Raw genomic sequence first — 144,179 nt, forward strand, 5'->3', positions numbered from 1 at the left:
ATAACACTCATAAATGGCTAGAATACCATTTATCTCAGAGTAAAGACTCTACTTACTGCTACGCCTGCTGACACTGCAGACATCATCCTAACTCTGGCAATTCAGTCTTTACATCTGAAAAAGGCCAATTACAAAGACAGAGGGTTTGCAACACATGTAAAATCATAATCTCACGTTTCGGTGCAATGCATTGCTAGCGTGGACAGAGTATCAGCTAAAACCAGTTCTTCTCTGCTGAACTCATTAAATAATGAGTACAATAAACTGGTCAAGGCAATTCGTGAATATATAAAAACAGTTGCTGAGGCATTGCTCCTCACAGCAAGACAGAATATAGCTCAGAGTGGCCACAGAGATACAGATGGTGCTAAGGGTAACTTCCTTGCTATAATGGAGATTATTGCTAAACATGAAGAAACTGTTAAAAGAAAGATGACAAAACAATGCAATGCAACATACACAGGTCACAGCATGCAAAATGAAATACTGGATTGTCTTGCTGATATGGCCATACATCTATAATCAGGGAGATTAATGAAAGTTAGTCTTTTAGTATCATGATAGATGAAACAAAAGATGTTAGTAAGAAGGAGCAAATGTCTATGGTGTTGAGGTAGTACTACAGTGGTGCAGTGCATGAAAGCTTATTACATTTTGAGGCTGCAGAGCACTTGGATGCTGCTGCTCTAACAGGGAAAATCATTCGAATGCTTCAGGATTATGGCCTCGATTACAAAAATAATTTAGTAGGCCAAGCATATGATGGTGCCTCAGTCATGAGTGGGAAAAACTCTGGAGTACAAGCATGGATTAGAAAGGAAGCTCCTCTGTCATTCTATGTGCACTATAATGCACATTGCTTAAATCTTGTCCTTGTGGACACTGATAAAATGGTCCCTGATGCTCATTGTTTCTTTTCACTCTTACAAAACCTTTATGTCTTTATGTCTTTATATATATATATATATATATATATATACACACACACATATACACACACATACACATTACTATTGCTATTATGCAGTGAAATGGTTTTCAATTAAGATCCTTTGTCATTTGCAGTGGCAGCATTGTGCTCCTTCTCTTCATCCTCTGAGTTTTCATTTAGGTGATCCCCTGCAAACTCCTGTGGTAGCTTACCTCCAATTCTTTTCCCAAAGTTATACAGCACTGCGAGAGCAACAATGACTGTTAATGTTGTCTTAAACATTGTTCGAAGCTCATTCTGCAAGCAGGGAAACCGTTCTTCCAAACACCGAACACCCTCTCAACAAGACCCCTTGCTGCAATATTGCAGGTGTTGTATTGTTTCTCAGCTGGCATTGTATGGTTCAGGAGGAGGGTCAACAAGTAGGCATGACAGGGGTATCCATTGTCACCTACTAGGTAGCCCTAAAATATATAGCTTTCAGAGCACAGACATGGCTGTTATCAAAGATCCTGCTGTCGTGTGTAGATCCTGGCCATCAGGCTACAATGTTGGTGATTTGGGCCTTCTCATCACACATGACTTGAACATTGATGGAACAGTAGCCCTTACTGTTGCGAAACAAATCTCCATTTTCTCCACCTGTGTTTTGAATGATAATGTAAGTACAGTCAATTGCTCCTATAACTCCTGGAAAACCAGCTCTTCTATAAAATCCAGCAGATGTTTCTCCTGTTGGGGCAATATAAACTGATTTTTCAAAGCTGCAATTGCACCGATACTCTTCCAACAGTTCTGCTCACTGTTGATTTATGTACTCCAAAAAAGTCCCTGTCCACCATTTGGAAACAGCCAGGAACCTAAAAGTGCAAGGCTATTAAGAGCTGGAGCAAGGGTGGTATTGGCTGCATTTCAGTCACTGCCATGTCTAATTGCAGGTTCAATATTTTGATTTATCACAGTTTCCAATCTTATTACAGTTTCCTTGTTGAATTGGTACCACCATGAAAATTCAGCACCATCATAAAACTCAACAGGGTTGAGACAGTCCCTTATTTTTCTGTGAGGAACACCTTAATTTACTCCAATCCCCCAAATAAGTGCTGCCATTTTGACAATTTAAACCTCTTCAACAGTTAAATTTAACAAGTTTAAAGTTAAATTTAAATCTGAGTTTAAAGTGATAGTGCCACAAGATTATAGTTAATCTAGGTTTATTATAAAATTAAAGCTAGGATCAAAATTATGGTTTAAATGTAACCCTCATTAATTTTAAACAAGGTTTGGTGTAACATAATTATTAGATAAACGTTGATTTAATCTAGATTTAAGATTAATCTTTATTGGTGCAACTAATTCTAAGTCATACTTGCCATTTTTTTTTTGGTGAGAAGGGTCTTTTTCCTAGCCACTCTTCCATGAAAGCCATACTTGTTCAGCCTTTTTCTGATTGTGCTCTCATGAACATAAACATTTAATGTGCTTACAGTGGCCTGTAGGTCACATGATGTCTCTCTTGGGTTTTTCTTTATATCTCTATGCATTAAACAGTCTGACCTTGGATTGAATTTGCTGGGACAACCACCCCTGAGAAGATTGATTGGCAACTCTCTTGAAGGCTCTCGATTTGCAATCCTTCTCACTGTAGAATGGTGAATTTCAAATTGTTTGGAGATGGCATTATAACCTCTCCAGATTTATGAGCAGCAACAATTGCTTCTCTAAGGTCATGGCTGATGTCCTCTCTTCTTGGCATTATGTAGACACACACCTGAGTGCTACAGAACAACCAAATTGCCAAAAGTTCTGCTTTTATAGAGGTAGTCACACTTCTTGATGATTAAATAATCTTGTGCATTTAATTAGTTACACTTGGCTGCTAATTATTCTCTTAATGATTGTGGAAGTAGGGTGGGTGTACTTATTTTTTCCCACCTTGTTTCTGAATGTTTGTTTACTTTTTGGGAAAAACATGACTACATACTAAAATCTGTTATGTTTTTTGTTGTCACCTAATGTTATTTGTTTGTTTATAGAAGCCGGTGATGACCACTAAATTATTTAGGCTCTGATAAATAAATACATAGAATTGAAGAAGTATACTATCTTTTTCCCATGACTGTATACTGTAAAAGTTTGTTGTTGTTGTTCCTCTTTCAGCTGCTCCCGTTAGGGGTTGCCACAGTGGATCATTGGTCCAAGTATTTGATTTGGCACAGTTCTTACGCCGGATGCCCTTCCTGATGCAACCCTCCCCAATTTACCCAGGCTTGGGACCGGCACTGAGAGCGCACTGTTGCACGCAACTCCAGTGGCTGTGGTTGGTTCCCTGGCCAGGAATCGAACCCAGGCTGCAGCGATGAGAGTGCTGTGGCGTAACCACTATTTATCCAGGGACCCGTTTACTGATACAGTTTAATAATCTTAAATTTAACAGTGATATTCAACTATTTTAGCACTTATTGCTTAAAAATTTGAATTTTTTTTTTTTTTAAAGTCAGTAAAGGGCAAGCAGATCAACAACAATGAAAAAATGATCAATAATACACAAATGTCTATACACCAATAAATATATATATATATATATATATATATATATATATATATATATATATATATATATATATATACAGTAACTGTTTAATAATTTTAGATTTAACAGCATTATTCAGTTTACAGCTTAAATTTTTTAACGTATTTTTAAAAAGTCTCTTTACTTGTACTCCTTGAAGTAGTACTTCTTTACTTTGTTAAATATAACAAAGATTTTATTTTTAAATTTATCAATATTACTAACAACTACAATGTAATTCTTTAATAATATTTTCTTAAATATAGCAATAATGTTATTCGATTACATAAACAGCTAATTAATAACACTCAATTTTTTTTAACTGTGTTCGAAAAGCCCATCAGAATGCATGAAGGAGGTGGAAAATATTCAGCCATCCCCAAGCATATCAGGATCCCTGAGAAAGGAGAAAAATATTCATATATTATTCATATATATTATTATTAGATATTCATATCTAACGTGGATTTTGATCATATAATGAGGCAGAAATATATATTTGTAGCTTTCTGTATTAGGCTAAATGCTATGCCTGCTTAGCATTTCTCATATAAGCATCATTTATTCTTATAAAAATACCCCAAATGGCATAAAAACACATGCAAACCTTGTATTGTCGTAATCGTACATTTAGTGGCTTCATGTTTCATCTGTAGAAACGTTTCTATCTGTTATGTACAGAGACAGACCGCAGAAGTTTATATGGCATTTTCGTCATGCGGAAGGTGGGAGTTATGAACATGCAAAATGAACGGTCTGACTGACAGAGTGAGAGATGCTTTGCTGACTCAACGGCGCAAAACAGAGATCATTTATGTTATTATGATAAGTGTAAAAAATATTTCAAGTTCATTATGACACTATGGTGGGACAAATTACACTGGCGGACCGTAATTAATGGGAAACACTAATTTAAGACAACAAAGACACTGCCACAATCCAAACATACTTCAAGCCATACTTCATTCATACTACACTGTGTATAAGAACATATCTTAAGTTGATCAAAACATAACTATTGCTGCAAAAAAGATATAATACTGCAAGGGTGTGCATACTGTGACCCTTCCTCGGCCTGCTGCCTTTGGAATGTGGTGTGACACTGTTTCAAACAAACACAGTCAGAGACTCAGTATAGAATTGGATGTTTAGCAGGAATTGGATGTTTATTCTTGACTTTTCAACAAATACAATCTGCTTTGCAAAGGAAAACTCGACTTTCAAACAAACAGAAAGCGAAAAAAATGCTATGCTACGACAGGCAACCACGCAACGCCATCTGAAATAATTATTAGCAAACGTAATCATAATCATAACTATAACAAACTTTTACTGTGCGTTTGTCCAAGTGGTGCTGCTGGCGGACGTGTTTGCACATCTGCTACTCAGATCGGGCAGCGACTCACATCTATGAGCCATGAGCTGCTCTTCCAAGGACCGTGTTGCAGCAAGACAAAAGTGCGAACTCATCGAGCTAGTTGAACACACCTAAGATAAGGTCAATTAAATTAATGTTAAGTTATGTTTATGAATTTACTTAGTATTACTTAGTATTTTTTTTGTCTTTCTTTCTAAACCAAATTAAACCTGCTGTGGCTAGTTAGCATTACCATCTATGCTAGGTTAATTGCCCCCACATGGTAACTAGCTAACGTTAGCTAAATGTTGATTTCAGTCATACTGTAGTTAGCATTAGGAGCTTACTGGGCAATGGGAAATGGGAAATACTTTTTAAAACTGCCATAGCATAAGAAAATATTCACAACTATAACGATGATGTTAGAAGATATTTCTAACGTTAAGAATCTTCTGCTGTTTTGCACACTTACTCAGCTCCTCATCTATCACTTTACATACTTATCTTTATTCTTAAATTTAAAGCGTAAATCTGAAGCTGGTTTTCACATTTAAAATGTATTATTTAATTGTGTTAAATGTATCATTTAAAATGTATTTCCCGAAGTATTAATCTGAAATCTTCTGGCATTCACTTCTATTAAAATATATAAAATAACAAAGGTATATTAGCCTACCATGGGCTCAGGTAGAACCTATATAGCAGTAATTGTGGATATCTTTTTTAATGTCACTAAATTATTCTGATTTGAGGAAGATTTGAATGGGGAATACTGAAAAAATAATAATTTTGGGAAAAATGTACTCACTTTAATTTATGGTGGTAAATGTAATATAATTGACATTAAAGGTAGTTTAATCTGGTTCTGAATTACTGCAGAGAAGAGGTTAAGTCTCTGACACCATATACTGAAACAAGCCCCCCAAGGGCGTATGTGGATTATTAGGAACACCTGTACACCTGCTCATTCATGCAATTTCCTAATTATTCAATCATATGGCAGCAGTGCAATGCATAAAATCATGCAGATACAGGCCAGTAGCTTCGGACAATGTTCACATCAAACATCAGAAAAAATGTGATCTCAGTGACTTTAACCGTGACATGATTGCTGGAAACATATGGGCTGGTTTGAGTATCTCAGAAACTGCTGCTCTCCTGGGATTTTCACACACAACAATCTCTAGAGTTTACACAGAATGGTGCAAAAAACAAAAAACATCTTATGTACAGAGGGTCTGCAGGCTGAAGCATCTTGTTGATGAGAGAGATCAGAGAAGAATGACCAGACTGGTCTGAGCTGACAGGAAGTCTATAGTAACTCAAATAAGCACTCTTTACAACTGTGGTGAGCAGAAAAGCATCTCAGAATGCACAACACATGAAACCCTGAGGTGGATCGGCTACAACAGCAGAAGACCACATCAGGTTCCACTGTGTGTATATATATGTACACACACACTAAAGCCAAAAATATGTGGACAACTGCCCATCACACCCATATGTGGTTCTTCCCCAAACTGTTGCCAGAAAGTTGGAAGCACAAAGTTGTATAGACTTTCTATGCTGCAGTTTTGCGATTTTCTCTTCACTGGAACTAAGGGGCCCAAACCTGTTCCAGCATGACAATGCCCCTGTGCACAAAGTGAGGTCCATGAAGACATGGTTTGCCAAGATTGGAGTAGAAGAACTCAAGTGTCCTGCACAGAGACCTGACCTCAACCCCAGTGAACACCTTTGGGATGAACTGGCATACAGACTGCACACCAGGCCTCCTCACCAGACATCAGCGCCTGACCTCACTAATGCTCTTGTGGCTGAATGGACAAATCCCATTCCAAAATCTAGTGGAAAGCTTTCCCAGAAGAGTGTAGGTTTTTAATAACAGCAAAGGGGGACTACATCTGGAATGGGATGTGCATATGAGTGTGGACACAAACTTTGGACACCTCACACAAACATATAATGAGTGTGTGTATATATATATGTGTGTATATATATATATGTGTGTGTGTATATATATAAATATATATATATATATATATATATATATATATATATATATACACACACACACACACACACATATATATATATAGGCAAATACGAAGTAATCAACTAAATTGACTCTACCATGGGCTCTATATTCTCTGTAACATTCTCTATAAAAAGCACTGCATCCCTATTGGGTGGATATAGATTGTTCCCAAACATGAGGTCTTCACATGCTGCCACCTATGAATAAAACTGCAGGTGTATTTCCAGCTTCATCGGAAATCACCTAAGCCACCAAAAACATCAGCCTGGTTCAATGACCTGATGTAATCTGTAAAAATTAAATACACCATTAGAGGAGCAACTAAGACATTTTTTACAGTTTGGAACCCCTGCTAAGTTATTTTAAAAATATTAAGATTCTCCCTTCAACCTGACTGTGCATGTTATTCTTAATTAAGGCTATGCTTACTGAAAAGGTCTGTGAGATCTAATATGCATCCTTAAAACTCCATAAACATGACATTGTTTAAGTTTTATATATATATATATATATATATATATATATATATATATATATATATATATATATATAATAAATATAAATATATATATACACTATATTACCAAAAGTATTCGGTCACCCATCCAAATGATCAGAATCAGGTGTCCTAATCACTTGGCCTGGCCACAGGTGTATAAAATCAAGCACTTAGGCATGCAGACTGTTTTTACAAACATTTGTGAAAGAATGGGCCGCTCTCAGGAGCTCAGTGAATTCCAGCGTGGAACTGTCATAGGATGCCACCTGTGCAACAAATCCAGTCGTCAAATTTCCTCGCTCCTAAATATTCCACAGTCAACTGTCAGCTTTATCATAACAAAATGGAAGAGTTTGGGAACAACAGCAACTCAGCCACGAAGTGGTAGGCCACGTAAACTGACTGAGAGGGGTCAGCGGATGCTGAAGCGCATAGTGCAAAGAGGTCGTCGACTTTCTTCACAGTCAATTGCTACAGAGCTCTAAACTTCATGTGACCTTCAGATTAGCCCAAGTACAGTACGCAGAGAGCTTCATGGAATGGGTTTCCATGGCCGAGCAGCTGCATCCAAGCCACACATCACCAAGTGCAATGCAAAGCGTCGGATGCAGTGGTGTAAAGCACGCCGCCACTGGACTCTAGAGCAGTGGAGACGCGTTCTCTGGAGTGATGAATCACGCTTTTCCATCTGGCAATCTGATGGACGAGTCTGGGTTTGGAGGTTGCCAGGAGAACGGTACATTTCGGACTGCATTGTGCCGAGTGTGAAATTTGGTGGAGGAGGAATTATGGTGTGGGGTTGTTTTTCAGGAGTTGGGCTTGGCCCCTTAGTTCCAGTGAAAGGAACTTTGAATGCTTCAGGATACCAAAACATTTTGGACAATTCCATGCTCCCAACCTTGTGGGAACAGTTTGGAGCGGGCCCCTTCCTCTTCCAACATGACTGTGCACCAGTGCACAAAGCAAGGTCCATAAAGACATGGATGACAGAGTCTGGTGTGGAGGAACTTGACTGGCCTGCACAGAGTCCTGACCTGAACCCGATAGAACACCTTTGGGATGAATTAGAGCGGAGACTGAGAGCCAGGCCTTCTCGACCAACATCAGTGTGTGACCTCACCAATGCGCTTTTGGGAGAATGGTCAAAAATTCCTATAAACACACTCCTCAACCTTGTGGACAGCCTTCCCAGAAGAGTTGAAGCTGTAATAGCTGCAAAAGGTGGACCGACATCATATTGAACCCTATGGGTTAGGAATGGGATGGCACTTAAGTTCATATGTGAGTCAAGGCAGGTAACCGAATACTTTTGGTAATATAGTGTATATATATATTTATATTTATTATTTTACTTTTATTTCTTCTGCATCTTTAGAATCTGGCCTCGGCTGTGAACTAGCCCAAAGGTGGTCTGCAACACAACCCCATGCCAACTAGAGCCTTGGTTGGTGGCTGGCAAAGTGTGGTGGTAGGGGATCCACACTGCATCTATCATATCTTCTATCTCAGAGCATCCCTTTGGAAAAGTCCTTGTTTCTCATTTTTTCTCATGTTTCACCAGGTTTGTGGTAAATCTGTTTTATTTCTGATCCAATCCCGTCACTGGGGAGAGGTATTGGCCATTTTAGCTGCTTAGTAAATTTACACAGACGGCTTCAAAATACATGCACTGCATTCAAGACTGCTTTTGTTGACAATTTTAATCTTTTTTGGAATCACAACATATTCTTTGTTGTCTCTAATGTATGTAACTGACAATTACACATTCAGTCTATTCAGCCTATAGTGAACACACACGCTGTGCATTGGTTGGTAAGCGAGCAGATGCTTCCCTGGATTACCAGCTTTCGGCCACCGGCTGCACCGCGATTGAGTGGAGAGCGAAGTGAGATGTCTTATTTCAGTTAGTCGGCTTGCTTGATTAATCTACCTTCTTCTACCTTCTACAGGGACTTGAACTAAAAATAAAAAAAATAATAAATTAACATTTTGTGATCTCAATTGGAAACTTGAATTCTTGAATGTGATTGTGACTTGAGATTTAAAACTTTTTGAGTTACTTTTAGAACAAAATAATAATTCAGTCTTTATAGAAAAAAATTTTTCTATAAAGACTGAATTATTATTTTGTTCTAAAAGTTTTTCAAAAGGAATTCAAAAGTGTGTGATTTGGGTAATCTGTTATATTGGTGAAACCAAAATCCTGCTGTCTCATTTACCTCTGTAAAAAAACTGCATTTTGTGGATATTTTGAATGTTTTGTTTAAAACTGCAACTAAACCTTAAGTATTACACTGTTGGATTGTTGAATGTAACATTAATTGAATAGTTGGTCTTGAATTGCCTTGAAGTGGGTGTTTCTGCTAATTAGCACATCAATTATTTAAATTAGTGATTTGGGGACTTCTCATCTTGTGTTCTCTCCATATGTGTTCTGAATTAAATTGTGGGGTTATGGTTTGAAAAATTGTTTTGAAAATAAACAAGATTTTGTATTGACATTTTCTTTTACTGACATATTTACTGGTATCAATTTACATAACATACCACATTTTCCTCCACATATAAAACCATGGCAGATTTCCGACCCCCTCAATCAACTTTCTTGGAGATAGAGGCTCCTGATATTGCAACTCCATTCTTGCCACTTGTTCAACCTCAGATTCATCAGGGACAACCTGTCCCAACCTTCTACCACTTCCCCACACAGTCTAATGCCATTCATCCAGGAAATCCTGTATGGTTTGCCCCCAGCACACTAGCTGGCAGCACTCCAGTTTGAGCCTTCACATGGGAACAGGACCAGGATATAATGCAGTTGTGCACTTCATCTGAAATTTCACCTACATCTTCAGTGGCACAGCATGATCTGCTGGAACTCTCCCAACACCTGGAAGGGAGATCAGAAACCTTACTACCCAAGTAGAGGATAATTGGAATAAATTGTACAAGTTCATGATTGAACAGGAGAGTGCTGTAGGTAAACTCACCCATAAGCTAAAAACAACAACTTCTCAGCATGAGAGCCACATCTCTAAACATGCTGCCAAAATGGAGGACAACAAACAGCAAATTTTCACCATCCTTTCTGCAACCAAACAACAGACTGACACCAGGATGGACCAAATGATGAAGACAATAAAGTTGCTGATTTCTGAGGAACTTCAAAAAGTTGAGGCATCCTTTGTGTCAGAGGTATGCTTCATGGTGGAAGTGGAGGTTCAGCAGTACATCAAAGGTATCCTGAAGAACTTTCAAAAAAGTCATGATAACCTACTAACAGAATTCAATCAATGCACCACTCAGCTTGACAGACTGCACCAATTTAAATGAACTTGAAATTGAAATGGCAGAAAAATTTTAAATTCAAGAAAAAGAAATAGCTGCTGGAAAAAAAGTGTCCCACCACCTACCACCACTCCTTCTGCACCAGTGACTGCGCCAATACCTCTCTCTACTCCTGCTGTTAAGAACGACCACTTAAAACTAACATTTACCACATTTGGAAGACTATCTGATGACACAGACCCCTAGCTATATCTAATCAGATGTCAAGACATCCTAGCATTACACCCGCTGTCTGATCTTTGAGTCTGCTTTCCTCTCTGAGGACTAAGAGGATGAGCTAGCTGGAGTGCAAGGAGGGAAGGAAACTATCAGAGACTATCAGAGAGGGGAGTCCTCTGTAAGAGATGGAAGCCCACCTTAACAGAATCTGAAATGGTCAAAATGATTCTTAAGAACATAAAACTCTACCTTGCAGGCCAGCTTCACAGCTATGTAAACATCACAGAAGAACTGGTGAGACTGTCATCAGCTGGAGAAAGACCATGAGCTACAGCTACAATATAATTGAAAATGGCCTCAAAACATGAACAGGCAATGCCTAAAGTACCCATCTCTAACAGACCTGTCAATAAGCCGCTGGTGCAGTGTTGGAGGTGTAAAGGACATCATCCACCTGGTAATTGCCCTCACTTTACCTCACCCTCTCATTCCACACAGTCATCCATTCAGAACCACCATACCAGCAAATGATCCTTCCACCCTCCAAAGCCCAGTAGTCAGCCTAGCCTAACTAACAATTCAGTGTCTGCTGGTGTCTCACAAAAATCACAGGCATCTTCTGAGAAACTCTCAACCACTATCACATCTAACAATCCTGTCACTGTACCTCAACAGTTAGTCATGCCAATCAGTATCAGTACCTGGGAAGGGAAAGCACTAGGATGGAAAACCATACCTATAAATCTTCACAACAGAGTTTACACCTTACCTGCTGCTGTCCTGGCTTCCAAAGCTCTTGCCTATGCAGTAGTCCTGGGATTGGATTTTATCTACTTCAGTGACATACAAATCAATGTCATAGACAGGAAGTATACCTTTAAGTCTGCCCCTACTGAGGAACATCATTTCCATCATTACCTCTGATTCATCCACAACACCTGCAAAAGAACCCACACAAAAGAACTCAAATCATAGCCTTTCCCTTATGAGCTCCATTCCACCCCCACAAACCATAATGATGTCAAAATCAGTCAGGGTGGATGATAAAACTTTCATTAACATTGTGGTGAACGGAGCCCACTTACCGCAGGATAAAAGACACCAGTTATGCCAAATTCTAGAGTCCATCCTCACTCGGGTTGGGCCTTACCTTTTGTTCTGGTCCCAAAGAAGGATGGAAGCCACAAATTTTGTGTTGATCAATGCTATTACAGAGAGTGATGCTTATCCCCTCCCAAACATCATGGAGAGCCTTGAATCACTCTCTGGGGCAGCTATATTCTCCACCTTTGACCTTAAAAGTGGATACTGGCAGGTGTCCATGGACCCAGAAAGTAAACCCAAGACAGCATTCATTAGTCCCTCAGGGTTATACCACTTCAATGTCATGCCATTTGGTTTAAAAAATGCCCCAGCAATATTCCAGAAGCTAATGGAGGCCATTCTTAGGGAATTGCACAGTCTGATATGCTTCATCTATATAGATGATATAATCATTTAATCACCATCCATAGCTCAGCACTTCATTGACCTCCAAATTGTTCTCCACAAGCTCCAAAAGGCTGCTTTGACCATGAACCTGGAAAAAAGCAAGTTTTGCTTTCAAGAAATCCAGGTAGCATTCTGGCCTAGAATGTGGACTGATGTAAAGCACCATGTTAAGAGATGTGTGAAATGTCAGACTCTAAAGAGTGTAAACAGAAAACCAGCAGGTAAATTACAACAAACCACCTTTTAACGTTCTAATGAAATGCTGGAGTTGACATAATTGGGCCAGTGCCACACAGTCCAAGTGAGTACTTGTTAGTCTTTGTTGATTATTTGTCTCATTAGGTAGAATTATTCCCCATGTGCAATGCCACTGCACAGACTGTTGCTTCTCTTCTCATAAAGGGATTTTTGACCAGATGGGGCATTCCAGATTTCATTCTGTCAGACTGTGGCACTCAATTTTTATCATCTATATTTCAGGACTTGTGTGAAAAGTGGAGTGTAACCCCAAAACTGACCACAGCATACCATCCAAAAACAAATGGAAAAAGACCACGTTATAACTTTAAAAAAAAACGTGGATGTAACCGAAAGACCAAAGTAATGGAAAAGGATAAAAGATAAAACCTTCCTACCTTCTCTCAAACCAAATTCACCCTGCCAATTTGGTCAACGGAGCCCTTGCACTCACCCGCACACATGTAACTTTGCACTCACACATGTAACTTCACCCGCACACACATACAATGCCCTCCACTAATAATGGCACCCTTGGTAAATATGAGCAAAGAAGGCTGTGAAAAATTGTTTTTATTGTTAACCTTTTGATCTTTTCTTCAAAAAATTCACTAAAATACTCTGCTACCATGGATATCAAACAATTGCAAACACAACACAGGTTTATCCAAAAAAAAAAACTTTGTTAAATATATGTGTGGCACAATTATTGGCACCTTTCTAGTCAGTACTTTGTGCTACCTCCCTTTGCCAAGATAACAGCTCTGAGTCTTCTCCTATAATGCCTGATGAGGTTGGAGAATACATGGCAAGGGATCTGAGACCATTCCTCCATACAGAATCTCTCCAGATCCTTCAAATTTCGAGGTCCACACTGGTGGACTCTTCTCTTCAATTCACCCCACAGGTTTTCTATGGGTTTTTTTGTCCATATATTATATCATTCCTTATTCTTTTCCCTCATGTGTTATTTTGTATTTTCCTCTGGACATTAATATTCCAAATGGTCTGAAACTGGGTTTGTGAATTCAACTGCTACACTTACATGAATGAATGGAGTCTTGGAGTGGACAATTGTTTTTTTTTTCTTTCAATACAATACAAATCCTGTGTTTCTTGAAACTTTGTGATGCCATTTATTTCTAAAACGTTTTTGACTTTGAGTTGTTGAGCCCAGTTAACATTTAGCATAAAATGAAAAAAAAAATTACATTTTATTTAGCATTTTTTCTTTGTGGTTTTTAGCTATCACACCACTATGTTGGTGATTCAAGGTTGATGCAGCACACCAATTTTCAGTTCATTTGGAATATTGGTTCCAGAGAAACAACTATTAGGACTTAACTCTGTGTGAAAAGCACAATGAAATCTGTTTGACTGAAGGTAGCCATGTTTTTGAAGTAATTCAGTGATTTAAAATTTAAAAACTGGGTTAAAAATCCAGCTACAGATTAGGAGTTTGATGTAGCACACCAAATTTCAGTTCATTTGGAATATTGGTTCCAGAGAAACAGCTATTAGGACTTAACTCTGCACCCGATCGATGACCATGCCCCAGTCTTTGGCAGATGTCCTCAGATCCTTGTACGGTACATTGCTTTCAAGTTTGGTTCAAATCCATATCACTAATCATGAATTACATGAATGGTGATAATTTTGAAAAATACCAACATGTTTTTGATAATTATTGAGGTTCAAAATCTGCTGAATGTAATGCAAATTATCACAAATTTAAGTGGGCACAGCTAAAAGGTCCAAAAGTTTTTTTTTTAGAGTAGGAGTAAACACATGAATCTAAAAAAGAATTTTCACTGTAAGACTTACGAGATATGCTTGTTTTTGTGTGCAAAAATATGAATAGAGTGAGATTGCATAAGTTACTAGTGGGTCTGTACCTGAACCTACCATTCAAGTTTCATGACGATAGCTTAGTGATAACCCTATAAAATGCCTGCTGAAAACTGATTGGCCTATGGCAGTAATGATTTTTAAGTAATTATGTCATCATCAAAAGTCTACTTACAGATTAGCATAATGATGCACCATAACAAATTTCAGCTCAATTGGACTTACAGTTCCTGAGAAAGAGCTGTCTGCCCTTTGCCCCATCCCTTATGCATGACCACACCCCATACTTTGCTAATGACCTCAGAATCTTGTCCTATATATGACTTTCAAGTTTTGTCTGGATGCAGACAAGCATTCATGAGTTTGAGTAAATTAAGCTCCACCTCCTTAGAATTGATGGACAAGTGATGGCCATACTGTTTACAAATGTCAACATTTTTGACAATTATTAAGGTTCACAGTACCCCTAATAAAAAGAAGAAAAATTCTAACAATTCCAATAATAGGTTTCCAAAAGTATGTGCTTGGACCCCAAATAATAATTATTACTAATTTTGAAGGCAAAAGGTCAAGAAGACAGTTCAAAAGTTATGAGCAGTTTTACTAACTTGTAAATTAGAGTGCCACCCTAGAGGGGATTTAGACAAAACGTCTTTAAGTTCTTTAAGACAAGGTCATTTACACATCTACAAAGTTTGGTCAAAATATGTTAGACCATTGCTGAGATGCCCTCACATCCTGTTTGTTGATCATCAAGTTAATTTCTGTGTTATGGACATCATATCAAACATCTGAGAAAAATTTTTTGTTCGGGTTGGTCTCCTGCTGCTCTCTTCCAAATTTCATGATTATTCGAATTTCTGGTATAAATTTGTGATAGAAGAAGCAAAAAAATAAAAAAACAGTAAAAAAAAAAAAAAAAAGTTTAGACTTTCAGCTTTCCTTTAAGAGGTTCTGCAAAAATATGGCATTTACCATTTAGGAATTAGAGCCATTTTAAGCAAAGTACTTCCATTTTCAGGGGCTCAAAGGTATTTGGACAATTGACTGACAAGACGTTAATTGACCAGGTGCAGTCCATTCCCTCATTACTTCAAGACAAATCAAAGTCAAAAGTCAAAGTCAACTTTATTGTCAATTCTGCTATATGTACAGGACACACAGAAGATTGAAATTTCGTTTCCCCCAGACCCATGTTGCGAGAAACCAACATAACAAGACAGGTAATTAAAAAAGTAAAATAAAATACAGTACAATAAAATAAAATAAAATACAACTTTAGTACACTTTAGACATTCACGGCACATGTGAGTGTGTAGATATTTACATTTTAGTGCAAAACGAGAGAGCAGCATTTGTGGAAGTGGACCTGGTTACATTGTAGTGCAAACAAGAGAGAGCAGCAGTAGTAAAAGTGGCTTGTGCATTTGTGTGACTTGGTGTGTGTGTGTGTGTGTGTGCGTGCAGTTACAGTTCGGTGACTCTTAAGGCAGAGGGCAGAGAGGGGAGAGAGTTCAGCTTTCTGACAGCCTCGTGGCTGAAGCGGTTCTTCAGTCTTGTGGTTCGGCCCGGAGGCTGCAAAATCTCCTTCCCGATGGCAGAAGACTAATGAGGCCTTGTAAGGGGTGGGTGGGATTTTTCCTGCTGCATTCATTATGCGTTGCAGTGTCTTCTGGTCTTGAGCAGTGCTGTTCCCAAACCACACAGTGATGCAGCTGGTCAGGATACTTTCAGTGGTGCCACGGTAGAATGAGTACATGATGGGTGTCGGGACTCTGGCTCTTCTCAGAGTTTGCGGAGGAAATAGAGGCGTTGTTGTGCTTTCTTGGCCAGAGATGCAGTGTTGGTGGTCCAGGAGAGGTCCTCTGTTATGTGCCCACCCAGAAACTTGGTGCTACTCACCCTCTTCACAGCACTGTTGATGATCAGAGGAGGGTGCTGGGTGTGTGCTCTCCGAAAGTCGACAACAATCTCCTTTGTCTTCTCTATGTTTAGAGAGAGATTGTTGTTGGTGCACCATATGGCCAGTTGTTGCACCTCATTTCTGTAGTTTGTCTCATCATTGTTGCTGATGAGACCTGTATTCAATGTAATAGTGAAGGATGTGTTGTTGCCAACCCGAACTGCCTGTGGTCTTCCAGTGAGAAAGTCCAGCAGCCAATTGCACAGGGAGGTGTTGATGCTGAGCCGGTCCAGTTTCTGTATTGATTGCTGTGGGATGATGGTGTTAAATGCAGAACTGAAATCCAGAAACAGCATTCTCACATAGGCGTCTTTTGTTTCCAAGTGAGAGAGAGCTGAATGGAGAGCAGTGGAGATTGCATCATCGGTGGACCGGTTGGCCTGATATGCAAATTGGAAGGGGTCAAGCAAGGGGGGGATGATGGCTTTGATGTGTTGCATGACTATCCGCTCAAAGCACTTCATGACAATGGGGGTCAGAGCAACAGGGCGGTAGTCATTAAAGCTGGATGGGGATGGTTTCTTAGGGACTGGTATAATTGTGTTAGTTTTGAAGCATGTGGGGACAACAGCCTGGCTCAGGGACATGTTGAAGATGTCTGTGAAGACATCTTTGAGCTCTTCTGCACAGTCCTTCAGCACCCAACCCAGTATGTTGTCTGGACCAGCTGCTTTCCAGCTGTGGTGGGGGTTTGTAGTCAGTGATGGTTTGAATTCCCTGCCACAGGCTCCTTGTGTCTCTGCTGTCTTTAAAGTTGTGGGTTATCTTCCTGGCGTATTGTCTTTTGGCCTTTTTGATGCCACAGGACAGGTTGGCCCTAGCTGTTCTCAGGTCGTCGTCATCACCGGCCCTAAAGGCAGCATTCCATGCCTTCAGCAGGTTATGGACCTCTCCTGTCAGCCATGGCTTCTGATTTGCACGGGTGGTGATGGTCCTGGTTACAGTTACATCATCAATGCATTTGGTGATGTAGGCAGTGACTGTCTCAGTATATTCCTGAATGTCAGTGTGCTGGTTGTAGGTGGCTGCCTGTTTAAACAGGTCCCAGTCTGTGGTGGCAAAACAGTCTTGAAGTGATGAGGAGGCACCTTCTGGCCATACACGAACCTGTCTTTGAGCTGGTTTGGTGACTTTCACCCTTGGTCTGTATGCTGGCATTAGCATAATAGTAGTGTGGTCAGAAAGGCCTAGGGGGGGAAGGGGGGAGGCTTTGTATGCTCCTCTGTGGGTTGTGTAAACCACATCCAAAATATTGTTTCCCAAATATTGTTTATTGTGTTGGAAAATCAAAGTGCTGATATAATTTTGGTAACACTGATCTAGGGTCTGCGTGGTTAAAATCTCCGGCCAGGATGAGAAATCCATCCGGGTGTGTGGTCTGTTGCTCACTGATGGCATGGTACAGTGCGCTGAGTGCCTCGTTCCTATTGTTGTTGTTAGGGCTGGGTGGAATATAAACAGCAACCAGCAAAATCACTGTGAACTCCCCCGGAATATAGAAAGGTCGGCACTTGACGATTATAAACTCCACAAGGGGAGAGCAGTGTCTGCAGACTACCACAGTATCATGACACCAAGCATCACTGATGTAAACACAGACCAATGAAGCAGATAAAAGTTGGCATTTGGCAGCTGTTTGAGTGGAGCTACCAATATGAAGTCCAAGGAGATCTCAATGCAAGTGAAGGAGGCCATCATTAGGCTGAAAAAAAACAACAATTTTTGGCCGAGATCTTGCCCAGCACAAAACAAAGACTTTCAATGGGGTTAAGATCAGGACTCTGTGGTGACCAGTTCATGTGTGACAATGATTCCTCATGCTCCCTGAACCACTCTTTCACAATTTAACCCCAATGAACCTTGACATTGTCATCCTGGAATATGCCTGTGCCATCAGGGAAGAAAAAAATCCATTGATGGGATAACCTGGTTATTCAGTACTTTCAGGTACTCAGCTGACTGCATTTTATTGCCGAATAATGTTGCTGAGCCTAGACCTGACCAATTGAAACAACCCCAGGATTAGGGTACAGGGCACCCTTTGGAATAGGGTAAATTTGGACTCATCCAACAACATGACCTTTTTCCATTGCTCCACAGTCCAATCTTTATGCTCCCTAGCAAACTGAAGCCATTTTTTTCCGATTATGCTCACTAACAAGTGGCTTTTTTATGGCCACACAGCTGTTTAGTGCCAATCTGCTAAGTTCTTGTCATATTGCGCAAGTGGACATGCTCTTACTTTCACTATTAAACACAGCCATTAGTTCTACTGTTGGTTTTTTTATGATGTGACTTCACCAAGCATTTTAAAGATCTCCAATCACGATCATTCAAGATTTTTTCCGACCACATTTCTTCCACAGAATGGACAGTTCTCTACTATCCTTCCAGGTTTTAATAATGCATTGAACATTTCTTAACCTAATTCCAGTAATTTCAGCAATGTCCTTAGTGGTTTTCTATGCTTGAGGCAGTCCAATAATTTGCCCCCTCTGAAAAACAGTAACATCTTTTCCATGACCATGTGATACGTCTTCCGACGATTTTTTTTTTTTTTTTAAGAAATTAGAAGCTACACACTGCATCAGTTAGGGATAAAAGAATTATTGCCAGCTGAAACATATTAATCACTGCAATAATGATCCAATCATAGGTTCTTAAGTATTTGCTTATTTAAATCTAAACAGCGATTTTATTTTTGGCAGGGCAGTGTAGGATTAGACTGCAGTACTTTCTAGAAGAATGGGCTATGCTTTACACTCACTGAACACTTTACTAAAAAACACTATACTAATACTGTGTAGGACATCCCTTTGCTCTCAAAACAGCCTCAATTCTTCATGCCATGGATTCCACAAGATTTTGGAAACATTGCTTTGAGATTCTAGTCCATGTTTACGTGATTGCATTACACAATTCCTGCAGATATTTCAGGTGCGTTTTCATACTGTGAATCACCCATGCTACCACATCCCAAAGGTGTCCTATTGGATTCAGACACAGTGACTGGGAAGGCCACTGAAGAACATTGAACTCATGGGTCCATGGATTCATGTTGTTGGTGCCAGATTCTGACCCTACCACCTGTGTGCCTCAGAAGAAAACAAGATTCATCAGACCAGGCTATGTTTTTCTAATCTTCAGCTGTCCAGTTTTGGTGAGCCTGTGCCCATTGCTTCCTCAGCTTTCTGTTCTTGGCTGACAGAAGTGGAACCCGATGTGGTCTTCTGCTATTATAGCCCATCCACCTCAAGGTTTGATGTTTTATGCATTCTGAGATGTTTTTCTGCTCACTACAAGTGTACAGAGTGGTTATGTGAGTTACTGTAGCCTTTCTGTCAGCTCAAACCACTCTGGCCATTCTCTGTTGACCTCTCACGTCAACAAGGAGTTTTTGCTGCTCACTGGATGTTTTTTCTTTATTACACCATTCTGAGTAAACTCTACAGACTGTTGTACATGAAAATCCTAGGTGATCAGCAGTTATAAAAATACTTATACCAGCCTGTCTGGCACCAACAATCATGCCACTGTCAAAATCACCAAGAGATCACATTTTTCCCCATTCTAATGTTTGATGTGAACAATACCCGAAGCTGCTGGCTCAAATCTGCATGATTTTATGCATTCCACTGCTGCCACATAATTGGCAGATTATTGCATGATTGATTAGTGGTACATGTGTTCCTAATAATGTGTTGCTTGAGTGTATATGTCCTACTTTTGTTCTATGTACTTATTTGTACAAAATGATAATACCAAAGTAGATGGGTTATTTTAGTTAATTCAATAGAAATTTCATGTCAGGATAGGAAGACTACAACCAGCAAATTAATACATCTGAGAGTCTGGACTCAGACTTGACATAGATTTGGCCATGTGTGGTGTTGGTCTTGTCTTGGTCTTGCCCCCATCATACTCTGCCTTTACTCAGACTCAATCGGCTGTGGTCTTGGTCTTGATTCGATCTCGCCTAAGGTGGTCTTGAACCCAACACTAGTAACAGGCCTAAAGCAGTGTAGGGCGAAATAAATAATGAACTTGGACTCCAAGAGTATTATAGTATTTACTGTTTTGACTATTATGCATGACTATTTTATTAAGTTTTGCTTTGTCATCATACTTGACATATGACTTAACAATCCATAACCATTCACCCTTGCAGTGTACAGCAAGTGAAATTTTATTTTATTTTGACTTCCTTAATAAAATGTTTTTTTTATATTATGATCAGGGATATGATATTCTTCACCCTCGATTTTTCATTATTCTAAGTTAGCCTGAACTTTACATCACAAACAGATGAGCAAAAAGGTAGGCCAATTAAAACATGACAATATGTTTCTGTGTATGCCTGGGGGAATGAAGAAAAGGCAATTATCACTGTTTGTTAGGGCTGTCTCTCAACACATGCAGTATGCCCTTTAATTTATTCTCTAAAGATACCCAAAAGACCCAAATGACTGGTTTGACAATACATGGATTCCTGAGAGAGTGCAGGTTCAGTAAACAGGCAAAACTGGCAACAGTTGCGTGGTTCTGTATACTCTGGAAACCTCATTGGAAAATGATGAATGTGTAATCAATGTGTAATAATTCTGACTTAAAAACAGAATTGGTATGATCAAATGTCAAATGCCAAAAGAAAGATGAATTGTAATAACATTTATTCAGTATGTCCTTTCCTTGAAAATGAGGGAGATGTTTTTTTCCATACGGTCCCCCCAGTTTTGTGATTGCTACAGGCAAGGTTATAGTGGAAGCAGGGGAGATGTTCCCCACACTGTTGAAGGCAAGTGATTCTGTCCCCTTCACTTTTTTGCACTTCCACATTCCCTGCCAATCACAATTAAGCTGCATGGGACTCAATCAGAAAGAATGCTTTGCAAATCAGTGGCATTTTTATGAAAAGATAGGGAATGAATTTGCTAAATTGAAAAGCAGACTGGAATTGACATGAAGGTATGAACATGTAATATTTTATTTTGTTCTGTTATAAAATAAAATTATATTAGCTAGGGATGTGTTTGGCCCCGAGCACAACTAAATGAACTGAGTGCTACTAATTTAAAGGCTTTGCAAGTAAACTCCATGTAATTAAAGCTAGTATTATTGAATGATAATAATGAAGCTACAAGTGTACTCATGTATTCTAATCTTTTTTTGAGATGCCAGCTATCCACCTCAGTAAAAAAAAACTGATATATCTTCAAGCAGTAATTAATGGGGCCAAGCACATTCTCTCCCCACCCCTTAGTGATGGAGGCCTTTGGGACCATCTGCACTTGCTCCCAAGGAGATGTACTAAGTTTAAAGGCAAAACATCAAGCCTTTGCTAAAATATTGTCTCACTTTTTGTTCTCAGTAGACCTCCCAAGTTGCAAACTTTAGATTTCGCTCCTAAATTTATGTTAAGTTTGATGTAAAAAAAATCAAAAGCAAAAAAAATTGTCAAATTTCAAAATGGCCAACATCCTGTTTGGCAAATCACAAATCTGTTACATGCACCTTCCAGGGAATCAGGAAAAGAATAATTATGATTGCAGGTTAAGTGGTTCAAAAGTTATTAGCAGTTTTACAAATTTGTGAATTATAGCACCCCTAGAGGGGATTTAGACAAAACCTCTTGGAGTCTCTTAGGACAAGGACCATTACTCACTTACGAAGTTTGGTGAAAATTTTGCAAAATTGCTTGTAACATTTTAACTTCTCAACATCAAATAATATGCAAAACCTACTTTTGCGAACTAGTCCTAGGATTTTTGGCCTATCTTCATAAATCTGGTGTCAAACATTTCAGCAGAGTGAACATCAATAATGATCAACAGGCATTTTAAACAACAAGCAATGAGCTTTCATCACAAAACTGGATAGGTATGTTCATCTATGGTCTCTTTATGGACTAAAGGTCCTGGAACCCTATTGTTTTCGTAAGGATTTTTATTATTTATAGGGGGCCAAGCATGTAGTGCTTTCCCTCCTCCTCCTCCTCCTTCTTCTTCTTCGTATTATTTTTCTCTGCTAAAACTGATTGTGCAGACCAAACCATAGGTCATACAGACATGAAACTTGGTCAGTACGTAGTACTCCTTCCCACTACTCAGGCAAGAGCAATGAGCCTGATTGGCATAATGGTGACACTATAGCAAAGTGTTTTACCTTTTGGCTCATATCTCGAATACTGTAAGTCCTTCAGTGAATATTCTTTAGTCTCAAGAACCATTTAGCTCTATCTGCTTATCTTCTTGAGAACTTATTCTAGGATTTTTGTCCTATCTTCACAACTTTGTGTCAAACTACTCAGAGTGTGAGTACCTTTCTAAACAATATGGCTACCACATCAATCAATTCTAATGAGTTGGAGCCTAATTTACTCAACCAGCTCTAACTCAACGACATTTTGAATGGATTTGCATGAAACTTGTATAAAAAAGCATATATTCAGGACTCTGAGATCATGAGCAAAGTTTGTGGTCATCTACAGGGAGCAGTCAAATAAGCTAAGGTCAGATAATTGTTTCTCAACAACTGTATATCTAATCGAGGTTAATCTTCTTATACTACATCTTTATGCTAATCTGCAAGTGGATATTTGATGAGGACACACTCACTTAAAAACATGGCTGCCATTGTCCAGTCAGATTTCAGCAGACATTTGACAGGGTAAACATTGAGCTGTTGTCATGAAACTTGAAAGTATGGTCCCATTAAAGACCCCCTAATAATTGATACAGTCTTACTCAACTTGGCCTCTGAGGGGCACTATTCGTAATCAGTTTGGCCACCACATGTCAATCAATTTTAACAAGGAGGAGCCTGATTTACTTAAACAGCTATAAGACAGGGTTATCATTAAAATATTGCCACCAAATGTGGTACTTATGTCCTATACCCCACCTCCTACTGAGGCAAATGAAATGACCCATATCCCCCAGAAGGGGGCACTATAATAAATGAATTTACCATTTGATTTATCTTCAAAATTATAGGGAATAAAGTACAAAAGAATTCCTGAGTCCATCTGCATTTTTTTGCCATATAGTTGAATTACTTTTGGCTGATATAGTTTCTGCCATCTTTAATTTGCTTTTTAAAAAAAATACCCTTCTTTTTCAGACATTCATCTGATCAGCATAAATATGAAATATAGCAAGTAAAGAGTTTATACAAAAATATACAAAAATTATTTTGACTGGCCAAACCTTTTGGCTGCTACATGTCAATGAATCTTTAAGCTATTTCTTGTATGTACTACAAGAAGGCAAAGTCAAATGTCTTACCAATTGGCTTACCAATAAAGCGCCATAGGGGTGCTTTAACTAAAAATGCATACAGTATATCTCTTCAAAAGTGGCATAAGATGAAATTTGCTCTGCTTTTTCTTGGTCAAAATTGAAAACTTGATGTCAAGTTATTTTTCTAATTAATACATTTGGGGAAGAAATACAGTCAGGTCCATAAATATTGGGACATCGACACAATTCTAACATTTTTGGCTCTATACACCACCACAATGGATTTCAAATGAAACGAAGATGTACTTTAACTGCAGACTGTCAGCTTTAATTTGAGGGTATTTACATCCAAATCAGGTGAACGGTGTAGGAATTACAACAGTTTGCATATGTGCCTCCCACTTGTTAAGGGACCAAAAGTATAAATCAAACTTTCACTTTTTAATACTTGGTTGCAAATCCTTTGCAGTCAATTACAGCCTGAAGTCTGGAACGCATAGACATCACCAGACGCTGGGTTTCATCCCTGGTGATGCTCTGCCAGGCCTCTACTGCAACTGTCTTCAGTTCCTGCTTGTTCTTGGGGCTTTTTCCCTTCAGTTTTGTCTTCAGCAAGTGAAATGCATGCTCAATCGGATTCAGGTCAGGTGATTGACTTGGCCATTGCATAACAGTCCACTTCTTTCCCTTCAAAAACCTTTTGGTTGCTTTTGCAGTATGCTTTGGGTCATTGTCCATCTGCACTGTGAAGTGCCGTCCAATGAGTTCTGAAGCATTTGGCTGAATATGAGCACATAATATTGCCCGAAACCCTTTAGAATTCATCCTGCTGCTTTTGTCAGCAGTCACATCATCAATAAATACAAGAGAACCAGTTCCATTGGCAGCCATACATGCCCACACCATGACACTACCACCACCATGCTTCACTGATGAGGTGGTATGCTTAGGATCATGAGCAGTTCCGTTCCGTCTCCATACTCTTCTCTTCCCATTACTCTGGTACAAGTTGATCTTGGTCTCATCTGTCCATAGGATGTTGTTCCAGAAATGTGAAGGCTTTTTTAGATGTCGTTTGGAGAACTCTAATCTGGCCTTCCTGTTTTTGAGGAAACCAATGGTTTACATCTTGTGGTGAACCCTCTGTATTCACTCTGGTGAAGTCTTCTCTTGATTGTTGACTTTGACACACATACACCTACCTCCTGGAGAGTGTTCTTGATCTGGCCAACTGTTGTGAAGGGTGTTTTCTTCACCAGGGAAAGAATTCTTCAGTCATCCACCACAGTTGTTTTCCGTGGTCTTCCGGGTCTTTTGGTGTTGCTGAGCTCACCAGTGCGTTCCTTCTTTTTAAGAATGTTCCAAACAGTTGTTTTGGCCACGCCTAATGTTTTTGCTATCTCTCTGATGGGTTTGTTTTGTTTTTTCAGCCTAATGATGGCTTGCTTCACTGATAGTGACAGCTCTTTGGATCTCATCTTGAGAGTTGACAGCAACAGACTCCAAATGCAAATAGCACACTTGAAATGAACTCTGGACCTTTTATCTGCTCATTGTAATTGGGATAATGAGGGAATAACACACACCTGGCCATGGAACAGCTGAGAAGCCAATTGTCCCATCACTTTTGGTCCCTTAACAAGTGGGAGGCACATATGCAAACTGTTGTAATTCCTACACCGTTCACCTGATTTGGATGTAAATACCCTCAAATTAAAGCTGACAGTCTGCAGTTAAAGCACATCTTGTTCGTTTCATTTGAAATCCATTGTGGTGGTGTATAGAGCCAAAAATGTTAGAATTGTGTCAATGTCCCAATATTTATGGACCTGACTGTATAACTGACTAAAAACTGCGTACTCAATAATTGGCAGACTTTTCGACACTGGTGTGTGTGTGTGTGTGTGTGTATGTGTGTGTGCGCGCACACGCACCACCAGGAAAAGAGAGAGAGATGGGATTCTATGGACATGGTTATTCTTAGCAGGACAGAATTTGAATTTAACACCCCTGGTTTATATGGATCCGAATCCATACATTCTGTCTAAAAAATCTGTTTTTTTTTGTGAATCTAAAATTGTTTGTATGCATAAAGCAAGACTAGGTGATATTTTTACCTGAAACGATTAACACCAGTAACCCACTCTGAAAGTCACATAGGCTGATTCTAGGAAAAAGAAGGGCAAACCGTGTCTATTCCAGTGAGTGTATTCAGCTTTTTAACCGTACCAGTGTTGTTTTAAATTGACAGCCATTGTAAAACTTTGCATCAAATTCTTTTCATAATCCCAGTCAGCCTGTGTGTCCTGTTTCTCAGTCTGTAAATTTAATCAAGCTAAAGTTGTACTGCATTGTTGTGCTAATCTGTGAAAGGATTTTTATTGTTGACCAGGTTACTTCAAAAATATAGCGGTAATCAGCCAATCACATTGAAGCACACACTTCACAGTTTTAGCATTTAGCTGCAATCACACTATTTTTATAGTATGTTAATCTATGGTTACGTTAGTGTTCTATGCTAGTGTTCTAAGTTAGTGAGAACTAGCTGCCTGTGGTGCAGTCTGCACATGGTGCTTGGCCCCCACAAATTGCCACTTGTGGCTCTATTTTTAGCAAAGCACCAAAAGGTTTTTAAGGTTTTTTTTTTTCTTTAATAGGGGGCCAAGCATGTAGTGCTGACATTTCATGAGGATTTTTCTTGAGGATTTTTCTTTTCATTCTGATTATTAGGGGGCCATGGCATAACACAACTCAAGAACTCTACAGTCTCAGGGTGAGATGAGTGGATGATTGTGAGACTGGTGAGCATTTACTATTATCCATGTCCAGGATGGTATTCTGGTATTTAAATATAACAGAAACTTGGCAGCTTTTTTCATTTCAGCTCACATGACACATCCAAACAAATGCCTTGGCCCCACTCACTGAGAGAGAGAGAACGACAACAGCATGTAAAATAACCATTTACAAATAAGAAGCAGTTGTGCCCCACACTCCTGGTGCAGACTCTTGCTAAACCATGCCCCCACCTGCTACAGTACCCTCACAGCCGGACGCAGGCCGGGAAGCCATTTGGCCTGTGACCTACTCCCCGCTGCTGAGAGAGAATGTCCACCACTACTATCTGTGCCCCTGGCCTGCAGACTACAGTGAAGTTAAAGGGAGTATGCTGTGCTTCAACTCCCACATAGAGAGTCTACTTATGTATGCCACAGGCAATCCCCCCCTCCATTACCTGGGACATAATGGTCCCCAGCCTTCTGTCAAACACATCCTAATCATTACTATAGACTATTTTATCATCTAAATATGCAGGCATACTCGCTGTAGGGCCATAATGCCTAATACATTAGTCTTTAAAATACAGCCAGTGCCCCAAAAAGCCCAAACGGAATTGTGAAAAATTTGTGTAAACAGAACAGTGTAGAGAAATTTTTTTTCCTTGGCCTTTGTGAGAAGGGAATTTGCCAATAGCCCTTGGAGTTCCAGGAGCTCATCAATACAAGGCATTGGATAGGCAATGAATTTAGAAACCACATTCACCTTGCAGAAGTCCACACAAAAACAGACCACCCCATCAGCTTTGGGCACCAGCAGGATGGGGCTGTTCCAGTCACTGTGGGACTCCTCTATTACTCCCATCTCCAGGATTTTCCCCAATTCATCCTGAACCACTCTTTTTGTGTTCAGGTTAGCATTATAGGTGGCTGTGCTCAACCATACCAGAATGAGTCTTTATGTGGTTTTCTGTAATGTTTGTGCACCCAGGCAGGGGAGAAAACACATCTAAAAATTCGGACTGCAACCTGACAATCTCTGCCCTCTGGGACGGTGAGAGATGGTCTCCAACTGGGAACGGAATGAAATCAGATGTTTTTGGACGCTCCAGACTCAACTAATCTCTCTCTGCCACTGCCAATGCCAGAGCAACAGGGACTGCCTCCCTCCATTGTTTGAGGAGGTTAGGGTTGTATATCTGCTGTGCATTTCCCCTTCCCCTGTCTGTGCACACAACCTCATAGTCTACTTTTCCCACTCACTATGTTACCTCAAAGGGCCCTTGCCAATTGGCGAGTAATTGCGAACTGGAGGTGGGAAGTAATACGAGGACTTTATCTCTCACTACAAATTGTCTCAGCTGGGAGCACCTACAGTATTATAGAGCCGTTGTTGCCTCTCCTGGGCCTGGAGCAAATTTTCCCATTATAAGTGACCTAACGTGTGGAGTTTTGCTTGCAGGTCCAAGATGTACTGTACACTACGTGAAGTAAATGATGTCACAGGAGATTACTTGAAACAAAAAACGCTCTTTATGGAGATCATTCTCAGAGGCACAGCTTCAGGATATCACATCGCATAATCCATCAGAACTAATATGAAGTGGTATCCCTGTGCTTACCAATCTAATGGCCCAACAAGATCCATGCCAATTCTTTCAAAGGGGATCTTGATTAGAGTACAAGGGCACAATGGTGCATTTGCATATGGCCAGCAGATTCACCAGCTGACATTGGCAGCAAGAAACCCACCACCTGTGTATATCCCCGTGGATGCCCGGCCAATAAATGCAAGCCATTAATCAGGGTAGTGTTTTACCCACCCCGAGGTACCCTGCCATGGGGTAAAGAGCCACATGCAAAAGCATTTCCCTGTGGCTTTTTGGTACCAACAGTGGATCATTGTTTTGCCTGTTTGAGTGTCCTAGCTCGGTATAAACCATCTCTAACAATAACAAAACCAGGAAAGGTAGGCACTGCCCCAGCCTGAGTCATTTCCCGTCACCCCTTGTCTGTGTAACTGTGCTTTTCTATGCTCCAGGTCCATGTCCTCGCCTCCCTGCCTGCCTGCCTGCCTTCTTGCACACCACTACACCCACCCTGCTTCACCTTCCCTGTGAAGCGCTCAACTCAGTCACAGCCTCACCAGCAACACAAAGCCATGCTTGCACTCCACCTCACTCCCTCTCCCCCATGGCTCACAGACAGAGTGTCCGACCCACACGCCACTGAGCCATGCTCGTTCCCCACACACCTCTACCCTCATTATCCTTCAATAAAACCCATTTAACCTCCTGTTCTCGAGTCTATGTTCTGCTTCTGGGTCCTATGCTCTCGTTGGTTACAACCCTAACCACTGCATACCGGGAACACCCCACAAGCCCTGCCATTTTGCAGATGCTCTAACCCAGTCATCTAGCCATCACAATTTGGCCTTGTCAGGGTCGCTCAGATCCTGTCAGTGGTTTTAATGTTATGGCTGATTGGTGTATGTTTCAAGTGTCATGCAAATCCATGCAAAACGTCACAAGTTAGAGCTATTTGAGTAAATAATGCTCTGTCTCATTCGAATTGATTGACATGTCGCAGCCATGTTGTTTACAAATGTCAACATGTTTTTCATAATTATTGAGACTCACACTCATGTCATGGCAGAAATTAGTGCGCGGGATCTAGCTGACTTCTGCAGAAGCCAAATAATAAGTGGAGTGTAGAACTTACAGTTCTCAAGATATAGGACAAAACGGAAATGTATGCGCTATAGTGCCACTATATGTTGGTCCCTATACTTCCCTGAGTAGCAGTGGGAATTCTGCACCACGTGAGAAAGTTTGGTTTTTCTATTATGGTTTGGGCTGCGGGCCTCTGGACCACACAAACTGCTGCACGCTCCTCACACTACTGCTGCCCAGGTGCTGAAAGGACAGCACTGTTTCAGCACCACTGTTGTGGACTGCAGAAGAGCACATTGCCCCGGGGCGGGTGACTGGAACATGGCTGGTGGCAGATAATCACCACAGCTCCTCACCCTCTCAGAGAAGACTGGAGAGGATAAAAGGGCACCGCAACCTCTAGCTTTTTGTTAAAAAAAATAGAACTTCAAAACCATATTATTACTTTTCCAAACGTAACAAGGTCTTAAAAATAACAACTGCAGATAGTCACCAGCCGAATAAAATGAAATCAATTTCATTTGAAAACAGATGAAAACATGTCCAATTTTCATCTCAGTGGCCTTTTCACAAAAGGGATTTCTTCTTAATGCATCTAGCAAAGGATCACAAAACAGTATAAAGAGATTCATTCATACAAGGCAAATTAATACATTCAGGCCAAATACAGCATTGTGAATGTGCAGCATTTAGAACTCATATTTCTGTGTGTTTCATGACCTGCATATACTTAACATGACATGTGACCATTCAGAAAGAAAGCTGACCAACATTCAAAAGTCAGATTTAATTACGTTTTACAGATATACAGCAGTTGATCAGCCTAATGTATGTGAAATTACATAGAGAATCATTTTTAATGTGTGTTCACATGATATTTAAAATTTTTACAATACATTTGATTAAATGAATACATTTCTTGTAATTACAGGTTAAAATATAGAACTAAATGGGCAAAATATCAAAGTTGAAAGAATTGCCCTTTAATAAATGAATCGCCTTTATTTTTTTCATAGTACCATTAAGGCAAATTTTACAAAAAGATTTATAAAAATTGCTTCAACAAAAACACATATTGATTATGACACTCCTGAGCTGCAGGCTTTCAAAGTCTGTCTTCCAATTCAGTCCTCAACAATTGGCTGCATTAGCCTAATAATTTTTTATTGCTTGTTTTAAAACTTGCAGATGGTGTCCTTTATATCAGCACCCCCAGTAAGCCCAGGAAGCAGCTATCAAGAATTTAAACTTTTAATCTTAGACAGATTATAAAATGCATGAGAGTATACATCCATTTTCTGTACCATCCTGCACAGGGTCATGGGGAGCCCTGGGGACCCGGGGCACAAGATGGGGTGCCAACCCATCACAATCACACACACACACAGGCTTTGGACTGGGGGAGGAAAAACCCTGAAGCATGGGGAGAACATGCAAGCGCCTCACACACAGGGTGGAGGCAGGAATTGAACCCCAAGCCCTGGGGGTGTGAGGCAAATGAGCTAACTGCTAAGCCACCCCGCAAGTATACAATGCTAAAGTAAAAAATTCAATTTTCTGAAGTCTAGAAGTTGAATTAATTAAAAGAAAATGCTGAGTTGATTCATTAATCTTTTTAGAATTTAGACCCCTCAACAGAAAGGTCTTCATGCTGGTAGGGACTATTTTAAAGCAACGTAATGCTTATTTACACAAACCCAAAAACATATTATTTTATTCCTTGTTCATGGCAATGACTTATTCTCAGCTTCTGACAGGAGATACATCTGCTGCTGTGCAAGTTCCATGATGTTTCCTTGTAATTATCTGTTAATGAAAGACAAAGATTAAATATTAAACAATCAACCTATTAATTGTGACCATCTTAGTAAAAAGCATGTTTATAAATACTTTCTGTATACAACACAGAATTGTATAAACCATCCAGCACCCAAAGAGCAGGGACAAATTCTACTTCTGCCCTATCCTCAAAGCACACCATGTGGTACTTTTTGATGCTAACCTGCAAATGGGCAAAATCCTTCCCCATTGTAGGTCCTCACTAATCTAATGGAAAGCCAATCTGCTTTCCATTACGCACATTAAAAAGAAAAAAATACACTTACTTTATTAGAAACACTATACTAATACTGGGTAGGGCTTCCCTTTGCTCTAAAAACAGCCTCAATTCTTTGTGCCATGGATTCCACAAGATGTTGGAAACATTCCTTTGAGATTCTGGTCCATGGTGACATGATTGCATCATGCAATATTAAAAGGGATTTTTTCAGGTGCACTTTAATGCTGTGAATCTCCCATTTCCCACATCACAAAAGTGTTCTATTGGATTCAGATCCAGTGACTGAGAAACATTGATCTCATTGTCATGTTTATGAAACCAGCTTGACAAGAATTTTGTTTTGTAACATGATACATTATCATGCTGGAAGTAGCCAATAGAAGATGGCTAAATTGTGGCCATGAAGAATTGCACATGGTCAGCAACAATACACAAATAGGCTGTGGCATTCAGGCGGTGATTGATTGGTATTAATGGGCCCAAAATTCTTTGTGCCAAGAAAACATTCCCCACACCATTACACCACCTCCACCAGCCTGGACTGTTGACAGAACGAAGGTTGGGTCCATGGATTCATGTTGTTGGTGCCAAATTCTGACCCTACCATCTCTGTGCCTGAGCAGAAATAGAAATACAGTACATTAGACCAGGATATGTTTTTCCAGTCTTAAACTGTCCAGTTTTGGTGAGCCTGTGGCCACTGCAGCCTCAGCTTTCTGTTGTTGGCTGACAGAAGTGGAACCTGATGTGGTCTTCAGGTGTATAGGTGTTCCTATTAAAGTGGATGATTATATATATTTATATATGAGGTCATTCTGTAAAAAATCAATACTTGGTGAGACAACCCTTTGTTTGAAAAAAAAATAGTAGTCTCAGGTACAATTTGTGCAGTTTTATAAGTAAAATAACTGGTAAATTTTCCTAAGCATCTTGGAGAATCTGCCACAGTTCTCTGAATTCTCTGAATGTCTGAGTTCTTTGAATGTTGCGCTTGCTTCTTTTTTTATATGCAAAATCTAGCACCTTTCATTATGTTTTCATCATAGTGGTCTGTTACATAATATGTGTCTTTCTTTACTGACATAAATATATTATTCTGTAACCTTTTATTTTTTGTTGGAAAAGTAATGTTTGGGGAAAATGTTTTTGTACTACTCATTAATGCAGAAGTCATATAAAAACATCTATAAAAACCGGTGGCTCTGTTATGCTTTGTGAGGCATTTTGCTGGGATGTCACTGCAAATTAATACAAATTTACAAATACACTGCAAATCAAAAGTTATTCTGACTGATCAACTTTGCTATGATCATGCTATGATCTTCATAGTCACCAGTCACCACAACCCAGTTGAACATCTGTGCACCTTACAACACCATCATCAAAACGCAGACTGAGGGGATATCCAATAGATAACAGGCCCAGAGACATGTAGAATCACTGCCAGTGTGCAATGAAGCTTTTCTGGATGCTCATGGCCCACACAGACACTTCATATTGGTTTTCTGTTCAATTTATCATCTGTCTGTGGCTATCATGTCTTGCAAGTGCTGTTTATTGAGCTCATGCCATTCCATTGCTAGATTTAGGTTAGACAGGAGCTGATGGAGAAATATGAGCAGGTAAGAAGCATTGTAAACATTCTAGAGAGTTTCAAGGTATATAAGCCAGTTGACTTTCCCACCACTTGACCAGAGGACTATGTGAGGGACCCTGCTGTGAACAGCTGATGATTATTATGCTGATCTATAACCTTGAGTACAGTATGTCAAACTACACAAGTGCCTCTACATGCCTCTACTTTATCTCATTGCTAACATGATAGAGGCATGTATAACAGTCTGATTAAACTGCTATTACAGGTTTTCAGGGTTTGATACCCTGTTACAAATGTTGTGCTGTATTTATTGTGTTGTATTTCTTGTACAGACTTTACTTGCACAGCATGTACTGTATTTATGGTCATGTATCTTGTTGTCTATTTGCACTGTAATCTTTCCTAATTTGCAACATGTGTTGTGCTTCATGTGTTGGTCATTACTTTGTACCTCACTGTTATCACTTTTCTATAATATATTACAACTAGGAGAATGTTATTTCATCCTACTGTATATTTATATATGGCTAGAATTGTTATCCTTTTATCTCCTTAATTTGTCATGAAATAATGAGGAACTAGGCCACACATGGCCATAAAACTGCTAATCATTCAATTGTCCAATTATTTTGTGCCTGTGAAAATAGAGGGACTCTGTAAAAAATGTCTGTAATTCCTAAACCTTTTTTTTGCAATATGTTATGTAAAACCCCTTGAATTAAAGTTGAAAGTCTGCACTTCAGTCATTCTTTTGGAGTTACAAGGAATGAGCTCCCTGGGTTATTTCGTATATATACTGCTCAAAAAAAAAGGGAACACTTAATCATTACAGTATAACACCAAGTCAATTAAACTTCAGGGATATCAATCTATCCAGTTAGGAAGCATAAGTGATTGTGAATCAGTTTCACCTGCTTTGGTGCAAATGAAAGTGATAACAGGTGCACTGGAGAAGCAACAGCAAGACAACCCCCAAAAAGGGAATGGTTTTGAAGGTAGTGACCATAGACAATTGCTCTCTCCTTATCCTTCCTGATGGATTTGTCTATAGTTTTGTGTTTTGTTAGGGTCCTTGTCACTACTTGTAGCATGAAGCAGTACCTGCAAACCAATCAAGTTGCACAGGTAATCCAGCTCCTCCAGGATGGACATCGTCGCAAGGAGGTATGGTGTGTCTCCCAGCACAGTTTAAAGAGCATGGAGGAGATACTGGAAGACAGGCCGTTACACAAGGAGAGCTGGACAGGGCAGTAGAAGGGCAACAACCCAGTAGCAGGATCGGTATCTGCTCCTTTGTGCGAGGAGGAACAGGAGGAGCACTGCCATAGCCCTACAAAATGACCTCCAGCAGGCTACTGGTGTGCATGTTTCTGACCAAACTGTCAGAAACAGACTCCATGAGGGTGGCATGAGGGCCCGATGTCCTCTAGTGGGACCTGTGCTCACAGCCCAGCACCATGCAGCTCAACTGGCATTTGCCAATGAACACCAGAATTGGCAGGTCCGCCACTGGCGCCCCGTTCTCTTCACGGATGAGAGCAGGTTCACACTAAGCATATGTGACAGACGTGAAAGAGTCTGGAGATACTGTGGGGAACGTTATGCTGCCTGTAACATCATCCAGCATGACTGGTTTGGCAGTGGGTCAGTGATGGTCTGGGGAGGAATATCCTTGGAGGGTCGCACAGACCTCCATGTTCTAGCCAACGGTACCCTTACTGCTGTTAGGTACAGGGATGAAATCCTCAGAGCCACTGTCAGAACTTACACTGGTACAGTGGGCTCTGGGTTCCTCCTGGTGCATGACAATGCCAGGCTTCTTGTGGCCAGAGTGTGTAGGCAGTTTCTGGATGACAAAGGCATTGATGCCATTGACTTGCCATCATGTTCCCCAGACCTAAATCCAATTGGGAACCTCTGGGACGTTATGTATTGGAGCATCCGAAGAGACCAAGTAGCACCACAAACTGTCCAGAAGCTCACTGATGCCCTGATCCAGGTCTGGGAGGAGATCCCCCAGGACACCATCCGCCATCTCATGAGGAGCATGCCCAGACGTTGTCGGGAGTGCATACAGGCACATGGGGGCCATACACACTACTGATGTATGATTATGAGTTGCCGTGATGAAATTCATGCAAGTTGGATCAGCCTGTAATTTTAATTTTTTACTTTGATTTTTGTTCTCAACAAATTACACGATGTAAATAAGTAAAGATTTTCAACTTGAATTTTTCATTCATCAAGATCCAATGTGTGATTTAAGTGTTCCCTTAATTTTTTGATCAGTGTAGTTGCTCTTAAAAGGAGGGGAAAATACAAAACATTTGGGAAAATCAAGGAAGTTTGTATCCAGGATTTATGACATACATATCTGGCAATATCTATGTAACCATATTAATGTTCTCTTATTATTGTAGAAATAATGCCAATCTTGGTCACTGTATGTATTTTCAAAAATAAATAAATAAATAAATAAAAAAAATAAAAAAAAAGAATTCCAAGGCCACAGCCACAGAGGACTACACTGGGCTCCACCTCCACGTGTCCAGAACATGAATCCTCTGCTCCAGCGAACACATGCCCACCAAACCAGGCAGTCCAAGACTGGTCACTTCTACCGCAACATAGGCAGAGGACATAGTTGTAGTCAACAGCATAAATCCACATAACCCATTCCACACCAACCTCCCAAGTTGGAGACAGAACTACACCGTCATAGGAGATGTCCTTCTGGCACATATCAGCCCCCTCCTCCCCAAATGAGTAGTGTCCACATGCCCCACCTATCCAAGTACTGCTGCCAATCATGTGCTTTTTACCCTGGCCACAGTCTACCTATGTCTACTTCCAGCTCGACAGTGCGACTTGCCACAAAGCTCAAGCCATCCCAAACTGGTTTCCTAAGAATGATGAGTGCACTGAGCTTCAATGGCCTTCTTCTTGTGAAGTCCCTGCCATGAGGAACTAAGGCTGGTCTGAGATCGATATTGAAGAATCCCATGGAATATCACCATGGTGCTCCTGACAAAGTGGCAAGTGAGCATGCACATATACAGTCATCCATAAAGACAGTGCCAAAAGTCCCCTCAAAAGTCATCAGATTTGTATGGATTATAAATGACACTTGCACAGATTGTTCCAGCTAGTATTTTTTTATTGCAAACCAATATACTTTTATAGTAAATTTTCAAAGCTCTTTAATAAATTAAAAACTCAAAAATTCAAAGCTTGTCTATTGAGGTACATTCCTACCAGCTTTGCACACTGTTCAGCAGTTTTTGGCCATTTTTCCTGGCAGATTTACTCCAGGTTTTTCATGTTGGTTGGGTGTTATTTGTTGACTGCAATTTTTAAACTGTGCCACAGATTCTCAGTGAGATTCAAATCTGGAATTAGACTTGGAATTAGACCACTCCTGCATTGCTTGGGCCTTGTGCTTTGGACCATTGTCCTGCTGAAAGGTGAAGTTTCTCCCAAGCTTTAGATTTTCTTTAGCAGATTGAAGCATGTCCTCTTGTAATATCCCCCTGTAATTTGCTCCATTCAATCTTCCTTCAATTTTGATGAAAGGTATCCCAAGAGCATGAAGCTACCACTACCATATTTCATTGTAGGGGTGGTGGACAATTCAACTGCTGTCTTAATATTTCACAGGTAAATGCAATTATAAGTCAGTTGTATCCATGTTAAGACAACATCTTTCATGTGGAGATTCTGGAACCTGGATTGTTTACTTATGCAAACAGCATTTTTTTAGTTTTTTATTTTCTTTGAAATGTGACCAATAATTAATTTTGACTTTGAAAAGTAACTATATGAGATCATGAGTTTGCAATAAAAAATACTTATAGGAAGAATTTGTGAATTTATCATTTATTATTCAGACATCTGATCAATTTCAGATTGATATTTAAACATTTTTTAACATTTTAACATTTTAATTTTGTCAATGTCCTACATATTTGTCAATGTCCAAATATTTATGGACCTTACTGTACACATAAATCCACATGAATACACATCTGCATTCGTACATACAAGCATAATCATACATACACACACGCAGATACACACATTTTTTTTTCATGCACGTGTGTATTGTACACACACACACACACACACACACACACACATATATATAAAATATGTTAGGGCTGGGCAAGTTAACGCGTTATTATCGATGTTGATCAGTACTGGCTTGGGATGGGCGTCATCACGCATCTCAACCAATGAGAGCATTTGGGGTGGGCCTAAGACTGCTGAAGCACGCACATGAACCAGGAAAACCGGAACAGAAAAATGGAGAAAGGATAGCAGTACTTTTAAAATAAAAGTGCACAATACACTACTTTTGAATTCTTATTTAATTTGTATACATATATATATATATATATATATATATATATATATATATATATATATATATATATATATATATATATATATATATATACTTCCGGAAGCAGGTCCTGGGATATATATATATACAATCAGGTCCGGAAGTATTTGGACAATGACAGAGTTTTTGTGATTTTGCCTTTATACACCACCACAATGGATTTGAAATAAAACAATCAAGATGTGATCGAAGTGTAGACTTTCAGCTTTATTTTAAGATAAATAAGTTCCACAAAAATACGGCATTAAACATTTAGGAATTACAACCATTTTAAGCAAAGTACTTCCATTTTCAGGAGCTCAAAGATATTTGGACAATTGACTGACAAGAAGTTAATTGACCAGGTGCAGTCCATTCCCTCATTACTTCAAGACAAATGAAGCAGATAAAAGGTCTGGAGTTGATATCAGGTACTGAGTTGGCATTTGGCAGCTGTTTGACTGGAGCTACCAATATGAAGTCCAAGGAGATCTCAATGCAAGTGAAGGAGGCCATCATTAGGCTGAAAAAACAACATAAATCTATACGAGAGAAACCTTAGGTGTGGCTAAATCAACAGTTGGGTGCATTCTTAAAAAGAAAGAAAGCACTGGTGAGCTCAACAACATTGAAAGGCCTGGAAGACCACAGAAGACAACTAAAGTGGATGATCGGAGAATCCTTTCCTTGGTGAAGAAAAACCCCTTCACAACATCAACAGAAGTCAAGAATACTCTGGAGAAGGTAGGCGTATCATTGTCAAAATCTACAATCAAGAGAAGCCTTCATTAATGTAAATACAGAGAGTTTACAACAAACCACTGGTAACATTCAAGAACAGGAAAGCCAGATTAGACTTTGCCAGAAAACATCTAAAAAGATAACTGATGAAACCAAGATTAACTTGTACCAGAATGATGGGAAGAGAAAAGTATGGCGAAAGAAAGGAACAGCTCATGATCCAAAGTATACCACATCATGTGTCAAACATGGTGGAAGCAGTGTTATGGCATGGGCATGTATGACTGCCAATGGAACGGGCTCACTGGTGTTTATTGATGATGTGACTGCTGACAAAAGTAGCAAGATGAATTCTGAGGTGTATAGGGCTATACTCTCTGCTCACATTCAGCCAAATGCTACAAAACTGATAGGACGCCGCTTCACAGTGCAGCTGGATAATGACCCTAAACATACTGCGAAAGCAACTCAAGACTTTTTGACGGCAAAGAAATGGAATATTCATCAATGGCCAAGTCAGTCGCCTGATCTCAACCCAATAGAGCATTTCACTTACTGAGGACAAGCCTGAAGGCAGAAAGACCCACAAACAAGCAGCAACTGAAGGTGGCTGCAGTGAAGGCCTGGCAAAGCATCTCCATGGAGGAAACTCAGTGGAAACTTGGTGATGGGTCCATGGGCTCCAGACTTCAGGCAGTCATTGACTGCAAAGGATTTTCATCCAAGTATTAAAATTATGGTTATATTTACAATTATGTCACTTTTTCCAAATACCTTTGAGCCCCTGGAAGTATGGAAGTACTTTGCTTAAAATGGCTGTAATTCCTAAATGGTAAATGCCATATTTTTGTGGAACCTCTTAAAATAAAACTGAAAGTCTACACTTTGATCACATCTTGATTGTTTTATTTCAAATCCATTGTGGTGGTGTATAAAAAAACTATGTCATTGTCCAGATACTTCCGGACCTATATATATATATACACACACACACACAGTTAGGTCCGGAAATATTTGGACAATTGCGGAGCTGCCACATGATTGGCTAAATAGATTACTATTTATTACTATATATATACATATATATATATATATATATATATATATATATATATATATATATATATATATATATATATATATATACATAGTAATCTATTTAGCCAATCATGTGGCAGCTGCACAATGCATAATGTCATGCAGCAGATCCTGGTCAAGAGTTGAAGATTAGAAAAAAAACAGTAGATTGTGCTTTAAAAATTATCACAAAATCTATCATGGTTTTATTTTTTACATTTCCTCATCACACCAAAAGAATTTCTTAAGTCACATATTGCTGAATTATTTTTAGGCACAAGTGTGATTTACAGTATATCAAACACAGCACATACTGTAGGTGCTGATTTTATGCAGCTATTTTATGCACTCTGTGAGCTCTCACGCATACATAGTCGCTACACTAGTGTGAAAATGAAGAGTAGTAGATACTTCATGTTCATATGGGCCAAATGAACTGAGGCAATGACCATATTTGGGCTATAGGCCTTGAGATGAGTGTTAGGGGCACAAGGAATATTTTAGGGGGTGTAGCCCAACCCAGCCCCCCTCAATCAGGCCCTGGCTGTAAACCGTTAACGTATGCATGGTACAGATCGGACTGCATCTTTGTTACCTGACTGCATCCCCTCCCAACTTTACAGTGCACGTGAGTGGCACAAAAACCAGTAACTGTACCACATTAACACATGACTTGCATGCATTTAGGCTTGCAAGACCACCAGAAATTGACTGAGAAACTTTATTTGTGACTCCTGTTACACTCACGCATTTGGTGGAAAAACAAATAACTTTATCAGTATCTTGTTTCTTAGAAAACATAAGGCTCTAAAATAAATACACGCTTGACAATACAGGAAGTTCACAGAAAATAATTTAGCTATAGGAGACACAGTAAATTTTCCCAAAACTCAGGGAAGTGTTTTGAGCTATTGTTTTTGAGCTACTTTTTGAGCTAGGGTTTTCAGTTATCATGCTGGCAGGCCAGCATGATAGCTCATCAAAAATAGCATTAAAGGAGAGACTTTCAGAAACAGTAATAAACCAGTGCCCACTGATAAATATCCTAAATAAAATATTATGACCCTATTGAGATTCAGATTCAGGTCTAGCACTAAGGAAAAAACAAATAGAAAATCCCGAAAGTGTTTTTTATTATGCATTCAACTTTAAATCATAAAGTTCAGAATAGTGTAGCCAAAAGCACCCTTCTGCATGACTGCAGTGACACTAAAGTCTTTTACCCATGCTTCAATATTTGATGAGGAGTGAGAATGGGTTGATATTCGAAATGTGTGATGATGTAATAGCTCCAATCAAAACATAACATTCATTCCTTGGTGATCTAAAGATACAAGAGTGAAGATTAGCTCTTTCTCCTTATGTTTACTCACTTCATTGCTCCCATAACAACTGGCAGTGCACACAAAGACGGTATGTTATGGAGAACTAACTGTTCTCCAATTTTATTATTTAGGGTGTTGCTGAAGCAAGACACCAAGTGTTCTCAGATTTATTATTATTATTAGGGGTTCAAGCAAGAAGTGCTGAAACCCTGTTGTTTTTGTAAGGATTTTTTGGCGGTCAAGCATGAAGTGCTGAAACCTTATTGTTTTTGTAAGGATTTTTAGAGGTTCAAGCACGAAGTGGTGAAACCCTATTGTTTTTGTAAGGATTTTTATTATTAGGGGTTCAAGCACAATGTGCTGAAACCCTTTTGTTTTTGTAATGATTTTATTCTTCATAATGTAATGATTTCATTTCCATCATGAAAATTTTTCCGCCATTTTGAATTTTTTGAAAAATCTATTTTTTCGAATTCCTCCCGTTTTCATTTGCATGAAATAACAAGGTGGCGCTATAATAAGCAACTTTACGTTTTAGCTAATAACTCAACAACTGTGTGCGAAATAATCAGAATTCTTGTTTCTTCTGAATCCTTTCTTTAAGCCCCAATAAGTGTAAATCTCATTTATATATTTATCTATAAAATTTTTCTGCCATTCTAATTTTTTGAAAAACCTACTTTTTCAAACCCTCTTGACAAAAAGTTATCAAAAGAATTTTGATTCGTCAAAGTGTTGCGAAGATGTAAGTTAATTAATTGGTCACGCGATAATCATTTTTACAAATTGATCTATATCTGCCGAACGCAATGTCCAAACTTAACAAAACTTGATACACATAGACAATGGGAAATTCTGAGGACACACAATAGGTCACATCAAATTCCACCTATGGGGGCACTAAAACTGAAAAACTACTATAACTCCGCAACCGTATGATCCATGAAGTTGAAAATTGGTATGCATCACCTTTGGTACACATGCTAACATATTCTATGATTTGGACAAATGAACAAAACAAGGCTGCCAGCAGCTAATAAAGTCAAATCAAAATGTCAGACGGTTATGAAAATTGACCTTTGCACGTAGTGTCAAAACGAGGCTGTGTACCAAATGTTTTGGCAATCGGCCACAAGGTGGCGCTATAATGAGCAAATTTGCGTTTTTGCATACTAGCATACAATTCTTGCTTCCTATGAATCTTTCTATCAGGCACTACAAAATGTATATCTAATGTTTATTTTTATTTAAAAATGTATCTGCAGTTCTAATTTTCTGAAAAAACTACTTTTTTAAAACTCGTCCTAGGCCGTTTGTCTGATTCACACACAATTAGGTATGCACCATCTCGAGATACTCCAGACAAAAGGTTATCAATAGAATTTTGATTCATGTTATTGTGGAGATACAGGCTCTTATATTTGTGAGTGTGGCAAATAATAACTAACTGGCTTATATCTTGTGAACGCAATGTCCTTCATGAAGCTTGGTACATATGGACAACAGGACAGTCTGAGAAACCATGCCAAATTTCATGAATATCTGAAGTTCGGGGGGCTAACAGCAAATTCTGTATTATCAGCCATTCATCTCAATGCGAGTGAGAGATGAGGGCTGTAATACTAATGTTCCCCACAAGAGGGAGCCACAGGATAATAAATCTTTTTAAGTCGACTCTTTTTTTTCCATCAGTTTCCATCAGTTTGAAAGGCAAGCTAACTCAGCATGTAATTTTTAAAAAAATGCATAGAAATTAGATTAAATGGATAGAACTATGGTACTTTAACAATATCTCCTGAGTTTTATAAAATTAGTTTGCAAACAAATGGGTGAAATGCTCAAAGATGATTAATTGTTGTCTTAATTTTTATGTCCTAATTATGAAAACACATCTGTCAAATTAGCAGACATGATTAAATATATTGCTATCCAATTAAAATGAAAAGACATTATTATTGCCTCTTTAATGTAATATATAGATTGATATTTGTGTAGACGTTTATTTATTGTGTCAATAGCTATAATAACGTGAACACTTATGTGCTGAGGTACAAGCATAAAAGTGTTCATATAAAGACACCATTCTCATATAACCCATATAATTCTTGTCACACCTCCACCAGACTCTCAGCATCCTCCCACTTTCCGCTCCCTCTCTATGGACTACTAACCATACACACCTGTCATCAAATATCCTGTTCATCAAGGACTCCAAAAATAATCACCTCGCACTCAGCTCTTTGTCTAGTTACTAGGGGATCCAAGCACGAAATGCTGGAACCCTATTTTATTTGTGCTGATTTTCTTATTATTATTATTAAGGGCCGTGCACCGCAGGTGCGTAGGCACCTATTGTAATTGTCAACTTTCTTCTTCTTGTTATTATTATTATGCTGCTTCTCCTTCTTCTGCAGTTGAGTCTATGGCAGCCCATAGAACCATAAATCAGAAAGTTATGAAATTTGCCACACAGATAGAGGATAGTCTGAAATGTTGCCATAGCAAATTTGGAGTCGCTATTCCTTGGCTTGTGCCAAGTCGACTGCACACCATGATTTCAATTTCCACCTACTAGATTTTCTGCCATTTTGAATTTTCTGAAAAGCATACATTTTCGAAATCCTCCTAGACCATTTGTCCAAAATTGAATCACATTATCTTCAGACCATGCCGAAAAAAATTATGGAATTCAACTTGATTAGTCAAACTGTTCTTGAAAAATGAGCAAACGAATTTGGCGGCAAGCATGCCAAAATGGACATGAGGCTATATCTCCATAAAGCCTTAGCGTGTTCAGACCAAACGTAGTATATGTTATAGCCATCATGACTTGAGGATAGCTGCACAGTTTCAGAACCGCGCCATCTTGTTCACAAGATATTAAAAAAGCATATTTTTGCTTATAAATTCTGAATGGGTTGTCGTAAAATCATGACACTGGTCTCTTTAGATTATGTGGGGCATACTGAGTCAAATGATATCAAATTTTCCTATGTCAGCCATTTTAAGTGTCAGCCATTTTGAATTAGACATAAAATGCTGTATTTTACAAAATCATTACAAAAATCGGTCATCAGCACCATGCCCTGAAGGTAGTCAAAAAGTTTCAGGACAGAAAATTATAATGCAATTTCAAAAAATGCTAATAGATTTTGACTACTTTTGCCTATTGTTATAAGAAGATGGGTCATGCCAAAAACAGTGATACCAATTATGCCATGGCTGGCTCAACTTCCTGTCTGCCATTTTGAATTTTCTGAAAAACTTACTTTTTCTAACTCCTCCCAGACTGTTTCTTCTGATTTTCATGAAAATCAAGTCTTCATCAGACCATGCCGACAAAAATTTAAGGAATTCAAGTTGATCAGTGAAACGGTTCTCAAATAACCTGCAAACAAATCCGATGGCAAGCACTCCAAAATGGATGTGAGGCTATATCTCACCTTAGCGTATATGCCTTAGCATATTCAGACCAAACTTAGTATATGTCATAGCCCTAGTGAGTTGAGGGTAGCTGCATGGTTTTAGAACAGTGCCACCTTGTGGTTAAAAATTATAACGCAATTTGAAAAAATGCTAATAGCTTTTGACTCCTTTTGCCTATTGTCATGAGACTGGTCTTGCTAGATTCCTTGGATCATGCCAAGAATAATGATACCACCTATGCCATGGTCGGCCGAACTTGCTGTCCGCCATTTTGAATTTTGAATTATGAAAAATGTACTTTTTCAAACTCCTCCTAGACCATTCGTCCAATGTTCACAGAAATTGAAATCAGATCATCTTTAGACCATGCTGGCAAAAAGTTCTCAAATTCCAATTGATGAGTCAAACCGTTCTCAAGTAGCGTAAATGAATTTGAAGATAAGCACGCCAAAATAGACGCGAGGCTATATCTCCGTAACACTTTAGCATATTCAGACCAAACTTACATGTCATTGTCATCATGACTTGAGGGTACCTGCAGTGTTTTGGAACAGCGCCACCTAGTGCTCACAAGATATGAAAAAAGCTTATTTTTGCTTTTCGGACCATTCATCCGATTTTCATCAAATTCGACCCATTTTCTGTCCATTGGAATACTTAAATCAATAATGAGAGAAAAAAAGTTGAACTTTCAATTCTTCGCCATGACGGCAGGCAAAAACGTTTGAAGTGGGCATGGGCACTTTTACTGAAATGGCTATAACTCTTGAACAGATTGAGATATTTTCACCAACTTTGGCATACTTATGTATGGGCTCAATTTGAGGTCACAAACAAAAAATGCCGGAGCTTGGCGATGTTGTGGTACTATAACAGGACAAAACATGAAATTGGCGCTAAATATGGAACCACTGGTCCAATCGACTATCTGTGTCCAAAGTCCCATCAGAGTCTATGAGGACAGTTGTGACTCTGGAAAAACATGGCCTCCATTGGCCATTCAATGTTCAGCAGCCATTAGACAAGGTTAATGAAGGCCGATCAGAACAAAACATGGTGGGCCTGTTTGACTCTCTGCCCCAGAGGTCTACAAAAATTTGAAAAAATTGGCCACCAGGAGATGCTATCACATTGTATGCATGTAAATTATTGTATATTATGAATTTATATGTTAGATCTCCTCATTCTGAACAAATTTGCCTCATGAACCACTGGTGTCAATTAAATTGTTCATTAAATATTTGAGATAAAAAAAAAAACACTTTTGTGAACTCGTCCTAGGTTTTTTTACTCACTCACAACAAAACCAGTGTAGCACAATTCTCTGGACTCTCTAGATCAATAATTAATCAGAAAAAATATGGTGACTTTTCTTATTTAGATAGTCATAACAGGGTTATTTACAAAAATGAGTGTGGTTTCATGTACTCAAAAGTCAATAACTCCTAAAGGAAAACTCAACACTGCATGAAATTAAGCAAGCACATGCAACCTATATGAATCTTAAGAAGCATGCAAAATTTAATGGAAGTCAGACAATAGATGGTGCTACAAGAGTTTAAATGTTTAAAAATGCTATTTCGTTAGGGTAAATTACCATATATTTCTTAAAATTATCTTGCTTTTTCTCTGATTTATGCATGTCCTTAAAGGCCCTAAAGTGCTTGAACCCAGATAATTGCTGCTTGCAGCTACATTTATTATTATTATTAGTAGTAGTAGTAGTAGTAGTAGTATTAGTCTGAAAATTATTTACAGCAAAAAGGTAAATACACCTGTGGCCTGTAATTGCTCGAAACACAAATATAAATACCTTCCTTACTGCTAATTGCCCCAAACCCAAATAAAATTGTCTGTGTAACCTTTAATTGCCCCTAACCTGAGGAGACATGTGAGGAGCACCACTGATGCTTCTGGTCACTGCGGATCCTCGAGGTCAGCCACCCCTTCACCTACACACAGCAGATTAAGGACTCCTGTCACCAGTGATTGATGGTAGAGGAGGGGGAAGTGGAGTAGATCATTGAGCTGGTGGTACTGGAGCAATTCATTGTTCGACTCCCAACAGGAACAGTGGAGTGGACGAATCTGTATAGCTGGCAGAGGATTGCTTGGTGGCGGTTCCTGTTCCAGGTCCCTGGTCTTTCTTACTTCCTCTCTCTCTTCGCTCCCTCCTCATCCCCCGTTCCAGCTTCCCGAAATCAAGGTGCCAGGGCCCCGAAATTGACACCATGGACCTGGTTTCCTCCCCGCTTTTCCTCTCTCCTTCTCCTTCACCTCTGATGTCTCCCCCAACTCCCTCTCTTTCTACACGGGTAGAACCTTCCGTGCCCACCCGGGCAGGTTTGCAGGCATGGCAGGAAATCAGGAACACTGATCTGGATCCCTGACACACTGCAGGCCTCCCCGATTGAGTAGGAATGTACCGTGTATACAAGGGAGTACACATCAGGCCTTGGTGGACTCACAGTGTAACCAGACAACTGTCCATCAAAGCCTGATTCAGTGTGGGGCATTGAGAAATGCACAATTGGTCAAGGTGAGGTGTGTCCACAGGGATGTTCACAAATATCTGCTTGTTTCAGTCATTATCAAATTCCAGGGGCAAAAGCATAAAGTGGAGGTGTCAGTTAGTCCGCGCCTCACCCATTCACTAATCCTTGGGAGAAATTGACCAGAGTTTAAGGTATTAGTAAGAGAAATGTTTGTGGGTGGGCCATGCAGTAAGGAGACGCGGGATTTCCCCTTAGAGCAACGAGAACCTGAGGCATGCCTTCATCCAAGTGAGAGTGATGGTCAACAAATCCAGCCTAATGTACTAACCCACCTGTATTTTTCAGTCATTAAGGATAGGCTTCAAGTGGCGTGGACATGCAAACCAATAAAGAGATGACCCAGTTGAAGAGCCAGAGGGAACTCTTGTTCCATGCGGCTCATCATAATCCCATGGCAGGGCATTTGGGGCAGGATAAAACACTAAACTGTCCCACAGTGTTTGGTGCCCGGTTCCTTTTTTGTGTGGACTTTAGAAAAGTCAAGGTGGTGTCTAAATTTGATTCATCCTCGATGCCTTGCATTGCTCAATCAGTTAGGCACAGCTTGCTTTTATTTGACACTGGACTTAACCAAGAGGTATTGGCAGATTCCCGTGACTCCAATATCTCCAGAAAGACCAATCTTTTCTGCACAGTGCATATGCCGCTACTTATTTAGATAACATCGTCATTTATATTAAAGATTGGCAGCAGCATTTACAACATCTAAGAGCTGTCCTGAGATCCTTGAAATGGGTGGGCATCACAGCAAATCCAAAGAAGTGTGCAATTGGATGGGTGGAAGTATGGTATTTGGGCTTCCACTTGGGCTACACACAGGTGTGTCTCCAAACTGATAAGACAGCAGCGATTGTGGCCTGCCCGAGCTGCAAGACCACAAAGGCAGTTCATGGGGCTGGCTGGCTATTATCAGAAGTTTGTACCTAATTTTTCGGAAGCCACCAGCCCACTGAGTGGCCTCACTAAAAAGGAAGCACTAGATCCAGTCCAGTGGATGGAGCTGTGTGAGCAAGCTTTTTGCCAGGTAAAAGCAGTTTTGTGTGGGTGCCAGCTGTTGCATTCTCCTGACTTTTCTTTTGTTCTGCAGACTGATGTGTTGGACAGACAGCTGGGGCTGTTTTTTCCAGGTGGTGGAGGGGGAGGAGCACCCCATGATGTAAGAGAGAGTTAGTACAGCACAATAGAGAAGGAGTGTCTGGCCATCAAGTGGGTGGTCATCCTCCAATACTACCAACTCCACTGCATGAAAGACATCAATATGTGGATCACTTGTTGGTATCTGGCACTTCAGCCGTACAAGTCTGAGGTGGTCCACAGGCCGGGGGCACAGATGTTATTGGCTGTTTATCTATCTTGCCAAGGCGGTGTGGGGGGTTTGGTCAGGTGCAGGCCATATGGCTCCCTGACCTGAGGTCGAGTGGTGGGGGTATATAGGGTCTGTGGATGGAGACGAGGCGGGGGGACCAGGAACCTGCAAGAGAGTGGCATGGATGTCAACACACCCACACACACACATGCATGGAGCATGAACTTGATCTTTGAACTTGGAACTGGACAAAAGCTGCCAGCTAGTGACGGCCCCATTTCAGTTGGGTTGGTTTTCTGGTTCCATTTCTGAAAGTGTGCTGAAAAGCACCTGTCTCAATAGTCCTTCCCACCCACACACTCCAGGGTTCTACAGTAGTCATCTGCACAAGCTCTATAGCCCTGGGTTGACCCTAGAAGGTCAGAGTCACACCCTCAGACCTCCAGCAGGCTTCCATTTTGCCTCCCCAAATGGGTCAACCTACACAGGACACCCAAACCGCTGAAGATAAACATTCTGAGGATTTCTACATTTTTTTTTAGCTCAGGGAACAGACACAGTCTCAATGTCAAGTCAATTTCTTCCTCGAACTCAACTTCCCAGAACACACCGCGGCATACAAACATGGCCGCTATGGACTACAATCCCAGCACAGCACTCAACTAGCACATTCATCATCTCGTGAGTTTTAATCACACATACCTGTTTCCAATCACACTCACACCATATATAAACATATCATGGACATTCAGTCAGTGCAAAGTAATACTCAGTGTGCCTAACCTGAGCAAGCCTTTTGTTCTTTGAGTGCTATCTGGTTTTTGACTCTGTTTTTGCTTTTTGGTTTTGTGTCCTGGTCTCTGCTACGTTGTCCTGTTTGCAGATCTCCTGAACCTTTGCCTGTTTTTTGACCTCAAACTTGTCTCACGTTTTGGAACTGTCTGCCTTGAGCATTAAACTGTTTATACTGCACTCGTATCCATTTCAGCCTATCCGTTGTGATAGATTACTTTGCCTTCTTACATAGTTGCAAACGGAGAGGCAGATTTGCGCCATACTCTTACGCACAAGGACAGCAACAAAATTGACCTCCTTGCTCAAGCTCTCTCCTCCAGCGCTGAGCATTGTGCTCCCACATCAACAGCCAGGGTGCCAATGCCAGCTGGATAAATTCTCCAGCAATATATTACTTTGTAAGGGGTTTCTCTTGCAATTCTCCCTTTATTTGCCAGCCACGAGGGGATGTCGGAGTCACAGAAAATTGCCCACTTCATGGATCTGCTCACCAGCAAAGCACTGAAGTGGGCCACAGAAGTATGGGTACAAGGAGGCGAGCCTACATCGTCTTATATGCGGTTCATGGAACTGTTTCGCTGCGTTTTGATCACTTCCCAGAGGGTAAGGAAGTAGGTTAGCAACTCTTAACCCTCAATCAAGGTTAAAAAGGGTAGCCAAATTTGCCTGAATTTCGAATTTCGCACAATAGGCATTCCGCTTAGGTCTCAACACGGAATTACTGACAGAAGGGGCATGCTGCATTGAACCGTTCACACTCGACTCCCTCACAGACCTTGCCATCTGTGCCGACCATCTACTCCACAGCTCCACCTCAGTAGAGAGTCCTGATCATCCTGTGCCCAGTGACATTCTCTCTGAGTATAAGGACCTCTGTGAAGTCTTCAGTAAAGCTGAAGCCAGCGGTTTACCTCCGCACCACCCCTAAGACTGCGCCATAGAGCTACTTCCTGGAACATACCACCCCACAGAAGAATATACCCACTTTCTATCACAGAACAAAAGGCCATGAAGGATTACATCCAAGAAGAGCAGCAACAGGGATACATCTGCCCTTCCACATCACCTGCATCTGATGGTCACAGGGTCACAGGGGTCTCAGACACTGTATTGACTATTGTGGGCTCAACCAATTCACCATGATATATCAATATCCCTTAACCCTGATGCCATCCACACTCAAACAAATCCGCTCAGCTCATCAATCTAGTAATCTAGTACACATCTGTGAGGTAGATGAGTGGTTTGAAACTGCTTTTAGCACCACCTCTGGCCACTATCAGTACTGCCTCATGCCATATGGGCTCTCTTGCACCCCCTCAGTTTTCCAGGACTTAATCAATGATGTCATGAGGTGAAACCTGAGGGACATGTTGGGCCAATATGTCATTGTATACATCAATGATATCCTTATCTACTGTCCATCCTATGAAATCTCCATCCTATGTTCCATGTTTACTAGGTTCTTCAGTGTCTGGCACAGCATCAGTTGTTTATTAAAGGGGAGAAGTGTGAATTTCACAAATGCACTATTTCTTTCCTGGGTTACATCATCACCATCAATGACTTGCAGCGGTTCCTAGGTTTGTCCAACTTCTATAGGTGCTTCGTTCAAGGCTTTAGCTCCATTCTCACCTCCTTATTGTACTTCACTCCTCAAAAAGGTGACAAAGCGCCTGGCATGGAACTCTGCAACCAAGGTGGCCCTACACAAGCTGAAGGCAGGTTTCACCACAGATCCCACATTGAAACATTGTTGAAATGAATGCTTCAGAAACATGAATAGGAGCTGTCATCACATAGATTCAGAGAAAAGCCCAAGCTTCATCCAGTGGCATACTTCTTCAAAAAAACTTGCCCCAGCCAAACAAAATTATGACATCAGGAACAGAGAGCTGTTGGCAGTAAACCTGGCCCTTGAGGAATGGCATCACTGGCTGGAGGGGCCACTCATCCATTCATCATACTTACTGACCATAGAAACCTCAAATACTTCAAAACTGTAAAATGGCTTAACCCTCGCCCGGCTAAACTCGTGCAGCTAGCAGGTGGTCGGTTTAGCCTGCTTGTCCTCTCCCTGGCTTTGGTTCTGGATTGTCACTGATTAACTAAGCCTGTTCTGAGACTATGAGCCTATGCTGCAAGAAATGAGAGCAGCACCTTCCCAAGTGGGATGGAGCACCATCTGGACATCCAGTTCATACGACAATAACCTGCTATAAGCTACATCACCACTCCAGAGCATATTGCTGCATCAGACATCACTTTCACTAATTTACACACCTCTACAATGTTACTCTTAGTAATCTCTGACTGGCAAAGGCATATGTGATTAGCTCCTATGTGACAAACTATCTTTGAAAACCTATACTTGACTGAGACCTTAAGATTACCTGCTATGTGCGGCAGACTAGCTTCCGGTATACACCTAACCAATGCTGCTGGTGCCCCTAAAGAGCTTGCTAATTTCACATGCCATAAGATAGAGTCCCCTATAACCAGAGCTCTTTCAGGTTTCTCAGCAGGTCCTTCAGTGAGGAGAGCAAACTGTTTAGGTACGGGAAGCGGAGAGCAGTGATGCTCCCATGGGCGACCCTTAGCATTAACTTTGACTTTGCATTTATGCCACTGAGGCATCACCCATTCACCCTACTCTGAGGGCTCTAATGTCAGATGGCTCTAATGTCCACCTAAGGCATCCAGACTTTCCCCTACAGATATTACACTGCTGTCACCCTCACTAACCCTCTCTAGAGTCTGGATGCGCACCTCTAATGCTGCAGTCTTCTCCATCAGAGAGATAACTAAAATACACATCACAAATAAAGTTATTACTAATGAAGAAGGAGGAAGACTGACTAAACATCCTGCATTCAACACACTGAACAAGCTGATTGGTTGCTATTTTGAATGTTAAACGTACCTTGGTTGAAAATTTGTTGAGATTATTTTAGACAGATCTGACGTAGATTTCCTCTACTTGCTGTCTTTAGACAAAAAAACAAAAACTTTCTTTGAGAAAATTAAAATGCGGCAGAAGGGGAAGGTGAAAAATACAAAAAAAGGAACCAGTAGTGAAAATTACTGATGAAAACATAAAATATGGTATAGCTTAAACACCGACACAGGCAAGAAACTCCCGGCAAATGATTCGAAAACAGGATCATGAAGTTGGATTGTTTGAGAATGCTAGCCACCCTGTCATCCCAGCATGTGGTGAACTTTATTACACTCTTAAACCAAAATTGGGCAGGTTGTTATGCATGGTTTAGGCCTCTGTAGTTTAGGCTAATCCTCTTCAGGCTATTGGAGTTAAGGAAATTTCAGTGGGTCATCAGCCTGTGGCTAAACCCCAAATACCACAGACAGAAATGCATCATGGTCTCACTGAGAAGGGCATGAGCCCTAATTCTCTGGAGACAATTCAATTCAATTTTATTTGTATAGTACTTTTAACAATGGACATTGTCACAAAGCAGCTTTACAGAAATAAACGGATTAAAAAAATATATTGTAAATATGTGAATTTCTCCCTAATGAGCAAGCCAGAGGCGACAGTGGCAAGGAAAAACTCCCTGAGACAATGAGGAAGAAACCTTGAGAGGAACCAGACTCAAAAGGAACCCATCCTCATCTGGGTGCAACGGATAGTGCAATTATAAATAAATCCCTTCTATTAGTGTGTACTATATGGACAAATAGTGCAAATGTGCAACCAGTAAATTCATCACATTTTTCACAAATCTGGTTGGTTAAAATCTATCCACTGTCCACTAATCGAGTCCTGAGTACGAAGGTGTTTGTGGCAACTGCAGCCCGAAAGCCACCACAGCTATCACAGTCCCAAGCCATTACAGTACAGCTCCCCATATGTGATCCCCAAGCCATCTCCACAGCCCACAGAAGGCACCATCCCCAGCAATCCAAATGGTTCTTCAGGCTGTCCATATGGGGCCACCCCCAGCAGCAGCGAGCGAACTCAACTGATGAGAACTCCAACCAGAAGTAGGGCATCAGAATGGGTCAGGCAGGTCCGGGGAGCAGAAGGGATCAGGATCACTGGCATCTCAGAAGTAGCATGTGTGGCTCGACAGAGAGTGAGAGAGAGAAGGAGAGATTGTTAGGTAAGCTTTTGTCCTCTAATGGTTAAGGACAATGTACTTTGCGTGCAGAGTGCAAGCAGGTACTCCAGCAAAACTAGCTATGACAGCAAAACTAAAAGGGAGAGCCAGAAGCTAACAAAGACATGAGGGCACCCTGGGACACAAGGCAGCCAGCCACTCCACCATCGAAAACCTGAGTGAACACGTGGGGGGGGTATCAACAGCATCCGAACATCCCAGTTCACCACAACACTCTATGCCTGTGAACCCTCCAGACCTGCCCCTGTACCTAAGAAAAAACTATTCACAAAAGGCTTGACTAAGCAAATATGTATTCAGCCTAGACTTAAACACTGAGACCTGTCTGAGCCCCGAACACTAAGTGGAAGGCTGTTCCATAACTGTGGGGCTTTGTAAGAGAAAGCTCTAACCCCAGCTGTAGCCCTCACTATTTGAGGTACCAACAAACAGCCTGCACCTTTTGATCTAAAAGACCAAAAGTTCGCTCAGGTACTGTGGCGCGAGACCATTTAGTGCTTTATAGGCGCAAGACCATTTAGTGCTTTATAGGTCAATAGTAGTATTTTATAATCAATACGAAATTTGATTGGGAGCCAATGCAGTATGGATAAGATAGGGGTGATGTGGTCATATCTTCTGGTTCTAGTATGGACTCTCGCTGCAGCATTCTGGACTAACTGGAGCTTTTTTATGCATCTACTGGAACATTAAGACAGTAAGGCATTACAATAATCCAACCTAGATGTAACAAAAGCATGAACTTATTTTTCTGCATCATGTAGTGACAATATATTTCTTATTTTAGCAATATTTCTGAGATGAAAGAAAGCGATCCTAGTGATATTACCTAAATAAGCTTCAGAAGAAAGACTAGAGTCGATAATCACACCAAGGTCTTTTACTGCTGCACATGATGAAACAGAAAGGCCATCCAGAGTTATTATGTAATCAGAAAGCTTACTTCTAGCTGCATATGATCCTAGTACAAGTACTTCTGTATTGTCAGAATTAAGTAAGAGAAAGTTAATAAGCATCCAGTTTCTAATGTCTTTTACACATTCCTCAACTTTATTAAGCTGGCGTCTGTCATCTGGTTTTGCTGAAACATACAATTGTGTGTCATCAGCGTAACAGTGGAAGCTAATACCATGTTTACGAATAATTTTGCCCAGAGGTAGCATATATAAAGAAAAGTGGGCCTAAAACAGAGCCTTGCAGGACACCATACTTTACCTTAGTATGCGAAGAGAAGTCACCATTTACAAACTGATAATGACACAAATCTTATCTCCAAAAAAAAACCTCAAAATTCTTTTCTTACCAGTTCTGAGAGAAGGCCACCTGCTGGTTCGTTTGGACAATTGTTGCCCAATGTTGGTCAGATACATCAACTTGCCAGTCATGGCACGAGGCCAGATGGTGGTCACTTTGGAAGCTCACACATGGTTTGCCTCACTGTGAGTGACTGATGTACAAATATGTGCAGCTGATGTGTGAGTGACTGATGTGCAGGACAATTCTGCAGTGGGTGCACTTTTTGGCAGGGCACATTTAAACTTTTTTGCCTATGCCAGAGTAACTTATTTTTAACTGTGATTCTCACTGGTGGAGCAGGACAGTCCTTTAGATCAGGACACACTAGCCCATGATTGACCTCACTACCTACTGTGTATGTTTCCATCTCTAGGCCTATAGGTTAATGAAGCACAGGCTGAAGACTCTGTCCCTATACTGTACTTTAAGAGATGCTCCTGAAGGCAAGTCCCTAGGACACAGTCCTTGTACACTGGAAATTGTTCCATGAATGATGTGCACTCCATCATATGGACCCAGTACACTGTTCAGTGCCAAAAGCACTAGCCTTCCTGCAAGGACTGTTAGATGGTGGAAAGTGTCCATCTACTTTAAAAGTCTATGTGGCAGCCATTGCAGCATGCCACAACACACCACAATACAGATAATGGTGTCTCACTGGGGGCTCATAAAATTTGTCACAGACTTTCTGAAAGAAGCCAGGTGCTTTTGCCCACCATGCTTCCCCAAGAACCCAGTCTGGGATCTCACCCTTGTACTGGAGTCCATTAAGATTTTCTTTCGCGATTCAATACAGGATACTAAACTAGATAACACTGCAGTGACCTTGGGGCTGAACCCAGGGTTTCTGCCTGTGGTACTATATACGGTATTATCTGTTATGGAGGAAAGACTCAGGACACCCTGTCAAAGCCGAGACTGACCCACTGGGTTGTGCATATCATCATCCCTGCCTACAGACATACCACTCTACATGGAGCGTCATCTCCTCATGGACAGTACTTAGAAGTTTGCTGCTCCAGGAAGTCTGTGCTGCAGCTACCTTGGACCCTCTCTAACGTCTACAAATTCCAGTGGGATGACTTTGGCAATCATATCCAAACACCCTTCTGGTCAGTCATAGAGAGAGCCATGATATTGGGGTATAGGCAGGCTTGGGAGTAACAGAATACATGTAACAGCATTACATAATCGGAATACAAAAAATGGTCACTGTAATCCGTTAGTTAAATGGGAACAAAATGGGAACAACATCAAAGTACAGTGCAAACTATGCCTTCCAGCTGTGAAGATGCTGTCTTTATTGAAGGACTCAACATCTAATTTAAAGAAGCATTTCAAGTCAAGTCAAGCGGAGTTTGTCATTTCAACCATATACAGCCATTTAGTACATAGTGAAACGAAACAACGTTTCCCCAGGACCAAGGTGCTACATAAGACAAACACAGAACAACACAGAATTACAAGGGACTACATAAATTTATGCATAAAGTGCACAAGTGCAAACGTGCAGACAGCACAAGACAGTACAATGACTACTGGGATAGACAATGGGCACAGTCCCAGTGCAGCGCCGACCAGTACACAGTTCTATTTGAAAGTGAATCTAGTGAGAATAGTGCAAAGAGTACAAGAGTACAGTATAAGTAGCTGAAATAGTGTAAACATAAGAGTAGCAGCCTATGTACGGTATAATAAATATTGCAGCAGCGTAATGTAAAAACCTGCAAAAAAAAATTGCAAAGAGGATGGAGGATGCTCAGTTGTGTGTGTATATATATGTATGTATGTGTGTTCCTTCAGTCCAGTTTCTGAGTATTGAGGAGTCTGATAGCATGGGGGAAGAAACTATTGCACAGTCTGGTCGTGAGGGCCCGAATGCTTCGTACCGTTTACCAGACAGCAGGAGGGTGAAGAGTGTGTGAGAGGGGTGTGGGGGGTCATCCACAATGCTGGTGGCTTTGCGGATGCAGCGTGAGGTGTAAATGTCTGTGTTGAAGAGAAGAGAGACCCCGATGATCACTATCCGCTGAAAGGTCTTGCGATCCGAGACGGTGCAATTCCCAAACCAGGCAGTGATGTAGCTGCACAGGATGCTCTCGATAGTCCCTCTGTAGAACATGGTGAGGATGGGGGGTGGGAGATGTGCTTTCCTCAGTCTTCTCAGAAAGAACAGGCACTGCTTAGTTATGGAACTGGTGTTAAGCACGGAAATCATGTTAGCTAGGTTATCTAAAATTATTTATTTAATTTTTTTTTTTAAGTAAATGTCTAAACCAATGAAAATGTGTCCCAAATTACCAAATATCATTAAAATGGCTTTCAGTCAGATTTAACAAAATCTATGAAAATATTTTGGAAACAAATCACATAATGAGCTATTTTATTTTATTAAGGACAAGAAAGCTTAGAAAATGTGGAAATTCAAAACCTGTCCCAATATATCTGAATTCACCCTAATTGTAAAATATTACTACACAACATATTTCATTGTTTTTACTGTATATGGGCCATATGACAATGAAGAAAAAATAGGTCTCAAAGAAGTAATGTATGATCCTTATCAAAGGATTTCCATGTTCATAGGAAAAGCCATTTATGAAAGTGTTAGGTGTTTTTGAATTGTTAAAGATGGTTCAGAGGATCCTAGACCCCAAACAGGTGAGGATTAAGATATGTGAAAATGGCTGTTTTTAGCATTTTTAGCATAGCCCTGATTAAATGCTTAAATATGCTTTCAATATATAAATTTATAGACATGCCCATTGCTTGATAGAACTACAAGAACTTGTTTTCACTTTAGGAATTAAGGCTGTCTAGTGAAAAACATACTGTGACAATTTGGTGTCACTAGATGGCAGTATATACTTTTATTTCCTACATCAACATCAAGCAGATAGCTGATAAATGGGATACAAAAAAAAAAAAAAAAAAAAAAATAAAATTCTACTTCACAGTAACATACACAAAAACTAAATTCAATTTTATTCTCAACCTCCCAGCCCAATTTTATTGCAATGTAGAAAACTGAAAACATTTTTATTAAAAAAAAAAAAAAAAGTTTATTGATGTCAGAAGCATACCAGAATGTCAATGTAACAATTGCATTTTTTCTCTTCTTTTAATCATTGTGGCAATTACAGTGGTATTCGAAGTACAATAAAATAACTGATACGGAATTTTACTAACAATAGTGATGTGAAAGAAATTAAAAAGAAGAAAAAAATTAATTAAAAGATGTGAACTACAACCTCACATTAAACTAGGTTGTGTGATATGCAACCTAAATATCCAATTCCAAGCCAATTTTTTATTCAACCCCCTCCCCACGCCTCAATTCCAACTAGACTGTAATGGGGTAATATAGTGGCTTTAGGGACTACCATTACCCAAAAAAAAAATAAAAAGAAGGTGATGAAATTCCAAGTATTGTGAAACAGGAGTGGATAGGAGGAGAGACAAACACATTACACTTTTGTAGTGTTACTATACAAAAGGGGGGACTGTACAGCTTAAAAACCATATAATATACACTGTCTTAACTTTTTCACTTTTCCACATTTGCCTATTTTATGGCCATAGTTAAGTGTGTACAGGGGGTTAAATGCTTTTATAAACAAGAATCTAAGCTCTACTTTGTAACCAATTTACTCATCATCCTCATCATCCTCATCTTCATCCTCCTCGTCATCATCATCATCATCATCATCGTCATCATCAGCTTTGTCTGGCTTGGTGGGTGCTTTGGCAGCACCCCCTACAACTTTTCCCTTTCGATATGCAGCAATGTCCTTTTATTTAAAAAAAAATAATAAAATAAGAATGTACACAGTGATTAAGACTTAATTCCCTTTACCAATAAACATTCTAAAAATTAACGAGTTAACTATATTCTAATTAATCCCAAAGGACTAATTCAGACATTTTGTTAACTGTAAATAAATAAATACCTTCTCATATTTCTCCTTCAGCTTGGCTGCCTTCTTTTCATAAGGCTGCTTCTCTTCAGCAGAGGTCTTGTTCCACATCTCTCCAAGCTTCTTGGCCACATCTCCAATAGACAGACCTGGGGTCTCCTCTTTCACCTTGGGCCGATACTCCGCACAAAAAATGAAAAAGGCCGACCTAAAGAGCAAGAGTGAGCATGAGATGCCTTTTTTTTTTTTTTTTTTTTTTTGCATGTCAAAAACTGTAAAACCAAACATCGCACTGATGCATATCATTAAGATTAACCTAGGCTATACAGTGGAACCCTCTAAGGTTCTTACGGGGGTCTCTTGGGAGCATTGGGGTCCTTAAACCTCTTCTTCTTTTCGCCTCTGGGAGGAACATAGTTCTTCATCTCCCGCTCATAACGCGCCTTGTCAAGTCTGGCCATCTCTTCAAACTTGCCCTTTTCCTTGGCTGACATAGTCTGAGTCAAATAAGAATAGTTTGCAATAAAGACAGGAGGAAAGAATTACACACAAATAAATTTTATTTAAAAATTTACACTAAAGTTCTATATACCTTCCACCGCTCAGAGCACTTTTTAGAGAACTCTGAGAAGTTGACCGATGTGTCAGGGTGTTTCTTCTTATGTTCCTCTCTACAGGTCTGGACAAAATAGGCATAAGAGGACATTTTGCCTCTTGGTTTTGCTGGGTCTTTCCCCATCTTCCTGATATCCCTGAAATAGATAAAGTATTGAAAGATGCTCCACATCACCAACGTGTACAGTATATTCAACGTTAGCGCTCCCATTAGGCTAGACTTCGTCTGGATGCTTCATTTTTTGTGTAGATCAGACGCCAATATTTTAGGTATTTTCCCTCAAGTGTATACACCTTGCCTTTGCAGAAGATTAGGTACATACTTTCTCGATTACTGCGATGTATTTACGTTTTTTTTTTAACGTTAACCTTAAAAAAAATAAAAAATAAAAAAATCTAATAAAGTTCAAAATTAGTAATAAGTAAAAGCAAATTCACTATTAATGTAAGTTCTATTTATGTTATAATATCATATAAAGCGTAAAAAAAAAAAATTAAAATTTTAAAATAATAAACATAAATATTGCCTATTGAAATACGATTTTCCCTATGCAATCATACAGAGCAATGGCGCACAAGCCGTCTTGTTGAGGGAAAGGAGGTCAACAACGACGGCAATATTTCTCCTTCCATTTTGTGAGAAAGGCTTCTTCATGAAAGAAAGTACTCCTAAAATGTCTCCACCCGCCTTCCTGTTCGCTTTTTAACTCGACAAATAAATCGCGACAATCAGTGTTCTTGACCATTTTTTTCCATCGGAAAACCCTATGCACTCGTCCCGGTGTATAGTAATACACTTGGTCTGTACTAAGTCTATGTGCGGACTGTGTAGAGTTTGCAGTAGGCTCGGAATGGCCGCTTGTCTTCATGCACTAACACTGAGAATATGGCTCCTTCTCTTTGTGTCAATGCTCAGCCATTACACTGCATGGAATAGGGGGCAGAGCGACCGTAATACCCACCTCAATTCAACCGCGAAATAAACAACGTTTCCATGCACGGATAATTAAGAAAAAACATTCGTTGGAACGATGAAAGATTGAAATTTTATTTTCCAGTGAAATATGCTTCGCTTCATGGTCAATAACTTTAGAAAACACGGTTTGAAAAAGTTGATGTGAACTGCGCTTGTCACAGGCTATGTGGCTTCGCCTTGTTTCTTAAGCGAGTACAGTCAGCCATTACACAGTGAAGAGCAAATCTGGAGGCATTTTAATCCTTGTTTAAGTGCTGCTAAAATTACCGTATAAACAAATACACATATAACTTATATATATTTTTAAATAAATTATATTTTTCCTCTGTTATTTTTTTTTCCTTTAGATGCTTTCACATGCGAGGCATCTCTTGCTATGCACTGCAACGGCTAGCTAACTGATTTGCTAGTTCGCTAGCTGCCTGCCAGTATTGCCGTCCATATACCTTGTTTGTACGCAATTCAGTCACCCAGTCGCCCGTTAAACATTTGCTATTAATAATATCTAATACATGTAAAATTATGGCCATTAATGATTTAACATATGCAAAATAAAATTTTTACTATCAAACAATTTCTCTAGGTAAGGTTATATTCATTTTACTTAAATGATAAAACCATGAGTATTTTGTTTTATCAATATTTTATAAAAACATAAAAACATCAAATGCAGACATCGTAGACCTGTTTGCAATTCAAATGTGTGTTATTGCATTATCCTAACAAATTTTATTAACCCATACTTTCTACAGATGACACTCACCAAAGACTGCTGCCGATTCTCAATGTACTGCAATGGCTGTGTGGAGGTAATAGCGATACGCAGTCTTCTCACTCTGCTCTCGGCTCTGTAACATTACTCTCAGTAGGGCTCGTGTCCTATTGGCTACCGCCAAGCCGAACGTGGCTCTGATTAGCTAAAAACCTTCCATTGTTCTAATAACAGTCCTGGCCGGATTGGATGTCTTTTGTGAAACGTCATGAATCTTTTAAATGGCGGGCTAATACAAACTGCAGTGTGTTTCAACGCTGAACTTGAAGCAGTGTTGGTAGACAGTGTGCGGTGTGTAAGCTATAGTATTATAGTTCTATGTGCGCCACACGGAGCATTCAGTCAATGGGTTTATATAGAGGGTGGTAGGGAGCGCTCTAGTATGATAGCAAATACTGAATGAAATAAATCATTTCAAGGCTGCCACACTGCTTAACTCACAGTCTCTACCTTCTTAGATCAATTTTAGCATAATATGCAATGACAGTTTACATAATTTTGTGTGGATTTAAATTACTTCCTGTTAATGAGCCAATACTGTTTTTAAAAAGCATCTAAAATTTACAAAGGATGGCATGACAACAGCTTTTCTAGTTTCTGGTGTGGTTAATTGGAAATAATCATATAATAAGTAATTTCATATTACATTTTTCTTTTCACAAAGGAAACAATGCTTGCACACTCAGGCCATTAAATACATTCAAAATTAAATGTTTTCTTTCACCTTTGGCTGTTTAAGGTGAATTCAGTAGCATACTTTCTTTGGTTGCATAATGAATTAACTCTGAAAAATTTTGCAGAAGGTATGCCATCTACTGCACTATTACTGAATCTACTGCAGCAAAATGAACAGAGTTTTATTTAAATTTAAAGGGCGAATGATAATTAATCTGTAAAGGTTTTATCTTTATTCTGCCTGTATGTCTCAATCTATCTGCCTTTCTTGCATTTGTCATTGTGTTATCTTAAAGTTATCTAGATGACAACAACAACAACAACAACAATAATAATAATAATAATAATAATAATAACATTTTACAAGTTAACATACCTGTACTATATTTACCATAACCACACCTATGTGTGTTTTATATGACTAGTAATTTGAGTAGAGAGCAAGTCCTGTGACTATAAATTTCTTATTTTTTTATTTTTGGAAAACATGCAAACGTATATTGTTGAGGGGTGGTGTTTGGGGTGGGAGGGGGTGGTGGTTGACAGTATTTCGGTAGATAAGCAGCAGGAGCGTCCGAAGGGGCGCAGAAGCCACTCTGTCCTTTTATTTCACTGGATGAGCAGCTTCAGCTTCAGCCTTCACACGCAGTTACAAAAGCATTTAACTCACATATTGCACACATATTTTGGTGTCTAAATCACTGTCATAGACCAGCTTGACCACATCAACCTAACCAAAGCAATTAAATAATTAATTGCTTGATCATAGTTAATAGTTACTAGATCATTTTGGTGCAGTGTTTGATTTTTTGTGAAATGCATATGATCAGAAGCAAAAGCAATCCGAGAAGATAATCAAAACTTAAAATGACAAAAGCCCGACAGAAACGGAAACGGTATTAAAATGGTAATAATAATAATAATACTAGGCATTACGACTTCAAACCAGTTTACGCTTTATTAACTTACTCTGTTGTTTAGCTATTGCACGTAAAATCCTAGGGGTGGCGTTGTTTTGCTTGAATATTTTTTGTCTGTCTTAAAAATCACGAGACCGGAAGTTTAACGTTGATCCTCCGTCAGAGGCTGCGCACACATGGAGGACTGAGATGCAGGCGTGCTGTGTCTGTCAGTCAATAAACGCCGGTTTTAATCTTTGTCTGTGGCCTGGTCAGTTCAGAGGTATGTACCCTGTGTTTTGAATTAATATCATTAGTTATATTATAGCGAAGGTAAATATTTATGCAGTTTCTAGAAAGTGCAGGCTAATCAATTTAGTGACTAGCTTAGCTTTTAGTAATATCGTCACTAGCTCGATAAAATATTGTATTGTGGTTATACTGTTGCATATTGTGATGCTAAACGCTCGATATGGTCTATTTGGTATGGTCAAATGTGGCCTTAGAAAAGCCCGGGTCTGTATATTGACTTATATTGAGAAAATTAGAAGTTTTATGCCACACAGTAAGTAAATGATTAGACTTTACTTACAAAGCACATTTAAAGCAACAAAAGTTGACCAAAGTGCTGTTCATAGAATGATACTTTAAGGTCGAAAATAGTTAAATAAAAAATAAACACTTTCCCAGTTTAAAAAAAAAAAAAAAAAAAAACAACCTTTGCGCAAGTGGTATCAAAGACTTGCTGTAAGCACGATATTGTATTCACAGCATCATTTAAGGTGGAACGGGAAATGCAAATAAGAAACCACATTCAGCCTCGTCTTGTTCTAATTCATGGGTTCTCAACCTTTTTTGGCCAGTTACCCCATTTTAAGGTGCCAAAATTCTCATGACCCTCTCCCATTAAACAATTACATGTGGGGTGTTCCTGGTATGCAGTGGTTAGTATCTACCAAAAGTGGTCCAAAGAAGGACAACAGGGTCGTGGACGCGCAAGGTTTACTGGAGCACATGGGGAGCGAAGGCTAGCCCATCTGGTCCGATCCCACAGAAGAGCTACTGTAGCACAAATTGCTGAAAAAGTTAATGCTGGCTCTGATAGAAAGATCAGAACACACAGTGCATTACAGCTGGCTGAGAGTGCCTGTGCTGATCCTTGTCCACTGCCAATTGCGCCTACAATGGGCATGTGAGCATCAGAACTGGACCATGGAGCAATAGAAGAAGAAGGCATGGTCTGATGAATCACGTTTTCTTTTACATCATGTGGAAGGCCGGGTGCATGTGCGTCACTCACCTGGGGAAGAGATGGCACCAGGATCCACTATGGGACAAAGGCAAGCCGGCAGAGGCAGTGTGATGCTCTGGGCAATGTTCTGCTGGGAAACCTCGGGTCCTGGCATTCATGTGGATTTTACTTTGATATCTACCATCTACCTAAACATTGTTGCAGACCATGTACACCCCTTAATGGCAACGGCATTCCCTAATGGCAGTGGCCTCTTTCAGCAGTATAATGCACCCTGCCACACTGCAAAAATTGTTCAGCAATGGTTTGAGGAACATGACAAAGAGTCCAAAATGTTGACTTGGCCTCCAAATTCACTAGATCTCAATCCTTTCGAGCATCTGTGGGATGTGCTGGACGAACAAGTCCGATCCGTGGAGGCCTCACCTCGCCACTTACAGAACTTAAAGGATCTGCTGTTAACGTCTTGGTGCCGGATACCACAGCACACCTTCAGAGGTCTTGTGGAGTCCATGCCTCGACCGGTCAGAGCTGTTTTGGTGGCACAAGGGGGACTTACACAATGTTAGGCAGGTGGTTTTAATGTTATGGCTGACTGTGTGTGTGTGTGTGTGTGTGTGTATAAAAAAACTAATTTAGGGATGCTGCAGTGATTTCTGGTGAGATACAGCTCGCCGTTTTGAAACACTTACTACTTATGCTTCTTCCTTTGTATCACAGAACTGTGAAAACAAGTCTGTTAAACACAGATATGATTTCGGGGCATGTACATTTACCATATCACAAGCATTGGTTATGTGTGCATTTAAAGCAGAGCCACATCAGCATTTTTGTGAGCCATTCAAAGGTGTAAACTAAAGCTATTAATTTTTAAAGTATTATCTATTCTACCACTTAAAACCAATAACCTAGGCTCTGAAAGTACAGTAGGTCTATAATACGTTTATAACAAAAAGGTATAACTAACTATACAGCTGTATGTCTAACATTGTTTTGCACAGATGACTATTTTCAAATAAATTAGATAATATTTTGCTATTTCTAATGTTTCATTTGATTTTATTTTGGGTTAAAATTGGTTGACAATAGCTCATGCACTGAACGATTAAAAAAATTTGTGCCGTCACCGCTCCTACTGCTGCGTGGCACTTTTCAATTGAGTTGTACAGATCACTAGATCACAAAGTGACGTGTGTGTGTATTTCCTCATCCCTCTTCAAGTTAATTCCTGGCCACTGACAAACTCCAATGTGTTTCTAAATCCTTTTTTCAGATGTGACAGCAGGCACAGCAGATAAGCGTTGATTTTCATCAGTGTTTCAGCACTGTACAGTGGCATGTAAAAAAATGTGTGCAATTGCTGAAAGTGTGGATCTTATGTAAATGCTAGCTAGTGTGAAACTGCCGTCAGCTTTGATAATATATATATATATTTTTTTTAATAGATTGTGGCAGTGTGTGCTTGAGTCTGACTCGTGCTTTAGATGCTCTTCTTCCTGGCTTTACAAGAGGCAAAATATTTGATAATCCATATCTCTAACCATGACACATTCCAGGAGCATTCACAGCAGGTGGCTCAGTCTCTTCTGTCCAATTACAGACCACAAGCGTTTTCTTAAAATTATAGAAAGATTTTAAAAGATTTTAGAAAAGGAAGGCTCTCTTGACACATTGCTAACAGGCATTGTGAGGTGCGGCTATATCCTCAAAGAGCCGGAGCTTCTCAAATATGCAGCTAGCAATGCTAAAGATCGATGTACCTAAGAATTTGTGTGGGTACATGTTCTGTGAATTGTTTAAAGAACTTTAGCTCCGATCGATTTTCTCTCTTTTCTCAGCTACAAAGCGGCTTGCTTTTCTTCTGTAGCCAGCTCTCTGATCTTCATGTTGGTTTATCTATTTTAACAAAAAAAAATGCAGTCTTCACAGGTGAAACCCAGGGCTCAAACCAAGATTAGACATTTAGAGTTATTATTTCAACATTCAGTCTAACAGGGCACACCTGGGCAACAAGAACCACCTGTCAGTCACATGTTCCAGTATTTTCGATTACTTGAAAACTGGGTGGGTTCAAACAAAAGGTGCAATATTCTAAGGTGTTTAACACATCTCAGCGTTTCCCACAGGATTTTGTGAGAATGTGGTAGGTGGATCTCTAGGGGGGTCCAGGGGCATGGTCCTCTATAAGAAAATTTTGTACATTTTAATGTTAAATGCATCAATCTGGTGCACTTTGAGAGCAAAATTAAGAGGCTAGCTCTGTGAAGAACTTTGTGCTCTTCTAAACGATTTTGTGTGCTAGTAATAATTTAATCATAAACACATGTTTGTGTAGATATGAATGGCGATGATGCGGCAGAAAAGTCACACCCACAAAGCATGGTAGATGAAATGGAGTTTAACATGGTTCACAAATGGTCAAAACACAGTTGACTAGAACATACATACATTTGAGCCATGAAAGAAATGAATCAGAATTGGTTACCTTTTGTTGAATTGGTTTATTTATTTATTTTTTTTTAGAAAATAAAAAAATATACAGGATGGGGAAGACATGGTTCAACTCACCCTGCATCCCTTTTGGTAAACTATGCACCCATGAATTTGGACATTTAATTTTCCTGGGCTTTAGGAAAAAACAGTTCTAATGCCCATTTATAGTTGAATTCCTCTGGGCTTCAACTTCATGGAGACCTTCAGGCAGACAGCCAGGTGCTCTCCTTGCTGCCTGTCACAAAGGTCTGATTTAACCTGAAAATGAAGATAATTGCAATTAGCCAAATGAATGAAAATAAAAGGTGTAGAAACATTTCAATCTGTTAGTTGTGTACAGTGACAGAACACGGAAGTCTATACAGGATATTTGTCATGCGGAAGGTGGGAGTGATTGAAGGATCTGTAGCGAATCATCTATCCTGGTATCTAGACTGAAGGAGAGCATTATACGACACTTTGCATTGCTCATCAGATCGCATAATTTAATGGAAAATGTATAGAAATGATGAAGTAAACATGTGGGAATCCGTCAGCATTTCTCCAAATGTACACATGTTGTTTAGAGAATCCCTTTGATCACAAATAAAGGGAAACAGACGCAATTGAATATGTATGTGTCTTGTTATTTCATTCGAATTATCAATAACTACCGGTTTGTTATTGCATGTTTCATGTAGAATCCTGGCAGAAATTAAGAAATTACTGTCACTGTAACTGTTTTTATGACAAACAGTGGTCAAGTATCAAAGCTAGAGTGCTAAATCCTTCTAATGACTTACACTTTGTCAAGATTAAATAAGTTTGTCATGGTAATAGCGTGCAGGGAATGTAAACAACAATCAACATTTAAGAGGCTAACATTACTTACCTCAAATGATGTGTCCTCAAAATGCCTTGGTGTCTCGGATGCAACCAAGTGGTTCCAGTGCATGTGTGAGCATGCTCACGTGCAGCGGAGGGGAGGAAACTGACTTGGAGTGAGGGATGCTTTGCCGAAACAACAGTGCAAAACAGAGATCTTTTATGTTGTTATGAGAAGTGTAAAAATATTTTTAGTTCATTATGAATCTGTTGCAGGACAAATTAGACTGTGGTGGGCTGTCATAGTCTAGGTAATTAATGGGAGACACTGCATCTGGATATAAATATCAAGAAATGAATGCTGAAATTCTGATTTATCGACTCATATTTTGATTTCTAACCCAAAGGTCTTCAGTGTATAGCCAAAACATATATATATATAGGAAAAAGAGTTTATGAATATAGTAAAAACATATATAGCAAAAAGATTTTGCCTTTCCAATATGTTTGTATGTGTATATGCACTCACTGTACACCTAGTTAGGAACACCTGTACATTCATGCAGGTCAAGAGCTTAAGTTAATGTTCAAATCAAAGATAAGAATGGGGGAAAAAAAATTGTGGCATGGTTGTTTGTGCCAGATGGGCTAGTTTGAGTACTTCAGAAAATGCTGATCTCCTGGGGTTTTCACACACAACAGTCTCTAGAGTTTACTCAAAATGATGCGAAAAACCAATTGAGTGAGTGATAGTTCATACACTTTTTCTTCACAAAACATTGACAGTTATGTGGGCGGAAATGCTTTGTCCATAAGAGAGGTCAGAGGAAAATGGCCTGATTGGTGTGATCACATTTTGAGATCACCTTTTGTTCCCTATTTTGATCTTTGATGTGAACATTAACTGAAGCTGTTGATCTGTATCTGCATTCTGAATGAGTTTTGGATTGTGCTGCTGCCATCTGATTGGCTGATTGGCACATTTCTTGATGATTAACTAACCTTGTGCATTTCATTAACACGTATCTGCTAATTACTCTCTTGATTCCAATGATCCAATGATTGTGGAAGTAGGAAGGGTGTATTAGATAAATAAATAAAACATGAAAATATATGGAAACATGTATTACAAACATGCATTTCCAGTGTAAATAATCTCACAAAGTTCATTAATCCAGTCAGAGATTCACTTTTAAACTTTGGCTATTTCTGAAAAGTTTCAACGGATGCCCAAGCGTGCACTGCTACAGTAGGCTACAGACTGAAATGTTGCCCATGTGTTGTTTAGATTGTGGCACATGGAAAATATAGCACAAATATTGTATTTGTTTTGTAGTGTTTTGAACTAGGAACCATGACCGTGCCATGCAAAGAAACCAATTACAGCCGCTCTGCATGCTGTCAGTGTCTGGTGTAGAGGCCACTTTTATTAGCATATTGAATGTGGTGCAGCAGTCTGGTGTAAAATTGGCTTAAGAGAGGCTCCAAATTAATTTTAATAATCATCATTTGATATTTTCAGTGAATAGTTTTAATGAACAATAGTTTTAGTTAATTATTATATATTCCACAAATAAAGTTTATATGCATAAAATACATTATAAATAATAGTTGGTAAAAATATTTTGTGCCTCAATCCACATCTCAAGCAACCCATGTGGGGATGTGACCCCATGGTTGAGAACCTATGTTCTGATATGTTGTTGTTTCTGTTGTAACAACTAATTCACAGGTACTTACAACTAAGTCAATTTACATACAATTTACATATTGACTTAACACTGGAAATATATGGTAACGTGCGGATTGGAGAAAACTTGAGTTTGAATGTCTTTAGCCTAGCTAAAGGCTAAAGACATTCAAACTGAAGTTTTCTCCAATCCGCACGTTACCGTATATTTCCAGTGTTAAGTCAATAGGGGTATCTACGTTATTTCCATAAAACGTCTTTTAAAATAGTAGGTAAGAGACAGATTTATATACGTTTCTGTTTACAATATCAGATTTTCAGTGGGCCAATAGTTTACATACACTGTTAAAGTATCTGGTGGCAATGCCTTTTGATTAATTTGAATCAAGCGCTTGGGGTAGGCTTCCATAAGCTTATCACAATACTTTGCTGGAATTTTTGCCCATTTCTTCTGACAGAACTGGTGTAAATCAGGCAGGGTTGTGGACCTGCTTGCTTAGACATGCTTTTTCAGTTCAGTTCACAAATTTTCTATGGGACTCAGGTCAGGGCTTTGTCATGGCCACTTCAATACTTTTCTTCAAAAACTTAAACATTTTTCTGTTAGAAGACCCAGTTGCTACGCCATTTTTTGAATTCTGGTTGATGTCTTCATTGTTTCTAGATAATCTTCATTCCTCATGAGGCCATCTATGCTCTGAAGTATACCATTCCTTTTTCCAACCAAACACCCCCTAAGAGCACTTATTGTTTAGTGTTTTTATACTGAGGAAAAGGTATATAGGATATGACGGAATCTTTGCCAAAAATACTTGAACAATCTCTTACATTGTCCGTATTTGTCACTTTGTCATAAGATGTATAGTGCCTGTGAGGAAAAGCGCAAAAAAAAAAAAAAAAAATCAATATTTTGAAAATGTTAACAGTAATGTAACTGGCCAATCTTTACACTCTGACTAACTGAAACCTTTTACTTAAACAAAAGCAAAGTCAAACTGAATATATGTATAAATGCAATATTCTATACATTTAGCTTACATTCCTGCTAATAAAACAGTAAAGTTATAAATTACACTTGTTAATATAATATACAGTCAGATCCATAAGTTTTTGGACAGTGACACAATTTTCATAATTTTGCTTCTGTATACCACTGCAAAGGATTTGAAATGAAGCAATCAAGATGTGACTGATGTGTAGACTTTCAGCTTTAATTCAAGGGGTTTAACAAAATACTGCATTAACCATTTAGGAATTACAGCCATTTTTTACGTCATTTGATCATTTGATTGCTCATTTCAAATCCATTGTGGTGGTGTACAGAAGCAAAATTATGAAAATTGTCAGTGTCCAAATACTTATGTATATAAAATAAGTGTATACCTGACCAATCACACCCATATGTGCTTGTTGGATATCTCATTATAGATTTAGTCTCTTGCCCTTGTAATAACCTCCACTCTTCGGGGAAGGCTTTCCACTAGATTTTGGGGCATGGCTGTTGGGGTTAGTGCCCATTCAGCCACAAAAGCATTAGTGAGGTCAGGCACTGATGTCAGGAGAGAATGCCTGGCATGCAGTCAGCCTTCCAAATCATCCCCAAAAGTGTTCACTGGGGTTGATGTCAGTGCTCTATTCAGGCCACTTGAGTTCTTCCACACCAGCCTTAGCAAACCATGTCTATATGGACCTTGCTATCACTTCTCTCTCTTCTTTCTAGACTCCTTGAACTCACTGTCTACAATCAACTGTCTGTCTATCTCTCACAGAACAATCTCCAAGATCCTAACCATTCTAGCTTCAAAGTGGTACATTCCACAGAAACTGCCCTTGGAATGTAGAGTCAACCACAAGACTCTTGTCCATCCTCATGAGTCTTGGAATCCGTGGCACAACATGGCAGTGGTTTGTTTCCTACCTGGAGGGACAGTCATATCAGGTGACTACACACAGACTCTCCACTGGTGTCCCACAAGGCTCAGTACTTGGTCCTTTTCTGTTCTCCCTCTATACTCAATCTCTTGATGAGATCATATCCTCACATAGGTTTTCATACCACTGCTATATGGATGGCACTCAACCCATCCTCTCCTTTCCTCAGACACTCGTGTTTCTACTCAGATCTCAGCATGTCTGACAGACATCTAATCATGGACTGCTGTTCTTCCCAGGTGATTCATCCCCACGTCAGGATCTTGTGATCTCCCTGGACAATTCTCACATCTCTCCTTCTGTCTCTGCATGCAACTTTAGGGCAACCATCAACTGTCCTTTTCCTTTCACATTGCTAAACTGACATGCTCATGCTGATTTCTCCTTTACATCATCAGAAGGATTCATCTATTTCTATCCACAAAGTCACTTGTCATTTCAAGACTGGACTACTGCAACTTGCTCCTGGCAGGTCTGCCACTGAGTGCCATTTGACCTCTGCAGCTGATTCAGAATGTAGCTGCATGACTTGTTTTCAACCTTCCTGAATTCTCCCACACCACCTCATTGCAACTCTCCCTTCACTGTAGACCTGTCACGATAACTACTTTTGTTGGACGATATATTTTCCCAGAAATAATTGTGCTAAACAATGTTATTGTCATTTTAAGGCCATTTTATGCCACTGATATGATAATAATATAATATAATAATGCAAGTACACCTTTTCAAAGAGCAATGAACTTTTAATTCTTAAAAGTTGACATTGGATTTGGAATGTCAAAAAAACACCAGATTTTTAAATCAACAGTCCACAAGAGGGCGCAACAAATAAATACAAACCAAACAGTGCCCTGTTGTATTGTTTGTTGCAAAGAACAAACCTGGCTGTAAACAAAGTGCATTTATTTTTAAACAAAAGTGCATAAAATTATAAAATCAAAAGATTTAACCTAGGCTCTCAGGCCAGATCCAGTGTTAATTTTCACACCGTTTTTAGTTATAGTTTTTGTCTTCTGACAAAAATATCTTTTAAATTCAGTCAATATTTTGTCATGTTATTTATTAATTTTAGTCAATTTTGCTCTGACAGCATAGAATGTTAACAGCATTTTAGTTGACGAGAAAATGCAAAAATTAAACCAAATATTCCCACATTTTATATTTTAACAAAAACATGTGAAAACTGCTCTTGTTCTGTAAACCTGATCTCTTGAAATATTGCAATAAGTACACTATTGTAATTCAATATTGTGAATTCTTTATGCTTTAGTTATTCATTGTCTGTCTGTGTTAGTGCGCTGTTATGGAAAGAGCATATTCACAATATGACTTACCATTCTACCTAGCGTGTTACTTAAGTTTAATTTCACTTGTGCATTTGTCATTTTGTGCAGAAGCAAGTTGTAATATTACGTTTATATTGTGTACATCTGATTAATCTCATGTGTATAGGATGCATTTGGGTGAGTTAATTAACCCTCTAGTGAAGTGTTTCAATTTACCAGTGTTCATTCACTGATCAGCTTCAGCTCACACAGCTTAAGCGGTTCAATCCCCGACATTATTGACTATGACTGGATTATTTGAAACACTAGAACTATTCTTGCTAGAGTTTTCTTCTTCAAAAAAACATTAATGCATGGTTAATATTTTGCGCTTTTTTTTTTTTTTTCCAACAGTATGTTTTAATTAAAATTGGTGGTAGTGTTTGCTACTCGTCTTAAATTTAGCTGCACACAGTTTTTGTTTTTGAACAGTGCATTTTTATCTTAAATTTGATGAATATTCAAAGTTTTAATTTCACAGCCCTAGAGCAGACGAGAGGACAGATGCATCATGAATGGCTAAAATGTTGGTGACCTTCATTCTTATGTAAACAAATATGCAAGTAAATACAATGGGTGATAATGAGGTCAGCAAAATGATCGAGGTCATGTCCATATATTGTATGATAAGTCGATAAAGTTATTATTGTAAGAGGCCTAGCTTCCTGTAGCTGCTCGCATCAGATTTAAAAAAAAAAAAAAAAGCCACAAATGGACCAGCACCCACCTACCTTAAAGCGCTTATCACACCCCACACTGCACTGCTTCCTCCGGTCTTCTAGCACTGCTTGACTGGTTCCACCATCTCTCAGGGTACAGGGAAGGCATGCATCAAAACTCTTCTGTGTTCTGGCACCTAGGTGGTGGAATGAACTTTCCTTAGATGTCCAAACAGCTGAGTCACTAGCAGTCTTCAAACGACGACTAAAGACCTACCTTTTCATGAAGTACTTAAATTATCACTTTTTTATATATGTTTTATTTATATATTTTTTAAATTGTGTTGTCTGTGTGCTTTCTTACTATATTACCTCCCCAACCGAGTTTTTTAGATTGATTGTATTATTAGTCCATGATCTAGTGAACCAATATCATGATATATTTATTCATAGAGACTTCAAAGCACTTCTGTAAGTCGTTCTGGATAAGGGCGTCTGCCCAATACCATAAACTGAAATGTAAATATGGGTGTGATGGTTAGGGGCCCACATACTCTTAGCTGTATAGTGTATATTAGATATGAATGAAATTGAACGTAACCCAGTTGCACAAAGAAGTGCACATGAAAGTATTGTAGTTTGAATGCCTCAAAATGCAGCAAAAAAAATAAAAACAGTTCTCCTGTTCTACTGTTTTGTTTTTTTAGGCATGTCTAGTTTCATTTTTCCCTCTTCATGGATGCTAGAAGAATGATTTCTTTCCTCTTCCAAATTAAAATGTTTGAGAATCATGTTTCTTGTTCTAGGGTGTGAGCAGATAAGCCCAGGTTCATGCTGATGTTGAGTTCATGGCGAGGAGATCCAGCAAATAACAGTGAATGGAGTGAAGGGCCAATGAACGGTGAAGGCTGTGATCTAAGTGTGCCAAGCCCAGCGCTGGCAGGGTATTTGGGAAATGTCAGTTGTGCTCTGTTCTCCCCTACTGTCACATGTGCAAAGCTATTATAAAACAATTTACAAATTGGACAAACCATTCTTGTAATGGACAAACCATTCTTAGTCAAATCACTTACAAAAGTATTAAAAATAAGGAAATCTTTGTAAAAGGCGAAAGTTACCGAAAAGTTAGTCATGCACCAGGTGTGGTGAAAACAATTCTAATTTGCTATTACCAAAAGGTGTGGTTTGGACATGTTGCATAAATGTTTTTCCTGTATTCTAAGTCATTATTTTGTGTTCTTAAGGCTGAGAATAGAGGCGTGGTAAGTGGAGCTTGCCCTTGGTGTTCTGCAAAAGGAGAGAGAAATGTTCTTCGCTCATATGCATTCAACTTTAAAGAGTCCATCACACTCTGTACCAGTCCGCTGGTAAGCGACATCATGTATTTACCACTGAGTGTCTTCTCATTCTGCATGTATACATTTTATTATGGTGGTAAAAGGTAGTGTTGTGAGTTAGAATAAATCTTTTACATTATTTTTTCTGTATTTGTAACAGATTAGAAAATACAAAAACAACACAATACCTACAAATATAATTACAGCTTATATTGTATTGTCAAATTATTTGTGTTTTGGAATTGGTGCTGAATTATAGATTTTTCAAAAAAGACTAGACAGGCATTTTTTCTGTTGCTTATTACTTAGCAGTTTCTGTCCTATTAACCCTGGCCATCTGTATAGTTTGTCAATACAACTGCAACATATTGTGGATTATATATCCCCCAGTCTATTTTATCTTGATTTAAGCAATGATCAATTAAAAACCCGTTAAAATGGAGTGCCAAAATGGTGTGTCCTATGCTTAGAGACTTTAATGATTCTTCTCTGATCTTAGTCATAGATCCCAGAATATATAGCTGGCCCAGCACCCAGTAAATAACAGCTCATAAATAATAAATATTACAGAATGAATAGCTTAAGGTATTCTCTGCAGATAATTGTACAGCATTGTATTGGATACATTGGAGAATAACATTCTGTAATTTTCTGCCTGCCTATCCAGTGCCTTTTCCCTCTAGTTAGCGGGTCATTGGACAAGATCCGTGCCACCCTTTCTTCATCTCAAGACATACAGGGGTGCAAGAGGAAGTTTTATCTCACAGAGTCCAAACCTCCTGATCCATCACCCAAGCGTTGGAAGAAAGAGGATCCGGATATTGTGTCTGATGTGAAATGCCGGAATGTGGATGTTGGTGACTGCAGAGTGTCTGACAAGTCAATCGAAAAGGGACTGTTAAGTAATGATCACAAGAAGCAGCAAGAGGTTGAGAATGCTGACAAGAGTAGTGAGGCCTTTCATGTCCCTAGTGGGGTTTCAGGATTGTCTGATGGTGCACAAATCAAGGATCCTGTGTCTAGCAGTCAGGATAAAACATGGGAGGTACCACCATTGGATGAAACTGTGCAAGATTTGATGCAGATGGTACCTACTCATCAGCATTTATTCTGGAGAAATAAGGATAACTTGTGTTGGTTAGATTCATTGCTTGTGGCACTTGTACACTCCAGGATACTTAGAGAAGCGTCCTGTGAGAATGTGTTTTTGACTGACAAAGTCCCCTGCAAAAATTATACTGTGAAGACCCTGTGTGCAACATACAAGAATTCATATGCATATATTAAAGCCAAGGAACAACAGTGCCACGGTTAGTGAGCTTGTATTAAAAGTGTTTCTGGGTAATAATTTAGCCCATGTGGTAGCTGTGCTCATATATTTATTTTTATTCCAATAGACAATATTGTACGAGTGCCTTCTGATGATCTCCATAAAGTAGAGCAAGAGCTGGAAGCTCTTCGAATGTCTGCCTTCCAGTTCCTCCAGCCAAAGCTTCAGTGTGAATTAGGTAAGAAAACCATGCACTTGTTAGTGACTTAAAGAGAAACTCCACCCTGAGACACATCAAATGTGCTGATATTTAAATGAAGTGAAGTGAAGTGACTTGTGGCCAAGTATGGTGACCCATACTCGGAATTTGTGCTCTGCATTTAACCCATCCAAGTGCACACACAGTAGTGAACACGCGCACACACACCGTGAACACACAGCCCGGGGAGCAGTTGGGGGTTCGGTGCCTTGCTCAAGGGTCTCACCTCAGTCGTGGTGTTGAGGGTGGGAGAGAGCGCCGGTCATTCACTCCCCCCCACCCACAATCCCTGCCGGACCCGAGACTCGAACCCACAACCTTCAGGTTCACCTTCGGGCTGCATTAGGCCACGACTGCCCCCGTGTGCTATGCGTGCTATGCGTGCTATGCTTAGCAATTCTGGTGTTATTAAGTTGTAAGTTGTTTGTTAGTGTTATTTTCATGATTCCTTGTAGGTCTTTGAGAGCATTGCTATTGCAGTTACAGTGGTGTTTAATAGAAGAGAAAATTTCAGCAATAAAGGAAAATGGTCAGGTTTTTTCTCACTGACCATTTTCCAGTAATGCATAAAGTCATATTAATGAGAAATCCAACATAGAGGTAGTAAAGACAGCAAATATTGGAATCAAAGTTCTATAATAGCTATACAACACAGTTGTACCAAGTTACAGTGGCGATTTGGCTCAGATAGTTAGCGATCCAAAAGATGACGAGCTACATAGCTGAAGGCAGTATTAGCGCGAAAATTGAAGCTTTGAGGAGGGGAGAAATTTGGACAGACGAAAGGAATAAATCGCTGTAGCATCTTTAGGTAGAGATGAAGCAAGGGCTGAATCCCACTGGTGCCAGTCTTAGCGGGCAGTTGGCATTGTGGGTAGGATCAGATGTTAATTACAAAGATTAATATTAAAGTTGTTCAGGGTGGTTTAAAGTTGGCAACATCCTTATTTATGCAGGGAAAGTTCTCAGGTTTTAGAGTCACACTATGGAGATGCTTTTCTGGGTGACCCATACAGGTTATTGAAATTACTAGCATGCAGTTCCCATCTTTGAGGTTCACAGATTTTACTTGTTAGATGTTAGCATGTAGACCAGCGGTGTCAATTTTAGGTAATGGGCCACATTACCCCTCTTCCAATGTCAAATGGCTCGGACCAAAACAATTAGTTTAGTAGACCAACAACAAATCAACAACTTCATGTAAAATTATTTACAAATAAAAATCATCAGTTCGAATTGCTTTAGTATTCACCCCTGTTGCTGTGAAACGCCTGAAATGGATAACTTGGAAAGAGATGTGGTTACAGTGTCAAAGTTTTGGCTTGATAATCAAGAATTACATCATTAGCACATTTTGTCATTAGGGAAGTTTATAGCTCTGAGTTTATGGCTCTATTCTGTGAGGTTAGCCATATTATGAAAAAAAAAAAAACACAAGACTTTGAGAATAAAGTCATGATATATGATACTGTGAGGAGAAAGTTACAATATTTCAAGAATAAAGTTGTAATATTTCAAGAAAGTCATAATATTACGAGGAAAAAATTGCAATATTTTAAGAATAAACTGATGATGCTATGACAGAGTGGTGCGTCTCAAAACAATGAAAATAAAGAAATATTTTACTTTACAAATAAAAAATATTTAAACTTCCATATTACCTTATTATTATTATTATTATTATTATTATTATTATTATTAACTTTCAAATGACTGTAAAAAGTTGTCTATTGGTAGAAAGAACCAAACAAACTTGGAGGAAATTGTCTCTCTTGTTGAAGGAGAAACAAAAATGGTCGCCTGAAAGTCTATATGACAACGCATTTGGGGCTCAACACAGAGCATGCTGAAGTTCCACACCTTTGGGATCAATCATTTAGATTTAATTTGGTCAGAATTTACCTAAACACATTTTTAAATACTTGGTTGCAAATCCTTTGCAGTCAATGACTGCCTGGAAGTCTTGAACCCATAGGTCAGGCCTTTAGGTCTGCCAGGCCTTTACAGCAGATCTCTTCAGTTCTTGCTTGTTCTTAGGCTGTTTTGCCTTCAGTTTTGTGTTCAGCAAGTGAAATGCATGCTAAATTGGATTTGTGTCAGGTTATTGACTTGGCCACTGCAGAACATTCCACTTCTTTGCCTTAAGTGTATTGGCTTGTTTTTGGCAAACTCTGATCTGAGGCTTACCAGTGGTTTACATTTTGTAGTGAACCATCTGTATTTAGTCTGGTGAAAGCTTCTCTTGATTGTTGACTTTGACACAGATGTGCCTACCTCCTGGACGGTGCTTTTCATCTGGCCATCAGGGAAAGAAATCTTTGTCATCCATTCTGTGGTCTGTTTGTTTTGATTTTTCAGCCTAATGATGGATGGTTTAATTGGAATTGACAGGTCTTTGGACTTCATATTGAGAGTTAACAGCAACAGATTCCAAATGCTACACTTGAAATCAAACCAGAGATGATGAAGTAGTTTTTTAAATCTTTGAAGTGCTACAGCTTCATTTTACCATCCCATCCATTGATGAAGTACCAGCAGTTTTCTGCACTCTTTAAAGCCCTCTTGCTGGTGTGTAGAGATGGATTGTGGATTATACTGTATATGTAATTGTGTGCAAATGTTAGCTTTGGTAATGCCTGTGCATCTGTGTCCGTGTTGTCTTTTTTTTTTTTTTTTTTTTTTTTTTTCATATTTATTATTTTGTATATTTAATATGTATGGGTTATGAGTGAATTGTTACTATTAATATATTAGAAATTATTATTAAGTGCCATACCAGTCCAAAAGGATGAAATAGTCTCAGAATGTGTCACTCGTAGTGAGTAAACAACTGTACTAATAGTCATCAGTCTCAGTATCTGAAGGAAATTTGATTGACTCAAATTTGTGGCGTACCTTTTATAGCTATTAAAAGTCGAACTCCTGTGATAAGAGATGTACTGTACACACACGGTAAAACCTGTAAATAAAAATATATATATATATATTTACACATATTTACACAGTGGATATAAAAAGTCTACACACCCCTGTTAAAATGCCAGGCTTCTGTGATGTAAAAAAAAATGAGACCAAGATAAATCATTTCAGAACTTTTTCCACCTTTAATGTGACCTATAACCTGTACAACTCAATTGAAAAAAAAAACCCCAAAATAATGTGGTTGCATAAGTGTGCACACCCTTAAACTAATACTTTGTTGAAGCACCTATTGATTTTATTACAGCACTCAGTCTTTTTGTGTATGAGTCTATCAGCATGGCACATCTTGCCTTGGCAATATTCGCCCACTCTTTATTGCAAAAACGCTCCTAATCTGTCAGATTGCGACATAACACATTTTCCCACATGCATTTGGGAGACTTCAAATGTGTTTTTGCAAAATTTAGCCGGGCTTGGATGTTTTTCTTTGTAAGAAAAGGCTACCGTCTTGCCACCCTACCCCATAGCCCAGACATATGAAGAATACGGGAGATTGTTGTCACATGTACTACACAGCCAGTACTTGCCAGAAATTCCTGCAGCTCCTTTAATGTTGCTGCAGGCTTCTTGGCAGCCTCCCTGACCAGTTTTCTTCTCGTCTTTTCATCAATGTTGGAGGGACGTCCAGTTCTTGGTAATGTCACTGTTGCGCCACATTTTCTCCACTTGATGATGATGTTCACTGTGTTCCATGGTATATCTAATGCCTTGGAAATTCTTTTGTACCCTTCTCCTGACTGATACCTTTTAATAATCAGATCCCTCTGATGCTGTGGAAGCTCTCTGTGGACCATGGCTTTTGCTGTAAGATGTGACTAAGAAAATGTCAGGAAAAGCCTACTGGAACAGCTGAACTTTATTTGGGGTTAATCAGAGGCACTTTAAATGATGGCAGGTGTGTACTGATTCCTATTTAACATGAGTTTGAATGTGATTGCTTAATTCTGAACACAGCCGCATCCCCAGTTATAAGAGGGTGTGCACACTTATGTAACCACGTTATTTTGTTTTTTTATTTTTACTCGCCCCCCCTAAAAGATTTCAGTTTGTTTTTCAGATGAGTTGTACAGGTTATAGGTCACATTAAAGGTGGAAAAAGTTCTGAAATGATTTATCTTGGTTTCATTTTTTTTGCATCACCAGAAACCTGGCATTTTAACAGGGGCGTGTAGACTTTTTATATCCACTGTATATATATATGTATGTGTGTGTGTGTGTGTGTGTGTGTGTGTGTGTATATATATATATATATATATATAGATACAGTTTTTGTGATTTTGTCTTTATACACCACCACAATGGATTTGAAATAAAACAGTCAAGATGTGATCGAAGTGTAGACTTCCAGCTTTATTTTAAGAGGTTCCAAAAAATATGGCATTTACCATTTAGGAATTACAGTCATTTTAAGCAAAGTACTTCCATTTTCAGGGGCTCAAAGGTATTTGGACAATTGACTGACAAGAAGTTAATTGGCCAGGTGCGGTCCGTTCCCTTGTTACTTCAAGACAAATGAAGCAGATAAAAGGTCTGGAGTTGATATCAGGTATTGAGTTGGCATTTGGCAGCTGTTCGAGTGGAGCTACCAATATGAAGTCCAAGGAGATCTCAATGCAAGTGAAGGAGGCCATTATTAGGCTGAAAAAACAAGATAAATCTATACGAGAGAAACATTAGGTGTGGCCAAATCAACAGTTGGGTACATTCTTAAAAAGAAATAAAGCACTGGTGAGCTCAGCAACATCAAAAGGCCTGGAAGACCATGGAAGACAAAGTGGATGATTGCAGAATCCTTTCCTTGGTGAAGAAAAACCCCTTCACAACATCACATTACAACAAGGTGAAAACCACTGGTAATATTCAAGAACAGGAAAGCCAGATTAGACTTTGCCAGAAAACATCTAAAAAAGCCTCCCATGTTCTGGAATAAGATTCTTTGGACTGATGAAACCAAGATTAATTTGTACCAGAATGATGGGAAGAGAAAAATATGGTGAAAGAAAGGAACAGCTCATGATCCAAAGTATATCATCATGTGTCAAACATGGTGGAGGCAGTGTTATGGCATGGGCATGTATGGCTGCCAATGGAACGGGCTCACTGGTGTTTATTGATGATGTGACTGCTGACAGAAGTAGCAAGATGAATTCTGAGGTGTATAGGGTTACACTATCTGCTCACATTCAGCCAAATGCTACAAAACTGATAGGATGCCGCTTCACAGTGCAGCTGGATAATGACCCTAAACATACTGCGAAAGCAACTCAAGACTTTTTGACGGCAAAGAAATGGAATATTCTTCAATGGCCAAGTCAGTTGCCTGATCTCAACCCAACAGAGCATGCTTTTCACTTACTGAAGACAAGACTGAAGGCACAAAGACCCACAAACAAGCAGCAACTGAAGGTGGCTGCAGTGAAGGCCTGGCAAAGCATCTCCAGGAAGGAACTCAGAATTTGAGTTTTGAGAACATGGGCTCCAGACTTCAGGCAGTCATTGACTGCAAAGGATTTTGTCCAAATACCTTTGAGCCCCCGAAAATGGAAGTACTTTGTTGAAAATGGCTGTAATTCCTAAATGGTAAATGCCATATTTTTGTGGAACTTCTTAAAATAAAGCTGAAAGTCTACACTTTGATCACATCTTGATTGTTTTATTTCAAATCCATTGTGGTGGTGTATAAAGGCAAAATCACAAAAACTCTGTCATTGTCCAAATACTTCCGGACCTGACTGTGTGTTCGTGTATGTATGTATAAATTTTATTATTTATATATGACAAATTTTATTGCATGTTGTACATGTGAAGTCTGGGTTAGTGGGGGCACACATTGGCTGTATGTCTCCTTAGTCTTTTTTGTTCTTTCTTAATGTTTCTCTCCAATTCCATCTGCTCTATTTCTGTTAATGTTCTTCCAGTCGTGACGGGTCAATTGACATTTCCTAAGTGATGGTTTTTAGCTGGTCATTGTACTGCTTCTTATGACCCCCAGTGGACCAGTGGCCCAGACAAAGCTATCCATACAGGACTTGCCAATGGCAGGCGATCTTGAGGCATCGTGATAACATGCCCAAGCCAGTGCAATTGGCGTTCAGTGATCATAGACTCTATACTCGTGCAGTTTTTCCTGGCAGGCACTTCGGAATGTGGTACAGGATCACAGCACGTGATCCCCAGGATTTGCTGCAGGCATCTTATATGGAAGCCCTTTAGCAACCTTAAGTGGCAACTGTATGTGACCCAAGCTTCACAGCTGTATAAGAGAATGGTGATACAGATGGCTTTATAGATGGTAACTTTTGTGTGCAGGTGGAGGGGCTTGTTTTGAAAGACCTTTTTACTGAGTTTCCCGAAGGCTGCAGAGGCTTGTTTTATCTGGTTCTGGATTTCATGGTCCATGTTGAAGCCCTCAGTAGAATACTGCCCAGGTATTTATAGGATGGGACTTGTGAGTGGTTGATGTTCTATGGTGAAAACAGGCATAGTGGCCATTGGCATATAACCTCAGTCTTGGTAGACAAGCCCAGTCGACTGTAGGCCTTCATAGCCCCGGCAAGGATGGTTTGCAGGTCTTCTGGGGTGTGAGACATAAGCACACAGTCATCAGCATAATGCAGCTGAAGGACCTGCACAGCTGTCATGGAACTGTGACAGGATGTTCACAAATTTTTCTGGGCAGCAAAATTTAATTAGAATGTCCCAGAGTAGCTCTCGATTCACAGTGTCAAAGGCTTTTAAGAGATTGACACATGCCCCGAGAAGGTTCTGATGTTGTTCATGACACTTTTCTTGTAGCTGTCTTACTGTGAAAATCACGTCCACAGTGCTCCAGTTCTTCCATAAACCACATTGTGACTCTGGCAACAGATGTTCTGTTGGGTTCTCCACCATCCTGGTCCTCCACAATCCCATGGATTGGTCACCCTTTTTTTTTTTTTTTTTTTTGTAAAGAGTGACTATGTTGGCATCCCTCCATTGTTGAGGGATATTTTCCTGGTCACAGACCTGCAGGACGTATTGGTGGATCATCCTGGTACACAAGTAGCCCACTTGTTTGAGGAGCTCTACTGGGATACCATCACTGCTGATTTGTTGTTTTTTGAGGGAGTTGATGGCTGCCAACACCTCTTGCAAGGTTGGTGGGTGGCCAAGGACTTGAATGGGGGACCAATTAGGCAGGTCCTCCAGGATGGAGCGATCAGTTGGCGAGTGTTGGTTGAGAAGGTTCAGCCCACCTTGCCTGTTTTTGGTCTTTTAAAATTGTGAATCTGTCTGCCACTTTTAGATGTGTGATGGAGCAGCTCCTAGGGCCACATATGGTCTTTATGGAGTTGTAGAAATTGTGCATGTCTCTTCTGTCAGCATATGATTGTATTTCTTGAGCTTTGTTCATCCACCATGTATTTTGTAGAGTGCGTAAGGTTGTTTGTACCTCCTTGCATGCTGTTTCAACTGTCCGGTAGCAGTGGCAGAGTAGCCCTGTATGCTCTATGCATGGTTACCAGCAGGGACATGATGGAATCGGAGTTCCTCGAACCAGTCCTGATGTTTTCTGGCTCTATAGCCCATAAAGTTGATTGTAGATTGAGGTTATGGAGGTCCATGGTGTTATCAGAGCACTAAATGGCCTCAAACTCTGGTGCCTTTATACCTACAGAACGATGGGACATGTTCCTTGCTGGGGCTGACTTTAGCTGCTTTTTAGTGGATTTCCTGAGATGCTGCAGGGGGCGCAATTTTATGTAGAGCTCGGTCATAATCAGGTGGTGATCTATCCAGCATTCTGCAACTCTCATGGCCTGGGTCAACAAGATGTCGCTGGTGTAAACACGCCTTTTTATGATAGTCAATCAGGTATCAGTGTTTAGATCATGGGTGCATTCAAGATGTTTTGTATTTAGTTTTCTGCTAAAGCAGGGTGTTCGTAATGGTGAGTTCATGCTCTGCACAGAGTGTTAGCAACCTGAGATGGTAAAGTGGGCAATTTTTGGCTACCTTCTCTAGGCCCTTCCCCTAATGGGGTGAGCAGTGTGGTTCCTAAATGAGGTAATTCCCTGTGGCAAGGGGGAAACCGAGGATGACCAGTCCCCCATCATGGCTGCAGGAGGCTGCCGGAGATCCAGTCTGTTGAAGGACTGCCTAATGTGTACCACCAACACATTGCTTTTCTCTCATGGTGTGCTCCCCTAGCCTGTGTCCCAGTAGACTTACCTATAACGCAGCAGGGCAGTGGCTGAACATAAACAACCTCTGGAGGTTGGAGCCACAAAGCACCCAGTTACTGTTTGTGGCCACGTGGAGGCCTGGCAGAAGACTTTGTGAAGGAGAGGCTGTGTACTGGCAGGGGGAGGCTTACACACAGGGCTGCTTCTTGTTCACCACAAGGGCTAGCCAGCAGCAGCAGGCTGTAAGCAAGAGGTTAGCAAGCAGGTGGGTAGCAAGCAAGCAACTTGCCTCTAACTACTGTACTACCGTATTAGTCACTTCTCTCTCTCTCTCTCACACACACACACACATACATACATACTGATCAGCCATGTGAAATGAATAACATTATCTCGTTAAAATGGCACATGTCAAGGGGTGGGATATGTTAGGCAGCAAGTGACCAGTAAGTTCTCGAGGTTGATGTGTTGGAAGCAGGAAAAATGGGCAAGCATAAGGATCTGAGTAACAAGGGACAAATTGTGATGGCTAGACACCGGGGTCAGAGAATCTCCAAAACGATAGGTCTTGTGGGGTGTGGATTCCACAAGATGTTGGAAACATTCCTTTGAGATTTTGGTCCATGTTGACATTGCATCAAACAATTCCTGCATGCTGCAAATATCCCATTCTCCCACATTCCAAAGGTGTTTTATTGGATTCAGGTCCGGTGACTGGGAAGGCCACTGAAGAACATTGAACTTATTGTCATGTTCATGAAACCAGTTTGAGATGACTTTTGCTTTGTGACAAGGTGCAGTATCATGCTGGAAGTAGCCATTAGAATTACATTACACCATTCTGAGTAAACGCCAGAGATTATTGTGCATGAAAATCCCAGGAACTCAGCAGTTATAGAAATACTCAAACCAGCCCGACTGGCACCAACAATGTCATAGTCAGAATCATTGAGATCACATTTTTCCCCGATTCAGATGGTTGATATGAACATTACCTGAAGCTGCAGGTAATATATCCAGTCAGTTAATCATGGGGCAGCAGCACAGTGCATAAATTCTAACAGATACAGATTCAATTCAATTCAATTCAATTTTATTTGTATAGCGCTTTTAACAATGGACATTGTCACAAAGCAGCTTTACAGAAATAAATGGATTCACAAAAATATATTGTAAATATTTAAATTTATCACTGTGAATTTATCCCTAATGAGCAAGCCAGTGGCGACGGTGGCAAGGAAAAACTCCCCGAGATGATATGAGGAAGAAACCTTGAGAGGAACCAGGCTCAAAAGGGAACCCATCCTCATCTGGGTGCAACGGATAGTGCAATTATAAATAAATCCCTTCTATTGTGTACTATATGGACAGATAGTGCAATTGTGCAACCAATAAATTCATCACAGTATTTGCAAGAGGTCCGGCTGGTTAAAATCTATCCACTGTCCACTGATGGAGTCCTGAGTACGAAGCTGCTCGTGGCAATCGCAGTCCCAAGCCATTACAGTACAGCTCCCCATATGTGATCCCCAAGCCATCTCCACAGCCCCCAGGTGGCACCATCCCCAGCAATCCAAACAGTTCTTCAGGCAGTCCATATGGGGCCACCCCCAGCAGCAGCGAGCGAACTCAACCGATGAGAACTCCAACCAGAAGTAGGGCATCAGGATGGGTCAGGCAGCGAGGACAGATCAAGCTATTCAGTTTATATTCACATCAAACATCAGAATGGGGGAAATGTGTGATCTCTGTGACTTTAATAGAGGCATGGTTGTTGGTGCCAGATGGGTTGGTTTGAGTATTTCAGAAACTGATATCCTGGGATTTTCATATACAACAGTCTCAGAGTTTACACTAAATGGTGCAAAAAACAAAACGCCCAGACTGGAGGGTCTACAGGCTGAAATACCTTGTTGATGAGAGAGCTCAGAGGAGTTTGAGCTGACAGGGAGTCTATAGTAACTCAAATAAGCACTCTTTACCACCGTGGACAGCAGAAATGTATCTCAAACCTTGAGGTGGATGGGCTACAACAGAAGACCACATCGGGTTCGACTCCTGTCAGCAAAGAACAGGGCAAAGGCTAGCCAAAACTGGACAGTTGAAAATTAGAGGGGAAAAAAATCACTGGGTCTTTTTCCAGTCTTCAGCTGTCCAGTTTTGGTAAGTCTGTGCCCATGATAGCCTCAGATTCTTGTTCTTGACCACCCAGTGTGGTGGTCTGCTGTTTTACCCCATCCCCTGCGAGGTTTGACGCTTTTCTGCTCACCACATTTGTAGAGTGAGTTACTGTATCTTTCCTGGCAGCTTGAACCAATCTGGCCATTTTCTTCCAACCTCTCTTATCAACAAGGTGTTTCCACCCACAGAACTGTTGCTCACTCAGTGTTTTTTGTATTTTGCCCCAGGTGATCTCAGACACTGACACCAACTATTTTACAATGTTGATCATATTTTACATGCTCATATTTTTGTGTTAATAAAAAGAAAAGTCCATCTGAAAAACCCACCTAAATAAACAATGAATGAAACAAAATTGTGTGCACTGACCTACATGTGCTCTTAATAGAAATACATGTTGTTCTGATGGTTGTGTATCTTTTTTGGTATCACAAACACAAAAATGACACAACACAAACACAAAAATACATGCTCAATTGAATCAAGGTCTAGTGATTGACTTGGTCAGTCTAAACTCTTCCACTTTATTTCCCTGCTGAAGTCCTTTGTTGTGTTGGCAGTGTGTTTTGGGTCATTGTCTTGCTGCATGAAGTTCCTCCCAATTAGATTGGATGCATTTCTCTGTAAATTGGCAGAGAGAATGTTTCTGTAGGCTTCTGATTTCATTGGTAAATTCATTGACCATTCATCAGTAAGATTAGTGAGCCTGTTCCAGAAGCTTCAGTGTAAGCCATGATACTACGTCCATCTTGCTTGACCAATGAGCTTATGTGTTTTAGATCATGATCAAATCCTTTCTTTCTCCACACTTTGGCCTTTCCATAACTTTGGTAGAAGTTAATCTTAGTTCCAGAACTTTTGTGGTTCATCTCTGTATTTCTTTTGAGAATTCCAATCTGGCCTTTCAATTCTTAGTGCTGATGAGTGGATTGCACCTGATATATATGACCTCTATATTTCTGCTCTTGAAGTCTCCTTTGAACAGTGGTTTGTGATACCTTCACCCCTGCCCTGTTGTTGATGTCACTGGCTCTTGTGTCGTTTTTCTTCTAGCTCTCCCAAAGTTTGTCATCAACTACTGTTACTTTCCTTGGTCAAGCTGATTAATGTCTGGTTGCTAGTACACCAGTGGTTTCTTTCTTTTTTTTTTTTTTTTCTCCCTCCCCAGAACATTCCAAATTGTTGTATTAGCTGTGGTCAATGCTTGTGCAATGGCTCTGATCTATTTCATCTCTTAAAGATGTGTTGCTTTTCTCCCATAGACAGCTCTCTTGTCTCCATTTTGGTTTATTCTTTTCAACAACAAATGCAGTCTTCACAGACAAAACCCAGGGCTCAAACCAAGAGTAGATATTTATAGTTCTTAATTGTTTAAACATTCTATCTAACAGGGCACACCTGGGCAACAAGAAACGCCTGTCAGTCGCATGTTCCAATATTATTGATCACTTGAAAAATGGCTGGGTTCAAATTAAAGGTGCCATGTTCGAAGTTGTTTAGCACATCTAGATGGAAATATTAGGAAATTAATGCTGAAATTCTGATCTATCATCTCATTCATCATTGGCGTCAAACCCTAATGTCTGCAGTGTACAGCAAAAATGAAAGAATTTGGCTTGCCATTCCAATGCTATTGGAGGGTAATGTATATTTTGAGGCCCTACAAAAATGCATTTATGGTATCTGCCTTCACTGAAACTGATGATCAGCTTGTAAATGTGTCTTAATCTTAGAGTATTAATAATGTTTTGGGATTTTATTTTTTTCTTCCATTGATTTGGTGCAATTTGTGTATTTTTCTTGGGTTTTGTTGATTGCTTATTTTTTATTTATGTTATGGCTTCCTTTTTTTTTGGCTGCTATAGCAACTACATTTTTTTCTTCAGAGACCAATTAAATTTGTCCACCTGGCTTGCCAGCGATCATTTGTGCACAGACTCTTTTTTTTTTTTAATTATTGCTTTGAAGTAAAAGGACATTTCATTGTTTAATATTAATATTGCTCTACAGGTCAGAAGGAGACGCCTGTCTTTGCCCTCCCTCTTCTCCTAAGGTCAGATGACTGGGCTAATAGTCTTTTCCAGCATACCGGTCAGTGGGAATTTAGGTGCACATGCTGTGGATACAATTTCAGCACAAGGTAATTCATTTACTTCTGTTACAACTGTTTATAGTTTTTCGTTTTTTTGTACCTGAGTTTTGGGTTGGTTTTTTTTTTTTTTTAATCAGCAGGCTTAGTCACTGCTTATGTAGAATCCTATGTCAGCTACCTAGTGGCAGAACAAATCAGATTAGCTGTTGATTTGGCCCCTTATTACTCATAGTGTTGTGGCAGTATAATATTTAATATAAATGAATTATGCCATGTCTGAAATACATGAAATAAAGTTTGTATATAATAAATAATACATAAAGTATATACAAATAATACATTATACTGTGTGTATGTATATATGTCAGGCATAACATTAAAACCACTGACAAGTGAAGTGAATAACATTGATTGTCTCATTACAATGGCACCTGTCAAAGGGTGGGATATATTAGGCAGCAAGTGAACAGTCAGATCTCAAAGGTGATGTGTTGGAAGCAGGAAAAATGGGCAGGCATAAGGCAACTGAGCGACTTTGCCAAGGGCCAAATTGTGATGGCTAGATGTGGGGTGTTCCCGGTATGCAGTGGTTAGTACCTACCAAAAGTGGTCCAAGGAAGGACAACCAGTGAACCAGCAACAGGGTCCCGGGTGCCCAAGGCTCGATGTGTGTGGGGAGCAAAGGCTAGCCCGTCTGCACTGATCCCACAGAAGAGCTACTGTAACACAAATTGCTGAAAAAGTTAATGCTGGCTATGATAGAAAAGTGTCCGAACACACAGTGCATCGCAGCTTGCTGCACATGGGTCTTTGTAGCCGTGGACTGGCCATAGTGCCCATGCAGTATTCTATACTATTAGCCTTTTCCTGCTAATAAAACAGTAAAATTATAAATTACACCCGTTAGTCATGTAATATGCATTCAGGTACATATGTATTTGGACAGTGACACAATTTTCATAATTTTGCCTCTGTACACCACTACAGTGGATTTGAAATGAAGCAATCAAGATGTGATTGAAGTGTAGACTTCCAGCTTTAATTCAAGGGGTTTAACAAAAATATTGCAACAACCAATTGCAGCCATTTTTTTTTACATAGTCCCTCCATGTTCACTGGTTCAAGAGTAATTGGGCAATTGTCTGATAAGCAGTTTAATAGCCAGATGAGGCCTGTTTTTTCATTATTTGATGACAAATTAAGGAGATAAAAGGTCTGGAGTTGAGTCCAAGCGTTGAATTTGCATTTGGTAGCTGTTCCTGGGAACTCCCAATATGCGTCCAAATAGGTGTCGCTGCAAGTGAAGGAGGCCATCATTAGACCTAAAAAACAAAACAGACCAATCAGAGACATAGCAGAAACTTTAGGAGTAGCCACATCAACAATTTGGTGCATTCATAAAAAGAAGGAATGCACTGGCAAGCTCAGCAACACTGAAAGGCCTGGAAGACCATGGAAGCAACTAAAGAGGATGAATGCAGAATTCTTTCCTTGTTGAAGAAAAACCCCTTCACAACATCTAGCCATGTCAAGAACACTCTGAAGGAGGTAGTCGTATCATTGTCAAAGTCTACAATCAAGAGACGCCTTCATGAATGTAAATACGTACCGTTTACCTCAAGATGCAAAAACTAGTAACACTCAAGAACAGAAAGGTGAAATTAGACTTGCTAAAAAAGCCTGACCAGTTCTGATGCAAGATTAACTTGTACTAGAATGATTTGAAGAGAAGAATATGGAGAAGGAAAGGAAGGGCTCATGATCCAAAGCATATCACATTGTCTGTCAAACATGGGCATGAGCATGTATAGCTGCTAATGGAACTGGGTCACTGGTGTTTATTGATGTGACTGCTGATAGAAGTAGCAGGATGAATTCTGATGTGTATAGAGCTATACCTTTTGCTCAGATTCAGTCAAATGCTGCAAAACTGATAGGACAGTGCTTCACAGCACAGATGGATAATGACCCTAAACATACCACAAAAGCAACCCAAAAGCTTCTTAATGCAAAGAAATAGAATGTTCTTAAATAGCTGAGTCACTTGGTCTCAACCCAATTGAGCATGCTTTTCACTTGCTGAAGGCAAAACTGATGGCAGAAAGACCCACAAACAAGTAGCAACTGAAGCTGGCTGCATTAAAAGCCTGGCAAAGCATCTCAAGGGAGGAAACTCAGCATTTGGTGATGTCCATGGGTTCCAGACTTCAGACAGTCATTGACTGCAAAGGGTTTGAATCCAAGTATTAAAAATAATCCTAATATTTATGATTGTTAGCTTGTCCAGTCACTCTCATGCATGTGAAAATGGAGGGACTATGAAAAAAGGCTGTAATTCCTAAATGGTTAATGCAGTATTTTTGTTAAACCCTTTGAATTAAAGTTGAATGTCTACACTTCAATCACATCTCAATTGCTTCATTTCAAATCCATTGTGGTGGTGTACAGAGGCAAAATCACAAAAATTGTCACTGTCCAAATACTTATGGACCTGACTGTATGTGGAAACTGCCACAGGCTTGGCTCAGCTTTCTCATTAGGGTGACATATGACACCCTGCCCAGCCCCAAAATCTCCATCAATGGCTTGGCACTATTGAACTAGCAATGCTATTCTCCAACACTTTCGGTCAGGGTGCAAGACTGCACTGGCATAGGGTCAATTTTGGTGGCGACACTCCTAGTTGCTTAAAGCTAGCAGAGGTGGTTGAGAGCAGGAGGCCCCAGGCAAGCAGCAAGTGCCCAGCAGCAAACCAGCAAGAAATCCTGTTCATGAGACAAGAAGAGGAACTAGATATCACCCATAGTATGTCAACACCCTAGCAGACACCAGGAGAGGATGATGGAAGTGGACTTTGGCAGGCACCTGTGCTTCCTGGGAAAAATCTGCAGCACTCCACTGTGGCCAGGCATGGTGCTGTGGGGCACAGCTGTGAAAGCAGTGTTCCTGGTTGAGCTCACAGTGCTATGGGAGGAAGGGATATAAGCAGCTCATGAGAGGAAGAGTGGCAGTGTAGTGAGGGTGGATGGAGTGTAAGACTTCCCAACTGAGGTGGGAGCCAGAGGCTTTGTGAGGATGTCAGCAACATGCCTGCTCAAGGATCTCAGGCTGAAATGAACTCCAGAAAGTAACCAGAGAAGTGTCAGAAGAGGCAGAGAAGGTAAGCTTTTAGCTATGGCTGAAGAGGCAGGAGAAAGAGTGGAGAATGTGCAACAACTGAAGAAAAGTGAGCTGCAAGGGGTGGCAGGGAGTCACGCCTGTTCAGTGGCCCACCTCCAGGAGATGGTCTGGGGTAAGGGACAAAACATCAAAGAATGGTGGTCCCCAGCTGATGACCCTGGAGCTAACAAAGTGGGCACTGGTGAAGTTGTGGCCGGCATAGGGCCCAGCAGGTCCAACCCTTGTCTATTTTATTTATACTTGCATTTTTCATACATTTTACTGTGCATTTTTCATACATTTTTAGTGTTTTCTGGGGAACCCTACAGAACTCTTTGGTGCCCTCTAGCTTTCACTTGGTTTTCCCTCATTAACATTGCTAGGCCTGTTAGCTATTACTGTTTGCTAGTTAGCTGAAGGAATTTGCTGGGTTGCTCAGAAGCAGCACTTACCTCAATCGCGTCAGCAGTATCAGACTTTTCAGTTCAGAACAGAGTTCTACTCAATGTACTTTGTTTAGAAGAAGGACAGCAATTTCTGTCTGTTTCTAAATTTGAGAAGGTTGTGCCTTTCTGCCTTTCTCCAGTGCCACAGGTGTTTAAGCTGTATGTGTGACACTATGCAGCTCAAGGACACAGTGCACTCAGGGAGAGGTGACTGGGGAGCATTTTTTTTTTTTTTTGTCTGTGCCTCTGCACGGGGGGAAAAAAGGCAAACCACAGAAAAAAAACAAACAGAAAATCAGCAGTTTTCCAGCGGTTCAGTTCCTTTCAGCTCTGCTGTCCCAAACACAGAAAATCAGCTGATTTCTAACAGCTGGGTTTGGTTCAGCTCAGCTCTGTCACCCACACACACAGAACCACACACATTGGCCCTGCTCACTGAGGGAGAAAAGAAAAAGAAAGAAAAACACCATGTTAAATAGGCATCTATAAATGAGAATAGTGTGCCATGTTACTTTGCTCATTCCCCCACAACCCCCTGCAGATTCCCACTAAACCATGCCCCCACCTGCCACAGTATGCAAGCAGTGCCATCTGATGGCCAGAGAAACCAGGATACTGCGGTAGTTGAACAATTGGCTCGTTATGTGCCCCATCAAGGAGCAGGCCATTCTGGACACAACCACCCTCTTTACACACATTATAGCATACAGCAGTCTTTAAAAACTCAGAAAATAGCTCCCTAACAATGAAAAAGCCACATACAGTAGATATAAAAAGTCTATGCACCCATGTTGTATGTTTTTGTGATGGAAAAAAGACACCAAGGTCACTTGTGTCAGGTATTTTTTCACCTTTAATGTGATGTAGCAACCAAAAAAATTAGTTATACCTTAAAAAAAGTTATAACCAAGGTATAACTTGATATACCTTTGCCTCATCAGATCATACACATTTTGCCACATGGTTTGGGGTGATTTTAGGCAGGCTTGGATGTTTTTTGTTGTTTTGTTTTTTTTTTTTTGTTTAATTTTTTTTTTTTATATTTGTGAGAGTAAGAGCTTCCATCTAACCACCCTACCCCATAGCCCAGACAAGTGAAGAAAACAAATGATTGTCATCAGCAGGGCGTGACCAGTACTTGCCTAATATTCCTGCAGTTCCTTTAATCTTGCCATAGGTCTCTTGGCAGCCCTCCTGATAAGTTTTTGACTTGTCCTTTTGTTAACTTTGGAGGGACATCCTGTTTTTTAATGTCACAGTGGTGCCCCATTTTCTCCAATTGTTGATGACTGCCTTCACGGTGTATCATAGTACATCTAAGGTTTTGGAAATTCTTTCGTACCTCTCTCTTGATCGATAGCTTTCAACATTGAGGTCCTTTGTAAGTGGACCATGGGTTCAGCACTTGTTTGAAACCAAGATAATATCAAGAAAATCCTACAGAAACAGCTGTAGCTCTTTATTTGGGGTTAATCAGAGTCAGTTTATTTATGACTGTTTATGACAGGTGTATGGTAATTACTTTTGAACAGGAGTTTGAATGTTATTAGTTGATTGTGACCAGAGTTACGTGCCCCATTATAAAAGGGTGTGCACATCTGTCCAACCAGGTTATTGTAAGTTTTTTTTTTTTTTTTTTTTTTTTTTTTTTTCCCTTCACCCCTAAAACATTTCTATTTGTTTTTCACTTGCATTTTGTTGGTTGGTACATTATATGACCAAAACTACATGAACACCTGACCATCACATCCGTATGTGCCCATTACAATACCATGGCCATTAATATGGACCCCCCCCCCTACCCCCCTCCTGATTTTGGACCAGGATCTGTGCCCATTCAGCCATAAGAGCATTAGTGAGGTCAGGCTCTGATGTGCAAGAAGGTCTGGTGTGCAGTCAGCGTTCCATTTAATCCCGAAGGTGTTCAGTGGGGCTGAGGTGAGGGCTCTGTACAGGCCGCCACTTTTTTTTTTTTTTTTTTGCTGCACCAACCTTGGCTAACCATGTCTTTTACGGACCTCGCTTTATGGACCAAAAACCTGCACTTTTAACTGGGGTGTGTAGATTTTTTATATCTACTTTCTGTGACTCTGCAATAAGGTTTCAGCATAGGAGTAATCCAGATTATTCTAACCCCCACTGGTGGTTATCTGGAGTTCTTAAGAACCACAGTTACATATGTAACTAGCAATATTAAAGTCAGTATGTTAGACAATCAAACTCTCAACTTGCCCTGGACAAATTTAACAAACTTGTCTTCCCTACCCCAAATACGAAAGGACAAAGGCACATGCGGGGCCATGAAAAATGGTTGTTAATTTTGAGCTTGGAAATTTATCGTGCATCAAGTCTTTCTTGATTACCGTTTGATAAAAATAAAATAATTCTTAAAAAATTATTAAAAAGTAAATGCCATCACTGCACTCATGAGTTCAGGCACACTGATAAGTCAATCAAATGTGTGAGGACTGTTATGCCTTCCAATAATCCTGGTCATCATGAACATGAGAATTAAAAGTTGTCCAAGCCTACTTCCTATACATAGAAAATATACTGTAAAAATGAATGCATCTACACAAGCATGTTTCTTCTTTACAGCATGCAGAGGACTGTAACAACGTTTACACAGATCACGGCTGATTGGCACCCACTCAGAGCAGTCCACCGAGCACAGTGCAGCAACTGTCATAACAAGAACCAGAAGAGGAAATTGGTCTTACAAAGGTGATAGTGTGATGGATGCTGTATATTACTTTTTATCCCACTGATTTTTAGTAAGCAGTGATGTTTCTTATTGCTGTACTATATATTGTATAATGCATATGAGCCAGATTTATTCATTATTTATTTCTATTTTCACTTCTCATTATTTCTTCTCCAGAATTTCTTCAGTGCTTGCACTACACTTTGTGGAGGGACTGCCACGGAGAGACATCTCCAAGTACGCGTTTGATTTCCACGGCACAAACTACAACATCACAACTATTATACAATACAATGAACAACGTGAGCACTTTGTCACATGGATCCATCAACAAGATGGTGAGTGTCAGCCTTATTGCATTTCAGCTAATGATCATTTTTCTCATGCAGGTCATATAATGAGCTGTGCTTTTTTTTAATTGGCAACTGGTTGTGTACCTGAAGTTCCAATGGTATAATTTTTGATATGTGTTCAAGATTGGTAAGAATAGGAACCAGTGGATGTTGGTGGAAAGGTTAGTATGTTGCTGATTGGCTATGCATAGCATGTGATGGTCTGTTCACTAGCACTGTTTGTGTTGTCAAAGGGAACATTGCACTGTTTTCTCAGTCTGCACAAACTGTAGAGTTTAATTTCTCTAAATATCTACATAATATTGAAAGTTTGCTGAAAATATTGTTTGCACCCTCCAATAGTAGCTCATTATTGCCAATAGGTTAGGTACATGAATGACTGTAGCATAAAACTTGATTGTCAGTTGTTGGCCAGACTTGGAGTATGTGAATTGAAGCATCAACAGAGAACATATTGTCTTAAAAAAAAAAAAAAAAAAAAAAAAAAAAAAAGAAGGCGGCCGGTTACGGAGTTGCAAAAGGTTGTTATAGCATTTGATATGGCAAAAGGACACTTGCCAAATGAAGTCACAGATTGTGGCAGTGTTGAAATGGACATCTTAACAGGTCTATGACCAATGGGACTTTTAATTATTTGGAATAACGCTAAAATTGAAAAGCACAAGACCCTGATGGAATCCTCACTTGAGAGAATCATTCCAAGGGGAGGTTTAAGAAAATAGTAGGATAAATAGTACATGCAACTTCCTGTGCCTGGAGAGTTTAATTAAAATAATTTTGAAATCATCATGACAATGAGATTTCCCTGTACTATTACGTTCATGGAAAACCCATCGGTAAATATGTAGCCAACATATGTAGTTAATCAAACCCTTGATCAGACAAGCAACAAGCAAACTCTTGACATTGTTAATCTGAGCGCTCAAGTATTTAATAATATAACAATGTAAATGCGGCTGGGGCAAAATACACAATCACTTTTGGTTGTACTCTGATAAGGTACAACCTAAGGTACTAAGATAAGTATTGTGACCAAGTATAATTACTTATGTACTTTCCACTTTTGCTCTCAAGTGGATTTAAATGAAATAGAACTAGAATCCCAGTCACCATATGCTTTTGTTTATATTTTTGAATGTGCAGTGAAATAATTGCATTCAATTTCAATTTTTTCCACAGGACTATGGTTAGAATTTGATGATTTGAAGTACCCTCACTGTATAACCCACAGGAGGTTTACGCTCCCAGCCAGTCAGTTCCATCTCGTCTTCTGGGAGGCAGATTCCAGAGAGGAGTCCCAGCTCCCTGATCCTCTCCCTGAGAATACCCCTACTCAGAGGATCAGTAAGGTGGTTGATGTCTTTCAAGATATAACTAATTCTGTACCAGATGACACATGCATCGTAGAGGCCTTGACTGGAAATAAAGACAATAATGAGGCTGCTAGTACGTGGAATTCTTCAATAGGCAGTACAACACTGCTTGAGACTTTCGAGGGCCTTTCACATAGTGATATTGTTGCGCTGGTTGAGGGCAAAGTAGATGCTGAAGAAAACCCTCTCCCAAATTTCCAGGAAACGGTAACAGGGCCAGCCGAGTCTAGCGTCACAGAAGCATTTCACCTACTAGAGAAAAGCTCTTTTTATCAAACTCAATGCAGTGTAAAAAACAAGAAAGGTGGTGCAAAGAATGTTTCACCTACACCAGAAATTATTCTTCCCTCAGTGGTAAAAGCATCTGAATCAGCAGACTGTCCAAAAGTGAGCAAGTGTACACCTGCCCTCCACTCTGCAAACCCCACTGCCTCCAACCTATCATTCTTATTTCATCGGCACCCTTCCCACCAGTCCACACCATTAAGAGCACCCCTTCGTGCCACGCATCCAAAAGTTGACTTAAGTATTGACAGCAACGAGGCCCTCTTGGCCAAGCCTGCTGAGCTCTTTGGTGGATATAAAACAAAGAATTCACCAAATCCAGTTTTACCTGGAGGATATTTAAGGCATCCGTTTGTGAAATTGCCCACTGTTCCACAGAAGCCATTCAGCTGCCCTGGTGGCAAAATGCCTGTGGGTCCAGTTTCCACACTGATGAAAAATTCTAGCCCGAACTTCCCAAATTCATCCCCATCAAAGGTGGTCTTATCCACTGAAGCTCTCAGACTGAAACTGATGAAAAGGCTAAAGGCCAAGAAGAAGAAGCTGGCAAAGTTAAATCAACTGCTCAGTGTAGAGGAAGGTGAGTCTACTCCCAGGCCAGACAGCACGGATATTTCCTCGCCATACTCTGTCACCTCCAGTACATCAGCCTATGATAGCCCAGCATTTGATCATTTCTTTGCTGAGCTTCTATCACCGGCCATGAGCACCAGCCACCTGTCACCTGATAGCACAGGCCTCTTGGAGATACTAACCACCAGCAGCCAGAGTGCTGAGACAACAGAAAGCAGCTCTCAGGAGAACTCAGTACCAGCTTCTAAGCTTCCAGTTCCTCTTCTAAATGACCCTTCATCCACTAATGACAACTTTCTTGATGAATTAATCTCAGGATCAAAGGAGCAGCAATCTGTAATTGAGAATGCTGAACTTAATGCTTTGGATATATTCTTTTGATCAGTGTTTTATGTTCTTTGACCAGTATACAAAAATTAGTTTTTCTATCTAGGAAGTCAAAATTACTAACAAAAGATCCGCTCTTGTCAATAGATGCTATGGATTTCATTAGTATATAAAAACAAGCTGCTGTTGGCTCAACTAAACCGCCAGTGTGAGATCACTTGGCATCTTCTATCCAACATGAAAAGAACAGATTCTGTATCAGCAGTCAAGGGCTGATTCTTACAGAGGCAAATACTTTGTTGTAATGTGTATAGGATTGTGTACATTTGAAGTTGATGTTTCAATATCCAGACCATGCACAAAGTACTGCAGATTTCTGTAAAACAAAATAAACTGGAATATTTCTTTATATTTGTTCTAAGCCTTATAGTCAGACATCTTTTCAAGCCAATTTTACTGTGAAGCTTAGTTTAGCTATGGAATTTGAAGCAACATATGTTGCTTTAGCTCAAATTAGTACTTTGAATAGTACTACTATTAAATACTAGAGGATGATTTCTAGCCAAATTTATTTTGTATGGAATATTTTGAAGACCTTTAAAATGCTTTTGCCAAAAAAAACAACTGTACAGAAATCCAGATTCTGATCCCAAAGTAATAACAATGGGCAGGAAGAAGGCATGTTCATAGAATCACTGTATGGGCAAAGGTTTGTGGACACCTTACAATCACACCCATATGTGGGCCTTCCCCAAATGGTTGCCACAACACTGGAAGCACACAACTGTGTAGGATGTTTTTGTATGCTGTAGCATTAGTTTCCCTTCATTGGAAGTAAGGGGCCTAGCACAAATCTTTTCCAACATGACAGTGCCACTGTGCCCAAAGTAAGAAGACATGGTTTTCCAAGGTTGGAGTGGAAGAACTTGAGTGGCCTGCTCAGAGCCCTGACCTCAACCCCACTGAACAACTTTGGGACATCAGTGCCCAACCTCACTAATGCTCTTATGGCTGAATGGGCACAAATCCCCACAGCCACATTCCAAAATCCTAGTGGAAATCCTTCCCAGAAGAGTGGTGGTTATAACAGCAAAGGGGGTGCTAAATCTGGAATGTGATGTTCAAAAAGCAGATATGAGTGTAATGGTCAGGTGTGCACAAACCTTTGGTCATAGACAGTACATTCACCAACCACTTTATTAGGAACACCTGCACTTTTATGCAGTTATCTAATCAGCCAATCATGTGGCAGCAGCACAAGGCAATAAATCATGCAGATACAGGTTAAGAGCTTTGGGTAATGTTCACAGCAAACATCAGAATGAAGAAAAAGTGTGATCTCTGTGACTTTGATCTTGGCACAGATATTGGTACCAGATGGGCTGGTTTGGTTATTTCAGAAACTGGGATCTCCTGGGATTTTCACATGCAACAGTCTCTAGAGTTTACACAGAATGGTGCAAAAAACACTGAGTGAGCAACAGTTCTGTGGGTAGAAACGCCTTGTTGATGAGAGAGGTCATAAAAAATGGCCAGATTGGTTCGAGCTGCCAGGAGGGATATAGTAACTCATATAATCACTCTTTACAACTGTGGTGAGCAGAAAAGCATCTCAACATGCACAGAACATAGAACCTTGAAGTGGATGGGCTACAACAGCAGAACAACATATCAGGTTGCACTCCTGTCAGCCAAAAACCGGACCCTGAGGCCACCATGGGCATAGGCTCACCCAAACTGGACAGTTGTAGATTAGGAAAAAAAAAAAAAGTCACCTGGTCTGTCCAGTCTGGTCATTCTCCTCTGTTCTCTCTCATCAGCAAGGTGTTTCAGCCTGAAGACCTTCTGCTCTGGATGTTTTTTGTTTTTTGCACAATTCTGTCTTAACTCTAGAGACTTAGAGTGTGTGTGTGTGTGTGTGTGTGTAAATCCCAGGGGATCAGCAGTTTCTGAAATACTCAAACCAACCCATCTGGCACCAACAACCATGCCACGATTAAAGTCATAGAGATCACAATTTTCCCCATTTTGATGTTTGATGAACATTAAGTGAAGCTCTTGACCTGTATGATTTTATGCACTGAGCTGCTGCCACATGATTGGCTGATTGGATAACTGCGTAAACATGCAAGTGTGCAGGTATTCCTAATAAAGTGGAAGGTGAGCATATGTTATGAACTGGAAAACAAGATTTTAAAGGTAAGTTGTAAACAGAGATAACTGACCCTATTATCTGACTGTACAGGTTAAATGTTCTAAGTGTCCACTCTTATCTGCAAAGGGCCGGTGTGGGTGAGGGTTTTCATTCCAATTAGGCAGGAGCCACACCTGATTCCACCTGTATGATCAGCTGATCTTGACTTTCAATAGACAATCAGGTGTGGCTTCTACTTGGCTGCAATGAAAACCTGCACCTGGCCCTTTCAGGATAGGATTGGGCACCCCCTGTTTTATATGAAGCAACACTTGTCAGTGGTTACCAGAAAGAGGCAAAGTGCTTAGACCTGTCTGGATTTAAAAAACATATGTATTATATTGCAACTCCTAATTTGAGCATAGTTATGTTATTTCTTCCAGAATTATGTATACCTTTAAAGACCAATACAGTATAAAAAAATAAATGTGTTTATTTGAATAAAATGCATCAAAAACAAAAAATTTTGAACAGGATGATCTGTATAAATTATTTTGTCTTCATTGAAACATGTAAATATCTTATGTAGCTTCTGAAGGGCAATACTAAATGAAAAAAGATCTTTTAACAAAATAACAATTAACAATCATCCTGTTCAAAAGTTACTAAATACTAGTACTAAATTTAAAACGGAATTTTTATTATCTTTTTTATTTTTTTTTTTTAATTATTAACATTTTGCAGATTCTGCAAGGTGTCTGTAAACTTGTGACCCCAACTGTATATAAACCTCTGGCATAAGATTGTATTTGACCACTAGATGTCACTGTGTACAATGTTGCAAACGTTTTAAAAAGTGAATCATTTTCTGGGTTAATCGTTTCATTGTTTTGATCCCTCAAAATACCCATTTATCACTCTTAGTAAATGCCAAATTTGGAATCCACTTTAGACCTTTTTGTTAGCTGAGATGATAATACAGCAACTGGCTAATGAACAGGCTAACAAACTTGTTACATTTGCCTGTTGAAAAAGGAAGATTATTATATAAAATGACAGTAATCTCAATGTGGTTCATGTGATCTGCATTTTTGTTTGATCCAGTGGGGAAAAAAATCACTAAAATTCAATTATTTCTAAATTTCAGATGCATAATAAATAACATCCCAATACCTTCTTAGATTTGCATAAAATGGTAGACATGAGATGGTGATGAATATCCTTATGTATACATGGCATATAGTGACTGACCTCCATATTTTAGATCCCTTCTGTTAAAGAGTACAAAACATACTCACTGGAGTAAATGAGTAAAAGCAGTCAAGAAAATTAAGTAATCTGTTGAAAAACTACTTGAGTAATTGCAAATTACTTTTTCATGTCTACAATTGACACAGCTAATCTAAAAATGCTCTGTTTTTATTTTTTTTATTTTATTTATTGTGTGTTATGCTGAAGTAAACACATGGACTATCAACAGAATATAAAGAAAGATAAGGTTAGCTACATTTGCCAAATACTGCTGAGGTTTCAGTACTAGCTTACTAGGCTAGCTAGCTCATGTTAATTCATACATGTTACCAGCTATGTAGTTAGCTATCTAGGAAAGATGCCCCTTGCACATCATCCTGAGTGTTATATTTACGTTTATGGCATTTGACAGATGCCCTTATCCAGAGTGACTTACTCTCATTTATACAACTGAGCAGTTGAGGGTTAAGGGCCTTGCTCAAGGGCCCAGCAGTGGCAGCTCGGCAGTGCTGGGATTTGAACTCTCAACCTTCCACTCAGAAGTCCAACATCTTAACCACTGAGCTACCACTTCCCTGTTACCTACAGGTTGGAGCAACACTTAGATATATTTATACCATAATGCAGTTCAGTTCTAAAATTTGATTGACCAGAAGGTGTAGATTAATTTTATGATGGCAGAATAGTTCAAGCTGTAACATAAATGACAGGTTCATATTAATGTGATCCTTCTGATTAGGGGGCCAAGCACCAATGGTGCTGGAACCCTATTGTAATTATTAGGATTTTTCTCTCTTCTTACTAGGGGTCCAAGCATGTAACCCTTTTGTTGGGCTGCTGCTTCTTCTCCTTCTCTGGGGGCCAAGCACATAGTGTTTGAAACCCTATTGTTTTTGTTAGGATATTTCTTCTTCTTATTATTATTTTTCTCCTCTAAAACTGATTGTTTGACCAAACCATAGGTCCTACAGACATGAAACTTGGTCAGTATGTAGTACTCCTTCCCACTACTCAGGCAAGAGAGCCTTATAGGCCTAATGTGGCCTGTTAATGAAGCATTTTCTGTTTTGGCTCATATCTCAAATACCATAATTCCAACAGTGAAAATTCATTTTGATACCTATTCTCAAAAAACCATTTAGCTCTACTCACTTAGGTGTTTTTTTTGTTGTTGTTGTTTTGTTTTTTGTTTGTTTGTTTTGTTTTTTGTTTGCTAATTTGCATAATATGCAAAACCTACTTTTGAGAATTTGTCCTAGGATGTTTGTTCTATTGCCACAATTTTGGTGTCAATACAATATGAACAATATGGCCACCACATGTCAATCAATTTTAATGAAGCAGAGCATAATTTACTCAAACAGCTGTAACTCATGACTGTTTGTATGGATTTGCATGAAACTTGAACAATATATACAGGACAAGATTATGAGGTCACATGCAAAGTTTGGGGTGTGATTATGCATAAGCGGCAGAGCTAAGTACAGATAAGTGTTTCTCAACAACCATATGTCTATCGAACTGAAACTTGGTATAGTGCATCTCTATGCTAATCTGCAAGTGGGTTCTTGATGATGACCCATTACTTAAAAAAACCTGGCTGCCATTGGCCAATTAGTTTTCAGCTGGCATTTGACAGGGTAAACATTGAGCTATTATGAAACTTGAGAGTATGGTCCCTCTAAGGACCTGTTAATAATTGAGTCTTACTCAACTTGGCCTCTGTGGAGCACTATTTGTGTTTTTGCACTTAAAAACAAGCATATTTTTTGTAAAATAATGTGAAAGTTTTCCCCCCCATGCTTTGTCTCCTTACCCCCAAAAATGTACCTTTTGGAACTTTGTGTGGTCAGCTCAAATTTTCAATAATTTGTTTAATAAGCAAACCAAATTTTGAGAACTTGTCCATTTTTGAATTTTGTCCTATCTTCACTTTTTGTGTCAAACTACTGAGCAATGTGTGACAAACAATATAGCTGCCAGACGTCAATCAATGCAATGAGGCGGAGCCTAATTTACTTAAACAGCTATAAGACAGGGTTGTTACTGAAATATTGCCACCAAATTTGATAGTTACTTTCTGCCATCTTTAATCATCTCAAAAACCTTCTTATTCATACTAGTCCTAGGCCATTCATCTGATCAGCATAAAATGATATTTAGCCACATGATTGGCTAATTAGGTAACTGCATGAACGTGTAGGTGTTCCTAATAATAGTGGACGGTGAGTGTACAATTTAAGTTACACACAGCAAAGTGCTGCAAAATTTGAAAGTACACAATTTACACATGAACTAATGCTAAAACTTTTTATTTTTAATTAAACTGTCCCTTCAGATCTTAGGTAGCCAATGAGCTCGCAACTTAGCATTGACTGGAAACACAGGAAAGCTTTTTTTCCTGAAGTATACCTCTTAGAATGAGCACACTGAGGCCTAAAGATGTAAGGGAAATGGTTCTGTTTATACAGGAAGCACTGGAAATACAAGTTATATAACAGCAACATGGATGCTCCACTGTAAATTTAATTAATCAGTTTCATTAAATCCATCTCATAGAATATCTCCTTTGTAAACTTTAGAATTTTAATTAGAAATTAAATTACCAACCTTTAAAAAATCTAAAGTAAATAAACTAAAATCAGTTTTAGTTGAGAACAATAATAATCAATGACTTGGGTTCTGAAGGGTTAGTTTTGAAGTTAGTTTGACTTCTTGCAGTATTAAAGTAATAACCCCAACAAGGCAATAAGATGTTTAATTAATATAGCATTTTGTTGAGTTCGAGTGCGCAGTCTACCCCTACTCGCATACGGAAACAAACAAAACGTTGCCCAGTTCTCTTATCCACCTCTTAAGAACATTTATTCAGAAAAACTTGAACAAGCATCGGCTCAGTACATCCGACTCCAAAACCCTATTTTTACTTCCCATGCAAAGTGCATTGTACAACGTAATGACATAACACCTGAACCGTAATACCTTCAATAGAACAATAGGTAGTTCGGCTGATGCCGTAATGCAATGAGTAAGAGTGCAATACTTAACACATTTATTGAAATAGAAAAGAATAAACACCAATTAAGTATTTACTATGAACCCAATTCTAAACAGGGACAGGCAAAGAAGAGGGGTGTGTGTGCGTGCGTACGCGTGCTATGCTCTAAAAGCTTATTTAGATAAATGAATTTCCACGAACCACGTGTGCTGCCGCGTGGCCGCACCTCCTGCTATGTGAAACAGAAATACGGCGGGGACTTTAAAAGACTTGAAACTGATGGATGGCCAGCGATACAAAAATACTTCCAATGACAAAATAAGTTCTAAACGCAATGTTAGTAATGTTAATGGGAATAACGCTGCGGTTATTTTTGCTCGACATAAATGGAGATCACTGACTGAGTGACCATGTTAGTAAGCACAGCATGAGATCAAGTGCAAAGACAGAACGGAAGGAGATTCACGGCAGTGCGCGCAATTCCCTTTGCTGATTTTAACAGTTTACAGCCTCAAATCTTTCGACGCAGTAAAACTTTGAAAGAAATAATGGTGAACACTATCTTTTCCTGCCCAGATGTACAGTCTTACACGGAGTTGTTTTTAGTTCGTGGCGAGCGTGAGAATAATGCGGCTCAAGCCTTTCTAGCGTCTGTGTGAATGAAGCGCACTTCATCTCACTGTTCACTGTTCGGTGCTGATGAGTGGCGATGCAGCGTGTTTTAGTCTGTCTTCCGTCCGTGGATTCACCTCCTGGCGAAGTTCAGTCAGCTACATAACTCAGGGCGGTCCGACCGTCCAACGAAGCTGACAGCAGCTGTTTCGAAAGTAAACTTGTCTGTACAGATAGAGATTTTTACTCATTTTACTCAAAAGGGGTAGCTATTCTCTATATCTCTGCTTTATTCATGATTGGTAGATTTAATCTTAAGGGTAACTGCTAGTTAGCTGCTAACTAGCTGCTTACCCTTAAACTGTATAACTTAATTGCATCTCTTTTGACATTTTACTTATATTAATCTACAGAAATGTACGTAAAGATAAATACATTACTCACCTTATTAATACACAGTAGTGTTCCAGTTGGTCTCCATACATGACCCGCTGTTGCTCCTCCACTCGCATGGAGCTGAGTCAGAATGTGCTCCAGCACGAAAAGATGTTCACTTGTTTTCGCGACGGGGAGCAACAACACTCACTCAGCTTCTCATCTCTCACTTTACATGTTTATCTTTATTGTTAAATTTAAAGCATATCTCTGATCCTGGTTTTAACATTTAAAAAATTATTGTTCTTCCTGGGGTATTAATTTGAAGTCTTCTGACACTTAGTTCTAGTGAAATATATAAAGTTATATTAGCCCATCTATAGTTATGTTGCGCATGTTTGAAGAACCACAAAGTGCTAAGTTTATTTAGTTCATCGAGTTTATTTAGCGGTTGGTTAATTTACTTACCTTACAATAAGGTGTATTTTGCATGCATATTAAGTAAGTACGACTGTGCTGTTTTCCTGGGTGTTTGGCTTCAGTTAAACCGAATGCCTAATATGGCTATGTTAGGGTAATATGTGGTTATACTTCTGGCATTAGTATTGGTTGTTACAGTGAATTATGCCACTACTTTGGATTTAAATTTTAATCTTGCCATAAGGCATATAAATGGATGTAGTGTTTCTTTATGGCTTGTGATATTGTAGTTTCTATTTAATTAATATAGAGCTGCGCTGTTATTCGTAGCTGGCACATGCGCACTGCGTCACACAGTCACCACGTGAAGACCTCATGTTTGAGAACAGTCTGTATCCGCCACTAAGGATGCAGTACCTATTATAGAGAATGTTGGAGGAGGAGTATTATAGATTATTTATATTATGTATATAATATTCACAAGGATTGAGGTTGTACTTATGTAGTGTTGATTGCATGTATGTTGTTATTGTATCCACCAAATTTTTAGCATTCTGATGGACTTGGTTTGTTCAGTGGTTTTGTCTAACTCTTCTGGTTAGACCTTTTCAGTTATTTCAGCTGACTAGTTTGTATTCCTCACATCATCTATTGTCACTGCCATTTAACATCTCGTATTTAGAGTTAATAGTTATGGATTTGCAGAAAACTGGTATTGTGTGGGTTAGGGGTTGCCTTTATAACTGCCACAAATGAAAAGTTTTCTTAGAGTAACTGTTTTTGTTTTTTGTTTTTTTACTATAAACTGCACACCAGTGGATATGAGGCTCCATAGGCTCTTCCTTCCGCCTCCTAGTAAGGAAGAAGCTCTTTGACTAAAATTTTGAATCTAAGGAAACCACTGTACGTTTGCTCTTTTCACTTTGTGGACAGAAGACCTACAGAGGAGCATCTGTATACAGGGAATATTTTGGACACTGATGCTCCAAATTCAAGGCGGTGTCTTGTCAGGAGAATATCAACACACAAATGCAAGTTAAACTGTGTGTGAATGAAGTTAAATGTTACTGAGATTAGCTAGCTGTTTAATAGCCCTGTGGTGCCTTGTGTTCCTAAATAGCAGCTGATGTAGACAAGGATAAAACTATTTCAGGAGTTGTTCAGGGCTCCAGACTAACTTTGTTACAAAGGGGAATTATTACTATAGATGTAGTTGCTGTCGGACTGTACAGAGTGTAACAAATGTGCCTCCTGCAAGTATTCTGGTTTTGACACAAGTCCAGTAAACGAAAAGTATAAAGTAATGCCTGCCTATGAGATTTTGCTTCAAGTTACTACAAACTTTAATAACTGTCCCAGAATCATCCTGAAACATTGTGTTACCTGTCCCGAACTGAAAAGTGACTGTCCTAAATATTCAGTTTCTTTTATTTACAGTACTGTTTCTTAATTTAATTTGTTGTACTATTATAACACCAGTAATCAGCTGCTTTTGTATTATCATAAATACATATTTCATAGAATTATGACTAAATAAGCAAAATATTTGTAAGAACATCACAATTACACAGACAGTAATAAGTATACTGTATTATCTAAAAATTTATTTTCCGAACCCCCAAGGAAAATATATCCAAAAGAGGTAGTAAAGAGATAAAGAAAAAAAAAACTAGGCTGGAATATTAATACGCTACAGTAAAAGCCCTCCACTTTAGCATGCGTGTGGTTTAACATGCGCAGTCGTGGCCTAATGGATAGAGAGTCGGACTTGCAACCCGAAGGTGAACCTGAAGATTGTGGGTTTGAGTCTCAGGTCTGGCAGGGATTGTAGGTGGGGGGAGTGAATGACCAGTGCTCTCTTCCACCCTCAAGACCACTTGAGTAAGGCACCGAACCCCCAAACTGCTCCCCAGGCGCAGCAGCAAAAAAGGCTGCCCACTGCCCTGTGTGTGTGTTCACTACTGTGTGTGTGTGCACTTGGATGGGTTAAATGCAGAGCACAAATTCCGAGTATGGTCACCATACTTTGCCACAAGTCACTTCACGCTTAACTGATACCTTTTTGACTACTTTTTTGAAATGACCATTCATTCACCTAACATTCATTCACCTGTTACTTTATATATTCTACATGCATTTAGCGTAAACGTATACATTATTGTCCTGAAAGAATCCCAAAAGAAATTTTACATCCTCCTGTAACCTGTTTTTTTTAACCATCCCTGGGATGACAGGATGGTGTTAGTCTGTGTATATTTCTGCTTCAGCTAAAGTGCAAAAATACTTGGAAATGTACTTAAATATCAAAAGTTAAAGTGTTGTGTGTTATTGCATTTAATGAACAATTTATATTAAGGAAACTACAGACAGGGTTAGCTTTACATGTCTTTTCATGTCTTTTTATGCCTCTATACAGGTGTCTTTAACATAAAAAAATTATAAAAAGAAAAAGAAGAAGAACAGCATCATTATAACAAATAAGAGGAAATATTGCTTACTAACTCTGTGCAAAATAAGGTGGATTCGTATATCAATGTGTCACATTGTGTTGTTCCCTGTGTACAGAACTGCAGTTCAACTTATTAAATAAATTTGACTAGAGATCCAACTGGTTGTTTCATCAACCCTACCTCAATTATTAACATCAGAGTTCTGAATGGATTCCCTGCAGCGATTTGGTCGAGACTGAATCAGCAGTTTTACAAACATAATTTTCAGTGTGTGAGTTAATCATGAATCTGTTTTTAAAAGCTATATGTTTTTAGAATTTGTAGAACATATATATTTAATTAATTAAAAATAGCATAAGAAATGTTATCACCTAATAGTTCATACAGAATAGGTGCTGTGAGCCCTTCAGTTTTTTTCTTGGAAACATCCTGTTTGACTTTGAGAGCAGGTTAATCAATTTAAAAAATATATATTTAAAAATGAATAACTTTTATTATGGCACCTCAAAATCTCACAAGCATGCTGATGTGGCCTGAAATTTCTCTTTCTTTCTTTCTTTCTTTCTTTTTAAATAATCAATTATACAAAGGTTTATTCATCATACAAACCATTGCATCAAATTCTTTTCACGGTCCCAATTAGCATGTGTGTTTGAGTCATGATGCACTCCTACAATATGATTGTTGTATCAGAAAACACAGTTTAATAGACAAATAACTGTTTCTCAGACTGTGAGGTGAATGCTACAATTTGTTGTACTGCATAGTTGTGCTAATCTGTCGAAAGGATTTTTGAGTAAATTCTGTTTGAGTAAGTAGTACTTACTTTAAAAACATAATATCCATCAGCCAGTCACTTTGCAGCACACACTTCCCAGTTTTAGCATTAAGCTATTATCATGAAATTTTAATATTATGATCATCTATGGTTGCTTCAGTGTTCTATGCAACCTAGTGGGACCTAAGTACCTGTGGCGCAGTTTACAAACAGTATATGGCCCCCTCAGATTGCCATTTGCAGCAGTATTTAGGGGTTCCTAAATCCTGGAATCCTATTATTATTGTCAAAATTTTTAGGGGTCCAAGCAATGGAGGTGGAGCTAAGGTCAGATAACTGATTTTCAGGAATCCTAAGTCCGATCAAGTTGAAATTTGGTATGCTGCATTTATGTGCTAATCAAGTGGATATTTAATGATGACATAATTAATAAAAAAAAAAAAAACATGGCAGCCATCGGCCAGTCAGTTTTCAGAACGCATTTGACAGGGTTAACATTAAGCTATCATCTTGAAACTTAAACGATAGGTTTGGGTACAAACCCACTCCTATGTGATGCAGTCTCATTGAAATTGGCCTTTTGGGGTTGCTATTTATGTTTGTGCACACAAAAGCAAGCATATCTCTTGGAAAATAAGGTGTACAGTCAAAGTTCTTCTTCAGCTTACTTCTTAATTCAGCAAACTTGTCCCTTGGACCATTTAACCACGCCTACTCAAATTTACGATAATTTGCATAATATGCGAAATCTACTTTTGCGAACTAGTTCTAGGATTTTTGACCAATCTTCACAATATTGATGTCAAACTACTCTGGAAAGAATGATCCTGAATATTTATCAAAAATATATTGACATTTATAAACAATATTGCCGCAACACATCAATCAATTATAAAGAGCCAGAGCTGGTTTACTCAAATAGTTGTAATTCATGATTGGCAGTATAGATTTGAACCAAACTAGAAATTCTTGTTCAGGACAAGGCTCAGAGGATGTCTTCAAAGGTTGGGGTGTGGTCATACATAGGGGGTGGAATTTAAGTTCAAATAGCTGTTTCTGAAGAACCGTAAGGCCAATGAAGCTGGAATTTGTTAGGATGCATCTATATTCTAATCTGCAATTGGAGGTTTCATGATCCCTAATCACTGAAAAAACATGGCTGCCATCAGCCAATCAGGATTTAGCAGGCAGTTGAGAAGCTTCCCATTAAGCTGTTGTCATGAAACTTGAATGGTAGTTTTCAGGGAGGGACCATCTAGTAACCGATGCAGTCTCATTCAAATTGGACACTGGGGGCCCTATTTTTATTCATAGGGGTTGGAGTTAAGTTCAACTAGCTGTTTCTCATCTTTTGATTTTAAAACTAAATGTCTTCAGTGTATAGCAAAAACAAAAGAATTAGTCTTGCCATTCTAGTACTTTCAGAGGGAACTGTATAGGACAGCGTTCTGAGGTCATTTGCAGTTTGGGGAGTGGCCATACATATGGGGTGGGGGTAAGTTCAAATAACTGTTGCTCAGGAACCATAAGTCCTATTGAGCTGAAATTTGAAATAGTGCATATCTGAGCTAATCTGTAAGTGGACCTTGGATGAGGAGCTGATTACTTGGAAAAACATGTCCGTCATAATTTAATCAGGTTTCAGCAGGCATTTAACATTGACCAATTGAGTTAATACACTGCGTGCACAATTAGTAGGCAAATGGTATTTCTCAGGTTAATTAAATTTAGATTAAAACTTATAATTGTTGATGTAGTGATTAAAATTTTCTGTTAGGAGACCTTTTTATTACATTTGTGGAAGGAGTCTTGGTGTTAGCACTTTGTAACTGCCACAGTGCTTTGTAAAGTTTCCCAGCACAGGAAAGTCTTCAGGACAAAGGAGTTTATACTTTCCATTGTTTCTGTAAAATGATTAGCTGTGGGTTTTTTTTTTTTTTCTTTTTTTTTTCTTTTTCAAGGAAGAAAAGGAAATGCTGAGGGAAAAACTATTTATTGTTACTATAACGTTAATGTTAACAGGAATTAACTTGTCTCTCAGATGTTTCACAATAGCGTTTCACAACAGCGTTAAAAGTAACTGTAAACTGTTTAAAAAAATCTGAAATGTCATTCATTAATAAAGAAAGAAAAAATCTAGTCACTGGCAAATCACTGTTGTGTAAACAGAGCAACACACTTCAGACTATGCTGTTGAAGATAATACACTTTGACTTAGTTTTACGCAGGTTGCCTATGTTGACCAGATATTGTTATCAAAGTTGACATTGCTTTGGGTCTCTGGCATCATTCTGGCATCAAAGATTGTAACTTGTAATTATAATTGTCTTTAGGCAAATTGCTCTGAATTCATTGAAGGAAAAGTGTCAGTAGTGTAAATATAATTCTAATTGAACAAATGTTAAAAAATGTTAAAACTTTTCTTCTTGCCACTGTAGCTGTCCCTGCAGCTGATGTTGCTTAAAGTCCCTACTATTTTTTTTTTTTTTTTTTTTTTTATACTTTGTACAGGGTTGCTGCATATCTTTAAAAAGTCTTACATAGATATTTCAAATTTAAGGTCATAAAATTTCTTTAATACACTATATTGCCAAAAATTTGTGGACACCTGACTCACACACCCATATGTACTTTTTGAACATCCCATTCCAAATTTAGTCCCCCCCTTTGCTGTTGTATAGTGGATATAAAAAGTCTACACACCCCTGTTAAAATTGCAGGGTTTTTCTAATGTAAAAAAAACAACCAATCACATTCAAACTCAGTTTGATTCAAAGATCAGTTTCAACAGAAATAAGATGACTGAAGAATCAGGAGACCAAGAGCCAGGGTATAATAAAAGAGATGGTTTATTGCATGCATGCGTAAAGACAGCCTGGGCGCTCTGTAGTCTAAACATAAGTTAGACACAGTTGACTTTTATGCTAGTGTGTACGTGCAACGGACACACTTGAGACCATATAGAAAATACCCAAGGCTAAGATAAGAGAAAAACATCATGACCTTGAATTGGTCTTAAATTATTAAATAATGTATCTTTCATCACATAATCATGGAAAAATAGAAACTAATCCCACAATTCTGACATCCAAATGGGGGAATTGTGGGAAGCTTAAACTTCCTGTGCTATCCTACCTATCATAATCACTGGCCAGGTGACTATCTATCTACATATTCAAAAATAAGGATAGACCTTACCCTTCTACCCATGTACCAAGAAGAGAATAACAATGTCATATTAAATGTGGGCATCAGGCTTAACAATAGTATTCATAACTAGTTTCTGCTACCTTAGCCTGTTTCAGGCTCTTAGACACACACATGCAGCAACAGCAAATCCCATGAAACACAGTAGAATATCACAGCTGTATTGCCACCACAAACCAGCACCTAACCAATCAGTGTTGGCACCTAACCTAATTGGCACCTAACCAATCAGTGTTAACTTGATTGATATGTTTAACACAGTTGCGCAGCTCATCTAGATCTTTGAAGTATTGAGCCAAATTTATGGTAGGGTCGAAAATATCCATATGGCACTCCGGGCCTGCCACTGCCCAGGTACCCCTTTATTGTGACATAATCTAAAGCGACCCGATTTTGAAAAATCATCATCCAGTGTGATTGTAATGTAGTAGATATAAGATCTAAGGCTTATGCAGTATCATTAGCCAATCTTTCAACTTCGTGAGATAATATATGGATTTGATTAAGACTAGCCATGACGTCATAATTGGGAATGAGAGCACCTAGGAATTTGCTCCAAAATGTTTGACTACAGGTAGGATATCCAACACAAGGGTTCGGGTCATGTGGTGATGCACGTGATATACTAAGGGGCTGTCTCTTATTGTTAAAGCGAGTATGGATCTGATAGCCCACAAGACACATTACCCCATTAGTGCCGACAGTAAATGTAGCGTCAAGGTCTGAATAAAATGAAATATCTACTATCCTCTTAGGTGTTATGTCATTATTGAATCTCTTTGCAGCCAAAAGAAAGATTGATATCCCTTATCAGTAGGCATAAGCTCTAAAGTACCATTAGCATAAAGTTTAGCATTATTAGGCATTCTGTAGGCTTCCTTATCTGCAAATGTGTGCATTTCACAATTTTTATACCATGTACACTCCACCTTCTTACAGTTCACAGGTCCACAAGAGCTAGGAATATCTAAAGCGATGTGTGACTTATCATTGGCAGGCCAATGGACCAAAATGATATGAGGGACAGCCACAGATTTTACTGTTACTCAGGGCTTAGGATAAGATCAGGGTCTCATGGTAGGAAGTAGATAAACCAATTTACATCGACCATTGATCCTGGCAGGTAATTCACTATAAGCAGTGCTGCCGCAGAGCGTGAAGGGGCGGAACATGACAAAAATCATTAATTGATAGCCAGTTTATCCAGGGACCAGTTTCAGAGATACAATCGGCTATTGAGTGGGCTGTGAACTGGATTCGAGGGAGATGAGAAATGCCTTTTAAATGGTATTTGTCAAGTTCAGTGGCAAAGCTACATAATGCCTTAGAAATTTCACCTACAGAGGGTGATCTACTAGGATGATTTTCTACACACCATGGAAATACAGATGGAGTGATATCAGTAACACTGTGAGAAGGGAGGTATGTCAGGGTGATAAACCTGGAGAGCAACATTGAGTAGTAACTGCTTGTGTAACATTGTGACATTAAATGTAGTGACATTAAATGAAAAAACATCTGTATGTAGCAAAGCACATGTATCACAGACTGAGATGGTGTGTTCTGCCCATGCGAGGCCAGTAGAGACACTCACTAGATGAAGAATGCAGACCTCAAAGCCTGGGAACAGAGCGTTTTGGGTTAATGCGAAGCTGAAGGATCCAGTAGTAGACATTTGGTTCTCTTGTCGCACCTGCACCAACTCCAAATATCCACAAAAGACAGCAGTATCTTGTGGCAGACACAGGAGCAACTTAGGTTTTTTCTTTTCTTTTTTCCCGGAACTTCAAAAAGATTTTTTTTAATCTCTCCTAACTTATTAAAAAATGGACACATATATGGACTTTAACCAGATGTTTAGGTTCAAATGTAATAGAAATTACGACAGAAAAGGGTTACTGTCTCTCCCTGCCTAACTTGGGTCCTGTCCACTGAGAGGAGTAAGGAGCGCTAATCGCATGTCAGCGAAAGGGAATCTTCAATTTGAGTTTAACCCCGTGGATTAAAGGCCATCGGATCCCCTCAAAGCTCTCCTCTCAGTGCCCCCCCAAACTGTCCCTATTTTGGTGGTAGCACCACTTTACCGTGTGAGGGATGTATCCAAGTCTTGCATCCCTGACACAACACTGCTGAATCAGTTACTAAGAGGACTTGGACATGTTACTAAGGGGCCTTTCCATTTCGCCTGTAATGGACCAGCGGTATGGTTTTTGATCATTACCCACTGTCATGGTACAATAGCATTTAGCAGGTGAGGTGAGGTCCACACTTCCTGGACATGCTGTTGCGCAGAGCTAACAGCTTCAGTGAGATCTTCACAATACTTCATTACTGCATCAGAGGTAAGATGCACATCTGCTTGTCTTAGATCAATTGTCCCCGGTAGTGCCATCGGTCGACCTTTAAAGATCTCATATGGGCTGAGACTCACCCCTCTCCTGGTTGTGGACTGAATGCTGCACAGAACAGCTGGCAACATATCCACTCATGACACTCCACTCTGGTGTAACTTTGACAATTGTTGTTTCAAAGTCTGATTTTGATGCTCGACCTGTCCAGAAGCCCGAGGCCTATATGGACAGTGAAGCTTCCATTGAACATTCAGCATTCTCATGACTTCCTGCATGACTTGGGCAGAAAAATGAGTGCTGTGGTCTGAATGAATGCATTCAGCAATCCCTCAGCGAGGGAAGAAATCAACCCAGTGTGAGAACTTATCCACCACCACCAACACATCCTGTTTACCTTGACACAGGGGAAGGATGATGTAGTCAACCTGCAGGTGTTTGAATGGCCCTGCAGATGCCTGTGCAGTTAGACTGGCACAGAACAGAGCATTGCAAAGCATCACACAGCGTTGCACAACATCGAATGCATGTGCGTGGAACTTAGGGTTCCATTCTTCTAACATGGGAGCATTAGTGTACAGGTCCATCAGCGAAGACCGAATCAGCTGTCAAAAATTCGCGTCACAGCCAAATACTTTCAAAATCATGTACAACACCAAAGGCATTTTCGTGAATCCATGTAAATTGTAGCAGTGCAACCGGTAGCTAGGATTCAGGCATTAGTCAAAGCCACAAGTTCAGCAACCTGGGCTGAGAAATGATCAGGGAGACGAACCTGAGCTATCACTGCGTGTGCTGAGCAAACAGCCCATCCAGCATGTTTGCATCCATTCATGTCTGGATTTTCCAGAGGAATCTCAGAAACGCTCGAAAGTGGTGAGCGTGAAAGAATCACACAATCATGATCACCCAATACAGTTTCATCTTGCGTATCAGACATTGCAGTCATCATTACTGATGAGGGATTCTTGATCTTGGCCCTTTGCAGGGTAATGTTGGGTGCATTGAGCCAATTGCCCCATCTCTGGGCAATTTCTGTGATCACACGAGCTGAGGACAACAGAGGAAGAACAGCATGTGGACAACAGTGAGCTGCATTCATGATCATTCACAGTGATTATCACAAACAATCTGTTATCCTGCTCATGCATAATTGGCTGCAAATAGGCTCTCACAGTGGACATATCTATAAAGAATGTGCAGCAGGAGGAGGTGGGAGAGGCAGAAGCAAGGCATCTGAGTGGTGGGAGGCATGTCGTACCAGCTGAATTATTTACCCCGCCACCACCCGCGAGATAGTCCCGCCCAGTGGGTCAGGCTGAGAAACTCCGGAAGTCGGAGCGCATTTCCCACTCTGCTTTCTCAAGTCAGCCTTCTTATGGCACTCATGCTCCCAGTGCCGCTGCTTATGACAATACAGACACACATCCGGCTGAAGAGACTGAGCATTTACCACATTAGCAGTTGTTTGAACAGAGCAGACACATGCATTTTCATCTTCTCATATGTGGAACTAACATCCAAAGAGTGCAAGTTATATAACTGAAGTTTAACTGTCATCTTGAGGATGGACCCATGCCCATCTCCCTGAGATGTTTAAAATCTTTTGCCATGCTGTCTTTCTCAGGACTGATATTTGTGGCTGATATTTTATTGTTACTTTTGCCTCCTCATTCTTTTTTGACTTTGCCTCTTTAATTACCATCGGGTCTATCCCAATGGTTGCTGGATCAAAGCCAGGGTCATCTGGATCATCATCTGAGGATGACGAATCCGGAGACCAAGTTTTTGATTAGTTGTTAAGGCTTTTAAGAGATGGATACAGCTTCTTTGCTATAGTCAAAGGCAGTGTCTGTTTTTCCAAAACCTCAGTCTTGGCTTGGAGAGAGTTATTGGAGTGTTGGAGCTGCTCACAAGTTTTTTGAGCCTAGATAGTGGCACATTTATGGTTAGCATATTCCTGCACCAGCTTAGTGTCCATCTCATCGCTCTCATACATTCTCTTATCCCTATCTTGTATTAGAAAAGCATGCCATTGTCTCAACACCTGCACCGCTGCCTCAAGGTGTTTAAGTAATTTATTCTTTTTCTTTCCACACAAAAAATATACCATTTGCCCTAGCCTCCTCTCAAAACTGAGATTATCAGCAAAAGGCAAAGATAATTGACACACTGGTGAGGAAGACTCTCCGACACCCTTAGGATTCTGATTACTCGTTGTGATACCATATTCGGTACTGGGAAGATTTGATTGAATTCCTATCAATCGAACTTTTATTTTAGCTAGCACCAAACCGATTCTGTCATCAAGCAAGTTCTTTGACAGGATGACTAACTCACCCATGCTGACATGTTTTTCAGGACCACAAGATCACTGGATCAGGTCTGATAGGTGATGTCTGTCATCTAGGTCATCACAGCACATGGACGGAGAACATCTCTGTCCCACCAGAGTCGCCAAAATTGTCGTAAATCTTTCTGGATCAGTTTCACCAGAAGTAAGATGACTAAAGAATCAGGAGACCAAGAGCCATGATAAAGTACAACTGTTCCTGTAGGATTTTTCTGACATCATCTTGGTAATCCCCTCAAATATTATTTAGAGAAAATATTTGATTATATATATATATATATATATATATATATATATATATATATATATATATATATATATATATATATATATATATATATATATATAATCAAATGCTGTTTTTCTGGGGTTTTTTCCACTCACAAATGACAAGTTCCGTGTGCTGTCACTTTTGCACCATATATCTCTGTGAAATATGGAGCAAAAGTGATTTGTGCACCTGTAGAACCAGGGGCGGGCACTGTTCAGAGATCAGAGAACTTTTGGCCAATCAGAGGAGCTCGTTTGGGCATCTGTCCCTTGGCGCTCGAACCAAAAAAAGAAAAAAAAACTCCAGGCAGCCTCGTCTTCCCAAGCTGGCACCTAATGTTTAACATATGTTTTTTTTTTTTTTCCTGATATCACCCAACATTATCAATGTTTCTTAGTTACCAGAGTTTGCATTACAGTAGGCAGTTTTAATAACCGGATGGTAATAGAACCACGAATTATGCTAGTAAAATGTACATTACAAGATGTCACTCAGTAATTTTAATGCCATTAAAATAGATAGAGCGTTATAGAGTGGATAGAGCATTTGTTGCATACTGCCAATTAATTGGACTTTTATAATGTCAAATTTTATTAGGTTGCCATATTGTACCATTAACATGTCAGTTTAGGCCAGGGATGTTCAGAGTCTGAGACTGTGGGCCTCCTCTCAGACAAAGCTTGGAAAAAGACACTCCCTCACCCCCCTTAGTTTACTTTCTTAGTTTTGCTCAATTCCTGGATGCTGTGTGCTTCTGAGCTGCATAAGAAATGAAAGGGACAGTAGACCTAACGCACTTCAACACGCTGCTGCTCAGCCTACTGCCACTTGGCCTACCAGCAGCAGACCTGCAAGAACAGCCCCAGTGCAGCAGGAGATGCAAAGGTAAGTGACCGTTGCAGTACAGCTGCTCAATTTTGGCAAAAATCATAACCATGTTTATTTTGGTCAATATTGAGATCGCAATTATTTAATATGATTACTCATTGACTTTGGAAACATCATGCCTTTTTTATTTATTTATTTATTTTTAAAGGCTTTTTAACAGTGAATTTCTTTAGATATTAATTGAACTGAAAAACAAATAAAGAAATTAAAGTAAAAACAATGAATGAGATAATGTGGTGTGCTGGATTTACAACATAAGACAAAACAGGAGCATCACTGCGAAGCGTAATATGGCACAATAATCTTTTCATCTTGATTATCTTGTTATCATAATCATTGGAAGCAAAAATCGTAACTGAAAATAAAATTCCAGTCACCCAGCAAGATTAGAATAGGTAATCTAACACAGAAACACCGGTCTTAAAAATATTAAATCTTGACTATAAGCTATTCTTAGTGATGGCACATTTGTTTACAAGATGGCAAATGAGTTTCGTCACCTAAACTGACTGAAAAACCTCTGTGGAGAATCAGCTACATTTACATCTACTAAGTGGTGTCTTCTTCCCAAGTATCATTATTACCGTCAACCGTGTCTGTCTGGCACATTAACTGGACTATGATGTTTTCTGCCATCTGCAGCTAAGGACATTGTTTAAAAAAAAAAAAAACAGTATGTCCACAATGACAGCAGTGCTAACTTTTTCCAGATAAGTAAAGTACTGCTGGAAGAATTTCCCAAGATGCGAGATTTGCTTGGTGGTTGGCTGCTTAAAAAAAGCTTCAGGTGAGATTCTTTCTCCATTGTTATATAACATATCTAGACCTGTTGTATATGAGTCATTATACGAAACAGGTGCCATTTCAACTTTGCAATTTTCAAAATTTTCATTAAGAACAAACTTTCTTTAAAAAAGACTACAACTTGAAAGACATGTTAACCCTTCAAAAAACATATTTTCCCACCTCAGGCACAAACTCCTTATTAATATTATCCTTTTTCTTCAGGCAAGAGCGCCTTTCTTGTACCACCCCATTACGGACAATATGTATGCCATTAGAGTAGTAAAACAAGAAATAGATTTTAAAAAATTTATGTTTTCCTAATAGTAAAATGTCCCTTTTGTGGAAACCATCAATAGAGAGTCTGTAATTTAATTATTTTTTTTTATTCTTAGATTTTTAATCTTGAAAAATGAATTTGACATTTCAATGGCCTCACTTTTTGTAGTGAAAAAACAAATTCACTTAAAAAATACAAATAAAGTTGCATTTATTTCATTAGTCCACACAATAAGAACATCATTCAACATTCATTTATGTAACATTTCATTTTCTTTCTATAAACTTTTAACAAAATGACCCTGTGACGGGGTGCTAAGTGATGTGACAGGGTGGTTCACTGTGACGGGGTGGTATGGACAAAGTGTTTCTCTATATGAACAGCTGGTTTTAAACTTTAAAAACTGGGGGAGGGGAGACATTAAAATAGGAGATGTAATGGAAAACTTGCTCATGCTCTGAAAAACTGAAATGAGCATCATAACAGTGACTGGGAGAGTCGCATCCACACACCCTTCTGGATTTCCATGTGGCGGGATGTCACAGGCTGTGGTGCTTGAATGATTTCGAGCACATCATCAAAGAGATACCACAGGAAGTCATCTCTTGGAGGCCAGAAGAACCTGTTGGCCCCAACACAGTGCATACATTTTACAAGGGCATGTGTTTCATCTGTATCCATGATGATCCCAGGATAAAGGTCGTTGTCATATTTAATCACACACCACTTTCCAATTAGATTTCCACTTTCCCAATCAATTGCTTCTGTTGGCACCTTTTGGGCTGTCTTGTTAAAAGTGAAATGCTGTGTGTTGAAGCACTGACATCTCAGCTGCTTTTGCGTGGAGCACATGCAACTAACTTCCCGGTAAAGGATTTCTCCTGGAGTGAATGTGACCACTTGGTGGGTTTTCATTGTGGATGGCACTGGTGGAATCTGGCCTGTCATCCTTTCCATTGCCTGCTCCACTGCTTCGGATGCTACATAAAACAACTTAACAGTTGTAGATGTTTCTGTGAGGGCCTTATATAGCTCATGGGCATTGGGTATGTCACCAGCTTGTCCGCTGTTCTTTTCAAGGTTCCCCCAACACCGTCAGGGGCCCCCTTGCCATGGCTTGCCTCAAAAAAGTTCCATGTTCCCCCTTTCAGACCTCGTCTTGCGAGCTCTGTGCTGAAAAGGAAGAAATTTCCTTTCTGTTTGTATTGGGTACACGGTCCATCACTCAGAAAGTGTAGAACAGATACATGTGGGTATGTGGCTTGTAGATAATTCAGCACTGGATTCATGTGTTCCCATATAGCTGGGGGGCTTTTGTGTTTGGACGGTGACACTGTGCTAAAACAGATGGGCTCTTTTTCACCACCTATGTACAAAACACCAGTGTGCAGAGTAGCTTGTAGGTGTGAGGAACCAAAGTGGACAGCTTGAACCTCTGAGCTGTATTTGCATGTGTAGTTTTCAGAGAAGTCGATGTGGATGACTGCCTCCTCTTTTGACAGGTTCTTTTTCAACTCTCTGCAGTAGGAGTACTGTTGATTTATGTTGAATGTGTGTCTTTTGAATTTATGAAGAAGATTGTGGAATAACTCCACAAGATTGTCTTGTGTGTCCTCCATTGTTTTCTTCACTGTGATCTTGACAGTGGTAGGACCCTCCCTCACATCTTCCCTTGGTTTCTCTGCTGTGGCCCATTGAGTGAATGCAACCTTTGCTGAGCCATTAAATCTGGAGAGCTGAACAGTCTTGCCTTTGCATTCCTCACACTCATCATACATGCACATTTTCCTGGAGGTGTCGCAGGTTATCATTTTAGTCAAACTCTCGAGGTCTGAAGTATCTATGAGCCTCAAATTATGCAACTTCTCAACAACAAATCTGAGATTTTCATGGATCTTGCACAGACATGTGTTCCGTTCAGAGAGAGTGGGATGTACAACCCAAAAATGGCGAAGCTTACAAAAAGGGAGTATGATATGTTGTTTGTGTTTTCAGTGAGAAATTTTTTGTGAAGATTTTTCATTGTGTCAACCAGAAACCTTTTCTGCTTCTTCAACTTGTTCTTGGTAATTGTTTGTTTTCTTCCAGTCGTTATCCGACTGTTGTCATCTCGGGTGAAGAAGGATTTGACTTTGGACTTGAAAGCAGCAGTGAACCTGTTTGTGGGATTTCTTTTGGTGGAACAGAGGTCTTCACTCTGAACACTGCGACGCTTCTTTGAAAATCCAAGGGCATTTTCGGCAAATCCTTGTAGCCTGTACTTCTTCACAATCTTCCCCGCTGTTACCTTTGCTATTAGTTGTTTTTCTTTTTCTTTTCTTGCTTTACAGTACTTATTCTTAATGTCTTCAATCAAAGCTTCATGAAATAGTAGTGTTTTTTTTATTTTGGAGCTAACTCTGCCTGTCTTAGTTAATTCTTTTATTTTTGAATGAGGAGAGTCATTCTTCTTTAAGCGCTTATATCTTTTTCTGTATTTGTCAGTGCGTTTTCTTTCCTTCTCTAGCGATTTTTTTAGTTTTTCAATTTCTTTGCGCAGTGTATCCCTGTTCCTCCTGGAAATTCGCTTTCCTTCTTTATGTTGCCTGAAACAAAACAAAAATCTACTGGTAACTTAGGGGTTCAAGTCATGTGCACCATATGTAAAAACAATTACTCATCAATGATAGGCCTGCTTCTTATTCGCTACATGTGTCCATTCATTTATAATCCTAACTGCACACTACCCTGACCTTGAAGATCCTAACTGCTGCTTTGACTGCTGTACAGGATCTGGACTCAGAGGAAAGGTGTCCAGACTGTGCTTCCTAACCTCTGCTTTCTCTTTTCTGTTCTTGTTCTGTTTCCTCCACTTTTTACGCAGCTGTCGCTTCCCTCGCTCACTTAGATCACTTATCTTCTTTTTTTCCCCTTGCTCTACATCACGTTTCCATCTCTGACGCTCACTCTCTAGATATTTTTGCCTCCTCTCAGGATCAGCATTCCGACGTGCACGGTATCGCCGTTGTCTCTCAGCAGCGCTTAATGGAGCCATGATGGAGACAGATCTATCTGCAATTATGTTATAAAATGTAACATTATTCATTAAACACAGATAGTGAGTGAGTGAGTGAGTGAAAGAGATAGTGAGAAAGTGACATAGTGAGTGAGTGAGATAGTGAGTGAAAGAGATGAGTGAGTAATACGTGTGTGAGTGATATAGTGAGTGAGTGAATGAACCAAACAGGGTTAAGTTAACAGAAAATACTGATTAAAAATTGATTATATTAGAATCCTTAGTTTCACACATCCTCACATTCAAACAGGAAGCAGAACCACCCCATCACATCCATTACCACCCTGTCACAATAAAAAATGTGACAGGGTGGTATGTGATGGGGTGGTAAATTTCATCCCAAAATGGCCGCAGATCTCCCATGTGGTCAAGTTCCTCACCTAGCATACATGCATTCAATCTGAAATTTAATTTTATTTGCATTAATAATGTAAAAAAATTAATAAAAAACAGTTTTTCCTATCTACTTTGCGTGACGGGGTGGTTGGTTTAAGCTTGACGGACCCTGCCTAACATGAAAAAGCAACAAATAAACAATGTAAAAGAATGTCAGTACTTGCCTGCTTTTGTTCTTGGTGGCTGCAAGGCTCAAATGATGTCACTTCTGCTTTGTGTCATTAATGTCATTTAAAGCAACAGTACATTAATTATAGATAAAACAAGTTAGTGTGACGGGGTGGTAAGTTAAACTGAGGGACACACACAAATCATAAAATATTTACAAAAAAAATAAGGTTTATTTCGAATAAATATATCTTATGTAAACAGGGACACACATATAATCCTGAAAATAATAAAAGTTTGAAAAAATATATAACTTATTTGGTGATATTTTAGATAAAAATGTCATGTTGGTCAACACGGACATGTGAAATTGGCTATGTACTAATGAAAAATGATTAAAAAATAGTATGTTACTCTTTAAGAATAGTGTTTTATCGTATATCATGTTAACAAGAACACTTGACTTAATAACTTTAAGCTTTGGAAACACACTTTAGGACATTTTTGCGCCTTAAGCATCTCATCAAACGTTGCGGACCCAAATGGCACCCGTTTGGTAGAATGACTCATATATCAGATTAGCGCAAAACATTTGTTTGTGTTACAGTGGATATAAAAAGCCTGTTAACATGGCAATTAACCTAAGCTAAAAAATTAAATGAAAAAGAATCAGAAACATTTTAGGGAAAAATAAAAACTTGCAATAATCTGGTGACAGAGAGAGAGAGAGAGAGAGAGAGAGAGAGAGAGAGAGAGAGAGAGAGAGAGAGAGAGAGAGAGAGAATCATCGCTAACAGAGCTGTTTCCTTCTGTACCGCTAGTCGGCAGGATAGTGCTAGCCGGTTAGCCTCGAGGCGCGCATAGTATTCAGCTTGTCGGCCAGAGAAGAGTCAGCTCTCCCGGCAGCGGTGGATTTGTCTCCGCAGGCGCTGATAGTCCTCAGTCCCTGCCACATCAGGAGTCATTGATCTGGAAATGAGACTCCACCTGCTCCCTGCACCGGAGTTTAGCGGCTCTCACTGCGCGTCGGAGAGCATAGCACGCCGCTTTGTACTCGCTCATATTCCCCGACATAAGCACTGCATTGTACGCGAATTCACCGCAGACATATCTGCTATGTAAATAGGCATAAAAATAAAGCAATAATTGAGGTAAATAAAGTTCTTAAATATTTGATAAGATTCAGAAGCACATTATAGGTTCCTTGTAATAATTTTGTCTCAGTGCCAATCCAAATTATTACATTATTTTTTATTTTTACAGGTAGGAATTTATATGAATTAAGACAAGACGTTAAATGCTGTTCTCTGCACACAAAGTTAATTATATTACTCATCCCAGATTCATTGTATATCTTTACAAAACAGACAAAAAACACAAAAGCAAACCTATGCACCTTCCAGATGTTTGTCAAAGTTTTCCATAATGTAGTAAGTATGTAGTTCTTCATTCCCTACTGGACTATCAAATTGAAAGAAAAAACTGAAAAGCCCTCAAAACATAAACAATTATTTTGTGCCTTCTATATGGTTTGATTATTTCCCTCTAGGCAATGCATGCAGCACTGTGCTGTTTGAGGGCAAACCTGACCACCTAATCGCTTCCATCTCCCAAGTGTTAGAGCAGAATGAGATGATTCTCATGGCAGGGAGAATGATAGGCCATTCTTTCCTTCATGGTGGCCCTCGTCTGACAGGTGTTAGCCCAGCAGTTCTTCATGTGCTGTTAGGTGATACACTCCAGACAGCCACCATCACCATTGAAGATGTGGCGGACATAGACATCAAGGAGACCATAAGACTGGTAAGTACAGAAACGCACAATGCAGTCCATCAGTGACACAGTTTTCATTGTTTAATGTCTGTACTCTTCTGTTTTTAATGAATATGTGAAATTGCATATCAGCTTTAATTTTAGGGTATTTTGGTGAACTGTGTAGGGATTGCAGCTCATTTTATACAAAGTCCATGCATTTTATATGAACAAAATTAATAGGACAATTTAATGGAATCTTAAATGACGCCATCATATTTAGGACTTGGTTGCAAATGCTTTGCATTTAATTACTGCCTGAAGTTTGCAACCCATAGACATGACCATTTGCTTGTTATTTTTTTTTCTTGTGATGCTCTGCTAGGCATGTTCGCAGCCATCTTCAATTCCTTCTTGTTTCTTGAGCTTTTAGCCTTCTGGCTTATCGTCAGTAAGCTAAATGCATGCTCTGTTGGTTTCAGGTTGGTTGACTGACTTTGGCAGTCAAGGACATTTCATATATTTCTTGCAGGTCTGAGGGATCAAACCGACGACCTTACAGTGACAAGCTTGCTTCTCCAACATTCAGGCCACGGCTGCTCCAAATTTTCATCTCATTTTCCCATATCACTTGTTACTGAATTCTAAAGGCTTTTTGTAGTGTTAACCAAAGTAATCTGAACATTTTATTTTTGAGACTTACCAATCATTGCATCATCTGGTGAAGCCTCTGAGGATATACTAGTGTTGTGTTGTCTTCGTCCTTTTTCCTTAACAACTGTGAATGTCACTGTGAAAATAATTTGGACTATGCTGTATTTACATGCACTACATATTGACATACAATTTAGATGTAATTGTGATGGGTCTCATCTTGATTTAAAAGCTTTATGAAGATGGAGAATCAGACAGGAAGGGAGATGAATGCAAGAACCAATACAGTGCACTCATTGAGGATCAGAGGGCAGCTGTAAATGAGTTGGCACTGGCATGGGACCTCCCTGTATTAATGGAAACCAACAGCACCTGGCTTCTTCATAATCTACCTCAGCATGCAGTAAGTCCAAAGGTCCAGCGTTCTAGCTATAAAGAATTTGGTCAGCTGGATGTTAAAGTATTTATCTAGTCTAACAGCAAATATTTTCATGTTTTAGATATGCATTGTCCTTTATTTGCATGTACAAGCAACACTCCTGGTTACTACTGCAGACACCTAGTTCTAACTGGAGTTTTTCTTGTTGCGTTTATACAACTGAAAAAGGCTTAGCGGTGTAAGTAAGCCTTTTCTCATCATCTCCACTGCATTACTTTATGAGTAAACTTATGGAGCACTCTCTCAAGCTCAATCGTAAGACTACAATAATAGACTGTAATTACTTTATGTGACAGATTAAAGAATTTTAGACAGAGTGCAGAGAAACTGCACACAAAATGCCATAATTGTACATAGTCATGCTAACAGGAATCAAATTAAAAAAAAAAAAAAAAACATTTTGACAGGAAAAAGACTATTTTAGTACTCTGATATTTTAAGGTGCTTGGGCGAAACTCATGCCAACTGAAGCAGCTCAAGCAGGGATGGAAGGAATCATTGATTTGGCCACCGTTGGAATCTCAACCTGACACAGTGGCATCAGATTTTTTAGGTCAGTCAATGGCTGAATGCAGTGCTGAGGTATTCCATGAAATCTTTTTCTAAAAAGTGCCATCTGACCATTTTTAGTTCACCTGCAAGTGATGTGTATCGTTTTCATGATCATCCTGTTTTCTTACTTAGGTTGTTCTAGACCAAATCAAATGGCCTGAAGAAGGAGGGTTGGAGGATGATGTCGATGGGTGCTTAGTCAACTCTACATGCAGAATTATGGGGTACTTGCGTCAACGAGTGAAAATAGATAAAATGCATATTAATATTGCATATTGCATATTGATATTGCATAGATAATGCATATAGATATTACATTCCCTCAGTCCATCCAATGGTTTCCATTTTTGGTGTTACACAAAGAATTTTTTGTTTTTCTTTTTCTTTTTTCACCATTTCCCTTAATGAGGATTATGTAAAGACACATAATGAAGGACCTTAAGTTATCATGGTTCACTGAAAAATTTCACTGGAGTATTTAGATTTTGAAGAAACTTTGTTGTAAGCTATTTCTTTGTGGCAGTGGCCTATTGCCACTTTTCGAGATGGTTCGTTGCCTATTTGAGTATATAACATAATGCATGTAGAAATAACAGTAATTGTAAGACCTGTTCCTCTGCCAACATATGAGCCCATTAATACAAATGTGTCAGCTATGATAGAAAAAATGTGTACACTATAGATGGCTTTTAACCTTAACATGTTAGCAAAGTAGCACAACTACTGTAGCATGTAGTTACTCATTTGTCTCAGTTTCCAATTCTTTGAGAAATATTCAATTCTTTGAGAAAGCATATTGTGCTTTGACTCTTTTTACTGTCAGTGTCCCAAGAACAGCTGAAACAGCTTGTTAATTTCTGGGTTGGATGGGAGATACCAGTGGATGACATGGAAGTGGAGATGGTGCAAGCGGAACATCCCACTTCACATGCTTCCACACCCTGTGCTTGACTGGTAATTAGTTACTGAGAATTTAGCTTTCATTTACAGAACTGGATCACCACAAATGACAGAGGGATTGTTGCAGAGTACTCAGAGGTGTACTACAGAGTAGTAGTAGACCTAATGAAAGAATTCTATGAAAAACAGTACTCTGAATTCATGAGTTATCTCTTGTTATTTTATGTTTTCCTTTGAATTGGGGCTTTACATACAGTCAAGTGTCAAATTTCAACATTCTCAAAGCACATGAGGCATGCTCAAAAACCTATTGTATAATTAAAAGAAGAATCTATGCATGTTGTTCAGTTTTCCAGTGTCCCAAGATGTTGAAATAGTGGCTTGTATTGATATGGTTTGTTGTTTCATTTGACTGTAGCAGATATATATGTTTTAAAACATAATAAACTTGATAAAAAAAAAAAAAAACAAACAAACATGAAGTTGTCTTTCCATGCATGTGTCCAGAAATACGGATGAATAACCGACAAGGACAGTTTACAGCTCCCTTCCTCTTGGCCAGCTGAATATCTCAAATACTGTAAATGGAGTCACTGGCACTGATGTAGTAGACTACATTTGGTGAAGGTAAAAGTTGTCAGTTACAAGAAAACAGGAAATGATATAAAAGGCGTCACTGAGATAGTGAGTCACAGCTGATTCTATAACACGTCTCTGTGAGTGAGTATAGATAAAGAGGGTGACTAACGTAAATGTGCTAATTTGCAGCTAGCCCACAAAATAGAAACAAAAGAATAATATACTGCACTAATAACACAGATCCTTCAGAGTCTCTCGTCCATACTTGTGAACTCACCCTTCCAGTTCATACAACAGGATTTCTATTGGGTGTTTTTTTTGTTTCTTTTTTTTCAGAGGGATATGAGAAACAGTCCATAGAGATGACCCTACACATAGCCATTGCTCTGCATATACTCCAGTGCAGCTAAATATCTGTCTACCCCCATGCATGTTGAGGGTCCCTTTGGGTCCACAGCAGCATGAAGTCCAGCCAGGTCATCAGGTCTTAAAGTGCAGTCACTCTCAGTGACATGGTCACCACAGTGTATAAGGCTACTCTCTCAGTCAAGCAAAAGGATGTGCAAATCCTGTAAGATAAGTAGTCATTATTTCTCCCGCCTCAACTCCATGGTGTGCTCAGTATATTTCACATATACTTACCTCATCATGTAGTCCCACGTGCCACAGTTGATTGGGAGTGAGATTTCTCAGTTGAAATGGGATGATTGTCCCAGCCATCTCTGAATACATCAGGCTGGGCCTGCAAGTGGGGAATAAATACGTAATGACAGGCAAAGAGGTGAACACTACTGGACAGGTAAAGGAGACCATCCTCCTCCACCTGGTGCAGCACACTGTAGAGGAGGCATGTGACCACTGTGAAGTAGTCTGAAGCCTTGAACAAGGGGAGAGCATCATCCCATCTCTTGAAAGACAGAATACAGTAGTCTGAAATGGATGGGGTCAGATTTTTTGCAGGGAAAGGGACTTTTTCTTAGGCCCAGGTTACACTCTAGTGGTGAACTATTGCCTAAAGAATATGGACAGCAGTGCCCATGAGCAAATATTTGGATTCTGAACCAAATGCTATCAGCCACAATAAACCTTTGGAGTACCTGTATGAGAAGACATAACTCAGGTATTTGAAAAATGGAAAACATTGCGTGGCCATGATGAGTCTTGATTTCTGCTGCAACTTTCATAGGGTCAGAATTTGGCATAAACAACATGAAAACAGGACTCCATCCTGCCTTGAATCAACTATTTGGGCTGGTGGTGGTGTAATGGTGTGGGGGATATTTTCTTGGCACAGCTTGGGTCCCTTAATACCAACTGAGCATCATTTGAACACCATAGCCTACCTGAACATTGTTGCTGACCATGTCCATCCCTTTATGACCAGTGTACCGATGTTCTAATTGCTACTTTCAGCAGGATAATGCACCATGTCACAAAGGTCATATCATCTCAGACTGATTTCTTCTACTTCAATGAGTTCACTGTACTCAAATGGCCTCCACAGTCACCAGATCTCAATCCAATAGAGCACCTTTGGGATGTGGTGGAACGGGAGATTCATATCATGAAGGTGTTTCCCACAAATCTGCAGCAACTGCGTGATGCTATCATGTAAATATGGACCAAAATCTCTGAGGAATGTTTCCAGCACCTTGTAGAATCTATGCCACAAAGAATTAAGGCAGTTCTCAAGGCAAAAGGGGGCCCAACCTGGCAATATATATATATTCCCTGCAATGAAGCTGTTTCTCTCAGATCCTCGGATGGAGAACATAAGGCAAGCCACATTTTCCATTCCATGGTCACCCTGAACCCTTGAGAAGTGAATGTGGCAGAACTGAAGACTGTATATTTTTTATATTTTACAATTCACTTAAATGACAACTTTAAGCTAATAGATGATGCCATTAATATGAAGGACAGTCAGTGTGGTATAGTTAAGGGTGGAATATATCAATTTAACTTGTGGTAAGCCATGTTTCTCAACAGCTTCACTGAAGAAGGCAAGGGTACTGGAGGCATTGTTGTTATTGGCAACACTGAGATAAATTATCTATAGGAATAACAGAACAGCCAGTGAATTATACATTGATTTTCGGCAGGGTCAGCTTTTTTCACTTTGCCCAGATTAACTAGTTTGTGTAATGCAGATGCATGCTTCCAAATGTGAACCAAATATAGCAAACTTCAATTCAGTTCGATCTTATTTATTAAACAAAAATATGCAGTTAATAACAAAAAATAAAATAAAATTACACCATACTGCAGTATGCACTGTACACAATAGCTCTTAAAACTACAGAACAGTGCTTACCTACTCAGTGCTTCTTCAAAACATTGTACATAAGAACTTCCATGCGCAAGCAGAGGCGCCAGTTAAAATACACGCTGTGAGGAACATATATAGTCTAATTTACATTTTTGAGGTCAAATTTATACTTTTTAATTTTGTTCTGATGTCCTTCGGGGCAGATAAAGCCTTATTTAAGGAGTCAGTACAACTAACTTGTCCAAGAGTAGTTGGCACTAACTTCCCTGTGAAGCCATCAATTCCTCCAAATATTACCATATTGTACCTTAACTGAGACGGGAAAAAAATTAGGCATAATCATCTATCACCTTATTTCCTACACTGTGAACCAGTCCTGCAATAGGCTTCTATTTGACAAACCAACATTATAAGTTTGTGGTTTGTGTCAGTATGCATCAGTAATCTGGGGCCTGGGACAGAGTATGTCCTGCGTACCACACACTACAGCTCCTTGCATTCTTGATGCATGAAACCTCTGCCACTGCACTCGATGTCCCTGTGCCTGAAGCAGTCCCAGCATCATTCAGTACCCAGGATGTGGGTTGCTGGAGTGAACAGCTGACACCAGGATGTCAAGTTCATCATCAGTTAAGTCACTGTACAGATCCCTCACAGAGAAACCCCAATCATTCACACGTCTCTGCAGCGTCCACCTAGAAATCCCTACAAGATTGGCAATGCACTTCACAGATAGGCCCATATTAAGAAGCTCAAACACATATTCCTTGAGTATTATAACTCTGGGGCATCCACTATGGTAACTGTTATAAAACGTTTCCATGTTATTTTGCCCAGAGACTAGGCGGTGCACCTAAATAAGGGCATCATACACTGCTGGGGGGATCTCAGGCTGGCTTGATAGTGCGCTGAGTTCAACCAGCTCCTGTGAACATATAAGCTGTAATCTAGATACAGAGGGGCACTATCAAGGCAACTTGATAGTCTGTCCAGTAAATGATTGAGCAGCATTTCCGTGAGGGGAAAAAAACCATTCTGTTACAAAATCAATCCAAAACAAATCTTGCCAGATATCTCCCTTATGTAGGCTGCCTAAATCACACATCCAAACCACGCTAATAAACAATTCTCATGAACAGGAAAAACAAAGCCAGAATTAGTAAACAAGCACCAATACACTGTTAGTGGTATTATAACAAAGTGGAAGCAATTGGGAACAACAGCAACTCAGCCACGAAGTGGTAGGCCACGTAAAATCACAGCGTGGGGTCAGCGCACGCTGAGGCGCAGAAGTTGCCAACTTTCTGCAGAGTCAATAGCTACAGACCTCCAAACTTCATGTGGCCTTCAGATTAGCTCAAGAACAGTGCGTAGAGAGCTTCATGGAATTGGTTTCCATGGCCGAGCAGCTGCATCCAAGCCTTACATCACCAAGTGCAATGCAAAGCGTCGGATGCAGTGGTGTAAAGCACGCCGCCACTTTAAAGCGCGAGCAGTGGAGACGTGGTATCTGGAGTGACGAATCACGCTTCTCTGTCTGGCAATCCGATGGACGAGTCTGGGTTTCGCGTTTGCCAGGGGAACGGTACTTGCCTGACTTCATTGTGCCAAGTGTGAAGTTTGGTGGAGGGGGGATTTTGGTGTGGGGTTGTTTTTCAGGGGTTGGGCTTGGCCCCTTAGTTCCAGTGAAAGGAACTCTTAATGCTTCAGCATGCCAAGACATTTTGGACAATTTCCCAACTTTGTGGGAACAGTTTGGGGATGGCCCCTTCCTGTTCCAACATGACTGTGCACCAGTGCACAAAGCAAGGTCCATAAAGACATGGATGAGCGAGTTTGGTGTGGATGAACTTGACTGGCCTGCACAGAGTCCTGACCTGAACCCGATAGAACACCTCTGGGATGAATTAGAGCGGAGACTGCGAGCCAGGCCTTCTTGTCCAAAATCAGTACCTGACCTCACAAATGCGCTTCTAGAAGAATGGTCAAAAATTCCCATAAACACACTCCTAAACCTTGTGGAAAGCCTTCCCAGAAGAGCTGAAGCTGTTATAGCTGCAAAGGGTGGGCCAACTCCATATTAAACCCTACGGATTAAGAATGGGATGTCTTTAAAGTTCATGTGCATGTAAAGGCAGATGTCCCAAAACTTTTGGCAATATAGTGTATGTGGTGCAAAAGTGACAGCATGCGGAACTTGTCATTTGTGAGCAAAAAAAACAGCATTTAAGACTTGTAGCAGCAGATTCAAGCAGTTACAGTTATTGACTTGTGTTTGTGCTAGAAAAATTTATTTGTGAGAAAATATTCTACAGGTATGCAACTCGCATTGCATGTATTTGCAGATGTGCAAAATTTGTCCATGACTTCGCATTTTTTGAGTGTGTGAATGTGTTTTGCATCATATTCACTGCAGCAACTTTAGCAAAAACGTGAGCATATGAGTTTCTTAATTTGTGATCTGTAGAATAGGATTTGTGCACCTGCAATGAAGAATCTGAGAAGGTGTGACTATTGTGTTTGTGGGAGAGAAGTTTGCAACTCCTGAAGCATTTTTCTCTGACTCCAAATTTACTGATACACGTGACTATTTTCTACAACTACAAATTCCAATGATGCAGATGCTCGGTTGTTTTGCTCCAATATTATCTTCATATTTGTAAGGAAGAATGGCAAAATATTAGTTATTAAAAGTTAAGATGTGCCAGACTGACTGACTCTTACCCAAAAAGACTGAATGCCATGATAAAATCTAAAGGTGTTTCAACTAGGTATTAGGTTAGGGGTGTGCACACTTATGCAACCAGGTTATTGTACATTTTTATGTTTCATTTTTTCCCCTAAAATGATTATTTTCACTTTAATTTATAGGTTGCAATTTCAAAATAAAGTTAGAAAAGGCTCTGACATGATTTATATTGGTTTCTTTTTCTTATATCACAAAAGCCTGCCATTTTAACAGGGGTGTGCAGACTTTTAATATCCAGTGTAATAAACTTACACATATATATATATATATAATGTGTATATAATGTGTGTGTATGTATATATACATATATATATATATATATATATATATATATATATATATATATATATATATATATATATATATATATATATATATGTATATATTTTTATGTATATATTTTTCTTTATATTTAGTATTTTTCTATATTTTCTTATTTTATGTCAGAACAGTTGTATAAAGCATTTCACTGCAAATCGTACAGTGTATGATTATGCATGTGACAAATAAAATTTGAATTTGAGGCCTGGGGCACAGATGGTGTTCCAATTCATCCCAAAGGTGTTTCGTGGGGTTGAGATGAGAGCTTTTTTGCAGGCCACTCTGGTTCTTCCACTCCAACCTTGGCAAACCATGTCTTCATGGACCTCGCTTTGTCATGCTGGAAAAGGTTTGGGCTCCAGTGAAGGGAAATTGTAATTCTACAACATACAAAGACATTCTAGACAATTGTGTGTTTAGACAACTTCTAGACAACAGTTCAGTGAAGGCCTACATATGTGTGTGATGGTCAGGTGTCCACAAACCTTTGGCCATGTAGTATATGTTGCTTTTAACTATGTAGTAAATTCTGAAATTATGTTTTAAGGCTGATTTAGAAATAATGTTTTATGAAGCATGGCAATTTAACATTTACCATGCTAAGGTATTTACCACCAGGTATGTTCATACATACCTGGTGTTGGGTCAAGTAACATTTACCACTGTTTTCCCTTGTTGGAAGAGGAGACGAGAAGAAAATGGAGAAGTGCACATTCAAAGAAGTAGTCGGCATCAGCAAGCGGTATGAAATTATGTTATGATATTCCAGGTAGTTGCTGTGCTATCCCAGTCAGTTTCATGCCTATATCACCTATGCTCTGCATGTCCTTCTGACTAAAAATAAAAGCCTTATATGTTCCCTATGGACAAATAATGCAATTGATCTATCAATAATTTGATCTATGCCAAATTACGTGATTCTGCATCAAAAATTGTGACCCATGAAAAGGGTACAAAGATAAAAAAAATTATGTTTGAATGTTTAAATGTTAAAGGGTTAAAACAATATGGTTAAAGGAGAAACCATTAAGAAGTTGCTATATGCTTGATATTTGAAGTAGTTGCTAGGGTGGTGCCAGGTGGTTGCAATGATATTCCTAGCAGTTGCTACGATGTTGCTAGATAGTTGCTAAGCAGTTGCTAGGGTATTCCAAGTAGTTACTAGGATGTTACTAGATGGTTTCTAAGGTATTCAAGGTGGTTGCTAGGGTGTTGCTATGCTATCCCATGTGGTTTTTCTAGGTGGTAGTTATGATAGTCTAGGTGGTGGCTAGGGTGTTGCTAGGTCGTTGCTATGGTACAAAGACATTCTAGACAATTGTGTGTTTAGACAACTTCTAGACAACTATGTGGTTGCTAGGGTGCTGGTGGGTGGTTGCTATGGTACGAGTTGGTTGCTAGGGTGTTGCTAGGTGGTTGCTATGATATTCCAGTTGGACGATAGGGTGTTTCTAGGTGGTTTCTAGGTGCTGTTATGAGGTCCCAGGTGGTTGATATGGCCTTTATAAAAAGTTTTAATATGATCACAGGTGGTTGCTAGGTAATAGCTAGTCAGTAGCTAAGGAAACTCAGTTGGTTGCTAGGGTGTCATCTGGTTGCTACATTCCAGCTGATTGCTAGGGTTTCAGTAGGTGGAGTGATGCAGTTTTAACTGTCTTCAGTATAGCTGAATGAAGAAAGGCTCAAATCTTGTGAAAGTATGATCAGCTAAACATTTTCAATGGGAGAAAAAAAAATGCACTTTGGAGTGTTGCCCATGGCAACTGCAATTCTGATCCTTCCCAAAAGCACGAGCATACTATTCCTGTATAGATGTACGATTGTGTTGAATTTGTGAATATACATGAAAAGTTGCGATGTGTGAAAACAGAAGAAATTTTGGGAGAGAATAATAATAACTAGAAGGATAATTCATGAACAAAGTTTGATGTTGGATTGACACAGCCTGTTAAACATGCTAAAGGTGTAAAAGGATATTACAATGTTTTGTTGTCAATGATTTCAAAATGTTAAAACTTTTAACAGTTTAGTGTGTAAAGGTTAAAAGGTTAAAAGGCTAAAAGTTTGTAATATACAAAAGATAAAATGTTTAAAATATATTAAAAGTTTATAGCATTAAAATGCTAAAATGCTGCTATGCTAACCCAGTTGGTTGCTAGGGTGTTGCTATTTGGTTGCTATGAACAGTTAAGCATGTAAAGTTTAAAACGCTAAAGGCCATGTTAAGAAGTTGCTAGCATATTCAAGTTGGTTGATAGGGTGTTGTGAGGTGGTTGCCATGCTAACCCAATTGGTTGCTAGGTGGTTATTATAATCTTCCAGTTTGCTGCTAGGGTGCTGTTTGTCATTGCTATGCTAACCATTTTGGTTGTTAGGGTGCTGCTAGGTTGTTGCTATGATATCCCAGCTGGTTGTTATGGGGTCCTCATGTGGTTGCTATGGTATTTCTAGGAGGTTTCAATATGATCCCCATTGGTTGCAAGGTTGTAGCTAGTTGGTTGCTAAGAAAAATCAGCTGGTTGCTAGGGTGTTGCTAAGTGGCTGTTATGGGATCTCAGGTAGTTGCTATGGTGTTTCTAGGAGGCTTCAATATGATCCCTGTTGATTGCAAGGTTGTAGCTTGTTTGTTGCTAAGGAAGCTCTGCTCATTGCTAGAGTGTTTCTAGGTGCGTGTTATGGGGTCCCAGGTGTTTGCTATGGTGTTTCTAGGAGATTTCAGTATGATCCCAGTCGGTTGCTTGGTTGCTAAGGAAATATAGCTGGTTGCTAGGGTGTTGCTAGGTGGCTGTTATGGGGTGGTTGCTGTGGTGTTGTTAGGTGGTTATTATGGGGTCCCAGGTGGTTGATTTAGGGTTTCTAGGAGGTTTCAATATAATTCCCATTGGTTGCAAGGTTGTAGCTAGTGGGTTTCTAAGGAAACTCAGCTGGTTGTTAGGATGTTGCCAGGTGGCTGTTATGGGGTCCCAAGTGTTTGCTATGGTGTTTTTAGGAGGTTTTAATATGATCCCAGTTGGTTGCTAGGTTGTAGTTAGTCAGTTGCTAAGGAAACTCAGCTGGTTACTAGGGTGTTAATTGGTTGCTATCACAGTCCAGCTGGTTGCTAGGGTGTTGTTAGGTGGCTCTGGTGGTTGCTATGCTGTTTCCTAGACGTTTCAGTGAATGAAACTGAATGAAACATTTTCAGTGTATTGATATGGGGACACAAAAAAAACAACAGACTTTGGAGCATTGCTATGCAGCAACCGTAAATCCGATCCTTCTCAAAAGCACAAGCACACTATTCCTGTATAGCAGGAGTCTTCAATCTTATCCACAAAGGGGTGGTGTGGCGCAGGCTCTCATTACAGCCAAACAGGAGGTACGCTTGATAGTTGATGGGAGACTAAGGTGAACTGATTAAACAAGTGAAATCAGGTGAGGCTCCTGCTTGGGTGGAATAAAAGCCTGCAGCCAACATCAGCCCTTTGTGGATAAGACTGAAGAGCCCTACCTTATAGGAGTTACGAGTGTGCCGAATTTTGTTTTTGAGAGATGGGAAAAATGCTGTTGGATCCTTTTGAGTTCGTGGGGGTGACATACAGTATGTGCTTCTGGTTACTGTAAAAGAGCTTTAATAAAAGGGAGCCCCCTATCTATGGATGCATGGTAACTACACCTGTAAGAATAAGGTCTATTTTTTTTTTTTATAATTTATTTACACCTAAAGGCTTACATCATTTTGTGGCACACATTTTAAGGATATTTGTCATGGGTAAATGAAATAATTATTACATAATTATTTATGTATATGTGACAACTCAATAAGTAAATAATAAAATAAAACATCACTAAATGTGATGAATGTACGTGCTTGGCATTTATATAGACCTAGGTATTTTAATTATTTAATCATTTATTCATTTTAATTGCTAGAAATGCCAAAAAGGTCACTTTCATCCATCAGAACACAGATATATGATATAAGATATGAGTTATATCTTAGTTTGTTTTTTTCTGAGACACCCCATCTAGTTGCTGCAGTCTTTTCATACTTTATATATGTGCTATATACATTACAAATAAATATTACATAAACATTTTGTACTCTTGAAAAAGAAAGGGTTCATTAACAGCCAAGAGTTCTTCACTTCTATTTGGAACCCACTCTAATAAGGACAGACTCTGTTGTAGCATTATATATAGAGTTAATCCAGAAGGACAATGTGACGAAACTTTCAGGGTTCTAGATTTAATCAAGTGTAGCTAGCTCATGTGTGCTTTGTCTGGGCGAGTCAACAGATTCAACAGCCTTTGAATTTATTTAGCCCCTTTGCTCAATAATTTAGACTTTTTCTGTGCACATGTCTGGCAATGACCCATCTGGAGAAACAATACATGCTCCAGCTATTAATATAGCACATGGGTCAGAAATATTAATATAGCACATGGGTCACTGATTATAAGCACAGTTATCATAGTAAATGGTTTGTTTTTTTGTTTTTGATTTGTCAGGCCTATAGTGAAAATATTTCCATAGACAGATCACACATTGCACTTTGTATTTTTTAAACATCCCTTGGTGGTAAATGCAAATTGATAACTGACTTTTGCACTGTAGTTCTTATGTTGCATTACATGACACAAAAGACACTGTCAGTGTTGATTACTTTTACAGCAATTCTGTTTCCTCTTTTTTTTACCAAAAAGGTCTAAAGGTAGGAAGTAGATCATTTAGTAAAACAGGAAAAGGAGAAATAAAATGGACCTCCCCTCACAACAGGAAGTGCATTACTGAGAGCTTTATAAAAGGCAAACTGTCTCACCCACTAGCTGATTATCATCTCCACATCCTGCTTATCAACAAACAGGCGTCAGACCAACACTCAAAGACAAGCAAACTGCTCATCCTGAAAACATGAATGAGGAGGTGATGGAGCATATATTTTTACTGGTGCTGGTCACAGTGCTGAGTGTTATGCAGAATGGTAAGAATTGTGATCTATCTGAAAATAAATACAACATTTATGTAGGATTTATGTTTTATAATTAACTTTTAGTATGTTTTGTAATTAACTTTGAATATCAGCATTTGCAACTAAATGTTTGTTCTTTTTTAAATGCTTTCATTAAAGCATTGTTTGCTCAGAAAGTTGAGAAGGAGTGTAAGGCAAATAATGGCAAATCAGCTGCATTTGACCGACTGTCTTGTGCTAGGTGAGTATGATTATTCAAATCCTTATCAAGTATTAACTCATTTTGAAAATATAGTTCAGATCTAAGTTGCAATTCCTAATTTTTTATATTATTATAAAGGTTTCATATTATTATAGCAGTAAGAATGGTTTGTACTTCTGTAAGAGCTCTTTTGCATAATACAGCATACTCTAATTTGCATGTTGTTTGCCTCAAGAGAACAATATTTCCTCTAAAGCAGAATCTGTCTAGCTAGTAATTTATATTATTTATATTCCTAAATAAGTTCACTTTAAAGCTTTCTATCATACCAACCAACTCACATTACGTAAACATGCAGAAATGATGTGCAAACAAAAAAAAAGAAGAACTATGCCATGAGTTAGGGGTTTCTCCACATCCTGTCCACTTCCTGAGTGTTTTGGGACCAGCTGGTGTCAATGTTTATATTGGCATTTATTAACTGTCATTAATTAATTAAGAATAACTTATTTATTCATTGTTACTATTCATTCATTCATTGTTACTATTACATGCACTGTGCATGAAGCAAGAGGGTGTGTAGTATTTACTGGAAGTACTAGCCCATAATCCAAAAGAAAATAGCTTAACTCACAGGATGTGTGTTCTTCATATCAAGTCATTGACTTCTTTCTTCTCAGTCGAAACTGCATGGATGCATATCCAACATTCCTGGCAGTCATGTGGTGTGCTGGAATCTGTCTCAGCCAAGGTAAAAGGTTTTGACTGATCTGAATCTGATATTTACATGAAATTTATTTTAAGTTTTAAACTCTCCACATTTATATATAATATATTTGTAAACTAATTTTAAAATAATTTAAAATAAAATAATTTAGTAATTAAAAATAATACTGACATGGTCTAATTCAAACAGAAACCATAGCTGAAGCTATATGCCAGTGTTCATCTTTATGGGAACATTATTAATATGTCAAGGATAATTGATTCTTTGATCAACTGCATTAGAGGTGTGTGGGTGGTCACAGGTAAAACTTTTTAAGATGGATGTTTTCCTGAATGTAAAAAACACATAATAGTTTAAAACATAGCACAGTTGACTATAAGATGTGTTTTATCAAAAGAACTGTTTTTCCTGAGATATACTTTTGTCGGAAAAACCACAAACAGTGCCCCACAGTGCCCAATGAGCTGCATGGCTTACTAGTCCTGTACAAGACTTTTACATTTTATGTGAAACCATGCAATCATTAAAGCTGTGTGTAAATTAGTTTCCACCTCCTTAGAATTGATTGAGGTATGGTGACTATATTGTTTACAGATTTCAACATGTTTTTGATCATTTCTGTGTTTTATACTCACCTGAGTATTTTGATGGGCCAAAAAATTCTAGAAGCAGTTTGCAAAAGTAGGTTTTGCATATTATGCAAATTATCACAAACTTTGGTAGGCATAGCTAAATGGTACAAAAAGCAGTTTTTTTAGAGATTGAGTAAAATAAACAATCTTAAACAGAATTTTCTTTGTTCACCTTATTTTTCAAGCGATATGGTTGTTTTTGTGTGCAAAAACATGAACAGCATCCCCCAGTGGGCCATCTGAGTAAGATTACATCAGATAGTAGTGGTTCCCTGCTCGAACATACCATTCAAGTTTAATGAAAATAGGTCAGTGTTAACCCTGTTAAATGCCTGCTGAAAGCTGATTAGCTGATGGCAGCAGTTTTTTTGAGTAATCAGGTCATTATCAACAGTCCACTTACAGATTAGGCCACATATTCACGCCACCAAATTTCAGCTCAGCAGGACTTATGGTTCTTGAGAAACAGTTATTTGAACGTAACCCAACCCTGCACCCTATGTTTAACCACGCCCAAATCTTTGCCTAATTTTGTAGGGAATGAGGAAGACAATCAAGCTAAAAAAAAAAAAAAAGAAATTTAACTGTACACCTTATTTTCCAAGAGATATGCTTGGTAAAACTTGGTTTGCACAAAAATGAATAGCACCCCAGTGGCCTATTTGAGTGAGATTGTATCAGATAGTAGTCAGTCCCTGCCTTAACCTACCATTTAACCTACCAATTATATCAGCCAAAAGTAATTAAAGTATATAGCAAAAAGATGCAGGAGGACTCAGGAATTCTGCTGATGTAACAAGTTTTACTCTATTCCTTACAGTTGTGATGATATAAACCAAAAGGTAAATTCATTTATTATAGTCCCTCCTTCTGGTGGGTATGGGACATTTCATATGCCTCAGTAGGGGGTAGGATGTGGGACCTAACTACCAAATTTGGTAGTAATATTTCAATGATATCTCTCTCTTATAGATGTTTAAGTGAATTAAGCTCCACCTCATTAGAACTGATTGACATATGACGGCCATATTGTTTACAAATGTCACCATGTTTTTGATAATTATTGAGATTCACACAGTCCATCAAGTTTGTGAAGGTAGGCCAAAAATCCTAGGACTAGTTTGCAAAAGTAGGTTTCGCATATTATGCAAATTATCTAAAAATTTAAGTGGGCAGAGCCGAATGTTCCAAAAACTAATTCGTAGAGTTTGTGCAAACAAATTAAGCTGAAGACAAATTTTCACTGTACACCTTCTTTTGCAAGAGATATACTTGCTTTTGTGTTCACAAGCATGAATAGCACACCCCAGTGGCCAAGTTCAATGAGACTGCTTCATGTAGCAGCATGTCTTTACCCAAACCTAAGATTCATGTTTCATGACCACAGCTCAATGTTAACCCTGTCAAAGGCCTACTGAAAGCTGATTGGCCAATGGTGGCCATGTTTTTTAAGTAATTAGGTCAACATCAAAAATCCACTTACAGATTAGCACATAGATGGACCATACCAAATTTCAGCTTGATCAGACTCACAGAAGCTGAAAACTGTTATCTAACCTTAGGACCACCCCTTTCTTTCCTATGTATGCCTTTTAAGTTGCATGCAAATCTACGTAAGCACTCACAAGTTACAGCTGTGTGAGTAAATTAGACTCCAGCTCATTAGAATTGATTGATGGGTGGTGGCGATATTGTTTATAAATCTCGACATGTGTTTGATCATTATTAAGGGTCACATGCTCCTGAGTAGTTTGACATCAGTTTGTCAAGAGTGGCTAAAAATCCTAGGACTAGTTTCACATATTATACAAGTTATCATAATATGTGATACATTTTTAGAGTGTGAGGAAACAAATTAACCAAAAAGATTTAATTATACACCTTATTTTCCAAGAGATATGCTTGTTTTCGTGTGTACAAACATGAATAGCAACCACCGGGGACAATTTAAATGAGATTGCATCTGATAGTAGGGGGTCAATACCTGAAACTACCATTCAAGTTTTGGGTGCAAGTTTTGGGTGCTTCCCCTACAAAGAAAAATCCTAACTATAACAATACAGTACAGTAACAATAACTTGTGCTTCTGTTCTGGTTAAATAAATAACCAAAAAAAACCCAAATGCCAAAATGATTACATTTTTAACCTACCTTTTTAACTGTTTACACTATTTAAAGTGTCAGAAGCCCGTAAAATGGAACCCTTTTAAAGGGTCCGATTCATAGCAAATCAGCAACTGGTGTCATGCAGCTTTTGGGTTAAAAAATCAGGATCAGAAACTCCACACATCATAACATGTTTGCAATTTCAAGTGAAATATCACACCATAGAAACTTAAGAACTGACTGTGCAATGAATTCATCAGCAGCTCATTTATCCAATCAGTGTTTTCCAGCCAGAGAGGACATGCTGGTAATGTCAACATCTTTTAACTTCAAAATAATCATTAAAATTATGTAATAAATATCACAGATTTTTCTTTTTTTTCTGAAATAGACAACTTAACAGCCATAAAGATTGTTTGGTTTGCTAGCTATTTTGGAAATTGAGTAATACATCTTTTAGGCTACATTCTGTAGCCCTGATTGGGCAGATGTTTTCCTATTCCCAAGGTCCACAATGAAGTCTACCTCATAGGCATCAACTGCTACTTTAAATGAATTTCTAATATCATAATGCATTTCTCCACCAGCACCAGCAGCATTTGCTGGAATTGTATATCTTGTGGCCAGACAAAAGTACTTTGTTGGATACATGGGACAGACATCACAGAGGTAATCAAAACTTTTATATAACATACAAATGTTGACTACAAATAGAGTACATATAGATTATATAGTTCTGAATGTTTTTTCCTCATCTCTCAGCTTTATTTTCATACATTGGCATATTGTGCCATTGACTGATTACTACCTTTCATAAGGTTACAAAGTTTGCTTCTTTGGCAAACATTCAAGGATTACAATGATTTTTGATTGTTATTGCTTAACTATCCCTCTGCAGATGAGCATCTTAGTATCTTCCCAGTGTTAGTGACATTTTGACAGACTTTTGATACTACTAAATTGCAAATAAGCAACTAATGTCACTAATGTCATGCTAATGATTAATTTTGTACTGCTTTATTGCCACAGCACCCCTGGTTTTCTGTTTGGAAAACGAATCCTCAGCTTCCTGTCCCTCATGTGTGTTGTGGGTGTCCTGAACTACCTGCTAACCACCTATGGGGGCAATGACTATAAAGAGTACATCCAAACCATCACCAAAGCTGCCTCTACTCTTCTCCTAATCCCTTAGTCAGCCGGAGGAGACCTGCTTTGCATTTCGATCCTTTGCTAATATTTTTTTACATTTTTCAGAAGCAGCACATTTACAGTTTACATTTACAGTTACACATACATAGTAAAGCACTGATGGTTTTATGTCTGTTAAGAACTCTGTAAGCTGGTAGTAGGTTGGTTATTTGTTCAATGGCCTGAAGAACTGGTCAGTGCTGCTGACATGCATGATTAATATCACAACTGCTGCATTAACCATACTCTATGTAAATTTTCTTGGTCAGTGATTTGGAAACTAGCCAGACACTTGGTTTAATAAACCAGCTTTCTTGTCAGGTAAAACTTTTTTGTTGTTCCAACAGCCTAAGAAGTTGTGTTAAAATTAATCTGCATCAGTGACCAGTCTGACACAGTTTTTAAAGTCATTTCAACTGCTCAAAAACTTAAATCTTTTCATGCTTTCTATTTAATGTATCCTATATTGCTTTGGTTTACACAATTACAACATTCTATTGCATGTAATAATCAGGAAAAATTGTGTCGTTATTATCAGTGTCAGGCCCATGCAATCCATAAACTCCACGGCCTACAAACATGGCCGTCTTAGACTACGCACCCCAGAATCCACCACCACTAACCTGCTCCCAATCTCCAGACTTCTGATCACACACCTGTTCCCAATCTTACACACACATAAAAGAGCTTCTCATTCCCTGAAAGTAAATGCTCAGTTTGTCCTAGCACAACTGACTTTACCAAGCCTTTTGTACTGTGTTGAATATCCTGGTTTTTGGTTTTTTTTTTTTTTTTTTTTTTTTTTTTTTTTTTTTGACTCTCATGTTTGTCTCTGCCTAGTTTACTCTGTTTGCTCATCGCCTGACCCTTGCCTGTTTTTTTGACATTGACTCTGCTTCACGTTTTGGAATTATCTGCATAATTCTCATTAAAATAAACTGAACTGCATCTGTCTTAGCCCCAAAGTCCTGACAGATGTCCACAAACTTTTGGCCATATAATGAACTGCGGTATTTCCAAAGACATTGTCAGTAATTGGGGGGCCCCCAATTCACATCTAGGGTGTGTATTAACTTCATGAACAAATTAGGAGTAACTGTAAGTCTGACCTCTGCTTATCAACTCCAGTCTATTGGCCAGATAGAGTGAGCAAATCAGGAAATCGGCCAGTTTCTGAGGACTTTCTGTGCAGAGAACAAAGGAGACTGGTCCAAGTTCCTACCCTGGGGCGGAATACGCCCAGAACTCCCTACAACTTTCCTCCACCACCCCATTGAAACCATTTCGGTGTGTACTCAGTTACCAACCTCCTCTGTTCCCCTGGAATGCTAACCCCACTGACACACCACCCAATTAGGTGTCCCTCATTAATAAAATAGAATATTTTACATTTAATTGAACAGTTGGCTTCCAAGTGCTGATTTTGCTTTGCAGCAGTTGATGTTATCAAATTTCTGTTCCCAGCATGATTTCTCTGCTATATGTTCTAGATTAAAAAGTCTAGGTTTAAAAAGCTAGTAGTCAGGCATTTTGTTAAATAGTTTTTCTGTGCAGATCTAGGGAATTCATCAGCATAGAGAGTTTTATTCATTAGTGCCACCCCTCCTCTCTCACACAATCATTCATATTTGTTGGCGGTGGAGTGTCAGGACACTTTATGGCCAAGGATGCCCTCAGGCACTCTCTCACAATATACACCCACCCTTCAATATACACCCACCCTGCTGTGGTTGCTGTGGTGCTATGATTCATCATGATACTTCTTCTACTTGGAGCTTCTGTAGAAACTAGGGATGGTCTCCAGTGGTAGGAGTACAAAACACATTGTGATGAGTTAAAGTACTGCTACACTATTAATAATAGTAAAAGTCTTCAAGAAAATTACTCAAGTAAGAGTAACTTAGTCATCTGGTGAAAAACCTACTTGAGTAATTACTTTACAAATTATTTTTCATATGTCTACAATTGACATAAATCATCACAATCAAGTGTTCTATGTTCTGTTCTGTTGTTCTGTTTTTATGTTAACTAACCAAGTGAATACCAACTTATCAACATTAATATAAAGAAAGGTAACTTTAGCTGGCTAGCTAACATAGCCCAATGCTGTTGTGGTTTCAGTAGCTTGCTATAGTCATTAGCTAGCTAGTTTACTAGCTTGCTAGCTGGTGTTAATTCATATATGTTTATAGCTACATAGTTAAGATGCCCCTTGCACATCCTGAGTGGTACCTATAGGCTAGGGGTGCAAACTCAGATTCTGCTTGGGTGACATCAACCTTTCTGTAAGCCCCTGAAGGAGCATAATATAAGGCTATTCATTTTTTTATTCATTTGAATCACCTGCAAATTCCCACCCACCCACAAACTCTGTTATAGATTTCATTTAAAATGGATGAAGTTGACTTTTTTTGCCATTAATCTACATACTATAATCCATAATGACAAAGTGAAAATAAGTTTATAGAATTTTATTTGCACACCCATAGCATGATGACACCACCCTGCTTCACTGTAGGGATGGAATTATCAGCTGGTGAGCAGTACCTCTTTAGCATCCCGGAGAGACTGAGAGAAGTAAAGTAAGTACATTTTATGTCTAGAGCACATTTAAAGACACTGACCAAAGTGCTGTACAAAAGACATAAAAACACAACAAACAAATAAACACATTATAAAAATACATAGAGAGAAATATACCAACGAAACTGACAAACACCAACAGCAACAACGACTGGCAAACAACAGGGGACAAGCATTGAGTTACAGCCATAATGGATTGGAAGTTTAGTGGGCCGAGAAGACCAGAGAACAAAAGTGTGTCTTCAACCTAGATTTAAAAGCAGAACTGGAAGGAGCACTTTTAATGTCAAGTGGCAACTGGTTCAACAGGCATGAAGCAGTGACTGCAAAGGCTCTGTCACCTTTTATTTTGAGACGTGACCGTGGGACATGTAAGAGAACTTTGTTGGCAGATCTAAGAGAGCTCAGAATCAAGGATAACACCCAAGGTTTTTACATGTGACTTTTCAAAAGGACCAAAGATGATAACTTCAGTTTTGTCACTGTTAAGCTGGAGGAAATTATTTGCCATCCAGCCTT

General features: G+C 39.3%; 3 protein-coding genes and 1 non-coding gene across 11 annotated transcripts; 3 read left to right on the forward strand and 1 right to left on the reverse strand.

Moving 5' to 3' along the window:
- Nucleotides 1–56,792: 56,792 nt before the first annotated feature.
- On the reverse strand, nt 56,793–60,246 carry hmgb1a (high mobility group box 1a). The gene is made up of 5 exons (XM_026941936.3): nt 60,102–60,246; nt 58,340–58,499; nt 58,099–58,244; nt 57,781–57,955; nt 56,793–57,621 (listed from the first exon to the last, which is right to left on the reverse strand). Exons 2-5 carry the CDS (start codon nt 58,484–58,486, stop codon nt 57,478–57,480), a joined length of 612 nt encoding a protein of 203 aa, XP_026797737.1. The 5' UTR covers nt 58,487–58,499; nt 60,102–60,246; the 3' UTR covers nt 56,793–57,477.
- Nucleotides 60,247–61,825: 1,579 nt separating this feature from the next.
- Nucleotides 61,826–96,757, forward strand: uspl1 (ubiquitin specific peptidase like 1). 5 transcript variants are annotated; one of them, XM_034312843.2, is made up of 11 exons: nt 61,850–61,967; nt 69,693–69,862; nt 72,044–72,130; nt 72,649–72,799; nt 73,087–73,209; nt 73,847–74,489; nt 74,577–74,687; nt 87,047–87,176; nt 93,332–93,457; nt 93,615–93,775; nt 94,970–96,757. In XM_034312843.2, the coding sequence occupies exons 4-11, from the start codon at nt 72,674–72,676 to the stop codon at nt 96,400–96,402; spliced, it is 2,853 nt and encodes a 950-aa protein (XP_034168734.2). In that variant the 5' UTR covers nt 61,850–61,967; nt 69,693–69,862; nt 72,044–72,130; nt 72,649–72,673; the 3' UTR covers nt 96,403–96,757. The 5 variants fall into 5 exon arrangements, with proteins under 5 accessions (XP_034168733.2, XP_026797732.3, XP_034168734.2 ...); XM_034312842.2 differs by lacking the exon at nt 69,693–69,862 and having other exon boundaries at nt 61,826–61,967; XM_053241138.1 differs by lacking the exon at nt 72,044–72,130.
- A 25,106-nt stretch (nt 96,758–121,863) lies between these two features.
- Nucleotides 121,864–125,764, forward strand: LOC113543674 (uncharacterized). The gene is made up of 5 exons (XR_003404427.3): nt 121,864–122,858; nt 123,694–123,864; nt 123,962–124,078; nt 124,342–124,453; nt 124,585–125,764. It is a non-coding gene; the product is annotated as an uncharacterized LOC113543674 (transcript).
- An 8,992-nt stretch (nt 125,765–134,756) lies between these two features.
- On the forward strand, nt 134,757–142,025 carry alox5ap (arachidonate 5-lipoxygenase-activating protein). Of its 4 annotated transcripts, none has more exons than XM_026942072.3 (6): nt 134,757–134,927; nt 136,118–136,234; nt 136,382–136,463; nt 137,105–137,175; nt 140,477–140,558; nt 140,919–142,025. In XM_026942072.3, exons 1-6 carry the CDS (start codon nt 134,909–134,911, stop codon nt 141,079–141,081), a joined length of 534 nt encoding a protein of 177 aa, XP_026797873.3. In that variant the 5' UTR covers nt 134,757–134,908; the 3' UTR covers nt 141,082–142,025. The 4 variants fall into 4 exon arrangements, with proteins under 4 accessions (XP_026797873.3, XP_026797874.3, XP_026797875.1 ...); XM_026942073.3 differs by having other exon boundaries at nt 134,757–134,915; XM_026942074.3 differs by having other exon boundaries at nt 134,758–134,915; nt 135,957–136,234.
- Nucleotides 142,026–144,179: the final 2,154 nt, after the last annotated feature.

This window comes from Pangasianodon hypophthalmus, chromosome 17 (assembly GCF_027358585.1).
Source record: "Pangasianodon hypophthalmus isolate fPanHyp1 chromosome 17, fPanHyp1.pri, whole genome shotgun sequence".
NCBI classification, from domain to species: domain Eukaryota; kingdom Metazoa; phylum Chordata; class Actinopteri; order Siluriformes; family Pangasiidae; genus Pangasianodon; species Pangasianodon hypophthalmus.

Excerpts from the sequence above, each read along its gene's own strand:
- hmgb1a (XM_026941936.3), bottom strand. The coding sequence starts at position 58,486 with ATGGGGAAAGACCCAGCAAAACCAAGAGGCAAAATGTCCTCTTATGCC. Across the intron at positions 58,245-58,339 it reads AGTGCTCTGAGCGGTGGAAG|ACTATGTCAGCCAAGGAAAA; the intron begins GTATATAGAACT and ends TATTTGACTCAG. Across the intron at positions 57,956-58,098 it reads AATGCTCCCAAGAGACCCCC|GTCGGCCTTTTTCATTTTTT; the intron begins GTAAGAACCTTA and ends CTTGCTCTTTAG.
- uspl1 (XM_034312842.2), top strand. The coding sequence starts at position 72,674 with ATGCTGATGTTGAGTTCATGGCGAGGAGATCCAGCAAATAACAGTGAA. Across the intron at positions 74,490-74,576 it reads CAAGGAACAACAGTGCCACG|ACAATATTGTACGAGTGCCT; the intron begins GTTAGTGAGCTT and ends TTATTCCAATAG. Across the intron at positions 93,776-94,969 it reads ATGGATCCATCAACAAGATG|GACTATGGTTAGAATTTGAT; the intron begins GTGAGTGTCAGC and ends TTTTTTCCACAG.
- alox5ap (XM_026942072.3), top strand. Across the intron at positions 136,464-137,104 it reads GACCGACTGTCTTGTGCTAG|TCGAAACTGCATGGATGCAT; the intron begins GTGAGTATGATT and ends CTTTCTTCTCAG. Across the intron at positions 140,559-140,918 it reads ATGGGACAGACATCACAGAG|CACCCCTGGTTTTCTGTTTG; the intron begins GTAATCAAAACT and ends TTATTGCCACAG.